Source organism: Coregonus clupeaformis, chromosome 16, assembly GCF_020615455.1.
Source record: "Coregonus clupeaformis isolate EN_2021a chromosome 16, ASM2061545v1, whole genome shotgun sequence".
Classification (NCBI taxonomy): domain Eukaryota; kingdom Metazoa; phylum Chordata; class Actinopteri; order Salmoniformes; family Salmonidae; genus Coregonus; species Coregonus clupeaformis.
The window spans coordinates 47,238,490-47,351,416 of record NC_059207.1 but is presented as its reverse complement, the minus strand read 5'-3'; the positions used below and the strand labels follow the sequence as shown (position 1 = coordinate 47,351,416).

At 44.1% G+C, this 112,927-nt stretch overlaps 2 protein-coding genes across 5 annotated transcripts; both read right to left on the bottom strand.

Annotated features, from left to right (window-relative positions):
- Positions 1 to 25,527: 25,527 nt before the first annotated feature.
- LOC121585018 (cell division cycle-associated protein 2) lies at positions 25,528 to 51,321 on the bottom strand. 4 transcript variants are annotated; one of them, XM_041901334.2, is made up of 14 exons: positions 51,156 to 51,321; positions 50,420 to 50,610; positions 50,058 to 50,188; positions 49,632 to 49,791; positions 49,172 to 49,371; positions 48,713 to 48,937; positions 48,378 to 48,495; positions 34,891 to 35,210; positions 34,566 to 34,620; positions 34,393 to 34,464; positions 34,146 to 34,234; positions 33,805 to 33,882; positions 27,913 to 28,075; positions 25,528 to 27,076 (listed from the first exon to the last, which is right to left on the bottom strand). In XM_041901334.2, the coding sequence occupies exons 2-14, from the start codon at positions 50,592 to 50,594 to the stop codon at positions 25,947 to 25,949; spliced, it is 2,916 nt and encodes a 971-aa protein (XP_041757268.1). In that variant the 5' UTR covers positions 50,595 to 50,610; positions 51,156 to 51,321; the 3' UTR covers positions 25,528 to 25,946. The 4 variants fall into 4 exon arrangements, with proteins under 4 accessions (XP_041757268.1, XP_041757267.1, XP_041757265.1 ...); XM_041901333.2 differs by having other exon boundaries at positions 25,529 to 27,076; positions 50,420 to 50,654; positions 51,156 to 51,320; XM_041901331.2 differs by lacking the exon at positions 51,156 to 51,321 and adding an exon at positions 50,982 to 51,149 and having other exon boundaries at positions 25,529 to 27,076; positions 50,420 to 50,654.
- A 2,096-nt stretch (positions 51,322 to 53,417) lies between these two features.
- On the bottom strand, positions 53,418 to 100,746 carry LOC121585017 (semaphorin-4C-like). Its single transcript, XM_041901330.1, has 16 exons — positions 100,171 to 100,746; positions 72,419 to 72,621; positions 66,644 to 66,798; positions 65,828 to 65,890; positions 65,570 to 65,668; positions 65,033 to 65,129; positions 64,814 to 64,933; positions 64,092 to 64,243; positions 61,805 to 61,980; positions 61,289 to 61,433; positions 60,800 to 61,013; positions 59,312 to 59,427; positions 58,583 to 58,740; positions 58,253 to 58,344; positions 55,125 to 57,755; positions 53,418 to 54,806 (listed from the first exon to the last, which is right to left on the bottom strand). The coding sequence occupies exons 2-15, from the start codon at positions 72,519 to 72,521 to the stop codon at positions 56,845 to 56,847; spliced, it is 2,601 nt and encodes an 866-aa protein (XP_041757264.1). The 5' UTR covers positions 72,522 to 72,621; positions 100,171 to 100,746; the 3' UTR covers positions 53,418 to 54,806; positions 55,125 to 56,844.
- Between the last annotated feature and the right edge of the window lie 12,181 nt (positions 100,747 to 112,927).

Sequence of the window (112,927 nt, the reverse complement as noted above, 5' to 3'; positions counted from 1 at the left end):
CTTCAACAGGAAACGCACCCTGCAGAAACAAAGGACACACACACATATGGCAGAGTCAGAGAAACGGTGTGAAAGAGGGACAGCTGTAAGACTGGGTCACAATCGGAAGACAAACATTTTAATAAAAAAACTTCTTCAAATGAGTTTTGTATTGGGGTTGAGGTTTCAAAACATTTGCTTCCTTTAGAGGTTACTGAATGCCACCCCTCAGAAGACATGTACAAACACACTCCTCAAATAGCAGCAGCATGTAAACAAAGTCATGCTTGGCCACTAAACACAACAGACACACAGTTAACCCACATGCATTGTATGTGATGGATACATGCTGCCTGAAGTCTGGATCAACATTACGGACATGTGCAAAGTTAAAAGATTAAGGTTAAAGATTTGAGATACAAAATACATTTAGGTGGGGAAGAGAAAACCCTGAGCAAAGAGGGCATAAACCCATATCTAAACATTGTCTTCCTTCACCTTTAGCTCAGGACAGTCCCAGACTAGTGTCTGTGAGCAGGTAAACATCAGCCACTGTGATAATGGAGGTAACTTTACACAGTCTGGTTTACTATGTTTTTGTCTAAATGAAACTTCTTTAACCCCAAAACCACAGCAACTTTCATAACGGGGATGACAGTAACATAAACACTAGTGGATAAGGCCACTCCTCATGTACATGCTATATAACCAGTATAGTATCTTCATATACGACTTTTCACAACATGGGCTCATGAATTGGGTCAGAAAACAGACATTAATCACAGGTAATAACACCACAACAGCCCATATTATGTAAAACTAGCCACATGAGGAACACTTGTTATTATGATTTTGCCAAGCAACATGGTTGTCACTTTGAATAGCAGAACAAATCAACTGAAATAGAAAAATAAACAGAACACCAGCGAGCCACTTCTCATAGCTAAGTTAGCTAGCTAACGTTAGTTGTTTTCAGTGCCTTGATATCAGCAATCATGCGAACGTTAGCTAGCTAGCTTTCTATTCCATGCACAACATAAACATGATCATTGATTATATATGTAGTCAGTAACTGATTAAGATAAACCGTTTAAAAACTATTTTGTGACCTAGTAGCTGTGTATGTTAACGTTACCTGGCTAACGTTAAGCATGTGTCTAGTTAGTTAGCTAACGTTAGCCATTTCAGTCAAAATAGATTGGTGGCTAACGTTACGATTAGCATAGCTAGTTACAGTAACGTTAGCTATCCAAGAAACAGCCCCAAGTGCCTCGTTTTCCCAACATTTACTGCTCTGACTCTTTACTTCACTCTCACTGATATGAATTGTTAGGCAATTATGTTGTTACAAACCTTCCCGCGAACTGAAGTTATTTGCTTGGTAGTAGTAACGAAATAGCTCAAAACAGTAACAACGTGTAATGTAGTGTCTGTTGGTGAAGGAAAACAGTGTTTTGACACAATCAACAATGACAGATTCCTACAACGCCCGAGGTTTCAAACAATAACACGCAGCCATCACAAGGAATAATCCCATTTATAATGTCATGGATGATATTCACGGTGAGATCGCGGCCTACAAAGGCACAATGTACATTACAAACGGCCATAAAGGCTATCCGGCAAGTGCAAAAATGAAGATCTCATAGTGCTGGAGAATTTCCCATTAACATTACATGTTCTATGGCCGCTCGGCCTCCTTCTCCGTCTCGGCTCTGGATGAAAATATTTCCACGCAAGACGCGTCCCTACACACCGCTAGATAACCCTCAACTCTCCCTACTTCCTCCATCACCCACCCTCCCACTTAGTGCCTGCGGTGCGGTGAAGACAAGGCCGTTGGAGCGAAGTAGGCCTCGGCTCACCTCACCCCCTCCCTCCATCCATCCAACCAACCCAACCAACCCAACCAACCAACCATGCCCCCCCTCGCGATCTTCATCTCCCGTACCCCTTTCCCTCTAGCTCTCGCGGTTCTAAGAAAGCTAGGACAGGTCCAGTTCGGGATTTAATAGGAAGCCCGGAGACCTTGTAATATCCTCTCCCCACTAGCCGCTACTCACCGTAATTTCGTGTCGAGTTGCCTAGTAGAATGTGCCAAAAATCCTTCGAATCAGACACAACAACAAGCCCAAAAATGCACCCAGAGACCAGAGCCTCCAAAGCTGACGCCATCTTTGAGTGGAACAGGAGCTCAGCTAGTGGGGGAGGGGGGAACATTCGGGGCAAGGGACCGTCTGCATCGTTCAAACGCAAACCCGAGTGGACCGGACAGGAAAATACACTGTAAGAGGAGATGGGGGAAACGGAGTTGTAGCTGTGAGGGGTGGATATTGGTTGAACACATAAAAGGGACAGATGGTGAAGGGATAGGTGTTCTTGCTTTCTCAAATGGGGCGCGCGCACACGGACATTGGCGTTTAGGGGAACGTCTGAATGTATGCTTTACAGCTAGGCTCGTAAGAGGAAAATCAAAGCAACTGAGTGTGGTTTTAATTTTAGAGGGTATTTAAAGATCAAAGCGAGAGCCCTCCACACAGCCAGGTAGGTTCTGCAATCAATTGTAGCAGCTCTGTTATTTATTAGAGCAGGAGAATGAACCAGCAACTATACAGTGCTCAAAATAGGCCTACATGTTGAGGGCTTGTTACTATGTATCCGACTATGCTAGTAGGTTAACACTCGACAAAGCCTATCTGTTTATGTTGAGCATTTATTCCCCGCCAGTCAGATTATGATACGTGGGCAGCTATTATCCTCCTACAAAAAACGATTATGTAAATTGCCCGCAATGCCAAGCAACAGTAAACCACACCATAATAATACGATTTTGGATTTCAACCTTCAATAGCTCTTACACAAAGCGTGCCATGACTATGATACTGATATATTCTGCATCAGGGGAGGATGGTCAAAAATCCACGGCATTATTTGGGGGAAATTTAGATGTTTTTACCCCTTCAGGCTTTCAATCTTCAATAGGAAATTTAGATTTTTTTTTTCTTCCAGCATTCAATCTTCAAAAGCTCTTACACAAAGCTTGCCATGACTATGACAATTATCTATTCTGGATCAGGGTAGGATGGACAAAAATCCACCGTTTTTTTTTTATTAGTGGGTTTTTGTCCATCCTCCCCTCACTCAGAATATATAATTTCATAGTCATGGCACGCTTTGTGTAAGAGCTATTGAATATTGAAAGTAAAATAAAAAATCTAAATTTCAACAACAACAAAAAAGCTGTGGATTTTTGTCCATCCTCCCCTGATTCAGAATATATCATTATCATATTCATGGCAAGCTTTGTGTAGCAGTTATTAAAGATTGAAATCCGAAATCTATTATTTTATTTTTAGGTGTGGATTGTTCTCCATCCACCCGATTCAGAATATACCTTCTTCATAGTCATGGCATGCTTGGTTCAATAGCTATTGACGAGAGAGAACCGAGTATCCAATATAAAATTAATTTTATCTCGGTACAATACCAACATCACCTACCTGAAGGAGGCACAACCACGAGGGGGAATGACAGGTGACCCTTTTAACACCTTATCCCGCTCATGAATGTTCTGCATTTCAGAAGGGAGGCTGCTTTCAACCCTGTTTGAAACAATATAATATTTTGAATTTGCATATTATTCTGAAAGGTAGGTCATTTAGGCAACATTTCTTGATATCTCACTGCATGGTCTCTGAATCTACAAGTGCCATATCAATTATACTGAACAAAAATATAAACGCAACATGTAAAGTTTGGTCCCATGTTTCATGAGCTGAAATAAAAGATCTCAGACATTTTCCATACACACAAAAAGCTTATTTCTCTCTAATTTTGTGCACAAATGTGTTTACATCCCTCTTAGTGAATATTTATATTTTGACAAGATAATCCATCCACCTGACAGGTGTGGCATATCAAGAAGCTGATTAAACAGCATGATCATTACACAGGTGCACCTTGTGCTGGGGACTCTTGGCATTCTCTCAACCAGCTTCACCTGGAATGCTTTTCCAACAGTCTTGAAGGAGTTCCCACATATGTTGAGCACTTGTTGGCTGCTTTTCTTTCACTCTGCGGTCCAACTCATCCCAAACCATTTCAATTGGGTTGTGGTCGGGTGATTGTGGAGGCCAGGTCATCTGATGCAGCACTCCATCACTCTTGAATTCTAAATAAATCACTGACAGTGTCACCAGCTAAGCACCCCCACACCATCACACCTCCTCCTCCATTTTTCGTGGTGAGAACCACACATGCGGAGATCATCCGATCACCTACTCTGCGTCTCACAAAGACACAGCGGTTGGAACCAAAAATCTCAAATTTGGACTCATCAGACCAAAGGACAGATTTCCACAGGTCTAATGTCCATTGATTTTGTTTCTTGGCCCAGGCAAGTCTCTTCTTCTTATTGGTGTCCTTTAGTAGTGGTTTCTTTGCAGCAATTCAACCATGAAGGCCTGATTACACGTGGTCTCCTCTGAACAGTTGATGTTGAGATGTGTCTGTTACTTGAACTCTCTGAAAAATGTATTGTTGGTTAAGGACTTGTAAGTAAGCATTTCACTGTAATGTCTACACCTGTTGTATTCGGCACATGTGGCAAATACAATTTGATTTGATTTGATCATAGCGCTTGATGGTTTTTGTGACTGCACTTGAAGAAACTTTCAAAGTTGGTAGTAAAGCGGACGTATGGTTTTCTATCCAGACTGATCAACAGTGGGAGCAGATTACTTTTTTTGTTTTGGTCCATGCTGCTGTTTACACACTGGCCCATTGAGGGGTCCTGAGAGGAAATGTTACAACCAGGCAGGGTGTAGACAGGAGGAGAGGCACTGACTGTTGACTGTTTAGAAGGAATGGAAGAAAAGCCATGTCAGCTATAAAGAGGGTCATTCTTAAAGGCTCGTTTTTATCTCAATATCATATTTCTCAAGCAAGAATTTTCCGTGGGGAGGGGAAAACTGAATACTAGCTGTTAATGGCAGAGAGGTTTGGAACTCTCTTTCTTATTGTTCTATTAACTAATTTACCACCTGGTGATGTCACCAGGCAGGCCAAAACTCCATCCCACCAAAACAGGCTGACATTTCAGGCGGTCTTTTCAAACAGCTCTTACACTAAAAGGACATTATCATAATTTTCACAATTTCACACTATTATTCCAATTTCATAGTGTGGAAATATAAAACACAGGAAAATCACGTTTTTGACTGCACTGGGCCTTTAAAATACAGACAACTGGATTTTGAGCAGTAGAGAAAGATAACAAATGAAAACATAAATGGAACTTGAAATGAACATATTTCCATGCCTGTTGCATACAGTCAAAAAGTATACTTAATTTTGTAAACACAATGAAGACAAACACTGCTGATATTACATATACTAGAGCAGGGTTCTTCAATCCTGGTCCTGGAGGGCCGAAACACTTCTGTTTTTTATTTCTACCTGGTAGTTAATTGCACTCACCTGGTTTTCCCAGGTCTGAATTAGCCCCTGATTAGAAGGAGAGGATGAAAAACAGAGGTGTTTCGGCCCTCCAGGACCAGGATTGAAGAACCCTGTACTAGAGTGTTGAACAGTCAGTGTAGCTGTGAGTGAGTGACTGCAGTCAATCTGTTCAGTGGTGCAGCCAGACCCATATAACTGTGCAGAGTTCCTGTTTTGTGAGGGCTGTTGAGTCCTGCACAGATAGCTAGGCAGCGGCCAGGACTGCTTTTGTCTGTGTGAACTAGAAAGCTTCCTGCTGTGGCTGGCTCCTAGCCAAGTCCCAAAACCCCAACCCCACAGCTCACACCCCTCCCATCCTGGAATGGGCTGCTGAAATATACAACGGAAATTTCCAGGACTGTCCACCCAAGAACATGCCCCCACCGCATCCCCACCCCCATGGCCCCTATTCCCTCCCTCAATCCAAAGGGGACAGAGAGCAGCTGGAAGGTGAAGTGCATCGTGTTGGAAACCCAGAGCAAGGCCCCGCCTGACTGGACACACACTCCAGGGATTGAGGATGGAACTTCAAGTCAAGCCAGACACCTCTCACACACTCACAAAGTGGCGGAGAACTCTTTCCACGCTTTCCTTTTTCTGAAATCCCCCTGAAAACACAAACTCCTCCACTAGTACTTTAAAGTACTTTTAAAGTGCCTTGAAGTACACTTCTCTGTCAAAGACAGTGCCCAATTGAAAGACAAAGGAGGAGGTTGTGTGGAAAACGGAGGTTTGACAAATCAATTGTCTTGCTGACTGTACCTTGCAATCCTTTCAGCGTGAGTACATTTACAGCTGTGTTGCTGACAAGGTAATTAACATGAACAACTAATTCTGACTCTAATATAATTAATCCTAAGTGGAGGAGTTCTGTATTCAGTAACAATGACAGAAATGTACCTCCTCTGCAATGAAGCTACTGACATACTGTAACAAGTCTGCAGGTCCATGAAGGAACCTGTTGGTTCAAAACATGAATATTACTCTGTCATAATACGAGGCATTACTGTGAGATACCATTTGCTATTGCTATACGAGCAAATTGGGGTCCTTCTGGTACCATAGGCAAACCCTGTTGGAGACAATCCATTTGCCAAGGCACCATTCCAAACCACTGCCAGTTTGCCATAACCCAAAACCACAGAATTCTCAGACAAATCTAGACCTTACCACTGGGATGAATGTCATAATGTAGCGCTTCCTATTTTATGTGTTAAGAGAGGAACATTATTGGTGGTAAAACACATTTGATGGTTGAACTCTGGCTTAGATCCATTTCGGCCATGGGCATCTTCCTAGGTGGATAAACAGCCCCCAGTCTATTCAGTGTGTTGTTGGACCCCCTTTGTCTATCCCAGACACAAGCTTGGTTAGGGCTAGGACCCTCCCCAGGGGCTATAGTCACTGATACACAGTGGTATCACAAGCCCCTCTGCCTGAGAGGGCTCAGTCAAGGGATATCAATGCCCCAAGTTGTCTTTATCCGGAAGGTTCTGCATACAGAGAAGAATGCCGCAATATCCTGGATGATCAGTGTTTCTGCGCTCATTTACATATCCATATAGATTATTTCAGAAGAAAAACCAAACATTACACACATAGAAGAAGTTGCAATATTGTGAAGATACCATGTGATTTATGTCTTCTACAGTAGTCTATGTCTTGTTCCTAGAAAACGAAGCGTGAGTATTTCCATAGACTAGTCAGTCCATAGACCTTGAGTTGTAATGTGTAGTCTCATATTTACAGAGCAGGATGCACCTCAGACAACAATGCCCCCTCCAAGACCCTTTCACATTCCTGTGGGACCTATTGGCGGGCTGGGGACTTAACCTCTGGAGCTCACCACTCATTGTCTGCTCTGCTCCTCCCCCCCACTGTCTCTGCAGACCCCCATAGTATACCCCCATTTTCTCATTCCCGCAACATTTACTTTCTCAATAATCTCCTTCTCAAGAACTAGTATTACCACTTTTTCTGCTTTATTAGCTTCATTATGAATCGGGATTAATGACTGCTGGGGCATGTGGGTTTGTCAATTAATTAACCTATAGGTAGTGGAGAGTTCTTTGATATCTTAAGTGTTCTGTGGTTATGCCTCTCTCGTTGAATATTCCCTGTTAATATCATTGTTACATATTCAAGATAATGACTCGTACGAAACTTAGACAAGTCAGTCTACTGGGTTCCTTTGAAGTTTTGAGCCCTTCCTTATGTCATAAATTGCATTAAACACATAATGTAAGTCGTTGGTAAGTATTCTATGATCCTCATTATTCATTCATCCATTCAAGATGGCACATCATTAAGATTGGGTTTGTGTACAGATCTGTATGTTTGTCTCCCACCTGTGCCCACCAGGGGAAACTAGAAAGATGGGAGAGAAATACAGTATGTTTGCAGTGGAGGCTGCTGAGGGGAGGACAGCTCATAATAATGGCTGGAACAGAGCAATTGGAATGGCATCAAACACATGAAAACCATGTTTGATGTATTTGATACCATTCCATTAAATCCGCTCCAGACATTACCACCAGCCCGTTCTCCCCAATTAAGGTGCCACCAACCTCCTGTGAAGTTTATAGCTACCTTTCCCATAAAATGCATTAACGTCTTCCATAATGCTACTACAATCATGTCATAGATAGTATAATTGTACAAATAAACATGAAATTGGCATGTCACAGCTAATCTACAGGCCCTCTGTCCACCGCAACACGGCCATAGAAGACAAGTGGGGAGAGGCCATAGAAGGCAAGTGGGGAGAGGCCATAGAAGGCAAGTGGGGAGAGGCTATAAGGGAGACCCGGCGCCTGAAGTAATCAGTTGGAGGGTATTTGATTTCAATAGGCGAGACCATTTTTTAAATGGGTGTAATAATAAAGACCACAGGCAGCTCATGAGTTTCAAGTTTGGGGGAAGATGACTATTTATCCTACCATTTCTACCGATCTGCATGCCATTTATGAATATTTATATATGCACATTTTCATGAAACAGTTTCATTTCAATAATAACGTTTTGTTAATCATAAAAATCTGAAGTAAAATGATAATCTAAAAGTTACAACTCAACTATGGCAAGAGCACTAGCATTGATACACTGTGATCCCGTTGGTGGCTAAAGTAATGAGAGCATAGAACTCAGAGATAGCCTATAGGCCAATGCAGCAGTAGGCTTATAACTTCCACCATCAACTAAGTAAAATACATAGGCCTAAAGCCGACAAATAAAAACATCCTGATGAAAATTCTGGTACTTTCAATCACATGAATCTCTCTTCTCCACCTGTCTGCCTCCCTTTCTTCTATATGTTCTATGAGCTATTGCTAGTGAAGTTCAACATCTGATCAAATCATCACATGGTCCCGCCCGAAGCTGTCGCTAACGAACTTGCAACATTGTACCAACTAGCCTATTCCGGGCCCTCAAAGTTTCCTGCGCCAGTGAGCTTGGGACAGAAAGCTGTTTATTATGATGTTTCCACTGGATATATGGGATCATCAGATCATGATATTTTGCTCTTTCACTCCGAGGCCTGAAGATTATCGAGGCCGGGAGTGTTGGAAAGATGTTTTAAATACTGAGGAACTATCATTTGCAATGGATGTTTAACAAAAAAACAGATGTTGTTGACTTGTGTGAGGCGAAGAAAAAATTAGTGGTGTATGTGCTGAGACAATAATAAATAATACATTGCCAAATAGACACTTTCCTACATATGCATGCATTCTGGAGAAGCACCAAATCTTCGCCACACCACCTCCCCTTCTTCTTGATGCAATATTTTAAATTATACTCAAGACACATTATATTCACAAATATTTGAGACGCTTTTCACTGACAGCCGCAACTCAATCAGTTAGACCTATTGCCACGCGCACTACCCAAATTGCGGCCTTCCCAAACACACTTGTAAAAATTTTTTTTCAAAAGCTAATGATTCAATGTGGCTAAGTCATGCTCCCTGGTGAATTATTTTTAATGATTTGATTTAGACAGGAATAATTATAATTTTGGCGAAACATCAATCCAGCATCCTATTGCAAAAATCTCTGAAGCTGGAGACTCTTATCTCCCTCACTAACTTTAAGCATCAGTTGTCAGAGCACCTTACCGATCACTGCACATGTACACAGCCCATCTGAAATTAGCCCACCCAACTACCTTATCCCTATATTGTTATTTATTTTGCTCTTTTGCACCCCAGTATCTCTATTTGCACATAATCTCTTGCACATCTAGCATTCCAGTGTTAATACTAATTGTAATTATTTTGCACTATAGCCTATTTATTGCCTTACCTCCATAACTTGCTACATTTGCACACACTGTATATATATTTTCTGTTGTATTTTTTGACTTTATGTTTTTTTACCCCATATGTAACTCTGTGTTGTTGTTTTTATCGCACTGCTAAGCTTTATCTTGGCCAGGTCGCAGTTGTAAATGAGAACTTGTTCTCAACTGGCTTACCTGGTTAAATAAAGGTGAAAAATAAAAAAAATAAAAAACGTGCAACCGCAAACTTTCCTTTCCAATTCGCAAGAGGCTGAAACCAGAGATCTGAATATAATGACGAGATGCTCATGTCTCTGCCCTAACAATGGGAGTCTTTGTCCCAAAGGCGGGAAGGCAGGCGACAAGCTTAGGTCTGCATATTATTCCCATAGAAACGCATTGGGTTTATACTGGACAGATTTTGGCGAGTGAGTCTTCTTGCTTCACGTCGTCCTTTCTGCTGAAACTATAAAACCGGAGAACGCATCCGTGCGAGCGAAACAGCGCCCATCTATATGTAGCCCATGTATCTGATGATGTCTGGACAGAAATAGTATGACACACCACACTCATTTGGTCCAGACAGCATCAGGTACTTGGTCTACAGTTACTAAGACAGAGGGGCGCTGTTTCGCTCGATCAGATGCTGCGTCTTTCTGTCGGCACGCGTCTCGGTCAAATAAATCAGTGGTTCCCAACCATTCTTTCCGCTCTTTTACGCTGCTGCTACTCTGTTTATTATCTATGCATAGCCACTTTAACTCTACCCACATGTACATATTACCTCAATTACCTCGACTAACCGGTACCCCCTGTATATATCCTCCCTACTGTTATTTTATTTTACTGCTGCTCTTTAATTATTTGCTATTTTTATTTTTTACTTACAGGACCAGTCAAAAGTTTGGACACACCTACTCATTCCAGGGTTTTTCTTTATGTTTTACTATTTTCTACATTGTAGAGTAATAGTGAAGACATCAAAACTATGAAATAACACATATGGAATCATGTAGTAACCAAAAAAGTGTTAAACAAATCAAAATATATGTTATATTTGAGATTCTTCAAATAGCCACCCTTTGCCTTGATGACAGCTTTGTACACTCTTGGCATTCTCTCAACCAGCTTCATGAGGTAGTCACCTGGAATGAATTTCAATTAACAGGTGTGTGTGTGTGTGTGTGTGTGTGTGTGGGGGGGGTGTATACAGAAGATAGCCCTATTTGGTAAAAGACCAAGTCCATATTATGGCAAGAACAGCTCAAATAAGTAAAGAGAAACGACAGTCCATCATTACTTTAAGACATGAAGGTCAGTCAATACAGAACATTTCAAGAACTTTGAACATTTCTTCAAGTGCAGTCGCAAAAACCATCAAGCGCTATGATGAAACTGCCTCTCATGAGGACCGCCACAGGACTGGAAGACCCAGAGTTAACTCTGCTGCAGAGGATAAGTTCATTAGAGTTACCAGCCTCAGAAATTGCAGCCCAAATAATGCTTCACAGAGTTCAAGTAACAGACACATCTGTGATGGAGTGCTGCATCAGATGACCTGGCCTCCACAATCCCCCGACCTCAACCCAATTGAGATGGTTTGGGATGAGTCGGACCGCAGAGTGAAGGAAAAGCAGCCAACAAGTGCTCAGCATATGTGGGAACTCCTTCAAGACTGTTGGAAAAGCATTCCAGGTAAAGCTGGTTGAGAGAATGCCAAGAGTGTGCAAAGCTGTCGTCAAGGCAAAGTGTGGCTATTTGAATATTCTCAAATATAAAATATACTTTGATTTGTTTAACACTTTTTTGTTTACTACATGATTCCATATGTGTTATTTCATAGTTTTGATGTCTTCACTATTATTCTACAATGTAAAAAATAGTAAAAATAAAGAAAAACCCTTGAATGAGTAGGTGTGTCCAAACTTTTGACTGGTAGTGTATCTATTTTTGACTTAACACTTTTTTTCTTTTCTTAAAAACTGCATTGTTGGTTAAGGGCATGTACGTAAGCATTTCACTGTAAGGTCCACACACCTGTTGTGTTCGGCGCATGTGGCAAATAACATTTGATTTGATTTAATTTGATTTGTTCGGTTAGTGTGCCACCAATGTTGCTTTGCCCAGAGTACCACTGAAGTACCACCTCGTGTGCATTTTACCAGTAAGTCTATGGTCTCATGAGTCTTCTCAAGTACCCCGTGTGGATAGGCCAAGTACCCCCAAGGGTCCTAGTACCCCTGGTTGGAAACCATTGAAATAAATGATCAATATTTAAATATTTTATTTGGAAGGGCAAGGAGGTACTGTAGGGCTGGCCAGGCCCCCTAAGGCTCGCCCATAACGCCGGCCCTGCTATAAGGACACTCCTGACCTATAAAACCAACATCTAAAACTGACTCTTACCTTAACCAAACCCTTATCCCTAACCTTAACCTAATACGCCTACTTCTACTATTATCTCTTCAAGGTCACACAGCCCCTAGTTAGTATCATCCCTGTGGTGGGCTAGTCATCTCTGATATGGAGCCTTGTCCAGAGTCATATGGTTCTGAACCATGATTATGTTCACTTCTAGTTTCTCCACATCTAAAACTACATCCTTTAATGCAGGGGTCCGCAACAGGCGGCACATGCCTGTCATGCCAAATAGTGTCCCCCGGCCAAATAGTGTCCCCCTCTGCGTCACAATGGGATTCGATGAGTTGTAGCTTCTGTTGCTAGAATTTGCAAAAATCTGTCCGGATTACGTAATGAACCAATGCGTCCGTTGCTATGCTGGTTGCTTGGCTCTATTTTACCTCGTAGTGGTCGCGAAGGAAGGAGGACGCCGGCAGTTCTATTTCACCTCAGAAGCGCTCGCTTAGTCCGCGCAAAATTATTACCTCAGAATTGCTCTCGAAGGACGGTGTCTTTGACGGTGACAACCTGCTGACTACCTGCTGCGTCAGAGGACTGGAAAGAGAACACTCTTTCTTTACCATATATTTGTCTTTAAGAAAATATTGCTAAATAGGAAGAAATAATATATGGTGTTTTTAGATTGATTTTATATTGACATTACTAGCTACTTATTTACCTCAGCCTACCTAGTCAGCAGTTTTATTTAGCTAACGTTATCTAGCTAGCTAACTGTTATTGTAGCTGCTTTCTGTTTGTATGTAGCTTGCACTTTAATGGCATCCCTCGAGGAGATTTTATTGTATCTTTCCAACCAGGCGAAGTACTATGAAGGCACCACTGATCTCGACAAGAGGCGCAACATTCGTAGGGGGGCAGAGAAATTCACAATTCAGGGTAACGTTAAGAAGTTCATTTCTATTACTGTTACTGTTAGATAACTGGAACGATGTATGTACAACCATTTAACAACCATTTTCCATCTAGCTAACGTTAGTTGGTCATCTACATGTCGCTAGCTATACAGTTGAACTCAGAAGTTTACATACACTTAGGTTGGATTTATTAAAACACTTTTTTCAACCACTCCACACATTTCTTGTTAACAAACTATAGTTTTGGCAAGTCGGTTAGGACATCTACTTTGTGCATGACACAAGTAATTTTTCCAACAATTGTTTACAGACAGATTATTTTACTTATAATTCACTGTATCACGATTCCAGTGGGTCAGAAGTTTACATACACTAAGTTGACTGTGCCTTTAAACAGCTTGGAAAAGTCCAGAAAATGATGTCATGGCTTTAGAAGCTTCTGATAGGCTAATTGACATCATTTGAGTCATTTAGAGGTGTACCTGTGGATGTATTTCAAGGCCTACCTTCAAACTCAGTGCCTCTTTGCTTGACATCATGGGAAAATCAAAAGAAATCAGCCAAGACCTCAGAAAAAACATTGTAGACCTCCACAAGTCTGGTTCATCCTTGGGAGCAATTTCCAAACGCCTGAAGGTACCACGTTCATCTGTACAAACAATAGTACGCAAGTATAAACACCATGGGACCACGCAGCCGTCATACCGCTCAGGAAGGAGACGCGTTCTGTCTCCTAGAGATGAACCTACTTTGGTGCGAAAAGTGCAAATCAATCCCAGAACAACAGCAAAGGACCTTGTGAAGATGCTGGAGGAAACATGTACAAAAGTATCTATTTCCACATTAAAACGAGTCCTATATCGACATAACCTGAAAGGCCGCTCAGCAAGGAAGAAGCCACTGCTCCAAAACTGCCATAAAAAAAGCCAGACTATGGTTTGCAACTGCACATGGGGACAAAGATTGTACTTTTTGGAGAAATGTCCTCTGGTCTGATGAAACAAAAATAGAACTGTTTGGCCATAACCATTGTTATGTTTGGAGGAAAAAGGGGCATGCTTGCAAGCCGAAGAACACCATCCCAACCGTGAAGCATGGGGGTGGCAGCATCATGCTGTGGGGGTGCTTTGCTGAAGGAGGGACTGGTGCAATTCACAAAATAGATGGCATCATGAGGAAGGAAAATTATGTGGATATATTGAAGCAACATCTCAAGACATCAGTCAGGAAGTTAGCGCTTGGTCACAAATGGGTCTTCCAAATGGACAATGACCCGAAGCATACTTCCAAAGTTGTGGCAAAATGGCTTAAGGACAACAAAGTCAAGGTATTGGAGTGGCCATCACAAAGCCCTGACCAATCCTATAGAACATTTGTGGGCAGAACTGAAAAAGCGTGTGTGAGCAAGGAGGCCTACATACCTGACTCAGTTACACCAGCTCTGTCAGGAGGAATGGGCCAAAATTCACCCAACTTATTGTGGAAAGCTTGTGGAAGGCTACCCGAAACGTTTGACCCAAGTTAAACAATTTAGTAGGCAATGCTACCAAATACTAATTGAGTGTATGTAAACTTCTGACCCACTGGGAATGTGATGAAAGAAATAAAAGCTGAAATAAATAATTCTCTCTACTATTATTCTGACATTTCACATTCTTAAAATAAAGTGGTGATCCTAACTGACCTAAGACAGGGAATTTTTACTAGGATTAAATGTTAGGAATTGTGAAAAACAGAGTTTAAATGTATTTGGCTAAGGTGTATGTAAACTTCCGACTTCAACTATACATTTGGTTATATGTCTGTCACATTGAGGTATCTAGCTATAAATTAACCCTGATCAATCAAATGGATAGGTGTAAGCAATTATGGTAACTCCAACTGCCCTTAACTAGGTGTCTTCGCTAGACAGAGAGAGACCCATACAGAGAGAGAAAGGAAGAAAGTGACAGAGGGAGAGAGACAGGTGGGAAGAGAGTGAAAGATGGAGAGAGAGAGAAACAGAAAGAGAAAGACAGCAGTGCAAATTTACTTCGACTTTAGTATTTCAACAACTCTTGTCTTCCAACTTGTTAGGCAATCACATGTACCGATGGGGGAAGGATGGCCAGCCACACAGGAGGGTGATTTTCACTAAGGAGGAGTCGGAGGCCTTGCTGACAGAGATGCATGCTGGACATTTCGGAGTGAAGCGCATGATTGCCAAAATCAAACTACGCTTCTTCTGGCGTGGGATTGTCAAGGAGGTGGACAGCTGGGCAAGTGAAATAACCTTTTGTTTATCAATCACATGCTATTATATCTGAAATTATTATGATTTCGATGAATGTCATATCAGAGCGCACACAGTGTTTCAATTTGTCACTGTGCTTATAGGTCAGAACCTGTCTAGCCTGCCAGAAGTTTGAGAGGTGTGAAGACTGTGGCACTGGAGTTGAAGCCCATCAAAGTTGTTTCACCATGGCACATGATCGGTAAGTGTGTCACAATTCAAATATTGCATTGATAAGTTGTTTTTTAATGGTTGCTTTATTTGACCACAGCAGAGTTCAATATTATCAAATGTTTGTGTCAGTATCCTTACCAATATGAAAACGGCATGCTGTATGACACAGATACCGGTAAGAATAAAGTAATCTAATCTCTAACACTTTAAATGTTAGGGGTGGACCTCATCGGACCCTTCACGAAATCCAAGAATGGCAACCGCTGGTGTCTGACGGCGACCGATTACTTCACCAAGGGGGTGGAGACAATACCCATTAAGGTCAGTAAAGGAAGAGAATGTGCTTAACTCTAAATTCCCTTCTGTAACCCATTAAAAAGAGTGCTTGAAACCAAAAAAGCGATTTTCATGTTGTATGATACCCATCAAGGACAAGACTGGCGAGACCACCTCCAAGACGATGATGGACATCTTCAACACCCACGGTGCTCCTGAGGTCATCTTGAGTGACCAAGGTCATGAACTCTGGAACAAGGTAATAATATTATAGGCTATATTCTGTCACCAACTATATAAATAGCCAAGTTTATTTACTGATGTGCGATTTTCTTTAGACCAACAGAGCCTTGTTCGAGGACTGGGGGGTGAAGCACCGGGTCTCTGCTGCATATCCACAGACCAACGTTTTTTTTTTTTTTTTTTACAATTATTTTGTATTGTTTTTCCATGGTACATAATCAGACAGATTTCAATATCTTACATTGTCAATAGATATCCCTTTCCTACCCCCTCCTCCAGGTTTGGATGAACGGACAAACCAGACCCTCAAGACTGCCATGGGCAAGTCCCAAGACGGGTACCAGGAACGGTGGGAGGACAACCTGAAGGTAAATATCTTTGCACACAACAGCAGTATCCAGGCCTCCACCAAGTACTCGCCCTATCGCCTGCTGTACGGACGGGAGCCGCAGCTGTTGACTGAGGTAAACAATGCAATTGTATATACAATTATATCAAATGATTGCATATACTGCAGTCATTCAAATTTGTGATTGACTTAATGTGTTAGTGCAGGGGTGTCAAACTCATTTTAGCTCAGGGGCCACATGGAGGAAAATCTATTCCCAAGTGGGCCGGACCGGAAAAATCATGGTATATATATAACTTAAAAACAACAACTTCAGATTGTTTTCTTTGTTTTAATACGATCAACATACAACATAAAGCTGGAGCCTGAGGACAGTGTGTCCAAAATAGTACAAGCACAACATCACTATTAATCATAAAACACGTCAAGTTTATTTGAAAATTCTAAAGAAAAAGAACACACAAACACACAATGCCTCAGTGATTAACAGAACTGTTTCACAGATCACATAACTATATCAGGGTGTCATTTCTCAGGTAGAAATGTAGAAAAAAATAATGAAATCCTGTTCCCCAAACAAGTGCAAGAACCACAGAGTCAAGAATAGGTTAAATATACAAATAAAATAAAATCAATTAAAAACAATAGCACATCAACATAAAAACATATAAACATAAAGCTGGAGCCTGAGGACAGTGTCCAAAAGCACAACATCACTATTAATCATAAAACACCTCAAGTTATTTGAAAGTTCTGAGGACAAAGAACACACAAACACACAATGCCTCAGTGATTAACAGAACTGTTTCACAGATCACAGAACTATATCAGGGTGTCATTTCTCAGGCAGAAATGTAGATAAAAATAATGAAATCCTGTTCCCCAAACAAGTGCAAGAACCACAGAGTCAAGAATAGGTTAAATATACAAATAAAATAAAAACAATTAAAAACAATAGCACATCAACATAAAAACATATAAACATAAAGCTGGAGCCTGAGGACAGTGTCCAAAAGCACAACATCACTATTAATCATAAAACACCTCAGGTTATTTGAAAGTTCTGAGGACAAAGAACACACAAACACACAATGCCTCAGTGATTCACAGAAGTATATCACAGATCACAGAACTATATCAGGGTGTCATTTCTCAGGCAGAAATGTAGATAAAAATAATGAAATCCTGTTCCTCAAACAAGTGCAAGAACCACAGAGTCAAGAATAGGTTAAATATACAAATACAATAAAATCAATTAAAAACAATAGCACATCAACATAAAAACATATAAACATAAATCTGAAAGCGTTGCTCAAACTCCCGTAACAGTCCCGTTATTTTATCTTTGAACCGCTTCATGTCTGCCATATGTTGGGTCGCGCACACATTTTTCAGACAGGGGAAGTGAGCTGCATCACCACCGGCAAGTTGCGTCTCCCACAATGACAGCTTCAACTTGAAAGAACGTATGCTGTCATAATACTGCGTGACAACTTTGTTGCGCCCTTGCAGCTGTTTGTTCAAGTTATTCAGGTGCTCTGTAACATCCACCATAAATGCAAGGTCCGGCATCCATTCTGCGGAATGAAATTCTAACACTGGTTTGCCCTTTTCTTCCATGAACTGTTCAATTTCTTCTTGTAAATCAAAGAAACGCCTCAGCACAGCACCTCGGCTTAACCATCTTACCTCAGTGTGGTATGGCAGGCCATAGATGTGGTCTTTCTCTCTGAGAAGGCTGTCAAACTGACGGTGATTCAGGCTTCTGGATCGGATGAAAATAACAGTTTGGATGACCACCTTCATGACGTTATCCATCTTTAATGACTTGCAACACAAAGCCTCCTGGTGCAAAATACAGTGAAAAGTCAAAAAATCACGTCCTCCATTTGCAGATTGCACTTTCTCTCTGAACTTTGTCACAACGCCTGCTTTTTTTCCCGATCATTGAGGGCGCACCATCTGTAGCCAGGCTGACAGCGCGGGACCAGTCCACTCCGACCCTGTCCAGCGCGCCGACGAGTGCGGTAAAAATATCAGCTGCTGTCGTTGTATCTGTCATCGGCACCAACTCCACAAACTCCTCGGTGACGGTCAATGTGTCATCAACTCCGCGGATGAAAAAATGGCCAGTTGTGCAACATCTGTAATGTCCGTGCTTTCATCAATTGCAACCGAAAACGCAATAAATGACTTTACTTTTTACTTCAACTGGCTGTCCAAATCCACTGAAAGATCGGAAATCCTGTCTGCAACTGTGTTTCTTGTCAGGCTGATATTTGCAAAAGCCTGCCGCTTTTCAGGGCACACAATCTCCGCTGCCTTCATCATGCATGTTTTTACAAATTCACCCTCACTAAATGGTTTTGAAGCCACTGCGATTTCATTAGCAATGAGGTAGCTAGCTTTCACTGCAGCGTCACTGTCTTCGGCTGTGAGTAAACACAGACTGCTGTTTCTTCAGACCCGCCAACAGTTCATTCACCTTCGCTCATCTCCGCTGTCCTTGAAAGTTGTCATATTTGTCTGCATGAAGACTCACACAAAGTAGCTCATTGGCTGCATGTGCTTTACCTACTTGCTCTGCCCCGGTATAAACCGTTTGCTTGCTTAACACAATTGCTATTGCGCCATCCAGTGGACGCAATTGGAACAGCAGTTTATTTTATAGAAAAATTGCAGCGCATTTGTATACTTTACAAAACATTTTTTTTTTTTTTTTTTTTAAATCATCTCGCGGGCCGGATTAAACCCGTTTGCGGGCCTGATCCGGTCCGCGGGCCGTACGTTTGACACCCCTGTGTTAGTGTGTCTATTGCTATTTTTGAACAACATACTTTCAGATCACTGAAACGCCACCTGATGTGGTGGAAGTTGTCGAACCATCAGAATGCCTTGGAGGACCACGTTCAGGCACGGGCTGAGAAGGACGTGGAGGTTTTGACCAGGTAAAAAGTATTGATCAGTCTGATTCTCTGTGCTCTGAGTCGGAAGGGGACCAGCTTGAGGTAGGCTATACTTTCAAAAACTGTTGAAAAGTACATATCTCCCCTTCATAACACTGCACCAATCCATCAAATGTTCTCACAGGTGGCTTGCGTCGGACTGGAGGAACAGGGGCAGGTAAGTCCAGTCACTGGACTAGAAGACACTAGTGAGGTTCTCATCACTAGTGTCCAACAGGTGCATTCTTCCATCACACTCCTGGTTAGACAATTTTACAATTGATCATGCTCAAGCTCTTTTGCAGGTGCAGCATCCAGAAGTAGGAGGCCTCCTCGTGGTGGGCGGCATCGCCATGCTTTCAGTAGTACCAACACTGGCCCAGGGGTTTGTCCAGAGCATCGCCATGCTGTCAGCAGTACCAACACTGGCCCATGGGTTTGTCCAGATAGTCAATCTCAAGGATAACCACTGGGTCACAGTAAGTAACCTTCACTGCCAGGTAGGTACTGTTAAGCAGTATGACTCCAGTGGTCATGACACCACCCCAGAGTTTCTCTTACATCTCATCTCTCTCTTATCTTTTCCAGGGACCTCTGTGAGTGCGGAGTGGCCGGCAGTCCAGCAGCAGAAAGGGGGCACAGATTGTGGGATGTCTGCTATTTCAAACTGTCTTACTCTCTGCAGAGATGAGGAACCCTCCATGGCACGATACCATCAGAAATCCATGACAAAACATATTTTCTCTTGTTTTCAGGCTGGGCACCTGGCACCATTTCCCAGTCCCGATTCCAGTCCCCGGCCTGGGTCCAGGCCTCCCAAGGTGTCCACACCCTACACAACAGAGGTCAGCGTCCACTGCTTCTGTTGGAAATACGTGAGAGAAGGCAAGGAGGTGGCCCGGTGCAGGAGATGCAGCAAGCATTTTCATGTGTCTTGTTTGTCTCATGTCGTCAAGCCAGGTTGCCAGGTTGGTTTTCACAGCTGTTTCACAAGGTGTTCATTATTGTAAGTTGTAAAGTATCCTTTGATGGTATTTATTTGTTCCACATTATTCATTGTTGTATCCTAGGACCTACATTAGATACAGTTGAAGTCGGAAGTTTACATACACCTTAGCCAAATACATTTAAACTCAGTTTTTCACAATTCATGACATTTAATCCTAGTAAAAATTCCCTGTCTTAGGTCAGTTAGGATCACCACTTTATTTTAAGAATGTGAAATGTCAGAATAATAGTAGAGAGAATGATTTATTTAAGCTTTTATTTATTTCATCACATTCCCAGTGGGTCAGAAGTTTACATACACTCAATTAGTATTTGGTAGCATTACCTTTAAATTGTTTAACTTGGGTCAAACGTTTCGGGTAGCCTTCCACAAGCTTCCCACAATAAGTTGGGTGAATTTTGGCCCATTCCTCCTGACAGAGCTGGTGTATCTGAGTCAGGTTTGTAGGGCTCCTTGCTCGCACACGCTTTTTCAGTTCTGCCTACAAATGTTCTATAGGATTGAGATCAGGGCTTTGTGATGGCCACTCCAATACCTTGACTTTGTTGTCCTTAAGCCATTTTGCCACAACTTTGGAAGTATGCTTGGGGTCATTGACCATTTGGAAGACCCATTTGCGACCAAGCTTTAACTTCCTGACTGATGTCTTGAGATGTTGCTTCAATATATCCACATCATTTTCCTTCCTCATGATGCCATCTATTTTGTGAAGTGCACCAGTCCCTCCTGCAGCAAAGAACCCCCACAGCATGATGCTGCCACCCACGTGCTTCACGGTTGGGATGGTGTCCTCGGCTTGCAAGCACCCCCTTTTTCCTCCAAACATAACGATGGTCATTATGGCCAAACAGCTCTATTTTTGTTTAATCAGACCAGAGGACATTTCTCCAAAAAGTACGATCTTTGTCCCCATGTGCAGTTGCAAACCATAGTCTGGCTTTCTTATGGTGGTTTTGCAGCAGTGGCTTCTTCCTTGCTGAGCGGCCTTTCAGGTTATGTCGATATAGGACTCGTTTTAATGTGGATAGATAGTTTTGTACCCGTTTCCTCCAGCATCTTCACAAGGTCCTTTGCTGTTGTTCTGGGATTGATTTGCACTTTTTGCACCAAAGTACATTAATCTCTAGGAGACAGAACGCGTCTCCTTCCTGAGCGGTATGACGGCTGCGTGGTCCCATGGTGTTTATACTTGCGTACTATTGTTTGTACAGATGAACGTGGTACCTTCAGGCGTTTGGAAATTGCTCCCAAGGATAAACCAGACTTGTGGAGGTCTACAATGTTTTTTTTCTGAAGTCGTGGCTGATTTCTTTTGATTTTCCCATGATGTCAAGCAAAGAGGCACTGAGTTTGAAGGTAGGCCTTGAAATACATCCACAGGTACACCTCCAAATGACTCAAATGATGTCAATTAGCCTATCAGAAGCTTCTAAAGCCATGACATCATTTTCTGGACTTTTCCAAGCTGTTTAAAGGCACAGTCAACTTAGTGTATGTAAACTTCTGACCCACTGGAATTGTGATACAGTGAATTATAAGTGAAATAATCTGTCTGTAAACAATTGTTGGAAAAATTACTTGTGTCATGCACAAAGTAGATGTCCTAACCGACTTGCCAAAACTTTAGTTTGTTACAAAGATATTTGTGGAGTGGTTGAAAAACTAGTTTTAATGACTCCAACCTAAGTGTATGTAAACTTCTGACTTCAACTGTATATTAAACCACAAGGGTGTACTAATGAGCTATGCAAGATAGAAGAAAATGAATCATAATAGGACTACTGAAATTTATATTATTTCAGTGTAGATAAGGGAAGGGCATGTTAAAATAAAAACATGACAGCCAGACAAGCCAGTGTATGAATCAAATGGATTTGCATATGAATGGAGTGGAAATTAGCTGACTTCGTGATCTAAGGTAAGTAACTTTTTAATGTGTCAAGCAGATTCCACGTTTTCTTTGCCATTTCCGAAACGTAGCAACGTTTAATACATGGATTTCATGTTGTAATGTTAACAAGGTACCCAAAAGTAGTTAGAATTAATGTTTTTATTTTATTAGCTGAACAAAACTTGTTTAAACAGTGAAATTGTCACGGAAGTCAGCCTTGTTTGCATAGCGATGATGAAAAGAAAGTAATTTAGGCTGTAATGATCTCCAAAATTCTAATCATAGGTCATCACACCGTTGATATAGCAACGGACGCTAAGTTTATCGAATCCCATTGTGACGCAGAGGGGGACATTATTTGGCATGACAGGCCCCCAAAGTTTTTAGTAAGATAAAGAAATCACTTATTTTGTATTTATTTGGGGGGGGATTACATTTTTTTGTAAAGAAAAATAGTCAAATCACCAGGAATTCAGCAAAAAATTAATTGGAAATCTGTTCCCAAGTATTCCAACGAAAAAAGAAAAAAAAAAGAGACATGATCATATTAAATTGTTATTTTCAGATACTATCTCTTTTTGGGCTTAGTTGTGGTCAATTTGCATTTGACAAATTATTATAATTATGTTCCAGTCCCCCGACCATCCACTCGAACAGAAATCGGCCCGCAGCTGAATCTAGATGCCTACCCCTGCATTAATGGCTCCACTGGGCAGATCGTCTCTCTTAGGGTGACTGGAATGAGCTTCCCTCAAACACACAGACACACACAGGGGAACTATGTTCCTCAGCTCATCCCAAAGACACACCTTGTCAGATTGTGTCTCATCTAGTCCAGACATGCCCAGGCAGAAACTATCTTTCCTTATAGGTGTGTTACTACTACTGGCAGTACTGTTCTTCAGTTCAATGGTTGTCCCTCACTCTGAACATGTTGCATGTTGGTTGGCTTGTTATCATTCCTCAAGTCACTTGTCAATCAAGTGACCAGAACAGCTCTAGCCCACTTAACCTTCTATTCAAATTAGACTTGGGACAAGTCACCTGTCAAAAGAAAAGGGGTAGCAGCCAGCTAACACTGCTACAGGCATAGCAGCTGGACAGATCAGGAGAAAAACGCTAATAGATTGGAGGCTGGGGCCTTAGGAGCCCTTGGTGCTGCAGTAGTCCCCTCCACTCTTTGTTGCCCTCATCCTCCTGCTGTCCTTAGCTCTATAGGAAACCCATGCAGCGCTGAGGGAGAGTGACGCCACAGAGCATGAATAATAGAGAGATCCTCATCCTACTACAACACTGTCTTGAGGAGCATATAGGAACAAAGCTGTTATCCCCATTCACCTTCGAAGAGAAGGGATGTGTATAATGTATGTAACGTTATATAAATCAAGTGTGACTTTGTTATTAAGGAACATTTTATTTTGTTGGAGTAGCTTTTGCACAACGTGTAAAAACAGATTTACTGTAAGATCTTGTAAATCACTCATAAGTATCAATGACCCCATCGGTAAATAAATGTCATATTCCATTAACAGGAAATAACATTTGCGTGATTTATCACTTGGTGTCACACTCACTTTATTTATAGGTAGGGCAGCCAGGCCTACACAGTATATCAAAACCTGAGATAGGTCACAAAGTGGAGCCACATGCATTTTCATTAAAACAGCTGGAAAGTGCAGTGTAACATATAGGCCTACTACAAACACAGAGAGTGATGATTGAGAGAGGAAATGGAGGAAAGAAATGGACTACATTTTCGTAACTCTCCCTCTCCAGCTGTCAGCCCGTTCGCTATCCCATGGGGGGTTGCCACAGTGACAGGAGGCCACATGTCTTGGGGGCGTCGGTTTGGTCAAAGGACTCCATTGTTCTTGTGTTAAGCCGTCTTCTCTATGCCTGTCTGCCAGGGACAGGGTCTTCACACCCCGACACACACACACACACAGACCCAATGAACCCATAAAGTAGTAGGAGGCAACACAATCAGACACACTGCAATTACAACACAAATCACCTTTATAGACAGACAGGAGGAATTAAGGCATTTATATTAGTCCAACTACAAGGATGGAACAAAGACAACTTGGTAAATGAATCAGATTCTATTAATAATGATTTCATGTAAGAAAGACAAACTTACAAAAAAACTGAACAGAATGTATGTTGTAGTATTTCTTAGTATCTTTAAAAAGAAAGACAATTCCACATAGTAGTACAAGGGCACAATATCCAATGATGGATTGAATATCAAGTGGTTGAGAAGGCCTGATCAATTGTTTATGTGTATTGTCCTATTGCCTTCACCAGATGGTGACATGTCCCCACCTGGCCAATACAGTGCTTATCAGCTCAACCATCTATCTTCTACAGAGAAAAACAAACGGGATCTTGAAATGAAATTAGACAAATCACTGCTTTACCCTTAGTTTACACACTTAATATAGCCATAAACTATATTTGTCCTGTATTGGATGGGTTAGGTATAGTCAGTTCTATCACACTACATGTTATTCTTTGAGTTCTTACCTATTATGAAAATATGGATTTCACCAAAGGTTTGATAATGAACATATTAGTCCTATGATTGGTCTAAGTCTTGGTTGGGTCTTTTTGTGCTGCTGTACGGTCTTTGGGCCTTAGTTCAGAGGGGAGAGTGACCTCTACTGGTCAAGTACCAACATCCAGAATTAAATTGCCTATTAAAGTATATGATCCTTGCAGACTGTTTTTATTACATACATTATGCCTCTGCTATTTTATTTATTTCTGCATTTACCAGAGCGTATATCCATATGTAGAGCACATTATTTTCCTTTCCATTAGCTAAAACATCCACTACATGTCTATAAAATAGGGAGGAAGCATGGTTCAGCTCAGGCTGTAATGGTCAAAAGAGCCAAGGAGAAACGTAGAACAGTATGACTTACTACAATTGTGTTCAATGGTGACATAATATGTAGTCTGATTACCACTGGAGTGCCTTAGTATTGATTGGTAGATAATTGTGCTCCTCTGTGTATATATTGATAAGCTTGGTTTGTGAAACCAGCAACAGATAACTACAGTCTGATTGATCTATTGTACGAAATAAACAATTGTTTTTACTAGAACATATACAGTAAATCACAGGAGGCTGCTGAGGGGAGGACAGATAATACATGTCTGGAACAGAGCAAATGGAATGGCATCAAACACATGGTTTCCATTCCACCAATTCCGCTCCAGCCATTACCATGAGCCCGTCCTCTCCAATTAAGTTGCCACCAACCTCCTATGATATACTGTATATTTTATCATTTAAACTTTATTTAGACATGTTTTTATAAATATGTATTTCAAGAGAGGCCTGTATAATATTCAGACAATGAATGGTTTGGAAGATCCCCATTTTATTTAATGGATACAGGAGGTACACATAAAAAAAAAAAATATGCCAGGCAGTTCAATCACATTAAAGGAAGATCTTATTCTATTTACACAACTAGTTAATTACTAAAAACGAGAAGGTTTATAAAACTCCCAACGACCAATTAACTCAGAACCACATCCCATTTAGCTTCTCTAACAGTATCAAAAGGCAGGCTTGCATCTGAAATGCTACCCTATTCACTATAAAATGCACTACTTTTCACCAACACTGGTCAAAAGTAGTGCACTACATAGTGAATAGGGCGCTAGTTCAGGACCCAGCCAGTGTCCAGTAGCCGACAGGCTAGGAGCAGTGTGAGCGGCTCATAGGTCCATGTGGTCCATTTACTCCAGGGGAGGGGGCAGTAGAGCCTGGATTGAGCTGCGTCGGCCCCTGGTCTTCCTGCGGATAGCCCTGATGGAGTCTGGGGAGGTGTGGGGCAGCCAGGCTAGGCCGGAGCCTCTGGCCTCCAGGGTGCTGCTCTGGCTCTGGTTCCTCAGGCTGCGGCGGACAGACCGATGCCCCCTGCTGGGAAGAGGCCGCAGCACGTCATCGATGCTGAACTCTTCTTGTGCCCAGGGGGGAAGGAGGGAATCTCGGAAGGAGGAGGCCTGTTCTGTAATGTTACCCAGCTCCATCTCTGACCTGTGGTTGTTATTCTCCACCTCCTGCCCGCTCTCCTCCACTGCCTCTGGACCGTTTGACTGGGGTGCCTGCGCCTCCTCTATGACTGATCTGGCGTATATAGAACTCCTTCTACCCCTGGAGCGGCCCGGGGCCCGAGCTTCTCCTCTATGCTTGCCTTTGTTTGGTCTCTGTTCTACACGGCTCACTGCCTCCTGCTCTGATATAGCCACTGTGGTGCTAACCTCATCTGTAGGAGGGCAGGGTGTAGTGTCTGCCCTAACTGGACTTTCCCCACTCCTACCTGCATCTGGTAGTGTGCCAGTGCATTGATCTGTATCTGTATCTACAGGGTATGAGGTACACTGTGCATTAGGTTCACCCTCTCTGTCACCAGGTACTGTGTGCTTGGCTGGGCTGGACTCTGAAACCTCTGGCTGGCTTGTTTCTGTTGAGTCTTGTTCTGCATCAGTGTTCTCTACCTGCTCTTCTGGGTCTTCACTGAGACAGTAATCAACAGGAACACTCACTTTCCTGCCCTTCCCTCTATCTCCTCTAATAAAACTCTGTTCTTTCTGCTCTTTGGTTCTGGAGGTATTTGTTGGACCCGACCGTCTCCTCCCAGCTCGTGCTGCTCTCCCAGTCCCAGAGCGGCCTGTGGTGGAACATACAAGGGCCTGGCGGTCTTCTGAAGGCCCATCAGAGGGCTCTGCAGCTGGGGTGGTGTCTTCTGGTGAGTCCCCGCTGTCCACGGGGCACAAGCGGCTTTGCCACAGCGCTGCAGCCATGACCACTCCAGTGATTGGGTCGCTGTTAATGACATCTTCCAATAGGCTGGAGTCTCCTTTGGCTGTGGAGGGAGGACACACAGCATGGGTTCCTTAAGCAATAAGGCCCGAGGGTGTGGTATATTGACCATATACAACAAACCCCAGAGGTGCCTTATTGCTATTATAAACAGGTTACCAACGTAATTAGTGCAGTAAAAATACATGTTTTGTCATACCCGTGGTATACGGTATGATATACCACTGCTATCAGCATTCAGTTTATAATACTGTCTAGACTACAGACTGTTGAATGTCTGTACTTGGACATGCTCCGAGTCAGATTGAATGGCCTATGTGCTTTGTGAGAATGCTTACACAGTAGCAGCGTTCTAATTTATTATTGACTGTACTTACTACTGTATTTCAAGTGTCTGAATCAGTGAGAGTGGAGAGTGCCTTTACTTTAGTGGTGTATCTTAAAATCAAATCAAATGTATTGGTCACATACACATGGTTAGAAGATGTTATTGCGAGTGTAGCGAAATGCTTGTGCTTCTAGTTCCTACAGTGCAGCAATATCTAGCAAGTAATATCTAACAGTTCCACAACGAAAACCTAATACACACAAATCTAAGTAAAGGAATGGAATAAGAATATATAAATATATGGATGAGTAATGTCATTATCAGAGTGGCATAGGCTAAGATGCAATAGATAGTATAGAATACAGTATATACATATGAGATGGGTAATGCAAGATATGTGTCTTCATAAGTGAGTGGGGGTGTAGGTATACGTGAAATCAGCAGTGGAAGCCTTGCTCTCACCAATCCAATCATATTTGATCAATGATTAGTTCAAGGAAGGAATGTTTCTTCCTGGGTATTCAAACAGAGCCTAACAGCAAAGTGCTTACCCGTGTGTCTGCAGGTGTGGGGGTGTTGAGGGTTGGGGGAGCAGCTGAGGGAGGACAGGTTCTCTGTGATGGGGCTGAGGTTGGGGTTCTTGGATGCGTAGTCTCTCTTCCCGTACAGAGAGCGGTTTACCGCCTTCTTCCCAAAGCCACGCTTTGCTGAGTTCTGGAGAAACACAAACACCCAAGCTGGTTTGCCTCATCCTTACACAGGCATGCAAACTAGTCACCTTTTGGCGAAATTCGCCGTTTTGAATCCAAAATAGGCAACCTACGTTATTTGTATAGATCCAATGAGAAACTACTGGCTGTAAGCGAACGAGTGATGCACGTTTGGGGCAATATTGGCTGTATCCAACGATAACGAAGAGGGAGAGAAGCCTGACCACGGAGACTGGGGTGAGAAGGTGATGAAGCGTACTTCATGAGCTGTAACCGAAAAACAACTGGCATTTCACCCTAGCAATCTTATTAGGATAAAGACCTCCTCCATTCCTGCCATTATTGAAAGAGATCGTGATACCTCACATCTCAAAATAGGGTTACTTAATGTTAGATCCCTCACTTCAAAGGCAGTCATAGTCAATGAACTAATCACTGATCATAATCTTGATGTGATTGGCCTGACTGAAACATGGCTTAAGCCTGATGAATTTGCTGTGTTAAATGAGGCCTCACCTCCTGGTTACACTAGTGACCATATTCCCCGTGCATCCCGCAAAGGCGGAGGTGTTGCTAACATTTACGATAGCAAATTTCAATTTACAAAAAAAAAATGACGTTTTCATCTTTCGAGCTTCTAGTCATGAAATCTATGCAGCCTACTCAATCACTTTTTATAGCTACTGTTTACAGGCCTCCTGGGCCATATACAGCGTTCCTCTCTGAGTTTCCTGAATTCCTATCAGACCTTGTAGTCATAGCAGATCATATTCTAATTTTTGGTGATTTTAATATTCACATGGAGAAGTCCACAGACCCACTCCAAAAGTCTTTCGGAGCCATTATCGACTCAGTGGGTTTTGTCCAACATGTCTCTGGACCTACTCACTGCCACAGTCATACTCTGGACCTAGTTTTGTCCCATGGAATAAATGTTGTAGATCTTAATGTTTTTCCACAAAATCCTGGACTATCGGACCACCATTTTATTACGTTTGCAATCGCAACAAATAATCTGCTCAGACCCCAACCAAGGAGCATCAAAAGTCGTGCTATAAATTCTCAGACAACACAAAAATTCATTGATGCCCTTCCAGACTCCTTCTGCCTACCCAAGGACGTCAGAGGACAAAAATCAGTTAACCACTTAACTGAGGAACTCAATTTAACCTTGCGCAATACCCTAGATGCAGTTGCACCCCTAAAAACGAAAAACATTTGTCATAAGAAACTAGCTCCCTGGTATACAGAAAATACCCGAGCTTTGAAGCAAGCTTCCAGGAAATTGGAACGGAAATGGCGCCACACCAAACTGGAAGTCTTCCGACTAGCTTGGAAAGACAGTACCGTGCAGTACCGAAGAGCCCTCACTGCTGCTCGATCATCCTACTTTTCCAAATTAATCGAGGAAAATAAGAACAATCCAAAATTTCTTTTTGATACTGTTGCAAAGCTAACTAAAAAGCAGCATTCCCCAAGAGAGGATGGTTTTCACTTCAGCAGTGATAAATTCATGAACTTCTTTGAGGAAAAGATCATGACCATTAGAAAGCAAATTACGGACTCCTCTTTGAATCTGCGTATTCCTCCAGGGCTTAGCTGTCCTGGATCTGCACAGACTCTGCGAGGGCCTGGGATCGGGAGAGACACTTAAGTGTTTTAGTACTATATCTCTTGACACAATGATGAAAATAATCATGGCCTCTAAACCTTCAAGCTGCATACTGGATCCTATTCCTACTAAACTGCTGAAGGAGCTGCTTCCTGTGCTTGGCCCTCCTATGTTGAACATAATAAACAGCTCTCTATCCACCGGATGTGTACCAAACTCACTAAAAGTGGCAGTGATAAAGCCTCTCTTGAAAAAGCCAAACCTTGACCCGGAAAATATAAAAAACTATCGGCCTATATCGAATCTTCCATTCCTCTCAAAAATTTTAGAAAAAGCTGTTGCGCAGCAACTCACTGCCTTTCTGAAGACAAACAATGTATACGAAATGCTTCAGTCTGGTTTTAGACCCCATCATAGCACTGAGACTGCACTTGTGAAGGTGGTAAATGACCTTTTAATGGCGTCAGACCGAGGCTCTGCATCTGTCCTCGTGCTACTAGACCTTAGTGCTGCCTTTGACACCATCGATCACCACATTCTTTTGGAGAGACTGGAAACCCAAATTGGTCTACACGGACAAGTTCTGGCCTGGTTTAGATCCTACCTGTCGGAAAGATATCAGTTTGTCTCTGTGAATGGTCTGTCCTCCGACAAATCAACTGTACATTTCGGTGTTCCTCAAGGTTCCGTTTTAGGACCACTATTGTTTTCACTATATATTTTACCTCTTGGGGATGTTATTCGAAAACATAATGTTAACTTTCACTGCTATGCGGATGACACACAGCTGTACATTTCAATGAAGCATGGTGAAGCCCCAAAATTGCCCTCGCTAGAAGCCTGTGTTTCAGACATAAGGAAGTGGATGGCTGAAAACTTTTTACTTTTAAACTCGGACAAAACAGAGATGCTTGTTCTAGGTCCCAAGAAACAAAGAGATCTTCTGTTAAATCTGACAATTAATCTTGATGGTTGTAAAGTCGTCTCAAATAAAACTGTGAAGGACCTAGGCGTTACTCTTGACCCTGATCTCTCTTTTGACGAACATATCAAGACTGTTTCAAGGACAGCTTTTTTCCATCTACGTAACATTGCAAAAATCAGAAATTTTCTGTCCAAAAATGATGCAGAAAAATTGATCCATGCATTTGTTACTTCTAGATTGGACTACTGCAATGCTCTATTTTCCGGCTACCGGATAAAGCACTAAATAAACTTCAGTTAGTGCTAAATACGGCTGCTAGAATCCTGACTAGAACCAAGAAATTTGATCATATTACTCCAGTGCTAGCTTCCCTACACTGGCTTCCTGTTAAGGCAAGGGCTGATTTCAAGGTTTTACTGTTAACCTATAAAGCGTTACATGGGCTTGCTCCTACCTATCTTTCCGAGTTGGTCCTGCCGTACATACCAATACGTACGCTACGGTCACAAGACGCAGGCCTCCTAATTGTCCCTAGAATTTCTAAGCAAACAGCGGGAGGCAGGGCTTTCTCCTATAGATCTCCATTTTTATGGAACAGTCTGCCTACCCATGTGAGAGACGCAGACTCGGTCTCAACCTTTAAGTCTTTACTGAAGACTTATCTCTTCAGTAGGTCATATGATTGAGTGTAGTCTGGCCCAGGAGTGTGAAGGTGAACGGAAAGGCTGGAGCAACGAACAGCCCTTGCTGTCTCTGCCAGGCCGGTTCCCCTCTCCACTGGGGTTCTCTGCCTCTAACCCTGTTGCAGGGGCTGAGTCACTGGCTTGCTGGTGCTCTTTCATGCCGTCCCTGGGAGGGGTGCGTCACTTGAGTGGGTTGAGTTACTGACGTGATCTTCCTGTCTGGGTTGGCGCCCCCCCTTGGTTTGTGCTGTGGTGGAGACCTCTGTGGGCTATACTCGGCCTTGTCTCAGGATTGTAAGTTGGTGGTTGGGGATATCCCTCTAGTGGTGCGGGGGCTGTGCTTTGGCGGAGTGGGTGGGGTTATATCCTTCCTGTTTGGCCCTGTCCGGGGTTTCTTCGGATGGGGCCACAGTGTCTCCGGACCGCTCCTGTCTCAGCCTCCAGTATTTATGCTGCAGTAGTTTATGTGTCGGGGGCTGGGGTTAGTTGGTTATACCTGGAGTACTTCTCCTGTCTTATCCAGTGTCCTGTGTGAATTTAAGTATGCTCTCTCTAATTCTCTCGTTCTCTCTTTCTCTCTGAGAACCTGAGCCCTAGGACCATACGTCAGGACTACCGGGCATGATGACACCTTGCTGTCCCCAGTCCGCCTGGCCTTGCTGCTATTCCAGTTTCAACTGTTCTGCCTGCGGCTACGAAACCCCTACCTGTCCCAGACCTGCTGTTTTCAACTCTAAATGATCGGCTATGAAAAGCCAACTGAGAGACCTGAGCCCTAGGACCATACGTCGGGACTACCGGCCGTGGTGACTCCTTGCTGTCCCCAGTCCGCCTGGCCTTGCTGCTATTCCAGTTTAAACTGTTCTGCCTGCGGTTATGGAACCCCTACCTGTCCCAGACCTGCTGTTTTAAACTCTAATGATCGGCTATGAAAAGCCAACTGAGATTTATTCCTGATTATTATTTGACCATGCTTGTCACTTATGAACATTTTTGAACATCTTGGCATGGTTCTGTTATAATCTCCACCCGGCACAGCCAGAAGAGGACTGGCCACCCCTCATAGCCTGGTTCCTCTCTAGGTTTCTTCCTAGGTTTTGCCTTTCTAGGGAGTTTTTCCTAGCCACCGTGCTTCTACACCTGCATTACTAGCTGTTTGGGGTTTTTAGGCTGGGTTTCTGTACAGCACTTCGAGATATTAGCTGATGTAAGAAGGGCTATATAAAATAAAATTGATTGATTGATTGATTGATTTGGAAAGTTTGAGGTGAGGGAGCAAGTGTGGTGGAACAAGAATTGTTAGCATTGTTAAGCATCTTGCTAGCTGGATCGAATTATCATTTAGCTAGTTAACTAGCTAACGAACTAACTACCACGTATTAACTAATGTTTTCCCTCTACAGTATGTGGTTAATTTTCAGAATGAGAGAATCAGGTGAAAATGAGGCGTTGCTTGTTAAACAAGTGGATTCAGGGATCAGGTGTAGCTGGACCTGGCTTAAGCTCGATGCCAGAGGTGAAAGGAAGACCACACAATTTCCCTCTTTCTCAATACAGTGGATAAAAAGGGGTATGCCAGGTCTACTCTGCCTGAAAGAGATTAATTATGCCAACAAAGGGTCTCATGCTCTGCTGCTGGCACATTGTAGAACAGATGTCCACAGGCAGAAAGTGTACAAGGTAAAAACATGCAGTGTAGCCCAAAGCTATTAATTTTGTTGTGTTGAACTTTACATGCAGTTGTGTGTGAGTGGGGATTATTTTAGTTTTTACTCAGTGAACGTTATTTTTGCACACATTTGGCCTTGTGCACTTGATCAATGTCTTCTATAGTGGCCACTATAGTTGTAGCCACTATAATAGAGAAAAAAGTAGAATGCCTGTGTTTCATTCTATTTCTACTTGATGTTTTTTTCCCAAGTGCAATATATAGATGTGGGTGGTCACAAGCGTTCTATTATAAAGGCTGTCGTGGCTAACTGCAATATTAATGTACTGTTTTTTCTGAGAGAGACTGATCATGTAGATCATATTCTTTGTTGTTTAATTAGTTAAAACCTGCATTTGTGTCACCATTTTGGGCCCTCACCAGAGTTTGCATCCCTGCTTACAACCTTGTACCTCTTCTCATTTAGGTTTTGATATTGTTTTACTGTCACCTCTGAAGGATACAGTTATTACAACAATCACAGTAGACTTGCTTCTTTGGGCCCTTGAAACGCTAATTCCTTTCGTGTTCAGAACTAAAGTAAATCCTACAAGTACTCAAAACACCACCTTCTAAATATAGTTTGGTTCTTGCTCAAAATTGGAATAAAAAAAGCATCACCTAAATCGCTTGAGCGTGAGGAAAGCAGATTGACTGTGGCTTAATAAAAGTTAGAACGAGGCAAGTAGCTTGGTGAATGTAATACCTCCCTGAGGCTTAGCTCACTGTACTATCCACCGCCACAGCGTGTAATATTATAAGTCTCTGTCGAGAAAGTAAAGTGATGAGCAGAGCCCAGACTGACCTTCATCCTCCCACAGGCAGACTTGGCAGCCGTACGCGAAGACCTCTTCTTCACAGGCTTACTTTCCTCCTCTGGTTGCTGAAAGAACAGAGATAGATAAAAGTGAGGTATATGGAGAGAGAAATAGAGGGAGAAATAGGTAGTGAGAGAGAGAGGTGGCATTAGGACAGGATCTATTTAATTACACTCACAAGATCTTCCATTGAGATTAATCCTAGATCAACAGATAAAGATAGTTTTAATATTATGATAATATTAGTCCAGAGATAATCTTCTCATTGGTGTGTAAGTGGAGGGAATGAGGTTATCCTGTTCAGTGAATGAGTGGTGTGTTAACAGACCTTTCTCTTTCTGCTGCGAGAGCGGGCTGTGGCAGGAGCGGCTGGTTCTGGTTCACAGTCCAGGGCAGGGTCAGGCACTGGGGCAGCATCTACAGCAAACACACCTCAGCTTTAGAATCTCATTTGACACTCACTGGCACCACTGTAAATCAATGACTTGAGGCTGAGGAGGAGAGGTGCTGTTACGTAAGGAGAGAGAGGGTGTGGGCGGATGAAGTGGGAGTCAACTGAAGTGACTATATCTCACCTGGCAGTGCCTCACAAACAGAGTCCTCTTCTTGGAAAGCTGAGTTCAAATCGAGAGGTTGAGTCTCCAGCTCTGTAAATACATACAGCAAGTGACAACAATGTCATGTTTTACACAGAGCTTGACTAGAAATATAGCTTCCTCTCAGCAATGATCACTGTTCCACAACCAACCTGCATTGTCCATCAATGAACTGTCAACATCTTCTTCCATTGACGGGAAGGTGATCTGAGGGCATAGAGAATTACTGCATTATTTACATGGTGAAACACAACAACCCACATGCTGGATTACCAAGAATAACAATTAAATGATTGTCTGTTCTCATTAGGGAACACTTTAGCAAAACGTTTTGGCAACGGAAAACAAGAGTTCCTTATTGGACGTTCAGGTAGTCCCTGTTTCAGTACATTTTCTTCCGTTTGGTGCCTAATGAATACAACCCTTGCTTCATCATTTTGGGACAGGTCAATCACTGTGTTAGTGAGTGACTTGTACCTTTCCCTGAGTGTCAGTGCTCTCCTGTTCCCCACAGCAGGGCCCCATAGTGAGGGATGGGGAGGCTCCAGTCAGAGAGGGGCTGCTGAAGTCCGGCTGGGCCAGGGTTAGGGGGGTCCTCTGGGGGGTCTTCAGCAGTGACCTCAGCTGGGACCCCCCGGCAGACGTTGGGATGCGGCCTGGGGTGCCCCCCTTCCGTAAAGGGGTGCTGGGGGGAAGATTCTTGTCAAAGAGCTCGGGGGGCAGCAGGATCCCGAAACGCACCTGCTTCTTCCTCTTCACAGTTGAGTTAACGTTACCCCCAAAGGAATCAGCTTCGTCTAAAGGAAAAATAAATATTTACTCATCAATTGACCCTCCTCAAAACAGCTCCATTGAACCAACTGCTTCTCGTACAGAAAAATGTGGTTCCCTTTCAGTCGGTCGCTCGGTATGACATGCAATCACATTCACCTGAACTAAAAACACGCCCAACCAGCCAATTAATGCAGAGCCCACCCTCGGAAGCGCCGCATTCCTGACTATAACACCTGGGCTCTGATTAATTTCCTAAATTCGTCGCTCTTCAGCTTGACTGAAGGAGAACTTGTCACAATTTACAAGCACACAAAGACTACCGGATTCGGCTCCAACTTAGGGGTCTGTTAGTGGGGAGAGAGTACTTGTCCCCCTAGATGTTGCCAGTTTTGGGTCTTGGTATCGGTTTTTGTGTTTGCTAAAAGCCAACTACTTTCTGCTCTGCTTGTGTAGCTAATGCTTATAATATAATAATATGCCATTTAGCAGACGCTTTTATCCAAAGCGACTTACAGTCATGCGTGCATACATTTTACGTATGGGTGGTCCTGGGAATCAAACCCACTAACCTGGCGTTAAAAGCTCCATGTTCTACCAACTGAGACAAATAGGACCATGCTTCCAATTTGGGTAGAAATTTGGAATGCTTCCTATTTGTGTTTGCTAAAAGCCTACCACTTTGGATGTGAACCTCCGACCATGACCTAGGGCATGTGAATTCACAATGAAAATTAAAAGATAGTCCTGTTTTCCTGCGGTGGAAACCCGCTCAAGCAGGTCCAGCTCCAGGCATAAACGACATAAGCGATCGCTTAGGGGCCCCAGACCCCAAAATATAGACAGTGCATTCAGAAATATTCATACCCCTTGACTTTTTCCACATTGTTGTTACATCCTGAATAAATAAATCTCACCCATCTACACACAAATACCCCATAATAACAAAAAGTAATTTATTTATTGAAAATAAAACAGAAATTTCTAATTTACATACAGTTCATTCAGAAAGTATTCAGACCCCTTGCCTTTTTCCACATTATTACGTTACAGCCTTATTCTAAAATGGATTAAATTGTTTTTTTCCTCATCAATCTAAACACAATACCCCATTATGACAAAGCAAAAAACAGGTTTTAGAAATGTTTGCAAATGTATTAAGAATAAAAACCTGATATCACATTTCCATAAGTATTCAGACCCTTTACTCAGTACATTGTTGAAGCACCTTTGGCAGCGATTACAGCCTTGAGTCTTCTTGGGTATGACGCTACAAGCTTGGCACTCCTGTATTTGGGGAGTTTCTCCCATTCTTCTCTGCAGATCCTCTCAAGCTCTGTCAGGTTGGATGGGGAGTGTCGCTGCACAGCTATTTTCAGGTCTCTCCAGAGATGTTCGATCGGGTTCAAGTCGGGGCTCTGGCTGGGCCACTCAAGGACATTGAGATTTGTCCTGAAACCACTCCTGTGTTGTCTTGGCTGTGTGCTTAGGGTCGTTGTCCTTTTGGAAGGTGAACCTTCACCCTAGTCTGAGGTCCTGAGCGCTCTGGAGCAGGTTTTCATCAAGGATATCTCTGTACATTGCTCTGTTCATCTTTGCCTCGATCCTGACTAGTCTCCCAGTCCCTGCCGCTGAAAAACATCCCCACAGCATGATGCTGCACCAACCATGCTTTACCATAGGGATGGTGCCAGGTTTCCTCCAGACGTGACGCTTGGCATTCAGGCCAAAGAGTTCAATCTTGTTTCATCAGACCAGAGAATCTTGTTTCTCATGGTCTGAGATTCTTTAGGTGCCTTTTGGCAAACTCCAAGCCGGCTGTCATGTGCCTTTTACTGAGGAGTGGCTTCCATCTAGCCACTCTACCATAAAGGCCTGATTGATGGAGTGCTGCAGAGATAGTTGTCCTTCTGGAAGGTTCTCCCATCTCCACAGAGGAACTCTGGATCCCTGTCAGAGTGACCATTGGGTTCTTGGTCACCTCCCTGACCAAGGACCTTCTCCCCCGATTGCTCAGTTGGGCCGGGGGGCCAGCTCTAGGAAGAGTCTTGGTGGTTCCAAACTGCTTCCATTTAAGAATGATGGAGGCCACTGTGTTCTTGGGGACCGTCAATGCTGCAGAAATTTTTTGGTACCCTGCCCCAGATCTGTGCCTCAACACAATCCTGTCTCGGAGCTCTACGGACAATTCCTTCGACCTCAAGGCTTGTTTTTTTGCTCTGATATGCACTGTCCAGGTGTGTGCCGGTCCAAATCATGTCCAATCAATTAAATGTACCACAGGTGGACTCCAATCAAGTTGTAGAAACATCTCAAGGATGATCAATGGAAACAGGATGCACTGGAGCTCAATTTCGAGTCATCTAGCAAACGGTCTGAATACTTATGTAAATAAGATATTTCAGTTGTTTATTTTTAATAAATGTACACACATTTCTAAACTTGTTTTCGCTTTGTCATTATGGGGTATTGTGTGTAAATTGAGGAAAAAATAATAATTTAATCCATTTTAGAATAAGGCTGTAACGTAACAAAATGTGGAAAAAGTCAAGGGGTCTGAATACTTTCCAAATGCACTGTATACACACCCCTTAGTCAATACATGTTAGAATCACATTTCGAAGCGATTACAGCTTTCTGGGTACGTTTCTAAGAGCTTTGCACACCTGGATTGTACAATATTTGCCCATTCTCTTAAAAGATTCTTCAAGCTCTGTCAAATTGGTTGTTGATCATTTCTTGACAACCATTTTCAAGTCTTGCCATCAATTTTCAAGCAGATTTAAGTCAAAACTGTTACTCCGCCACTCAGGAACATTCACTGTCTTCTTGGTAAGCAACTGCAGTGTACTCAGTGGTACTCAGTAATCTGTTGTATTGGATTTTCCCCAAACGTAACACTTTGCATTCAGGACATAAAGTTAATTGCTTAGCTAAATTTTTTTGCAGTATTACTTTAGTGCAAACAGGATGTATGTTTTGGAATATTTTTATTCTGTACAGGCTTCCTTCTTTTCACTGTCAATTAGGTTAGTATTGTGGAGTAACTACAATGTTGTTGATCCATACTTAGTTTTCTCCTGTCACAGCCATTAAACTCTAACTGCTTCTACATCTACATTGCTTGCTGTTTGGGGTTTTAGGCTGGGTTTCTGTATAGCACTTTGTGATATCTGCTGATGTAAAAAGGGCTTTATAAATACATTTGATTGATTGATTTTAAAGTCACCATTGGCCTCATGGTGAAATCCCTGAGCGGTTTCCTTACTCTCCGGCAACTGAGTTAGGAAGGACGCCTGTATCTTTGTAGTGACTGGGAGTATTGATACACCATCCAAAGTGTAATAACTTCACCATGCCCAAAGGGACATTCAATATCTACTTTCTAATTTATTTTTACCCATCTACCAATAGGTGCCCTTCTTGGCAAGGCATTGGAAAACCTCCCTGATCTGTGTGGTTGAATCTGTGTTTGAAATTCACTGCTCAACTGAGAGACCTTACAGATAATTGTATGTTTGGGGTAGATAGATGAGGTAGTCATTCAAAACACTATTATTGCAGACAGTGCTACTTTTTATGTGACTTGTTCAGCTATTTTTTACTCCTGAACTAATTTAGGCTTGCCATAATAAAGGGGTTGAGTACTTATTGACTCAAGAGATTTCACCTTCTCATTTTTAATTAATTTGTACAAATGTAGGAAAACAATTCCACTTCGACATTATGGGGTACTGTGTGTAGGCCAGTGACAAATCTCAGGCTGCAACACAAAATGTGGAAAAAGTCAAGGTGTATGAATACTTTGTGGAGGCAGGGTCTATACACTGAACAAAAATATAAACAACAATTTCAAATATTTTACTGAGTTACAATTCATATAAGGAAATCAGTCAATTGAAATACATTTATCAGGCCCTAATCTATGGATTTCACATGACTGGGAATACAGATATGCATCTACTGGTCACAGATACCATTAAAAAAAAAAGGTAGGGGTGTGGATCAGAACACCAGTCAGTATCTGGTGTGATCACCATTTGTCTCATGCAGCACGATGTCTCCTTTGCATAGATTTGATCAGGCTGTTGATTGTGGCCTGTGGAATGTTGTCCCACTCTTTAATGGCTGTGTGAAGTTGCTGGATATTGGCGGGAACTGGAACACGCCGTCGTACACGTCGATCCAGAGCATCCCAAAGATACTCAACGGGTGACATGCAGTGGAGGCTGCTGAGGGGAGGACGGCTCATAATAATGGCTGGAACGGAGAAACCATGTATTTGATACCATCCCACTCTTACCGCTCCAGACATTACCACGAGCCCGTCCTCCCCAATTAAGGTGCCACCAACCTCCTGTGGTGACATGTCTGGTGAGTATGCAGGCCATCGAAGAACTGGGACATTTTCAGCTTCCAGGAATTGTGTACATATCCTTGCGACACGGGCAGTGCATTATCATGATGAAACATGGCGGCGGATGAATGGCACGACAATGGGCCTCAGGATCTCGTCACAGTATCTCTGTGCATTCAAATTGCCATAGATAAAATGCAATTGTGTTTGTTGTCCGTAGTTTATGTATGTCCATACCATAACCCCACCGTGGGGCACTCTGTTCAAACGTTGACATAAGCAAACCGCTCGCCCACACGACATCTGATATTTGAAGCAGTTTATGGTGGAGAATTTAACATTCAATTCTCTGGCAACAGCTCTGATGGACATTCCTGCAGTCAGCATGCCAATTGCACGCTCCCTCAAAACTTGAGAAATCTGTGGCATTGTGTTGTGTCACAAAACTGCACATTTTAGAGTGGCCTTTCATTGTCCCCAGCACAAGGTGCACCTATGTAATGATCATGCTGTTTAATCAGCTTCTTGATATGCCACACCTGTCAGGCGGATGGATTATCTTGGCAAAAGAAATGCTCATTAACAGGAATGTAAACTTGAGATAAATAAGCCTTTTGTGCTTAAGGAAAATTTCTAGAATATTTTATTTCAGCTCATGAACATGGGACCAACGCTTTACATTATATATATATATATATATATATATATATCACACACACAGTGGGGAGAACAAATATTTGATACACTGCCGATTTTGCAGGTTTTCTTACTTACAAAGCATGTAGTGGTCTGTAATTTTTATCATAGGTACACTTCAACTGTGAGAGATGGAATCTAAAACAAAAATCCAGAAAATCACATTGTATGATTTTTAAGTAATTAATTTGCATTTTATTGCATGACATAAGTATTTGATCACCTACCAACCAGTAAGAATTCCGGCTCTCACAGACCTGTTCGTTTTTCTTTAAGAAGCCCTCCTGTTCTCCACTCATTACCTGTGTTAACTGCACCTGTTTGAACTCGTTACCTGTATAAAAAGACACCTGTCCACACACTCAATCAAACAGACTCCAACCTCTCCACAATGGCCAAGACCAGAGAGCTGTGTAAGGACATCAGGGATAAAATTGTAGACCTGCACAAGGCTGGGATGGGCTAAAGGACAATAGGCAAGCAGCTTGGTGAGAAGGCAACAACTGTTGGCACAATTATTAGAACATGGAAGAAGTTCAAGATGACGGTCAATCACCATCGGTCTGGAACTCCATGCAAGATCTCACCTCGTGGGGCATCAATGATCATGAGGAAGGTGAGGGATCAGCCCAGAACTACACGGCAGGACCTGGTCAATGACCTGAAGAGAGCTGGGATCACAGTCTCAAAGAAAATCATTAGTAACACACTACGCCGTCATGGATTAAAATCCTGCAGCGCACTTAAGGTCCCCCTGCTCAAGCCAGCGCATGTCCAGGCCCGTCTGAAGTTTGCCAATGACCATCTGGATGATCCAGAGGAGGAATGAGAGAAGGTCATGTGGTCTGATGAGACAAAAATATAGCTTTTTGGTCTAAACTCCACTCGCCGTGTTTGGAGGAGGAAGAAGGATGAGTACAACCCCAAGAACACCATCCCAACCGTGAAGCATAGAGGTGGAAACATCATTCTTTGGGGATGCTTTTCTGCAAAGGGGACAGGACGACTGCACCGTATTGAGGGGAGGATGGATGGGGCCATGTATCGCGAGATCTTGGCCAACAACCTCCTTCCCTCAGTAAGAGCATTGAAGATGGGTCGTGGCTGGGTCTTCCAGCATGACAACGACCCGAAACACACAGCCAGGGCAACTAAGGAGTGGCTCCGTAAGAAGCATCTCAAGGTCCTGGAGTGGCCTAGCCAGTCTCCAGACCTGAACACAATAGAAAATCTTTGGAGGGAGCTGAAAGTCCGTATTGCCCAGCGACAGCCCCGAAACCTGAAGGATCTGGAGAAGGTCTGTATGGAGGAGTGGGCCAAAATTCCTGCTGCAGTGTGTGCAAACCTGGTCAAGAACTACAGGAAACGTATGATCTCTGTAATTGCAAACAAAGGTTTCTGTACCAAATATTAAGTTCTGCTTTTCTGATGTATCAAATACTTATGTTATGCAATAAAATGCAAATTAATTACTTAAAAATCATACAATGTGATTTTCTGGATTTTTGTTTTAGATTCCATCTCTCACAGTTGAAGTGTACCTATGATAAAAATTACAGACCTCTACATGCTTTGTAAGTAGGAAAACCTGCAAAATCGGCAGTGTATCAAATACTTGTTCTACCCACTGTGTGTGTGTATATATATATATATATATATATATATGGGAAAAAATTAAGAGACCACTGCACATTTTTCTTAAATCAGCATCTCTACATGTATGACTGCCATTCCATTCCAGTGTCTGTTGAATTCCAACACAGGCACACCTCATTATACTGAATTAGGTACTGATTAGGTGATCACATGAACCAATATTAATCAAAAAATAACTATTGACCATGCCAAAAGAGTTGAAAAGGAAAGTTTTGAGTGAGGAAAAGAAGGGTTCAATTCTGGCTTTACTGGCAGAGTAACAGTGAGTGTCAGGTTGCTTCCATCCTTAAAATGTAAAAGACGGCGGTTCATAAGAACAAGGTCAAGCAGCAGACATTGGGGACAACAAAGCTACAGACCGGCAGAGGACGAAAACAACTCTCTACTGACCGGGATGACCGCCAACTCATTCAAATGTCACTCAACAACCGTAGGATGACATCAAGTGACCTACAAAAATAATGGCAAACGGCAGCTGGGGTCAAGTGCATGGCGAGGACGGTTCGAAACAGGATCCTAGGGGCAGGGCTGAAGTCGTGCAAAGCTAGAAAAAAGCCCTTCATCAATGAGAAGCAAATAAGAGCCAGGCTGAAGTTTGCAAAAGACCATAAGGATTGGACCGTACAGGACTGGAGTAAGGTCATCTTCTCTGATGAGTCCAATTTTCAGCTTTTCCCAACACCTGGTCGTCTAATGGTTAGACGGAGACCAGGAGAGGCCTACAAGCCACAGTGTCTCGCACCCACTGTGAAATTTGGTGGAGGATCAGTGATGATCTGGGGGTGCTTCAGCAAGGCTGGAATCGGGCAGATTTGTCTTTGTGAAGGACGCATGAATCAAGCCACGTACAAGGTTGTCCTGGAAGAAAACTTGCTTCCTTTTGCTCTGACATTGTTCCCCAACTCTGAGGATTGGTTTTTCCAGCAGGACAATGCGCCATGCCACACAGCCAGGTCAATCAAGGTGTGGATGGAGGACCACCAGATCAAGACCCTGTCATGGCCAGCCCAATCTCCAGACCTGAACCCCATTTGAAAACTTCTGGAATGTGATCAAGAGGAAGATGGATGGTCACAAGCCATCAAACAAAGCCGAGCTGCTTGAATTTTTGCGCCAGGAGTGTCATAAAGTCACCCAACATCAATGTGAAAGACTGGTGGAGAGCATGCCAAGACGCATGAAAGCTGTGATTGAAAATCAGGGTTATTCCACCAAATATTGATTTCTGAACTCTTCCTAAGTTAAAACATTACTATTGTGGTTTAAAAATGAACATGAACTTATTTTATTTGCATTATTTGAGGTCTGACAACACTCTTTTTTGTTATTTTGACCAGTTGTCATTTTCTGCAAATAAATGCTCTAAATGACAATATTTTTATTTGGAATTTGGGAGAAATGTCAGTAGTTTATAGAATAAAACAAAAATATTATTTTTACCCAAACACATACCTATCAATAGTAAAACCAGAGAAACTGATAATTTTGCAGTGGTCTCTTAATTTTTTCCGCAGCTGTATGTATGTATGTATGTATGTATGTATCTCACAAAAGTGAGTACACCCCTCACATTTTTGTAAATATTTGAGTATATCTTTTCATGTGACAACACTGAAATGACACTTTGCTACAATGTAAAGTAGTGAGTGTACAGCTTGTATAACAGTGTACATTTGCTTTCCCATCAAAATAACACAACACACAGCCATTAATGTCTAAACCGCTGGCAACAAAAGTGAGTACACCCCTAAGTGAAAATGTCCAAATTGGGCCCAAATTGTCAATATTTTGTGTGGCCACCATCATTTTCCAGCACTGGATGGTGTTCTTGGGGTCATAGGCAGCATTCCTCCTCCTCCAAACACGGCGAGTTGAGTTGATGCCAAAGAGCATCTGACCACAACACTTTCACCCAGTTCTCCTCGGAATCATTCAGATGTTCATTGGCAAACTTCAGACGGGCCTGTATATGTGCTTTCTTGAGCAGGGGGACCTTGCGGGCACTGCAGGATTTCAGTCCTTCACGGCGTAGTGTGTTACCAATTGTTTTCTTGGTGACTATGGTCCCAGCTGCCTTGAGATCATTGACAAGATCCTTCCGCGTAGTTCTGGGCTGATTCCTCACCGTTCTCATGATCATTCCACGAGGTGAGATCTTGCATGGAGCCCCAGGCCGAGGGAGATTGACAGTTCTTTTGTGTTTCTTCCATTTGCGAACAATCGCACCAACTGTTGTCACCTTCTCACCAAGCTGCTTGGCGATGGTCTTGTAGCCCATTCCAGCCTTGTGTAGGTCTACAATCTTGTCCCTGACATCCTTGGAGAGCTCTTTGGTCTTGGCCATGGTGGAGAGTTTGGAATCTGATTGATTGATTGCTTCTGTGGACAGGTCTTTTATACAGGTAACAAGCTGAGATTAGGAGCACTCCCTTTAAGAGTGTGCTCCTAATCTCAGCTCGTTACCTGTATAAAAGACACCTGGGAGCCAGAAATCTTTCTGATTAAGAGGGGGTCAAATACTTATTTCCCTCATTAAAATGCAAATCAATTTATTACGTGTTTTTCTGGATTTTTTTGTTGTTATTCTGTCTCTCACTGTTCAAATAAACCTACCATTAACATTATAGACTGATAATTTCTTTGTCAGTGGGCAAACGTACAAAATCAGCAGGGGATCAAATACTTTTTTCCCCTCACTGTATGTATGTATTATATATATGGCCGTGATTGTATGTCCCCATAGTATGCTATACCGAGTAACTGACATAAAGGGAATGTACAGTTTTGAATATAACTACTGTTCCCTGAAGTAGGGAATGAGGTATAACATATTTTGGAACCACGGCATCAGAGGGTTTGGGCTGGCTGAAGAGCGGTACCGAACTGAGATTATGAATGCGAGCCCCAGTGTTATAGCCAGCAAGGCGGGGCTTCCGAGGGCGGTCTCTGCATTCATTGGCCCGTTGGGCGTTTTTAGTTTTCTTCAGGTGATTGGAGCGGTCGTTGACTCCCCATAGTATGTTGTATCTCATTTCCCTCTTTCAGGGAACAGTAGTTATATTCATAACTGTACGTTAGCTTCTGATTAATCAAACAACAAGAGCTTTTGCTGCTCTCAAAAACAAGTATTTTCTTGCCTCCCTATCGTGCGCTGTCAATATCTGTAGTAAAGCTGGTGATGGTCAGGGATTTTTTTTGGTGTGGGGGGGGGGGGGTCATTGCCTAGGCAACCGAAAACTGGTTTGCTACAACATCTTGCTGAAACAAGGAGAAACAAAGTTGCATCACATTGTAAAGAGTCCCATGGAATGTTACCACAGAAATGGGCTCAACTACACTCTGCTGCAGCCATCTTCAGTCAGCGGTTTGTTCCACAACACAAAATTATAGTTTTGCCTCCTCTCATCTCTCCTTATATCGTTGAATGTAAATCAGATTACGTTTCTGCTTTTAGGTAAAGTTAGTCGACTTCAATATGAAGTAGGTTTTTAACAATTTATGACGGTTGTTTTATTTTCATGACGGTATTCATCCATAAATCATCAGTCACACTAGGGCTGGGAATTGCCAGGGACCTCACGATATTATCATGATACGTAGGTGCCGATATGATATGTATTGCGATTCTCACGATTCTACAGTATTGTGATTTGATACTGTGATTTTATTGCAATTCTATATTACAAACATATTGCTTACCATATGTCTGCTGCAGAGGGACAATAGAGCCTAATAAAACTAGTTTTGATTAGTCATGGAAATAAAAGTGCTGAAAAATGAATTGGCTCTCTATTTAAAAAAAGATTGAGCACAAGCTATGAAGGAAAAATACTAGAGTTTTGGTGCAGGTACAACCAACTAGCGCCAAAAATAAAGAATACTGCGATATTGTCAAAATAATTGATCGTCAAAAATAATATCCCGATATGCAACCGTATCGATTCTTCCATTTGTTTGGGGAGTCTCCCACATGCCTTTTGGCGAACACCAAAAGTGTTTGCTTATTGTTTTCTTTAAGTAATGGCTTTTTCTGGCCACTCTTCCGTAAAGCCCAGCTCTGTGGAGTGTACGGCTAAAAGAGGTCCTATGGACAAATACTCTAATCTCCACTGTGGAGCTTTGCAGCTCCTTCAGGGTTATCTTTGGTCTCTTTGTTGCCTCTCTGATTAATGCCCTCCTTGCCTGGTCTGTGAGTTTTGGTGGGTGGCCCTCTCTTGGCAGTTTGTTTTATTTTATTTATTTATTTCACCTTTATTTAACCAGGTAAGCCAGTTGAGAACAAGTTCTCATTTACAACTGCGACCTGGTTGTGGTGCCATATTCTTTAAATTTTTTAATAATGGATTTAAAATGGTGCTCCGTGGGATGTTCAAAGTTTCAGATATTTTTTTATAACCCAACCCTGATCTGTACTTCTCCACAACTTTGTCCCTGACCTGTTTGGAGAGCTCCTTGGTCTTCATGATGCCGCTTGCTTGGTGGTGCCCCTTGCTTAGTGGTGTTGCAGACTCTGGGGGCTTTCAGAACAGGTGTATACAGTGGGGCAAAAAAGTATTTAGTCAGCCACCAATTGTGCAAGTTCTCCCACTTAAAAAGATGAGAGAGGCCTGTAATTTTCATCATAGGTACACGTCAACTATGACAGACAAATTGAGAAAAAAAATCCAGAAAATCACATTGTAGGATTTCTAATGAATTTATTTGCAAATTATGGTGGAAAATAAGTATTTGGTCACCTACAAACAAGCAAGATTTCTGGCTCTCACAGACCTGTAACTTCTTCTTTAAGAGGCTCCTCTGTCCTCCACTCATTACCTGTATTAATGGCACCTGTTTGAGCTTGTTATCAGTATAAAAGACACCTGTCCACAACCTCAAACAGTCACACTCCAAACTCCACTATGGCCAAGACCAAAGAGCTGTCAAAGGACACCAGAAACAAAATTGTAGACCTGCACCAGGCTGGGAAGACTGAATCTGCAATAGGTAAGCAGCTTGGTTTGAAGAAATCAACTGTGGGAGCAATTATTATGAAATGGAAGACATACAAGACCACTGATAATCTCCCTCGGTCTGGGGCTCCACGCAAGATCTCACCCCGTGGGGTCAAAATGATCACAAGAACGGTGAGCAAAAATCAAAGAACCACACGGGGGGACCTAGTGAATGACCTGAAGAGAGCTGGGACCAAAGTAACAAAGCCTACCATCAGTAACACACTACGCCGCCAGGGACTCAAATCCTGCAGTGTCAGACGTGTCCCCCTGCTTAAGCCAGTACATGTCCAGGCCCGTCTGAAGTTTGCTAGAGTGCATTTGGATGATCCAGAAGAGGATTGGGAGAATGTCATATGGTCAGATGAAACCAAAATATAACTTTTTTGGTAAAAACTCAACTCGTCGTGTTTGGAGGACAAAGAATGCTGAGTTGCATCCAAAGAACACCATACCTACTGTGAAGCATGGGGGTGGAAACATCATGCTTTGGGGCTGTTTTTCTGCAAAGGGACCAGGATGACTGATCCATGTAAAGGAAAGAATGAATGGGGCCATGTATCGTGAGATTTTGAGTGAAAACCTCCTTCCATCAGCAAGGGCATTGAAGATGAAACGTGGCTGGGTCTTTCAGCATGACAATGATCCCAAACACACCGCCCGGGCAATGAAGGAGTGGCTTCGTAAGAAGCATTTCAAGGTCCTGGAGTGGCCTAGCCAGTCTCCAGATCTCAACCCCATAGAAAATCTTTGGAGGAAGTTGAAAGTCTGTGTTGCCCAGCGACAGCCCCAAAACATCACTGCTCTAGAGGAGATCTGCATGGAGGAATGGGCCAAAATACCAGCAACAGTGTGTGAAAACCTTGTGAAGACTTACAGAAAACGTTTGACCTGTGTCATTGCCAACAAGGGGTATATAACAAAGTATTGAGAAACTTTTGTTATTGACCAAATACTTATTTTCCACCACAATTTGCAAATAAATTCATTAAAAATCCTACAATGTGATTTTCTGGATTTTTTTTTCTAATTTTGTCTGTCATAGTTGACGTGTACCTATGATGAAAATTACAGGCCTCTCTCATCTTTTTAAGTGGGAGAACTTGCACAATTGGTGGCTGACTAAATACTTTTTTCCCCCACTGTATATACACTGAGATCATGTGACACTTAGATTGCACACAGGTGGTCTTTATTTAACTAATTATGTGACTTTGAAGGTAATTGGTTGCACCAGATCTTATTTAGGGGCTTCATAGCAAAGGGGGTGAATACATATGCACGCACCACTTTTCCGTTATTTATTTTTTAGAATTATTTGAAACAAGTTATTTTTTTCATTTCACTTCACCAATTTGGACTATTTTGTGTATGTCCATTACATGAAATCCAAATAAAAATCCATTTAAATTACAGGTTGTAATGCAACTAAATAGGAAAAACGCCAAAGGGGATGAATACTTTTGCAAGGCACTGTATACTGTATTTACCTGTGGGATTCATCTCCAGAAGAGATGGCATGGTGAACTGCGGGGGCCGAGTTGTCCTGTCTGGTCCTGAATGCACAACCAGAAGTTGGCTGGGGCTGTGGAGTTCAAAGGAGCACTCCTATGGAGTGAGACGGAACCAAACATAATGTTTGAGAGCCAGGCAGGAACATGGGGTGAGAATAGAAGTTGTGTGCTCTGCAGAGCTGTGAAGACTTCACAGACAGAGGAGAGGAGGCTGGGGTGTTGGGTTGTGTCCCAAATGGCACTATATAGGGAATAAGGTGCCATTTGGGACACAGCTTGGTGTGTGTAGATGAAGCCTGGTTATATCTTACCTGGTCCTGCTCCTCCTTGGTGGGAGTAGAAATCTGCTTTAGAGGAGAGGACTGGGGCTCATCCTGTGTGATCTGGGACACAGCATTAGTATGCAGGGTTGGTGGCAGGGACACACTAGCGTGTTCTACCTCACCACAGAACTCAGTGTCATTCTGGGACTGTGTCTGTGCTCCGGGTGTTAGAGTGAGAGCTGGATGATGGTCCTTGTTCTGGACAACTGCAACCTGGGGTAGGGGGTCATGGTGGTTTAGTGGATGTCAGAACATTGTGGTCACAGTATAAATGGTTAATAATAATACATTTAGTTTAATAAGCACTTTTCAATATTTCTTACCAGTTGATCAACATGTACAAGCCAAAATCACAAAACACACACCAACAGATTCTGAATGGTTGGCCAAGTTATATTTACCATTAAATGGACAGAGAAATGTTTGGTGAGTGTGTGATGAGGTTACCTCCTTGTTTTGTTGCTGCTTCAGTATGGTGCTGGTGCATTTGAGGACAGGAGTGTTGGCCTCGCCAATCTCCTCCACACAGTACCCCTGGGGGCCTGCTGTGTAGCGCCTCTTACTGGGTGGTGGAGTCAGAGAGGGAGGCTGGCTCACTGGGGTCTTGTTCTCCTTCCCACCACTGCCATCATCACAGCTCCACCCATCTGAGAGTTACGACAACACCCATCAACAACTACAGCCCAGAATAGAAAACCCTTATAGAAGATAAGGGGCAATATGTAGTATCTGGATGTTTCTCCATGCCCTCAAAGAAGTATAACAAATATATTAAAACTTCAACATTTCCCTCAAATTCTAACTAGTTGAAAACTTTGAAATAGTATACTCCGACAAAGCACCAATTTCAGTTCACGTAATAAGTGATTAATAAATGATTTATCCTTTGTCACTGAAGCAGACTCACCACTAGACAGAAAATCTCTTGTCTTGATGCATCCCCCATTGTTCTGTTTTGGCACTGTTTCATTCTCATTCTCCTCCACAGCCATAATGCTCTGGAAAATAGCCATCTTCTGCTTTAGAGTAGAGGGGACTCTTGGAAAGAAGGAGCTGGTTTGGGTAGGCTATGAAGAGATAAAGAGAAAGTCATGGTAAACACATTGTTTCTAATTCATTGTTTCAAACCAAGCTGTTTGACAAATGACAGATACATTGTAGCAAGAGAGACAGTTTATAGGCCTGAATTGGCTCTGGCTAGGCTAGGAGCATTGCTAGCTCCAACTCAGATTAACACAAGCAGTCCTAGAGCAACTTTTATCTGCAGTGCACTACCTACAGTATTTTTTATGCACAATCTTTGAGTATGATCATGCATGAGCAAACATCTCACCTGTGTGGTTGTGGGGGGAGTTTTCATCCTCTGTTGGGCTATGTAGCAGATAAGGGAGTTGGTCTCTGGTGAACCCCGTACACCAACATTCGACCTCCGCTTTGCCTTCAGCTGAGCCAGGCGAGATTTTTCTGGGGAAAGACAATAGAAGCACCATTTATTGGTTCAGAAAACTAACATTTTATTGCATATCTTGACAAAACACTGTGTAGACCTATAACATATAACGTTACATTGCCTAGGAAAATGTGTGTTTCGGGTTATAATAATGAGTTGATTAGCTACAGGGTAACGTCAGAGAGAGCAGTGGACCCAGTGGAATGATAAACAGAATTGGCTAACTTCTTCAATGTCTGAATTACCTTTGACGTTAGAAGATGGAGTGAAGCTCTGGAGGGAGATATCCGGTTGGGAGGGTGTGAGCTGGGAGAAATCCAAGGGTGTTGTGATGCTCAGCGGAGAAGGACAAGAGGCCTCCAGTTGATTCAAGTTTTCAGTTCCCTCAACGCTGTCCATTTTCAGCTCTGAACTGGCCATGATATAACTTAGCTAGCTACAACAGAAAGGATTCCAAGCGACTTCAGTGGGGTCTGTCACCTAAATTAGAGATCACCCAAATGCTCTTAACAGTCGATCAAATTGGATCGATAACGCATTCAAGGAAGGCAAGGCTGACAAAACAAGCAACGACTGATGATCACACACTGAAACAAGTGGTTTATTATGCGACAGGCATTTGTGGCTTGCAAGTTATTGATAAACAAATTAAAACAAAGTTTACAAAGCCACTTAAAACCTTTATAAACCAACTCTGAAGTTAACTACACGTTCACATTTAACTGTTACCTACGTTACAAACTGGCTAACGTTAGCTTGTTGGCCAGTTAACGTAAGCTAACATTCACTTAATCGACAACATCTTACCTTAATACGAATGTTTTTATTAACGCTACAATATCCACCCTTATGAATTCAACTAGACCTTGCTAAACATACCAGCTAAATGACTACGAGAAAAAACGTTTTCCAGCTAGCTGACAGCTAACATGCTTGCTAGCTAGTCCCACTAGTGTAATTTTCAAATTTCGCACCACTCACAGTAGCTGTGGCACGAAGATCATTCCGCGACCTAAACAAATGTTGGTTAACGTTAAAATGTCCAACAAAATCATTACATGTACGTTGAACAAACTCAAAACCAAATTCAAAAACATTTTCATTAAAACATATCAAAATACTGAGATAAATCGATAGTTATGGACATTTGGGGACTATTTCGTATGTCTACAAAATCATCTAATTTCATACGAACTGGCCAATGAATGTGAAAGCAAATGTCACGTGTCTCTAGAATATCCAATGAATCACATCTGTTTTAGTGCTCCAAAATGTGTTCCTATACTAGCAAAGAGGAAGAGGCGAATATAACGTAGTTTTCTATCTAAATTGTCTTTGTCGATAATATTTATCCTTACGGACTGATGTAGGAAGTAGGAACAGCTCATCCATTCCCAAGTTTCCCAACTTCTTCCCAAAAACAAATCAAAGCTCTTCTTTGTATTAAAACTTAGTCTCACATAGCCTTAAAATAACTTTAAAAAATAACTTTAACATTTAAAGAAATTGTGATAAAAACAGCTGGATTGGTTAGATTAATTGAACCCTCTGGTAGTAGCCCAAAGTCCGTCAGACGGCCTTTGGGCTACTCTGGTTGGTAGGCCCCTACTCGGACTCGTCTGCTGCTGCTACTCATACAAACACAGTTTTTCCCCCTCGTTGACAATTGACCTGATAATTGCCTCCAACATCCAATCTGTCAGCCAGACAGGTTGCAGTCTCCTCACAAGCATCTTTATTTACCGCCAAACAGGGAGGGGAGAGTTTGTGTGCCTAAACTCTTAGAAAAAAAGGTGCAATCTAGAACTTAAAATTGTTCTTCGGCTATCCCCATAGGAGAACCCTTTGAAGAAACATTTTTGGTTCCAGGTAGAACCCTTTTTTAGGTTCCATTTAGGATCCTTTCCACAGAGAGTTCTACATGGAACCCAAGAGGGTTCTACGTGGAACCAAAAAGGATTCTCCATGGAACCAAAAAGGGTTCTTCCTATGGGGACAGCCGAATAACCCTTTTGGAGAACCTTTTTTCTAAGAGTGTAGCTCTGTAGTATTTGTCTGAATCCAAGACCAAGGACGTTGATCCAGGGTTGAAGAAAATCTCTTCAGAAAAAACGATGCAGGCCTACTATGTCCTTCCTCTCTACTATCCTGCTGTAGCTCAGTTGGTAGAGCATGGCGCTTGCAACACCAGGGTTGTGGGTTCGATTCCCACAGGGGACCAGTATGTATGCACTCACTAACTGTAAGTCGCTCTGGATAAGAGCATCTGCTAAATGACTAAAATGTAAATGTCCCTCTGACGCTCCATATACAGTACACCCACGGTCTACCTCCTTCCTGTTCCTCCTTCTCTCTCTCTCTGTTGCCTGTGAGTGTGATGAGATGACATAGCCATGGTTGGTGACCTATAAAGAGGAGATTAAAGCAGTTCTCTGTGGCCCAGCTGTGTACACCGTGACATCACACTCCCACCCCTCCCCACAGCTGGGTCTATCTGTCTGGCACACTGAGAGCATGTGGCCTTGCTAGCACCAGGTGTACAGGCAAGCAGCAGGCACAACGTGAACAGGGAAGAGGAGACCGGATTAACGCTAGACATGGTAATGCAGGCCTTGAAACTGGAGAAAGAATAGGCCTAATACAATAGATGAATAGGCCTTATATTAGGCCTAATAAAATAGAATCAGGCCTAATATAATATTGCCTTTGCTCAAGGTGAGGTTCAAGTCTGTGACAGAGGCTAAATACAATATTATAATAATAGGCTTGGGTCTAATATCAGGCCTAATAGAATAAAATGTTCAAAAAGGACTCCAAAAGGACAGGGCCAGTCGGCCTCCTTTGAGATGTTACAAATAGTCTCTGCTTCTTTATGAAGCCCTTATATCATCATTATAATTCCCCTGTGCGATAAAGACGAATCTTTAATGAGGTATCGTACTTGAGTTCTTACATAATATGTGTGTGATGTTTGTTTCCTGTTAATTATATTTTACCGCTGGTAAAGCACTTCCCATAGCTACTTGTTTCAATTAGTGAGAGTATACGACTACATCCTTTGCAGATTCTGCCTCTAATGCACTGAATGCTCAGGCTGATATCTCACTAATGAGTTGAAGCACACTCAGATTTTAATTTGTATAATGTTGTACCCTTGAATGTTGTATAACAGAGATGTTTATGCTTATACCCATACTCTTGGTTTGATGATATTCATTTGCATGAACCACCAGCACACACATACACAATTTGAGTAGATCTCTACTTTTATTCATGTATATATATACACATATAAAAAATAAGGACATATGTACAATGATAATAAATATCGACATGTTTGTACAACCGAAATAAGTTACTTAACATCCTTTAAAAAACAAACAAAAGATTGTGAACAAACATGCAGAGGAACCGTTGCAACTTAAAGCCAAAAAGGAAGAAATGAATAATAATGGTAATATAATAATAATAATAATATTGAATAACAGAAGAATCAAAATCCTTGAGAAGACTGTGGAAGGCATTGTTTTTGACAGGCATAGTGTAATAACTAGCCTATGTAGATCCAGAATTGTTACACACAGGTCACACATGCAAACATTTATTTTCGTAGCTTTAGCCTAACATCCCTTTTGTGAGTTTGATGGATAACCTTATTCTAAGACAGTTTTATGATTTATCAGACATAATGTCCAAGGAAGAAATGAAATAAATTATTGTAAGACAAATCAGATAAATATCTATACCAATCTTAACAGCTCCTGTAGCTGTTAATCCGTAATAGATGGTTAAGTGTCTGAACCAGTGCTTGGTAACATTTTAAATCTTACATATCTTCAAATTAAAGGCATGTATAAATATTTAAGATTTAGTATCAAACCTTAGATCATGAAATCATGAGTTATCATTTGGTTTTAAGGAGGTTGCTGTGCTTGGTTGGTTCTATGACGTTCAAAGTTTTGGTGATTTGTTTACCTTTTCATGTGCTAGGGAATCAGGGATAAGCTTCAGTAGATTACTACTGACATGTAAACAGGATGTTGACCAGCCACAAACATTTTGCCTTCTGAAAAAAATTAAGCTCTAAATTAAATATGCAGGAAAGTTCCAGACATGAGAGTTATTTGAAGTAAGTTGGACGGACTGTTGAAACTTAAATATCAAAGTGGAATAATAAAATAATATTAAATAATAATGTTTTTAAAAAAGCAACTGCAGTCTACTTTGGCTTATCCGAAGGTGAAAAGGCATGGCTAAATAAAACATGTTAAGAAGATGTATTCATGAAGAAGTCCTTAACAACTCTAACCATATATTTTTTTTCTTCTAGAGAACATTAGGGTCGGCAAAAGTTTGAAACATGATACACTTCTTTTACAATTATGATCATGTTATCGGAGATGTGTACAGTACATTTGCAGAGAAGGTCATGCAACACTAGGATGAACTAACCACTGATGGCCAAGTAAGTAAGTACCTCTTCAACCCAGGGATCATTGCAATATTCTACATCCCCTTCAGCTGTCTCTAGTCTACATTGTGGAGAGAAAGAAAGAAACGTTGTCATCCTCTTGTTCCTTTCTTTGTATTGTGTTGTTCTCTGGTCCCTGCAGATGTGTCACAAAGCCACCCCTGGAAGACAAAGCACAGGAAGGGAAAAACGAACATGTTAGAGTGGGCACACGAAGTTGTATATGCAAGGCCACTTCCATGAGAGTCAGGATGATGCAGCATAATACAATTACTATGTTTAATCTCAAAAGCTGTAAAACTCTTGATTGTGACTGTTATTTTTCTGGCTAGGTCTTTGGGTGTCTCTTAGGCCAGTTCCAGATTTGTTCACGCCAAGCCATAACAATTACCTAGGAGTTGGCATGACAGCACAAACAGATCTTGGGCCTGGCTAGAATCTTTGTGTGTCTGTAGGCTTTTAGAGAGAGAGAGCCATACCTCTGATTGATGTGCCTCTGATTGCTCTCTGGAGCCATTGGTTTATCACAGGCCATTAATCTATCTTCCATCTGTTGTCTGCTTGTCCCTCCAACAGCACAGGCAGTGTGTGTTTACAGTTGAGTGTCCATCCTTCTCTCTGTGTTCAGGCTTTCCACAGTGGTAACAGATCATTCTCTGGACGTCAGTAGGTAGGTGGGTGGGGTTTAGGGAAATAAGTGGTTAAAGGGTGTGTCCAGGTACAGTGCTGTGGCTCCGTCCCCTCCAGGACACACTACGACATCCACCAGGTTTGGCATTCAGGGCGGTGCAGGGGAGGGAGGTCCTTTTGGCAGTTCAACTCGCCACCACCCCCGCTCATACACAAAAATATGATATAAAGCACTTGTTGAGACATCCACTGCAGTCGCAACAGTTTAGTGAGAGTTTACCTACATTCCCCCATGCCATCCCTACTACATGGCTGAAAACAATGCCTTTGTCTCATTTGAAATACTGAATAATAAGTGAGTGTGCTGTTGTAGGTTCTGTTGTGGGATTATGTCAAACAGAAATTTCCATAACCACATCACAAGGAAGTGTATAAGTATCAGAATGGGTTTAAATTCCCATCAACCACTTGTATAAATGTGTAGTGTAGTTATTGTAAAACTAGTGCTAAAATGTATTTACTAGTGTGGAGGTTATTTGGGAAGATATCTACTTTGTGCAGGGATAGGAGAAGTTTGTACATGCTTCCATCACATTCTCATTCACAGAGGGCCGCTTTAAAGCCATTGGTCTCCATTTGTCGCTTCCGTAGTCCATAAGACATAGAAAAAGAACACACAGAAATGTCTTAATTTAAATTGTCACAATATATCAATGTGGCAGGGGTTGAAGACTTTCTCAGAGGAAAGACTGACAACGTGAAAAAAGTACAAATTGAGCCGAGAAAGTCTAATTAAGAGTTTGTCCTTCATGTAAACCCCCCCATGTCTTTCAAACAAAACTCACTTCATTAACTCTCTCTTTATCCCACTTTTCCTTCCCAGGTTTTACCCCCTGAGAGAGGAACGTGATTGTCGTCATGCTTTTGGGATTAATTTGTCTTTTATGTGACTCTCTCACTCTCTTTGCTCACAAATACAAAATCGACTTTCTTACTCCCATGTTAAGTGCAGCAAGCGAAAAAGTCCTCAACAGAACAGAAAAAAGGCAAGCCAGCTCCTCCATCTTTCAGTCAGTCAACTCGTGCTGCTTGCTTTATTGGTTTAGCCCTGAAGCTATAACCTTGTCATGAGTTCTTGGACGTCTCTTATCATGAAGGAGTGCTCTCAGGAAACCTCTCAGTTTGTTTGACTGCTATGCTTGAGGTGTAGGCCCTCTGCGTTCAATTGTCTTTAAATACCGAATTTACACAGCTTGAGATTTGCACAGTTTAAGCAAGTTAAACTGGTTAAGAAGGTAAAGAGTGACAGTCAGTGTGGCAATAACAGGAGCGGATGCTGAGGAACGGTCAGTGTGTGTCACATTACATGCTGTGTGCAAAAAAACATCTGCCACCAGTCACAGAGTCAGCCAAACGAGCATTGGCAGAAAAATAGAGAGAGAGCATGGAGTGAGAGTGGAGTCGAGAGAGAAAGGCGTCCTCTAAAGAGGGAGGTAGGTTAGTTGCCGTTCGTTGTCAATTATTATAATTTTTTTTCATTACAACGGGCGCGGAGAAAGACAACTGCTGCTACACAGACGACTCTTCAGGGTTGGCATCAGGCAGCACGCTCCTCTGCTGCAGGGTCCGACGCAGCTCCTCCTTGAAAGGGCTGGAATAGTCGTTCCCGCCCCCGCTCAGCCCCAGCCCCAGCCCTCCTCCACCAGAACCACCCCCGCTAACCCTATCCTCCCCGGCCGAGCTCAGGTTGAGGCGGATGTAGCCGTTGCTGCCAGAGCCCCTGATGTTGGTGAGGCTGAGCCGGCTGGGGGAGTGGATGGGCTGGCCGGGGATGGCGCTGGGAGACGCCGTGGGGGCGTGGTGGTGAGACTGGCTGCTGGGGCACAGGGCGTGGCCGGGAACGATTTTCAGCGAGCCGTCTGAGTAGTAGTAGTTGGCGCCCGTCTCCCAGAAGCGGTCCTCGTCGCTGGGCATCTTGCTGGGCACGAAGGTGGGTGGCTCCTTGGGCAGGGTGATGGGGTAGACCAGGGTGCTTTCCAGGGGCTTCATGTCCGCTCCTTTACCTAGGGCCAGCTTCAGACGCCTCCTCAGATACAAAGCTACCACCAGTAGTAGTAGACAGGCGGCCCCCAGGGTGATAACCATCACCCAGAACAGACCCATGCTGCCGTCAGGGGCCCGGGCCGCCATGACCACAGGAGAACTGGCCACCACCGACACCTGGTAGCGCTCTGTCTGAAACTTGACCCCCTGCTCCTCCGAGTAGCACACGTAGCGTCCTGCGTGCACCGGCATCACGTTGGGGACCACCAGAGCCTTCAGGGCCCGGTCGAAGCGTGGCCCCCCGGCCTCCTCGTCTCCTAGCTGCAGCTCCCGGTCGTTGAGGAGCCAGGAGGGCTGGGCCAGGTTGGACACCAGCTGGCAGGGCAGCACCATGTCTGATTCCACCACTACTGTCACATTCCTCAGTCGAGAGTTGTCTGGGAGAGAGAGAGGGTATGTGTTAGCCAATAAGTTTAATTCCTGAACTCTAAATTCAACTCATCTCAATTCAGTTCAATTCACTTAGTTCAACTGAACTCAATTAAACTTGATTCAATTACTAAATTCTAAGCTCGCGGCAGGTAGCCTGGCGGGTAGGAGCGTTGGTCCAGTAACCGAAAGGTTGCTGGATTGAATCCCCGAGCTGACAAGGTAAACATCTGTCGTCCCTGAGCAAGGCAGTTAACCCACTGTTCCCCGGGCGCCGATGTCGTGGATGTCAATTAAGGCAGCCCCCCGCACCTCTCTGATTCAGAGGGGTTGGGTTAAATGAGGAAGACACATTTCAGTTGAATGCAATCAGTTGTACAACTGACTAGGTATCCCCCTTTCCCCTTCCCTTTCAAATCCATTCAATACCTATCAAAAATAACTACAACTGTAGTGATCAGCTATTGCCACAAGGGGCCACCAGTCCAGTTTCTCTCCCACTTACCAGGGCTGGGGATGGCCACTGGCTTGTCAAACTTGGCTTTGCCCCTGCTGAATCTCTCCAGCATCAGATCCTGGGATAGGGAGGAGGTAGACCTGTGGAACAGAGAGCACAGAGAACAGGCATTAATAACTGCTACTGGCCTCCACCTTCTGCTACTGGCCTCCACTAAGCTGCTGCTAGCACAGGTAGACCCAGCCCACTGAGCAAGCACAGGTAGACCCAGCCCACTGAGCAGGGACAGAGGAGAGAAGGGGGCAGGTAGAAGAGGGGAAGGCAGAACCACTAAAAAGGGGCAGAGGGGGAGTGGAGGGGAGAGGCAGACATGCTCACCCGCGGTGGAGGTCGATGCGGACACAGGCGCGACCCTCACTGTCCCAGGCACAGTAGGGGTCCCGGGACAGAAGGCAGTCTGGCTGCGACTGATAGCGGCTGCAGTTAGCCAAGGGAAGCTGGAGCACTTCTGAACGTGAGCCAATGTACAAGTACTTCTGCAGACATAGGCAGACAGAGAGGGAGAGAGAGAGGGGGGTTGAGAGAGAGAGAGAGAGAGAGAGAGAGAGAAAGAGGGGAAAAAGAGAAAGGGAGGAGATAGAGATAGGAGGGGAGGATGGGAGAAACAGAAAAAGAACAAGTCAGACAGAGGGCAGCGGAGATAAAGATAATGGGATAATCACTCTCAATTACAATAACATTTTGTTTTCCCTACCCTCTTCTTTCTATGTTTGGCTAGAGAGCAAAGCTTGTTATGAAATAGCTGGCCAGGAAAAGCCTGGTTTAATTAGATAAGGATCAGTATGTGAGTGTAATGTCAGTGAAACAGAGTGGTGACATTCAGACAATGGTGATGAGTAGGGCCCGGAGTCTTTCCTAGTTGGGTCACATGATCAGGGCATACTCTTGGTCCAGTGATGGTCTATGTGTAAGTAAACTCAGAACGGCCCCATAGGGCAGGAGCCAACCTCCTGTTTCTGTAGTGTGAGGCAGCTTGATGAACAAGTACACCTTGTTGGTCTATGTGTAGAGCTGGGGAAAACTCCTGGACTTAGTGTTGATTGTTACCTTGGTGTGAGAGATGGTCAGGCTGTCCACTGGCTGGGGAGAATCAAACAGCTGTATCTCTTCAATCACATGGGCCTCAGAGCCGAGGATCACTACCCTCTGTAACCAGCCATCCGCTAGAGGAGAAGAGGAGAGGGGGAGCAAAAGAGGAGAGGAAAGAGGGGAGGAGAGGATGAGGAGGCATTGGTAGAGGAGAGAGAAAAGAGAGTAGGACGAGAGGAGAGGAAGAAAGATAGAGGAAGGAAAAGAGAAGAGGGAATAAAGAGGAAAGCAGTATGTAGGATGAGAAGAGAGAGATGAATATCATTTCAGAATATTGTACTGTAGTTTACTCTTTGGGTAATATTGTGATCAAGATTACATCCCCTGCTTTGAATGGCGATTGAGCTGCTGCTGCCGGCGGTGTGACATTGTATGTTTGTCTGTGTTTATGGTGCTTTTATGAGCAGAGATCTGCTGTGTGTGCTGAGCCTGCCCTGCCTCCTGCCCTCACCACAGTGGAACTGTCACAGATAATGTGAGGGACTGACCCTGGACCAGACGGGAGCCTGGCACAAAGCAGAGCAGCAACACACACATACACACACAAGTACAAACAAACACTCACACACACAAACACGTAAATGCTGTATCATGCATGACGTATCATGCTCCTCTCTCGCTGTGTCGAGAGCATTTCGGCTAATCCCCCAATCCCATCCTCCATTTCTAACCGCCCTCGCCAGACCCGTTCTCTCCGCATCAGCTGTCATCCTCCTGCAGTTAATAGCTAATCAAGCCTGCAGCCCAATTGGCAGTGTGTACGTGTGCCAAGGGCCCCGTTGAGTTTGTGCTGTGAAGCAAGGCAGCAGGGGGCCTGCCAAACTACTGAGCCCATCGTCTCTCTGACAGTCATGGGCCTCCAACACACCGCAGGCACAGTCAGGGATTCACTCTACACTGCACTGCAGTGAGTGGAATTATAAGTAGTAGGCTACTTAATGGGAAGCAGCTACTGTAGTTGGATGTACTGTATGTTATTTATGAAAGTCATTGTCTCCAGACAGGCATTGTCCTTCCTATGCCACATGCAGTCTTCAACTGGCCATGTAGCTGGAGTCGTCGTGCTATCTGACGTAAGACAATCTTATGGGAGTAGGATGAAGTTCTGAAACCACCTGAACACTGATCTCAGGCAAACTGTGGGTCTTCTTGAGCGTTTTCTTGGGATTGGGCTTAAAGTAAACTGATCCTACATCTGTGGTTCAGGGCATGTTTAGTGGGCATATGGGTTAATCTGGGACCTGTCTTGGTCCTATACTTTTATGTTGCGTATGGGAAGTTCTTAAACAGTACACTGATTTCAGTCAGTTTTGTGTTTCCCCCATTGTGGTTAAGCTTAGGAATGGGGGTAAGGTAAGAAATATTCTGAATCTGCGGCAACTTCTAACTCGACCATCTTCAGTGGGTAGATTCTTAGCCCATATTGTATGTCCTGTCAATAGTTACCTGTGCCTAAGAAGAGCATGTTGTATGCCCGTGTGTCCAGGGCGCTGACCCGGTCCACTGCCAGGCGGGTGAAGTTGATACCCTTGGTGAGCAGTAGGGGGCGAGCCTGTGCCTTCTCCTCCATCAGAGGGTGCTTCTTGGCAAAGTTGAGGGTGGCGTCTGGCAGCTGAAGAGAGCTGTTGTAGCCATTCTCCCTGTGCCAGCTTGTAATGCACTGCACCGTGAAGAAGAAAGGAGAGGCAAGACAGAGAGGAGAGAACAGAGGGATGAGAGCGAGAGAGAGAGAGAGAGAGAGAGAGAGAGAGGGGGGGGAAGAAACAAGGAACATTGTTAGTTGCGGGACAGACTGGCATTGCTTGTTGGCTCTGATCACTCTCCAGACTCTCCCTGTCCAAGTCACTCTATTCCTCCGCATCCCTCCCTCTCTCTCCCCGCTCACTCTCTTTTTCTCTACCCCCCCGCCTCACCCTCCCTCCCTCCATCACTCACCGCTCCGGGCCGTGGGCTGGGGACAGTGCCAGTGTATCGACCCCATCTCTGGGACGCGTCTCTGTACTCCTTATAAGGGCCGTCAAACACCTTCTTCACCTCCCCTATCTGGTACTGACACACCGCTGACACATCCACATCACCCCTGGGACGGGAGAGAACAGCAAAACGATGGGCTTAAGATTATTAGCAAAAGTGTTATTTCTGTAGTCATTTTACATTGTCTGTTTGTATGAAATAGGATATGAAGATATATAATGATGGTTGTGCTTTACTAGGAGATAATAACATAATTCAAAAGGTCTATACACAGAGAAGACACGTTAGCTGACTCAAGGCTAGTAAAACTGTAATTCTGGGCATAATATAATATTTTCAAAAGCATTGGAAAAGTTTAGATACTGTAGAATAAGAATTCACACCAACCCAGTGTTAGTAAAAGTGCTAAGTTGGAGAGAGAGAGCCTATTCTCTTTGGCACATCGAACCCCCTGGCGGTAGTGTTATTGTGACTCACCACTGGGCGTGGAAGATGCCATAGAAGGTGGTGGTGCGCCAATCAGGGCCGGGCAGGGTGAAGACTGCCCGCAAGTTGTTGAAAGTGACGTGTCGCTCGGGGAGAGAACACACCAGCCTGGCCTTCTGGAAGGTGGTCCACTTCTTCTGCAGGGTCCTGGTGCCCCCCAGATCACCCTGAAGGGAGAGACACACAAGAGTCAGTCAGGTGACAGGAATCAGGAGAGGTGGCATATTGCCAGTGTGGATGGGAAAATCCAGAATATTTGCTGATGGTTTTCGATACCATTGTAGGATGGAATTGGGTGAGAAGAGTGATTGTAAAGGAGAGAAAGTGATCACACTGATGAACAGGGTCAGATAGACTTGTGAAGAGACAGAGGAAGAGTTAGGAGAGGTAGTCTACGGGCAAGGGTTTATCCAGACTCCTTTGACCTCACCAGGAAAAACAACGGGTTGTATGATGTAATCATAGTGGATGGCAAACTCTGACCTCATAACTCGTAACTTCTCCTGATAACTATTGATACCTAATAAGGATAGAACTGGGTGAGGGTAGTGACTGTAAAGAAAGAGTGAAACGAGAGTTGGAAGTGTTTGTGTCTCAGTGTAAAAAGTAAGTGAGCAGTTACCTACCACTACCCAGAGTAGGATTGAGTGGTGTGCTTGTGTGTGTGTTCCGGTGGCAGTGTGTGTATGTGTGTGTGTATGTGAGAGTGTGTGTGTGTAGCCATGTACAGTACCAGTCAAAAGTTTGGACACACCTACTCATTCAAGGGTTTTTCTTTATTTTTACTATTTTCTACATTGTAGAATAATAGTGAAGACATCACAACTATGAAATAACACATATGGAATCATGTAGTAACCAAAAAAGTGTTAAACAAATCAAAATATATTTTACATTTTATATTCTTTAAAGTAGCCACCCATTGCCTTGATGACAGCATTGCACACTCTTGGCATTCTCTCAACCAGCTTCATGAGGAATGCTTTTCCAACCGTCTTGAAGGAGTTCCCACATATGCTGAGCACTTGTTGGCTGCTTTTCCTTCACTCTGCGGTCCAACTCATCCCAAACCATCTCAATTGGGTTGAGGTCGGGTGATTGTGGAGGCCAGGTCATCTGATGCAGCACTCCATCACTCTCCTTCTTGGTCAAATAGCCCTTACAGAGCCTGGAGGTGTGTTTTGGGTCATTGTCCTGTTGAAAACAAATGATAGTCCCACTAAGCGCAAACCAGAATGCTGTGGTAGCCATTCTGGTTAAGTGTGCCTTGAATTCTAAATAAATCACTGACAGTGTCACCAGCAAAGCACCCCCACACCATCACACCTCCTCCTCCATGCTTCACGGTGGGAACCACACATGCAGAGATCATCCGTTCACCTACTCTGCGTCTCACAAAGACACAGCGGTTGGAACCAGAAATCTCAAATTTGGACTCATCAGACCAAAGGACAGATTTCCACCGGTCTAATGTCCATTGCTTGTGTTTCTTGGCCCAAGCAAGTCTCTTCTTCTTATTGATGTCCTTTAGTAGTGGTTTCTTTGCAGCAATTCGACCATGAAGGCCTGATTCATGCAGTCTCCTCTGAACAGTTGATGTTGAGATGTGTCTGTTACTTGAACTCTGTGAAGCATTTATTTGGGCTGCAATCTGAGGTGCAGTTAACTCTAATTAACTTATCCTCTGTAGCAGAGGTAACTCTGGGTCTTCCAGTCCTGTGGCGGTCCTCATGAGAGCCAGTTTCATCATAGCGCTTGATGGTTTTTGCGACTGCACTTTAAACTTTTAAAGTTCTTAAAGTAATGATGGACTGTCGTTTCTCTTTGCTTATTTGAGCTGTTCTTGCCATAATATGGACTTGGTCTTTTACCAAATAGGGCTATCTTCTGTATACCATCCCTACCTTGTCACAACACAACTGATTGGCTCAAACACATTAAGAAGGGAGGGAATTCCACAAATTAACTTTTAACAAGGCACACCTGTTATTTGAAATGCATTCCAGGGGACTACCTCATGAAGCTGGTTGAGAGAATGCCAAGAGGGTACAAAGCTGTCATCAAGGCAAAGGGTGGCTATTTGAAGAATCTCAAATATTAAATATATTTTGATTTGTTTAACAATTTTTTGGTTACTACATGATTCCATATGTGTTATTTCATAGTTTTGATGTCTTCACTATTATTCTACAATGTAGAAAATAGTAAAAAATTAAGAAAAACCCTGGAATGAGTAGGTGTGTCCAAACTTGACTGGTACTGTATGCGTGTAGCCTACCTTGCAGACGCGGGCCACCCTGGCCACAGTGAGCTCTGTGTCACAGTCCAGCTCTACAGCTCTCTCACTGAAGAAGAAGTAGATCTTGTCATCGTCCCCCTCCTTACTGCCACTGCTCTCCCTCACCAGGGCCGAGCCCACAAAGTCAGGCTCTGTGGGGACAACACACACACACGAGACATGAACACGCATGTATGACTGCACAGTCACACACATGTGCACACACACTGCCACTTCCACTCCCCCTAATCGCCCATCCTCTCAAATACGCTACTATTTAACCTTCTAACCTCATCTCATCTTATACCCTCTCACCTTCCCTTATCTATCTCTAACCCCTCTTCTCTCATGTATCCCTCCTGTCCACTCCTCTAACCTCATCTTTCCACCTCTCACCTGCTTTTTCCATCTCACTGCTTTTCTGCTCATTTTAGCCTCTAACCCTCTCCTCTCCTTTTCTTATCTAATTTCTCATCTCCAACTCTTTCCCATAGACTCTGACTCTCTCTCTCTCTCTCTCTCTCTCTCTCTCTCTCTCTCTCTCTCTCTCTCTCTCTCTCTCTCTCTCTCTCTCTCTCTCTCTCTCTCTCTCTCTCTCTCTCTCTCTCTCTCTCTCTCTCTCTCTCTCTCTCTCTCTCTCTCTCTCTCTCTCTCTCTCTCTCTCTCTCTCTCTCTCTCTCTCTCTCTCTCTCTCTCTCTCTCTCTCTCTCTCTCTCTCTCACCGTTGAGCCAGGCCGGCAGGTATTCACTCTTCATGCTGTAGTGTTGCTGTCCCAGGTTCCTCAGGATCACAGGCTCAGTGCCCAGGAAGTTATTCAGTGTGGCTGAATACAGCTCCTTGTCTGGGAGACACAGAGACAGGCAGGATAGGCACAATTAGAGAACACTTACACATAGAATAGAATCAAACAGAATAGAATAAAACAGAATAGATGACCTACCCACTATGAGGCCTGTGTGGCCCTTGGCTGGGTCGTAGGGACACTTGCCCTTCCCATCCTCAAGGGAGCCAGGGTTGAGACTAAAGTGGTCTGCATTCTGTGGACACATGCATAGACACAAGTGGTCAGTGGTCAGTCTAACACAGCTCCGGGCTCTGTCTGTCCGTGACAACATTTGTAACAGGAACCACAGTTCTCGCTCCCTGCATCCACCACACTGTCTTATCATATCACCGTTACAAACACATTTAGAGCCAGATACCACGGCTTCGTTGGCATTGGATATTCTTTCCTTTGACACAGAGGATTCAGCCTTAGGGAGGATGTGGTGTGGAAGCGTCAGATAGAAGATACGAGACATGACACCTTGTCAGTGGTGCTGATAGCTGTGAAGCCACCACAAGGACAGCTCAAATCTAATTAAACCTCCTGACAGAGGGAGTGGGATGAAGTTGGCCTTGTTTGTCCCAAATGGCAGCATTTCCCCTCTATAGTAAACTACTTTTGACCAGGGCCCGGCCATTGAAAGCCACTCACGATGTAGGTGCATTTGGGCTGGAAGGCATAGGTTCCACAGGTGTAGAGGTGGGTGTGGTTGTAGCTCTGCAGGAAGCGGATGTAGTTGAAGCACTCCGTCTGTGGGTGGGGGAAAGATGGGACTGAGACTGAAGCATACTATTCAGCCATTTATAGCAATAACCATCGACTCACACAGTCTAAGGGGGTAATCAGTCTAAGGGGGTACTCAGTCTAAGGTGGTACTCAAATGTAAACAGAAACTTTTAGGATATGTACCTGGTTGTTCTTGCCCTTGGTGGCACACTCTCTCTTCTTCTCCTGTGGTGCTGGCCACTCAATCTGAGGGAGAGAGAGAAATAGAGGGAGAGAGAGAGGGAGGGGAGAGAAATAGAGAGAGGGATGTGTGAGTGAGAGAGAGAGAGATGAGTGGAAGAGAGCGACGGCGACAGTAACAGATAGAAATAGAGTTGGGTGAGAGAGAAAGAGAGAGACAGATAGAGAGAGATGGATATAGAGACAGTGGGAGGAGAAGGCAGATGTTGAGATAGGTGCAGAGTGAAGACATAGTGGGGCAGGTGGCATCCAGTGGCTCTATCATCCCTCTACACCCAGTAGACAGAGCAGCAGCGAACAGGTGGGCTGCAAATTACTGGGATGATCACAACACAGAACTGTTGCATGTTCATCATCAGTCACACAACAATCCAATTCATTCTCATTATAATGTTGAATCAGATAACAATCCCCATAGTGCTGGTATATGTCTGAGTGGGATATGAGATGAGAGGGACAGAGGCATGTTAAGACGTTTTACCAAGCCTTTATTGTACGAGGCTAATTACACTGATTAACATTCCTATAATCATGTAATCACCTTCTTCCCCCTTCACTACTGAACAGACGGCATCGGAATCAGAAAACTGTATTGCCATACAACAAAGTGAAGGAATGTTGCACAAGAAATTGACTGCACTCGTGTAGCATGTCTATGGGGTTAAGGTTGTAGCTGTCATTGGTGTCTGCTGTGCTGAGGTGTGTGTGTGTGTGTGTGTGTGTGTGTGTGTGTGCATGTGTCTGTCTGTGTGTAGTTACCTGAGGTCGTAGCTGTCTGCTGATGTCATTAGGGTCCAGGGCGAACAGGGCCTCTCTAGCTCCTACATATAGAACCCTCTCGTGTTCAGCTAGGGTCACCATGGTGTAGTTCCACACACCTAGAGCCTGGAACCTGGCCATGCTGTCCAGCACCTCTGTAGAGGAACACACATACATAGTCAATACTGTTAGAAACACACACGTCTTGACCTGATGGCATTGCAGATCGAAGTATTGTGCACAAATCAAGCACCTTTGGAACCATATTGGGAGTTCAGCACCAGTGTGATGTTGATGACTTTCTCTTTCATCAAAGTGGTACACACACAGAGACACAGGTAAAGGCCCAAGCACACATACACCCCTCCCAACACACACACAGACCCAGCCACACACACCCAGCCACACACATACACACACAGCCACACACACAATGCAGTAAAAGACAAACACACAGGGAGAAACTGACAGAGCACAAATGCAGTTTGGTTTCCATTATCCACACCTCTGTTCCCTGTCGTGTCTCTACGTCTCGCTCTTAGCAAAGGGAAGTCATGTGCGAAAAATGAGGCAAGCCTCAGTAAAGTGATATCATGAATTGAATAATAATATTCCTATTCCTCTAAAAATAAAACCTGAGATCCTACAGGAGGGGGAAGAGACTTCACTTCTGATTTATGGTGGGCACGTCATGTGACTTCCTTCCTGGCCTAGTTTGATGGTATAGCAACACACCAGAACTATAGGAGGTGGTGGGGTGGAGGACAGCAAGTCAGAGAGAGAGGAAGGGGTGGGGGTGTGAGAGAGAGAGAGAGAGAGAAACAGAGCAAGGAGGTATAGAAAGACAGGATAAGGAGGAAAGTAGAGGAAACTTGAGGGGACAGGCGGTGGGAGAAGGGAATACAGGTGGAACTAGAGTTATTATCTAGAGAGCAGCAGCGTATAAACGTTGGAGGGTATGGGCGCGTGTGCTGGATGAGGAGAGACGAGAAGAGAAGAGAGGAGACGAGACATCCTCAAGGGAGCCCAGAGCACATCTGCTAGGTTCTACACAGCCAGAAAATGTCTGCCGTTGACACGCACACACACACACACTATAACACACATACTCACACACACTTGCACCCATGTAAACACACACGCGTGCTTACACATAAACGGTTGTGCACTCAAACACACTCACTCATATACACACACACACAAACCTTCCCCCCGCCACACACACTGCCAAACAACCCTCCTGGGTACCTGCTTAGTGACAATAATGTTTCTCCACATTCACAGAAAGTTTTGCAGAGCTTGAAGGGGGTTGTTTACAATTATTAGTGGCAGCGTCATTGCATGCTGTTATGGGAGGCTGCACTTCCCGTCTGTCACCACACAGGGGCAACCCTGAGGCCTGTATGCGTGGTAGGGGGCCTTAAAGGAAAAATCCACTCAAAAATCTTTTGGTATTTTTAATACAGTGGAATGAGGGGTCTTTGTCTGATTAGCAGTTATTATGAACAGATACCAGACATTAAAGTAACAACATAAGAGGAGAGACTGTACTAGTAAGGGAAAATATAATGAAAGGGGAAGGAGGAACATGCCACAGAAATGAGAGCAAAGAGAAGATCTAATGACTCCAACAGATGAGACACACACACACACACACACACAAACACACACACACAGTCTTGCGCAGCTAACCTTGTGGGGACATACAATTCAGTCCCATTCAAAATCCTATTTTCCCTAACCCCTAACCCCAAACCTAACCCGTAGCCGTACCCATACCGTACTGTACCCTAACCCTAACCCTAACCTTAACCCTAACCCAAAAACCTAACCTAACCTTAACCCTAAACCTAGCTCCTAACCCTAACCCTAATTCTAACACTAATTCTAACCTTAACCCTAAACCCCCTAGAAAGCTCAGCTGGTAGAGCACGGCGCTTGTAACAACAAGGTAGTGGGTTCGATCCCCGGGACCACCCATACACAAAATATGTATGCACGCATGACTGTAAGTCGCTTTGGATAAAAGTGTCTGCTAAATGGCATATTATTTTATTGTATTATTTAAATAGTATTTGACCTTGTGGGGACTAACAAAATGTCCCCAGTTGGTCAGATTTTTGTTCGTTTACTATTCTTGTCGGGACTTCTGGTCCCCACAAGTATAGTTAAACACGTCCACACACACACACACACACACACACACACACACACAGACACACACACACACACACACAAAAGGGAAAACTGCAAACACATAAAATGTTGGTTGTGGGTGAAGCAGCAGAGGTCTGTGTCTCTCTACAGCTGAACTCTTGAGATGTGCCGAGGTCAGTTTTATGGCTTCTATGGTAACAAGAGCACCAGCGCTCTGTCTCCCTGTGATGTTAGCTAGCCACTACACTTAAGGAGTTCTATACTCCCATCTCTGTGATGCCCCGCTCTAGTTATGTGGGTGTGTGTGTGTGTGTGTGTTTCTGTGTATCTGTGTGTGTGTTTCTGTGTGTATCTGTGTGTGTGTGTTTCTGTGTGTGCCGTTGTGGGCGAGCTCAGGGTCAGTCTGTTGGAAGGAGGGAGGGAGGCCAGAGCAGCAGAGAAGCAGGCCAGGCCAGGCGGTCCAGGGAGCAGAGAGCAGGGCTCAGTTAAGACTGATCCAGGACTAGTTTAGATCTCCTCTGATGTGCCTCCATGTATGCTGCTGCTCCAGCCTCTCCTCTCTTCTCCAGCAAGCTAATGCTCCTTCTTTTCTTTGAGTGCTTTACTATAAATACTGCCAGGGTCTGCTTATAGTTGCTAACCATGGAGGAGCTCACACACTGCACTATAATTAAAGGGCTATTTTAGGATCTTTGAAGCAGCAACACAGACCAAGAAATAAGGAGACATACACACTGTACAGCACACCACCCACTACAAAAGACACACACACACACACACACACACAATCCCTCATTCCTGGTACAATCCCTCAAGTCAGGTACCCACATGGGGATAAACGTACACACAAACATTAGTATCACGGACAGACACACGCAAACCCAGTTGTTGCATCAGGAGACTAGGGAAACTTCAGAGTGTTGTATTGAATGTCAAGGCATGAGACAGAATGAGAGCAGAGAGAGGGAGATGGGAAGCACTGTGTAATTGCTGTAGATTAGGAAAGGGAGTGGTGAGAGAGATGAAGGGGATTGGGAGAGATGGGGGAGGAGTGGGAGGGCAAACATGGAGAGGAAATGTTAAAAGTGGATTAACACAACAACAGGACAAGTGGAGGAGTTGTTGATTTATTCCACAAATGACCTTTCTGAAGAAGAGTGCCGTGGTTAAGAGTGCCTACTTCAACCTGCCTAGAGAGAGAGAACGGCACGTGGATGGATTTATGAAAATCATAGCCGTTTTGTGACAGACCCCCAGCTGTTTACAGAACAATACGATTTAAAGCCCCTCTACTCCACTCTAGGTCACATCTGCTCCATACTATTAATCCCATTCAATCAGGACATAGTGGAAGATGGAGGATGGAGGGATGGAGAGATGGAAGGTGGGGGGTGAGTGACACTCATGTCAGATAGTGTGTGGATGGATGGATGGATGATGTATCTCTCTCTCTGTCTGTCCTCCCCCAATCACGCACATACCCACCCCAACTTTATCCATCTATTATCTGTATTTATTTTAGTAATTTAGCAGACGCTCTTATCCAGAGCGACTTACAGTTAGTGAGTGCATCCCTCCCAACCACTCATTACTGTAATTGGTGGGCAGAGAGAGAGAGAGAGAGAGAGAGAGAGAGAGAGAGAGAGAGAGAGAAAATGAAAAAGTCCATCCCCCATCCCTCTTCTGGATGGTCTCACTTCACATCCTCATTCTATCTCTCTCGTTCAATCAGCACCACTCATTTGCTTTGGTTTTTCCTTTTAAGTTTTAGTCTCATTCTCTGCATCAAAGCATCCTGCTGGCTTTTCAAACAAACTAGTAGAAAGTAGAAATAGAGAGAGAGAGAAGAAGCAGTTCAAAGTGTTTGTGTTTTTCCCCCTTCGCAACCTAAATGACTTTAAGCCACACATAATTATAGATGCGTGGCCTGGGCTTGGGTGGGGGGAGAGAGGGAGTAAACATTATCTCTGCTCCGATCTCCCCCCCTTCCCCCATCATCACCACCCACCCCAAACTGCCTGGGAGTACTAAATCCCTCACACAGCCAGGCTAAGCATTATTCATACACACACTCTGGGTCTCTCTCTCTCTCTCTCTCTCTCTCTCTCTCTCTTTATTGTCCCACGTTTGCTCACACCAAACTGCATACAAACACACACACACATTTGTTTTACTATCCTTGTGGGGACCAAAGACTTGATTCCCATTCAAAATCCTATTTTCCATAACCCCTAACCCTAAACTTAACCTTAACCCTTTAACTAACCCTAACCTTAACCCTAAACCTAAAATAACCCTTTTCCTTGTGGGGACCGGCGAAATGTCACTTGTCCGAATTATCCTTGTTTTACTATCCTGGTGAGGACTTCTGGTCCAACACACACACACACACGCACCACACACAGAGTTCATGTTTATGTGATCTGCGTGTGCAGAGAGACAGCTCCACGTGACATAAAACACTTTGTAAACGTTCTGCGCTTTGTGTGTCCTTGTCTTTTCTGTCTCTTTCTCACTCCGTTGCTCCTCTCGCTCATGTGAAGCTATTTCCTGTCCTTTTAAGGCAGTCTGCTCCCTGCTCCTCTCTTTCTCTCTGCTCTCTCTTTCTCTCTGCTCTCTCTCTCTGCACTGTCTCTCTTTCTTCAACTCTATTTGTCTCAGACTCTCTTCTATTTAACTTTCTGCTCTCTCTCTCTCTCTCTCTCTCTCTCTCTCTCTCTCTCTCTCTCTCTCTCTCTCTCTCTCTCTCTCTCTCTCTCTCTCTCTCTCTCTCTCTCTCTCTCTCTCTCTCTCTCTCTCTCTCTCTCTCTCTCTCTCTCTCTCTCTCTCTCTCTCTCTCTCTCTCTCTCTCTCTCTCTCTCTCTCTCTCTCTCTCTCTCTCTCTCTCTCTCTCTCTCTCTCTCTCATGCAGCGTGCTGCATGGCTGTTTGCATTGCCTGTTGAATGTTTACCAAGTCTGTTTATTGGTCTGGGTTGAGCCTGTGGATTGACTAGAGTTGAGTGAGCAGGAGTTGTGAGTTACCGCTAGCAGTGTCTCTCAAGCTGGTATTGACTGCTTGTCGATAGTTTTTTCCATTGTATTCCCATCCACACCCCTCACCGCTCACCACCAACAATGACGGTTGAGTGTGAGTCAGGGACAGGAAAAGGAGTGTGGGGAAGATGGGAATAAGAAAAGACGACAGAAAAGGGGGCTGCTTTTATATAACAGCAGTCTTGCTAAGTGGAGCTGAAGTGTGATGTCTTTGTGAAAACAGTACAGGCTGTTTGGTTCTTAGCCGGGCTGAAAGCAAAGAAAGGAGGGAGGAGTGAGATAAAAAGGAGAAGAAAGAGAAGGAAGTGGAGGAAAAGAAAGGACAGAATAAAGGTGTGAGGTGGTTATGTGGAATATGAGTGACAATGAGGCAGAAGTAAGTTACTTCCTCTTTTGAAATTATATATCGTTTTTTCATTGACCGCTGGACTTAAAACAGACAGTCGACAACAGGAGAACAGGAAACTGAGTGACTGTGAACAGTTAATATAGGCTGCATCTGAAATAGTACCCTATTCCCTATGGGCTCTGGTCAATAGGGTTCCATTTCAGGCGCAGACATGGTATGGCCTGTATCTACTCACCATGGTATCTGACCGTCTTGCGTGGGACTGGGTTCCAGTTGAGACATAACGACTTCTCCCAACCAATCAGAAGAACCAACAGCAGGACCTTAGCCTCACCCATGGCTCCGATAGGACCTACCCAGTCTCAGCAAGGCCGTTGATTCGCTGGTTGATGAGGAGGGACAGGGGAGATAGACAGTGTGGGCACAGCCTCTGGCAGTCTGCCAAAGAAAGATATAACAAAATCAGTTAAAGCATCATAACCAACTACCACGATAACAGCCGCACAACAAACAACTTATCAGAGCTCTGTCAAGCCAATTCAATGACAGTTATTACATTGAAATGCAGAGCTATCAAAGTTAATGTGTGTTGGCAGCACATCAACCAGACTCAGAAAAGTAATGTCAAAGCAAGGACAATTCAACACACAATCTAGTTTATAATAATTATCCAGTATGAATATGTCAAACATCAGACTTGTTTTGTCTTTGACAGGCGAAGCTACCGGCAGCCTGTTCAAATAATGGAGGTAAATGATACAAACATCACCACAGACACGGCTTAAAAACACACAAGAAATGCTACAGGAATACACTATCAAACATATTCTGCTTTCCCTCCTTCTGTGGAATCACCATTCCACACCTGCTGGTGTCTATCAGAAAGCCAAATCAACACTTTGATGCTGTTTACCTATTTGAGAAGAAAGCCGTTGACTTCTAAACGTGCATTAAATGTCAAATTGTATTTACTCATAGAGATTAAATGAAGAATATCCGTCTGTGCCGTTGCATTTTATTGCTCAATTGACCAATTGTGCAAGTTCTCCCACTTAAAAAGATGAGAGAGGCCTGTAATTGTCATTATAGGTACACGTCAACTATGACAGACAAATTGAGATTTTTTTTTCCTGAAAATCACATTGTAGGATTTTTAATGAATTTATTTGCAAATTATGGTGGAAAATAAGTATTTGGTCACCTACAAACAAGCAAGATTTCTGGCTCTCACAGACCTGTAACTTCTTCTTTAAGAGGCTCCTCTGTTCTCCACTCGTTACCTGTATTAATGTCACCTGTTTGAACTTGTTATCAGTATAAAAGACACCTGTCCACAACCTCAAACAGTCACACTCCAAACTCCACTATGGCCAAGACCAAAGAGCTGTCAAAGGACACCAGAAACAAAATTGTAGACCTGCACCAGGCTGGGAAGACTGAATCTGCAATAGGTAAGCAGCTTGGTTTGAAGAAATCAACTGTGGGAGCAATTATTAGGAAATGGAAGACATACAAGACCACTGATAATCTCCCTCGATCTGGGGCTCCACGCAAGATCTCACCCCGTGGGGTCAAAATGATCACAAGAACGGTAAGCATCCCAGAACCACACGGGGGGACCTAGTGAATGACCTGCAGAGAGCTGGGACCAAAGTAACAAAGCCTACCATCAGTAACACACTACGCCGCCAGGGACTCAAATCCTGCAGTGCCAGACGTGTCCCCCTGCTTAAGCCAGTACATGTCCAGGCCCATCTGAAGTTTGCTAGAGTGCATTTGGATGATCCAGAAGAGGATTGGGAGAATGTCATATGGTCAGATGAAACCAAAATAGAACTTTTTGGTAAAAACTCAACTCGTCGTGTTTGGAGGACAAAGAATGCTGAGTTGCATCCAAAGAACACCATACCTACTGTGAAGCATGGGGGTGGAAACATCATGCTTTGGGGCTGTTTTTCTGCAAAGGGACCAGGACGACTGATCCGTGTAAAGGAAAGAATGAATGGGGCCATGTATCGTGAAATTTTGAGTGAAAACCTCCTTCCATCAGCAAGGGCATTGAAGATGAAACGTGGCTGGGCCGTTCAGCATGACAATGATCCCAAACACACCGCCCGGGCAACGAAGGAGTGGCTTCGTAAGAAGCATTTCAAGGTCCTGGAGTGGCCTAGCCAGTCTCCAGATCTCAACCCCATATAAAATCTTTGGAGGGAGTTGAAAGTCCGTGTTGCCCAGCGACAGCCCCAAAACATCACTGCTCTAGAGGAGATCTGCATGGAGGAATGGGCCAAAATACCAGCAACAGTGTGTGAAAACCTTGTGAAGACTTACAGAAAACGTTTGACCTGTGTCATTGCCAACAAAGGGTATATAACAAAGTATTGAGAAACTTTTGTTATTGACCAAATACTTATTTTCCACCATAATTTGCAAATAAATTCATAAAAAATCCTACAATGTGATTTTCTGGATTTTTTTTCCTCATTTTGTCTGTCATAGTTGACGTGTACCTATGATGAAAATTACAGGCCTCTCTCATCTTTTTAAGTGGGAGAACTTGCACAATTGGTGGCTGACTAAATACTTTTTTTCCCCACTGTAACTTGGCCCTAAATGTTATGTGAATTTTAAATGTCTGTTTCAACACGCAGACTTTGTCTTGTTTGGCATTTAGGAGACGGGGGTGTGAATTGAGATGCGGAGCCTGTACTGCACGTTCTGAACCCAATCTGACTCCTATTGATTTTTGTTTTTGGAAGGTAAGAGCAGCCGCACTAACAGAAAAAGTCTAAGATCATCGAAATGTGCTCTAAATGAGTAGGCTTATATGGAGGGCCGGGATAAGAATATTTGATGACTCACAGCTCACAGCTCTGACTCTAGGTTTTATTGGATCGATGAAGAGGCCTTTGGCTATCGTCTTGAGTGGAGAGAGAGGGGGGAGAGAGAGAGAATGAGGTGAGAGAGAGAGAGAGTGAAGGAGAGATAGAGAGAGAGGAGGGACATGGACAGAAACATGTGTGTTTAGAGACATGGAGGGCATCTGAAAACAGCAGCGAACAGGCTTCATGTTATCTTCCAAGCTGCTGAGAGTCCTCCAATCCTCAATAACGGCATTCTATCTTATTTTTCTCTTTCTGCTTAGAGTTAAGAAATGGAGTGAGTAATCATCCTGGAGGTTGGATTAAGAGGACTAGCCCTGTGTAAACATACTGTAGCGGGGGAAGGTGAGGTGAAGAGAGGAGGAGGAGGCGGGGGTCTTGGATTCAGCGGGTCTAACAGGCGGTCAGGCAGACAGCCAATCACGTATCCCTCTTGACTATATTGAATCACCTTATAATGATTGGTGGTGGGGACTTGTTTTCACTGAGCTGGCTAATGACGTTCAACAAATTAGAAACGACATGGCAGACTAATAATAACAGTCAGTGTTCCGACAAACGCTAGCTAATTAGCCTGACGTTGAGAGAGAAATAAGGCACATGTTCCGATTATGCTGCTTGGTTTGTGTGTTTGGATTCAGCTAAGTCCCCCAGGGGAGAAAACACACTGATGTTTCTTCCGATGGGGATGGATGTCGGGAAAGGAGGTTAGGATTAGGAAAGAGGGGGGCCTAGGATAGGAAGTGAGTTGAGCGGAATATCCGTTCTCAAGTGTTGTCCATCTCTCTGTTCAACCTCTGTCCTCCTCATGCCCTCCTGTTTCCTTCCCTCGCTTCCTGTCCATCGCTTCCTCTTTCTTCCCTTCTCATCAACTGATAATGAGGCCTTGTGACCTTTGAATCCGTGACCTTTCCAGAGGTCACAGGTGTCCAGGCAGAGAGAGTTGACTGACAGTGTCGTACCACTACACTAGAGTAGAGGAGGTCATTAAACCAAGCTGGTCATACTGTATGTACAGAGAACCACACCACAGCTTCCTCTCCTCCCTCCTCCCTCCTCCCTCCTCCCCCAAAACAAATACATCTATACAAAGCTTCCTTCCTCTCTATCTCTCTCTCTCTCCCCCTCCCTCCCTCCCTGCCCTTCTCACATCCCCCCTTTACTGCAGCGTCTGTATTTGAACATAGCCCATTTCACCTCAGCGCTGAGAGGGCAGGATCAAACACCCTCACACCCTCTATGCTATGGGCAAAACAGCTGGAGGAAACTTTTATGGAACATTTCCACTCACTTTAAAAGTAAGTTAAAAGACTGTCTAGGGGTAGCAGTGTTGTATTTAACTGAGCACAACTACAAACTACTAACAAAGACGCATACACACACACATGCACACACACACTCTCCAGAGGGCTACGCTCTTAACCCTAATTTGCTCCAGGGGCTCCGTGGTACTATGGCTGACCCTGTAAAACAAGACATTTCACTGCACCTATCCGGTGTATGTGACAATACAACTGCTCCATTCGGACCTGCTAGGCTGCCATATGGACAGGCCTCCTTGACCCAGTTCTGCCATATGGACAGAACTCCTTGACCCAGTTCTGACACTGTTTGTCCTGTTTTCCTGCACAAAGCAGCAGCTGACGGCTGAGTGTTAAATACATAGTGAGCGTGGGTGTTCTAGAGCTGCATCTACCAGACTGGGTCCCTGTATGTGTATGTGTATGTGTATGTGTATGTGTATGTGTATGTGTATGTGTATGTGTATGTGTATGTGTATGTGTGTGTGTATGTGTATGTGTATGTATCTAAGAGATAGCATTAAAAAGTGTGACCGTGTGTGTGTGTGTGTGTGTGTGTGTGTATGTGTGTGTGTGTGTGTTTGTGTGACATACTGGCAGATTGTGTAGTGTTTGTGTAAGAGCAGGCCTAGATGAAAGAGTGATAATCAAAGGGGGTTTGATCAGCTGCAGGCTGTGTGTGTGTGTGTGTGTGTGTTTCTCATGGGAGGCAGTGAGGGAGCTCTACAGCATCCATCCCTACCAGCGATAGATACGCATACACTTCCTGCCAATCCACTGGCCTGCCAACAGTTCAGGGGTTGAATTAAAATTCAATCCATGACCTGAACATTGCCCATGATGTTTCCCTATTATTTTTAATTCACTTTTAGAATTGACTGACTTGAAAGGAACCCAACCCTACTGACCAGTCAACAATCTGAGAAAACCATCTATGAAACCACAGCCCTGTCTCCAACCAGACATAAAGTACCTTACTACAGATAGAAAGCCTAGCTACTGTATTTCAGATCAGTGTCCCCAGGCCCTCATCCTTTGAATCCTCTTCCCCCATCATCTCCCTCCCCTGGGGAGGGTCCTTTACTGCAGCAGACAGTCCCCTGAGAGAACCACCACTACCAAGCCCTCCAGGCCCCTCCATGCCTCAGTGCTCAGCCATAATAATAATACCTTGATCAAGGCCTTATCAGTTCCATCAGGCCAGCGGCTGGCTGTAGTTAGAGCTGAAATTGATCAAACTGCCCTGTGACCACACCACAGCACAGCAGAGCTCAACTCATTTCAATCACACAGGAGTTAACCAGACTACTGGAAATCCATCTGGCTCGGAGTCACTAGTCTTTGTCTGTCTCGCTCACACACCATTTCTCTGGCTGTCTGTGTCATTATCTCAAACACTATTTCTCTGGCTGTCTCTGCCTGTCTTTCACACACATTATCCCTATGTCTCTGCCTGTCTTTCACACACATTATCCCTATGTCTCTGCCTGTCTTTCACACACATTATCCCTATGTCTCTGCCTGTCTTTCACACACATTATCCCTATGTCTCTGCCTGTCTTTCACACACATTATCCCTATGTCTCTGCCTGTCTTTCACACACATTATCCCTATGTCTCTGCCTGTCTTTCACACACATTATCCCTATGTCTTTGCCTGTCGTTCACACACATTATCCCTATTTCTCTCTCCATTGCACTATACTGTCTCTTTCAGTCTCTCACAGAGAGCAAAATAAGACTCTGGTAAATGCTCTAAACGTTTTGACCCTATCTGAGTCTTTGCCAGGACATCTTTCTATCCCCTGTATTTGGCTTCTCCGACGCACACACACTGTTTCTCTGTAGGACTCCGTCTGTCTCTGTTTCTCTCCACCTACAGATGTAGGATCTTAATTTGAGCCAGGTTGCTACATCACAAAAATAATCCTGCAGCAACAGCAAATGTGAATTATTATGTGGATTATAATAAATTGACATATAATACATTTTGTAGGGGTTGATACATTTTTCGATAGGGCAAATCAAGTCTGAAAGTGGAAATTACAAACTTTAGAAGACTTTTTAAAATTCAAATAGACTACAAGTTTGCATTTCCTGCTGTGCAGGAACATTTTCAGCAACAAAAGAGTGAGTATGCTTGCTACCTCTGGGGCATATGCACAGTACTCGTTGAACTCTCTCTCTCCTCACCTCTCTCTCTCTTCTACTCACCTCTCTCTCTCTCTGACCTTGTGCTCTCAGCCCTTTACTAACACATGTTGTTGGTGATGAGCGTGCATGAGCGTGGAGAGACCTGCGGAGGCTCATGTGCACTCTGCACCCTGCCCTGCCCCGTGCCTTGGCCCAGGGGCTGCTGGGATAGCTCCCTGACCTGTCATTGATGCGCTCTGTGTGTGTGTGTATGTGCAAGTGTTATTTTGCCGCTCGATCGTCTTTGCTGCAGGCATCACACTCGCTCATTAACACCAGCCAGCACAGCCACGTGTGAGACTAAGCTACATACGCACACAATACTGTCTGCATTTCTCACGTGTTAGCAACCCTCACAATCACTAACCCCTCGTTATGAGACAAACCGATACAGTATATGTACACACACAGGTCTCTCTTAGGACTCGTACACAGCAGTAACGTTTGCCTACTGAGAGTACTTGTGAACCGAGTGCAAGCTGATTTTACATGTAGAACCTCGTGAAAATGTCTGCAGTGAGATGTCAACAGCGCACTCAACGATCGGTAGACGAACGGGAGATCCACATTCGGTGCGATGTGTGCGACCCTTTACTCTTCATCACAGAACAGAACCACATAAACACAATATGCTCATCACATACCAACACATTGGCTACCCCTTATCAAACAACAACCAGAAGCACAAACTAGTACTTTTTTTCAGAGACATAAAAACAGATTTCAACCAAATTACACTCAAAGCTACACAATTCTTTCCACCGAGTCTTTTCAGTTCATTTAAAGTTGTTTTCCCATTTTGCATCTCAGGGCCGTACCAAAACAGAATACACATGTCCTACCTAATATATATTACTGTATCCACGCCTGCAGGCATTTGAACATTGCGTCATTTAATGGAGAGAGTGGAGGGAGTGGAGACTAGATAAAACTGTTGCTGTGCTCTGCTCTGCTCTGTTCTTTGGCTCCATAGGAGAGAGACTGCCTACCTAGCTCCTATGGGGGCTAATTATCCTTTAGTCCCCTACTCATCCTCCCTCCTTCCCTCCCTTCATATCCTTCCCTCTCACTCTCCTTCCCTCCTCCTGACCGCTAGGCCCAACCCAGCTCATACTGAGCCCTGAGCAGAGCCCTCTCTTCCACAGCCAGGGCCCTGGGGACTCAGGGAGAAAGGTTAAGCCTAGCTGGACTAAAGCTCTTTCTTTCTTTCTTTCTTTCTTTCTTTCTTTCTTTCTTTCTTTCTTTCTTTCTTTCTTTCTTTCTTTCTTTCTTTCTTTCTTTCTTTCTTTCTTTCTTTCTTTCTTTCTTTCGTTCTTTCTTTCTTTCGTTCTTTCTTTCTTTCTTTCTTTTTTACACTGAGAGATATATATAGAGAGAAAGAAGAGGAGGGGAAGGAGGTAAGGGTAAGAGGAGGAGGAGAGAGAGTGTGAGAGAAGAGATCATTATAAAAGAGAGAGGGAGTGATAATGGAAAAGGAGAGAGATAAAAATGAAATAAAGAGAACAGAGAAGGTATAGAGTGATGCTCTCCTACTATTGTAGCTCCTTATTGGATCTATTAGGGGAAATGGTGCTGTGGGCCATGAGGTTGCATCAGTGCTCTGTTTCACTCTTCCATTACTTTGCTTTACATTAAGTGAGCCTGGCCTGCTCTGTCTAACACATTCCCCCGACCAATGAGCTGAGAGGGGGAGGGGGGTTATGAGGAGACATTTACGTTTTACATTTTAGTCATTTAGCAGATGCTCTTATCCTGAGCGACTTACCGTTTTAGTGAGTGCATACATTTTCATACTGGCCCCCCGTGGGAATCGAACCCTGGCGTTGCAAACACCATGCTCTACCAACTGAGCTACACGGGACAGGGGGAGTTGAGGCGAGGCAGCCTTACGGGAAGATAAGAGTGATCGATAAGGGTATCTGCTGCTGGCTCAGACCCACCAGGGAGTAGGAGGAATACAGTTCCGGGTTACTCTTATTACCAGGATGATAGGCTGTGTGTGTGTGTGTGTGTTCCTATCTGTCAGTCATCAAAGGCTGCTGGCTCTTTCCCTAGTGTATTCCTCTCTCTCCTGTTATCTTTCCCTCTTCCTTCCCTCCCCCTCCTCTCAGCATGCAAAAGGCATCCTATCAGCGAATAGCTATTTATGATCAGCAACCAATATCCCCCAACTGAGAGAGAGAGAAAGAGAATAAAAGAGAGGGAGAGAGACGTTGCCCAAGGCTATTTTTCCCCAGCTTATGTTGTGTATGAGTGTGAGCGCTGCCACTTCTTCTTTGGTGTCTCTGTATTCTGTAGGTGGTGCTGGATCCTAATGACTTGGCTTGTTTGCCTGACACTCTTATGCCCAGCAATTTGCAAAAGCCTGGGCTGTAGAATTTATCTGAGCACTTGTGTGTTCTTTCAAAGCAACAATGAGATGCTGCACAAGGAAGTAATTGAGTGGGCTTCCATCCACACTGTCTCACTCTCAGACCCCCCGAACTCCAAACACATAGCTCCACACAGTGGTCTCTCATAATCAAACACACAAATGTTCTCCCCAGGCTCTCCCTCACGCTCTCAATTTCTTTATTTCTTTCTCCCCCTCTTTCTTTCTTTCTTTCTTTCTTTCTTTCTTTCTTTCTTTCTTTCTTTCTTTCTTTCTTTCTTTCTTTCTTTCTTTCTTTCTTTCTTTCTTTCTTTCTTTCTTTCTTTCTTTCTTTCTTTCTTTCTTTCTTTCTTTCTTTCTTTCTTTCTTTCTCTCTATTTCTGCCTTTCTACTCCTCTCTCTCTCTCTCTACCCCTCCTCATAGTCTGGCTACTGAAGGCTGAAAGATAATTTCTTTCCGGCAGTCCCTAAAATGTAATTTCCATGTCCAATTTTGACAACCCCCCTCCCACACTCTATTTTATTTCCCTTCTCCTCTCCCCATCTTCCCTTTCTTTCTTTTAATTCTCTTATTTTCCACGCCCGCTCCCTGCTTCTGTTCTTCTTTTCTTTCTTCCCCCGCCTCTCTGATTCTCTCTGCTCACATTTCTCCTCTCTCTCTGTCTGCTCACATTTCTCTCTCTCTCTCTCTCTCTCTCTCTCTCTCTCTCTCTCTCTCTCGCTCTCTCTGCTCACATTTCTCTCTCTCTCTGCTCACATTTCTCTCTCTCTCTCTCTCTGTCTGCTCACATTTCTCTCTCTGTCTCTCTCTGTCTGCTCACATTTCTCTCTCTCTCTCTCTCTCTCTCTCTCTCTCTGTCTGCTCACATTTCTCTCTCTGTCTCTCTCTGTCTGCTCACATTTCTCTCTCTCTCTGCTCTCACATCTCTCTCTCTCTCTCTCTCTCTCTCTCTCTCTCTCTCTCTCCCTCACATCTCTCTCTCTCTCTGTCTTCTCTCTCTCTCTCTCTCTCTCTGCTCACATCTCTCTCTCTGTCTGCTCACATCTCTCTCTCTCTCTCTCTCTCTGCTCACATCTCTCTCTCTGTCTGCTCACATCTCTCTCTCTCTCTCTCTCTCTCTCTCTCTCTCTCTCTCTCTCTCTCTCTCTCTCCCCCTCACATCTCTCTCTCTCTGTCTGCTCAAATCTCTCTCTCTCTCTCTCTCTCTCTCTCTCTCTCTCTCTCTGCTCACATCTCTCTCTCTGTCTGCTCACATCTCTCTCTCTCTCTCTCTCCCTCTCTCTGCTCACATCTCTCTCTGTCTGCTCACATCTCTCTCTCTCTCTCTCTCTCTCCTCACATCTCTCTCCTCACATCTCTCTCTCTCTGTCTGCTCACATCTCTCTCTCTCTCTCTCTCTCTCTCTCTCTCTCTCTCTCTCTCTCTCTCTCTCTCTCTCTCTCTCTCTGTCTGCTCACATCTCTCTCTCTCTCTCTCTCTCTCTCTCTCTCTCTCTCTCTCTCCCTCTCTCTCTCTCTCTCTCTCTGCTCACATTCTCTCTCTGTCTGCTCACATCTCTCTCTCTCTCTCGCTCTCTCTCTCTCTCTCTCTCTCTCTCTCTCTCTCTCTCTCTCTCTCTCTCTCTCTCTCTCTCTCTCTCTCTCTCTCTGCTCACATTTCTCTCTGTCTGCTCACATTTCTCTCTCTCTCTGTCTGCTCACCTCTCTCTCTCTCTGTCTGCTCACATCTCTCTCTCTCTCTCTCTCTCTCTCTCTGTCTGCTCACATCTCTCTCTCACTCTCTCTCTCTCTCTGTCTGCTCACATCTCTCTCTCTCGTCTGCTCTCTCTCTCTCTCTCTCTCTCTCTCTCTCTCTCTCTCTCTCTCTCTCTCTCTCTCTGCTCACATCTCTCTCTCTCTCTGTCTGCTCACACTCTCTCTCTCTCTCTCTCTGCTCACATCTCTCTCTCTGTCTGCTCACATTCTCTCTCTCTGTCTGCTCACATCTCTCTCTCTCTCCTCACATCTCTCTCTCTCTCTCTCTCTCTCTCTCTCTCTCTCTCTCTCTCTCTGCTCACACTCTCTCTCTGTCTGCTCACATTCTCTCTCTCTCTCTCTTCTCTCTCTGCTCACATCTCTCTCTCTGTCTGCTCACATCTCTCTCTCTCTCTCTCTCTCTCTCTCTCTCTCTCTCTCACATCTCTCTCTCTCTGTCTGCTCACATCTCTCTCTCCCTCTCTCTCTCTGCTCACATCTCTCTCTGTCTGCTCACATCTCTCTCTCTCTCTCTGCTCACATCTCTCTCTGTCTGCTCACATCTCTCTCTCTCTCTCTCTCTCTCTCTCTCTCTCTCTCTCTCTCTCTCTCTCTCTCTCTCTCTCTCTCTCTCTGCTCACATCTCTCTCTGTCTGCTCACATCTCTCTCTCTCTCTCTCTCTCTCTCTCCCTCTCTGCTCACATCTCTCTCTCTGTCTGCTCACATCTCTCTCTCTGTCTGCTCACATCTCTCTCTCTCTCTCTCTCTCTCTCTCTCTCTCTCTCTCTCTCTCTCTCTCTCTCACATCTCTCTCTCTGTCTGCTCACATCTCTCTCTCCCTCTCTCTCTCTCTCTCTCTCTGCTCACATCTCTCTCTCTGTCTGCTCACATCTCTCTCTCTGTCTGCTCACATCTCTCTCTCTCTCTCTCTGTCTGCTCACATCTCTCTCTCTCAACTCTCTGTCTGCTCACATCTCTCTCTCTCTCTCTCTCTCTGTCTGCTCACATCTCTCTCTCTCTGTCTCCTCACATCTCTCTCTCTCTGTCTGCTCACATCTCTCTCTCTCTGTCTGCTCACATCTCTCTCTCTCTCTCTCTCTCTCTCTCTCCCCTCTCTGCTCACATCTCTCTCTCTGTCTGCTCACATCTCTCTCTCTGTCTGCTCACATCTCTCTCTCTCTCTCTCTCTCTCTCTCTCTCTCTCTCTCTCTCTCTCTCTCTCTCTCTCTCTCTCTCACATCTCTCTCTCTCTGTCTGCTCACATCTCTCTCCCTCTCTCTCTCTCTCTCTGCTCACATCTCTCTCTCTGTCTGCTCACATCTCTCTCTCTCTCTCTCTCTCTGTCTGCTCACATCTCTCTCTCTCTCTCTCTCTGTCTGCTCACATCTCTCTCTCTCTCTCTCCTCACATCTCTCTCTCTCTCTGTCTGCTCACATCTCTCTCTCCCTCTCTCCTCACATCTCTCTCGCTCTGTCTGCTCACATCTCTCTCTCTCTCTCTCTCTCTCTCTCTCTCTCTCTCTCTCTCTCTCTCCCTCTCCCTCTCCCTCTCTCTCTCTCCAGACCAGCAGTGGCCATGGCTGTAAAAGACGCAGGCTCAGTGTTTTTCTTCTTCTCTGTGCTTTAAGACTTCCTGTGGGAGTGTCAGTTAGAGCCAGCCCTGCTCACTGAAGGTCACTTTGGGCTGGCAGAGGGGTGGGGTGGGGGTCTGCTTTCAATCAGGTTAATGTCCCTCTCAGAGGAGCCAGAGCAGAGAGCAGCAGACGCATACACACACACACATGCGTGCACACACACACACACACGCTCACCCACCTTTTTACCCCCCGTAGACACCACACAAAGGGAATACAGATAAAAGCAGAGCGCTGCTGGTTCCAAATTCATTTGAGATGCTCTCTCATGGCTCCGGCTTCAAGAGCATAGCTCAGACTCACACTGCATATCATATAACTGCCAACCGCCACTGAGCCTAGTGCTATAGGCAGGATTCATGTCAACATCAATGGCTTCATAATCATATTGAGAACGCTATACGGCTGGGTGACGATTCAATATTGCACAGTCCGTCTACAATTACAGTGAAGTATGCTACAAAAGAGTCCTAAACCTTTGACACCACAATCTTCAATAACTGCAGAACAATGGCTAATGAAAATAGAAAATGGGAGCCTAGGGAGCCACTGAAAAAATATCAATCTAGATTCTACATCACAAAAACAGAAAAACACATGAAAAATACACCCATAAACAGACATTATGAAAAAGTAGACCGTTGCTGTTCGAGTTACTTTAATCAAATGACCTGTAAACTCAATTCAATGACTGAATCTGTGGTGTTCTCCTTCTGGGAACCCACGCAGGGTGTTTCTGCTAAAGCATTTAACCCTTCGAACCCGCGGCGCTGCTGCTAACTAAAACCAGCGCAATGGCTTTACGATCTGTTTGGAAAATCTCTGCTGCACACGTGAACAAATAGACGTTTTCTCAGGGTGGAAAGGTATAACACTACTGACTGTTCTACCTACTGGAGCATTTATGAAAACACAGATAGAGAGAGGCACAAAACGTGCACACACATGTATTGTATACACACACAGACACAGACACACACACACACACACACAGACACACACACACACACACACACAGCTATGTTTTACTATACTTATGAGGACTTTTTGGGGACCAACATTTGATTCTCATTCAAAATCCTATTTTCCCTAACCCCTAAATCTAACCCTTACCCTAACGTTAACCCTACCCCTAATTCTAACCCTAACCCCTAAGCCTAAAATAGCCTTGTTACAAGTGAGGACCGGCAAACTGTCCTCACTTCTCTGAATTTTAGTTGGTTGACTATTCTTGTGAGGACTTTTGGTACTGCAAGTATAGTAAAACCTGTCTCCACACACACAACTGAGATCATACTATCCCTTTCGCTGTCTCGCTGTCACGCACATACACACACACACACAGGTGGGGAAAGGTTTAAGTAGGAGAGAGGGAGGGAGGGGGTTAGTTTAAGAGGAGAATTGATAAAAACACCTGCACAGAAAACCCTACTCTCTCTGCCTCCAGCTGTTGCTCTGCTTATTCTGACAGGCTGACTGAGCAGCAACATGAAACTGAGCCAGGCTCGCATGAATTAGCTATGTGTAACACACACACCCACGCACGCATGCACGCACACACACACACACACACACACAGTGCTGTTTAAGCCTTTAGTTTAATAGGAAATTGCCCGTGGAACTGTGATAAAGGACTTTTTCTATCAAGCCCAATGTGAGGGACCAGGCTGCGAATCAATTTGCAGCAATTTGACACCCTCCCTCACCTGCCGTGGCCATACAGACATGCTGAGTGAATAGTGAAATAACGACATCCGTCACATCCTCAAATGAACATAGACAACCGTTTAATGCAGAACGACTGTGTTTCTTTTATCACTGGAGAAAGTCCAGAGTATGAAGAAATCAGATGCAAATCAAATGCAAGCACTATGGACGTGTATGCGTTTGTATGCGTGTGTGTATGTTTGTGTGTATGTGTTTGTGTCTCAATATGTGTGTGTAATGTAACAGTAACAAGAGCTGTAATCAGTGCTGTGGTTGTGAGTGTGAGGGCCTGTATTGAAAGAGACATCTGGCAATAAACCATCCAAGATGTCTTCCAGCCAGTCGTTCAGCGTTCTCCTCAACTCCTCCTAAAAGGGTCAGTGACGACCGAAGGGGGTCGAATTGGGCCCATCTGGACAAGGTCAAAACCCCTAGACTATATATGGGCCCAAAAAAGGAGGGATGGAGCTGTTAAACGAGCCCGGAAGACAACAATGTGTACCTCCTTTGTACTAAAGTGTCCTTCAGCTCTGACCTCTCACCTCTCTGAGTGCCTCAATTATTCACAGGGTCGTGATTTATGTGCTAAGATTAGCACTCTGTGATTGCGTCCCAAATGGCCCCCTATTCCCTATATAGTGCACTACTTTTGAACAGGACCCACAGGGTATAGGGTGCCATTTGGGACACACCCTCTGTCTCTCTGCCCCAGAAATGACCATCGCTGACCCTCTGGTTGCTCTGGCTTAGATAAAATATCAAGGGAAAAGAACCTTAGTGATTATATGGCTTCTTCTATGAATGTGCAATTTCCATACAAGTGGCTCCTTTCATTGCAACTAGCATCCATTCATTTAGGAAGTCGCCTGCACTGGCGGCCTAGTTAGCTACAGCGTTTCATGAATTGATATCAGCTTGGCTGGTGAAGCGAGATGCACGGGGTGACTCGGCTCGCTAGCGGCGCAGCTTATTATTCGTCTAACTATGCCAACGTGCTCAGAAGACATAGGCATGAAATAACCAGCACCTGGTGTCACGGTTGGCACGGGCTCAGCAAGTAGCAAATGGTCCAGGACAGACACACACACATATATAAACGCATGCACACATGCACACACACACTGAGCAGGTCTGAGAGAGTGTGTGTGTGTGATGGATTTGAGAACGAGAAAGAGAGAATAAATGTATATGTAAGTAAACCATATCTCATGTACATGTAGGGCAGTGCCTATGTGTGAATGGGTTAATCTGTGTATATGCAATATCTATGTTTATAAGTATGTGTGTGTGTATCAGAGAGATTGTTTACATAAGTGGGAGGATCTCATGCTAATGCCTTGGCTTGGGCGTTAGTCTATTCACAACAAGCCCAAGGCTGTAGGAGATTTATTGGAATATTTCCCTCATAAAAAAGTAAAGCTAAACAAATCCCCAGTGGAGAGACGCCCACTGATAAGCAGCTCCTTTCTCATGGCTTTAGTAACATAACGCTAGACTGGACCCACTCTCTCCATCCCTCTGCCTCTCTTTCTCTCTCTCAATCTCACCATTGCATCTCTTTAAGCCTCACTCTCTCTCCATCTTTCTGCCTCACTCTATCTCGAAGCCCTCCTTGCCCTCTCCATTTCTGTGTCCCTGGCTTTCTATTGCTCTCTCTTTCTCTCCATCTCGCTCCGCAGCCCCTCTCCTCACCCTTTTATATTTAGAGGAACGACCTGCTGAGATAAAAAGGATAGGACTAAATATTACAGGAGAGAACAGTGAAATCCAGATGATAGAGGTTTAGGATGGTATATGCTACAAGGCTATGAACAATGAATGAGAAACACAACACAACACGTCTCCCTACAGGCTCTATCCACAGTAAACAGGTGTCCGAGTAGAGGTTTTGTATTGAAGAGTATCTGTGGTCCAAATGGCACCCTGTTCCCTAATAGTGCACTACTTTTGACCAGGGACACATCCATGGTGCTGCTAGTGTCTAGTGCGCAGTAATCAGGGCTCCTCTAAGGTCAGAGATAGGTCTTGTTCCTTCCTGCCTCACACAGAGAGACAGAGACACAGGGAGATCCTGTTTCATTTGAGTCCCTCTCTCCTCTCTCCTGCATTTGAGTCCAAAATGACCAAATATAGAGGAGACAAAGAATACAGTCAGCTCTAGCGTACACTGCACATAGACTTGAATTGTTTTGTGAGACATTGGATCTAACAAACAGGCATATTTTGTGTGTGTGTGGGCCTGTGTGTGTGTGAGTGTGTATGTACACCTCAGCAGGGGGGACTCCAGGGCAGGGCAGGGTGTTGTGTTGATGTCATGTGTTTGCTGCCTCCCAGTGTGTCCCCCCGGACAGCTGGTAAAGTGACAGAGAGTACTATAGAGAGTACAGGATAACAGGCTGCAGCAGCACAGCAGGCTAATGACTGAATACTGTTCACATGGCTACAGGCCTCCAGTCTTACAGCTACCTATGTCTCGGTCTCGGCTCGCCTCAGCAGTAATATCACTTTATCGCATTGATGTGTTGGGTAGTGAAGGGGAGACAACACACACAGAGCCATCATCTAGCCACTGCTGCACACGCATGTATGCACGCACGCGCACACACTATCTCACACCTCCTCGAGTACACATACATGACTAAAACAGGGATAAAATATGACAGAAGCTGAGTGTTAGCCAGGCAGGGAGAGGCTGAGAGGAGGGCACACTCGAGAAGAAAAGTAAGAGGCCGAAAGAGGGAACAAGGCAGAAAGAGGGAGAGGGAACAAAGGAGAAAGGCACACAGGGAAATGAAAGGAGTGAGAGAACGGAGGAGAGGAGAATGGATGGGAGATGGAGAGGCAGGGCTGCACACACTCAAAGGGCCCTGGATGAGGTCATCTTTATCAATATCCCCAATAACAACAAACAGCCCAACTCTCCATCCATCCCTCTCTCTCTCTTACTCTCTTCCTCCCTCCTCCTCCCCTCTCCGGCTGCTCCTTGAGCTCCTTGAGAGATGGCGAGGCCTTCTCTGACGCAATGGGAGGCCTGTGTGAGTACAGGGCTGCGGGCAAACACACACACACACACACACACACACACACACACACACACACACAGACAGACACAGACAGACACACAGGCAGAGCGTGCTGCAGAGCGAGCAGACAGCCCAGCCGGGAGCTGTGTGGAGGTGATCTGTCAGAGGGTAACGGTGCGGAGTGGTGGGGGGTATGGTGGTAGAGCAGGAGGACAGACAAGGCGGGGCTGCAGACACACGGACAGATTTGTTCCTTCTGACAGGAGAGGAGAAGGATGGTTCCCTTCTAGCCTCGCTGCAGGGAGGAGGCGAACAGGTAGTAGTGTGTGTGTGTGTGTATTGTGTGTGTATGAGACTGGTAAAGAGCACACGGGATGTTGTTCTCCTCCATGCATGTCTAGGTCACATCTCCTGCCTGATGATGAACAGTTAAGAGTCTGACAAACAGCCTAGAACACAGCATGATAAAGCCTAACAACCAGGCCTCTGGCTCTCTCCGTCTCACTCTCTCTCTTATGGGCCCCCAGTCAATAGAAACAGGCAGCCACCATCTAACATCTAACACCATGTATGATGTCCATACGGCACCCCATTCCCTTAATAGGGTGCCATTTGGGACACAGTCCATCTAAACAGGGGCCTCAAAACTGTCTGGTGCAATATACAACAAGGGCCTAGAGGTCAGCAGCAATGCTGTTTTTCATCCTTCCCCCTCTAATCAGGGATTGATTCAGACCTGGGGCAACAACAGAGTGGTCTCTCTGGCCAATCAATGATATTAATCAATCAATTAAATTAGATTAATTAAATGACTGGATTAACAAGGGAGAAGAGAAAATCAGTAACACTGTGCACCTTGAGGCCTTGATTTATATCACTGATCTAACCTCTTAGTCCATGGTTGTGTCCCAAACAGCACCCTGTTGCCTTGTATGTCTCCGGATGGCTTTATTCTACTTTTCTCCCCTCGACGGAGTGCTACTACATCTGCTTCCTGCAGGGCTACAACCACACCCACCTCTACACCTGTGGAACCTTTGCCTTCCAGCCCAAGTGCACCTACATCGTGAGTGGCTCTCGCAATCTCTCTCAATGGCTGCATCCCAAATGGCAGCCTATTCTCTGTTTGAAGAGTTTATTTCCAAAATGCAATAAATGCCAATTTTTCACATTTGCATTTTTTCGTCTGAAATGAATGCTCATGGGTCCCTTTCTATGTGTATGAAGTATGACTGTTATTCACTTTTGAAACATTTACTTTAGGAGTGCTTAAATGTTCTTTTTAAACAAGATATCCAACACACTTGTTGTTTCCCAAGATGCGCTATATGCATTGTCCAGGTGGATGGAACGTTCCATATGGTTTTTGCAGCTGGCGCAAAAGTGAGTCAATTAGCTAATCATTTCCATTTATTTGTCTGTTCAGTCGTAAGTTAGATTTCTCTAAATATGTTTTCCACACTTAAGAACGTAATCAGAACCTTATTTTATTAATTTAGGCTAACCCCTGGCTTAGTCAGCTAGATGCAGTGATTGACAGCTGTCACTCTCAGCTGTTCACGCGCTGGCTAACTAGCGTTACGATTTGAGCTTTTGAGTGTCATTGAGCTTTTGGTTATGGATCCCTTTGACAGTTTGGAGTCTGTGTTATCTGTTCCTGTTGGCCAAAAGAGGAAACTTTCTAAACAAGCTCAGGAAAAGTGGAGAGCCAAGATCCAGCAACGGGAAACAATAATAGACTACTGGCTGCAAAAAGAATGAGGCTGCAAACAGCGGGCTGTGTCACTTCCACAATAAGAATCAATCCTTCCTTGACCGGCAAATTAATTGCGACAGACTTTCAATGTCCTTATTATTCCTTAAATGCTTTCCTAAAGTTGATATAATCAAACTATTGATTTATCCTAACAAAAAAAGTAATAATAATACAATTGTTCCAAAAGTTGCTTAAATGTCCAAAAAGAAAATACATTGTATGCACTTTCACCCTTTGAATACAAGGTGTTTTTAATTAATGTAAATTCATCAACATTTCTGAAAACGGATATATCGCGTTCTGGAATCAAACCCTTCATATAGTACACTACTTCTGACCGTAGGGAATAGGGTGCCATTGGGATGCACTCCTTAGCAACGGCCAATCTGGTTATATCTCAGGTTCTCTCTCGCTCTCTCTCTCTCTCTCTCTCTCTCTCTCTCTCTCTCTCTTTCCATATCTCTCTCCCTCACCCCTCTCTCACACACTCTCTCTCCCTCTCCCTCTCTCTCTCTCTTTCTCTCTCTCTCTTTCTCTCTCTCTTTCTCTCCCTCTCTCTCTTTCTTTCTTTCCATCTTTCTCTCTCCCTCCCTCACCCCTCTCTCTCTCACACATTCTCTCTCACACATTCTCTCTCTCTCTCTCTCTCTCTCTCTCTCTCTCTCTCTCTCTCTCTCTCTCTCTCTCTCTCTCTCTCTCTCTCTCTCTCTCTCTCTCTCTCTCTCTCTCTCTCTCTCTCTCTCTCTCTCTCTCTCTCTCTCTCTCTCTCCTCTCTCTCCCTCTCTCTCTTTCTCTCTCTCTCTCTCTCTCTCTCCGTGTGAAATTATGTTAAAGTGTAACGCCAGCTATTACATGGTGTTTAAGTTGCGAAGAGATCGAAAGATGCCATGAAAGGAGGAGGACTTTGTGGTATGGAACAAACTAGAAGAAAAAAAACATTGGCTGGCCCTTTAAGTGAAAAAAAAACAAGAGGACATTTTGTTATTGCCTCAACGGAAAAACAAAAACTGTAGGGTGGCTTACTAGAGGCAAACAGGGGGGAAATGAAACAGACAACGATATAAAGAAATCGAATAAACAGACAGACAATGAATAAAGTGCTAAGACGGCCTGCAGTCAGTTATAGGCAGCGCCAGGAGTACAGACACAAAGACCCAAAGGTACTAGTAATATACCTGTAGTGGCCATGGTGGGGAGAAGGAGATAACGACAGAGATTAAGAGGTAGATGGAGAGAAAGCGAGAGAGAGCGAGAGAGAGAGGGAGATTGAGAGAGAGAGTTCAGAGCTAGCGTCTTGTGGTAGGATAAGTGCTGTCCACCTGTGCAGTCCATTGATTGAATGAGCGATGAGAGAGAGCCCTAACGCCACATTCTCCTGCTTGCCAATAAATCAATAGACCACTTACAATTACTGCATCTGCTACTGCTGCTGTTACTGCTGCTACTATATACAGCTGCTGGCTGGGCTGGGCTGGGCCAATACACTGAATCTCACCATCACCACGACCACTCTCCTCTGATCATGGTCTCACTGTGCATGGGCCAGGTGGGCTAGAGGACAGCATGCCAATGTGTGTATGTATGTGTGTGTATGCAACTCACAGAGAGCGAGAAAGGGGAGAGAAAGAGCGAGAATTAGAGAGAAAGAATTAGCGAAGGCGACAATATAAAGAGAGTTAGATAAATAGGGGTCTGTGAGTGTGTACGGTCGGTCAGCACTCTCCCGCCCTGCTGCTGTCGCCATGACTCAGTCAATCAGTGACTCTGCATCTTAATTTGCCTCCTGAAAAAAAGCACACAGACATGGACTCCCCGCTGCAGTCACGATACGCACACACACACACGTGCGCACGCACACATATAGCGATCATGGTCACGTGGTGAGACAGCGAACTTCAAAAGCAGTGTCTGCCCACAGTCCAAAAGGAAATGTCCTCTTGGACAAAAGGTCTAAGACCCGTGTTCATATCTTGCGTGTGACACACACACACAAAGAAATCTCAATGTAGATTAACCAAAGAAAGAGACACACGCTCAGTATACCATAGGAGACTGCGGGGGAAACACTAGCGGACTGGTTCCTGACAATATGCAGCAATTCCCCATCAGCTGATGGCGTGCCAAGCAAGAGAGTGATGAGCAACAGACACTATCAGCAGCATGGATGAACGCAGCTCTGTCTCTCTGCCTGGTGGCTTGCTACATTGTGTGTCAGACAATAGAAGTGTTAAACCCGGGAGGAGCAGCAGACAACCAGCCGCACCCATGGTGCCCCACTGTGTGGCCGACTGCCACACACACACAAATTAATGTGAGCGCCACACACAGCAACATTTATTTAAAAAGGGGGCCCTCTCCCACTGGGAGCGAAATACAAATTTAAGGAATTTAATCCTGGCACACAATTCACGGTACATCAGTCGATAGGCCTCAGCACAGGGGAGGCCGGAACACTGTGAATTTTAAGAGGGGACAAACTGAATTCATTTACTTTACAGGTCGGCTCCCTTAACTGTTTCCCAGCCAGAGAGAGACAGAGAAGGAGGAAAGGAAGATGAGGAGGGAGTGGTAACGGAGGAAATAGAAAATAGACAGTGAGGGAGAGGTAGAGGAGGGAGGAGGGAGAGGTAGAGGAGGGAGGAGGGAGAGGTAGAGGGAGGAGGGAGAGGTAGAGGAGGAAGGAGGGAGAGGTAGAGGTAGAGGAGGAAGGAGGGAGAGGTAGAGGAGGAAGGAGGGAGAGGTAGAGGAGGAAGGAGGGAGAGGTAGAGGAGGAAGGAGAGCGAAAGATAAAAAGCGGTAGTAAAACAGAGGTGGAAAGGTAACCGATTGGAGGTATCCATCTGCATCTCTGCCTCTCTCTAGTGCGTCTCATTCCATTATTTCTCAGGCCACTTTTAAAGAGACGCTTTATAGATTTTTCGATGCATAGAAGCAGCAGGTTTAAGAGCTTAGCAGGAGAGGGCGCGCACAAAATAACTCAGTCACTCCTCCCAGCTACCATTGGGCTAGGTCTCCTGCCACTATGGGGCTCAACGCTGGTTAAATATCAGAATAACAACACAGTCTGCCTTTCACTCCCCTTTTTCTGGAAAAATAAACGTTGTTAATAGGCGCAAAAAATAAGCTCCTAGATAAACTGTTCCATATGCCACGAGTCAGTGTGTGTGTGCTGTTAGAGAGAGGTGAGGGAGAGAGGGGAGAGAAAAAGAAGGAGGCACGTGGAGAGGGTCTATTACAAATACACAGGGCACACAGCTAAGGGATTGTGGGAGAGAGAGAAAGAAAAGAGAGGAAAGCAGAGGGAGAGAGCTAGGTCGGAGATTTATGGTATAATTGTTGACTGCTGGTCCAGCCTTATCTCACTCTCTCAGAACCTACGACTAGGTATGCAGGGATTTTCTCCGCCCTCCCTCACTCCATTTCTTTCGGTCTGACCTCCTCTCTGAGTCCATCTTCCCCCTCCCTACCTCTCTTCCTCTCTTTATCTCTCTTGCTTTCCCTCCTTCTCACCATATCTCCCCATCTCTCCATTTCTCTCACTCCCTCAATCCCCTCGCTCTCTTTCCTTTTTCTATATTTCACCACCTCCCTCCCTCCCTCCATCTCAGTGAGCCAGAGAGGGTGCAGCGGGCTGGAAGAGATCAGCAGGGGGTCTGCAAAGTGCAGCCAGCTCAGGGCCAGAGGTCTGACTGCTGCAGGCTGGGTGGACAAGGGGGGAAACACAGACACCCCTCACACACACACACATACACACCACACCCCTGTGGGGCCCCCTCGACACAGCCACAAGCTGCCCCAACACCCCTAACAACAGCCCCATTATTGGACCTAGCTCTGGCTCTGTGTGCAGTTTACGCAGCTGGGAAAGGAGGCATTGACATTGGACTAGACTGGCATTGAGCTGCCAACAGGAGGCGCTAGGCTAAACCCACTCGCCAACTCACCACACCCTGGGAGAAAAGCTGTCTCAGTCCAACCATGGTGGCTGAAGCTCAGCTGGGGTTTGGCGGGAGCTTGGCTGGGTCTCTAAAGGGCGAGGCCCAGTGATAAGCCGTGGCCCTGTGCCTCTGCCCAGCCTCCTCCTCCTCCTCTGCTCCTGCCCTCCCTAGGAGAAAAGGCCATCAACTCAGCTCAGCCTCACTCCTTCTTGGCTAAGCTCCTGCTCCATACCAGCTTCAGGGCTACTTTTTATTGTTATTTTTGTCCAGCAACAGTTGATGTGTTTGTGTGTGTGTGTTTTAGTGTTTGTGCGTGTGTGTAACAGGCCTGCGCTCCAGGCACTTCCTGCCGCTAACGGCTCGGTGGCGCAGTCACACGGGAAGGCAAGACGAGCTGTATCGGAACAGAACAATGCCAAAAAAGGCTCTAATAAAAACAAACTGCAATGCTCAACTGGGAAAATAGGCTCGTCTCCTGCTGTTCATCTGCATGGATGGACAATGCAGTGCCCACAGGCCCACATTCAGGGAAGGCTAGGCAACACTGGGAAAGCTTTATTCTCATTCTGTTACTACACACAATACACACACCCACACACACTCCTACCACAGGACCACCATGTTTATTATACACAAGCAAGCAACCAAGCACGCATGGACACACACCAACACTACATAATACACACCAAAAACTACTGACACAATGGACCCAAACAGCCCTGTTTCATAAACTAGAGCACAAAGGAAGACAATGACATTGATGCTAAGTAAACAGAACAGACAGTAGAAAGAGAAAGGCTGCTGAAAACATATGTTCAAGAAGAACGAAAACAACACGAGTTCCAACTTCCAACAAACTTACACACATCAATCTCCTCTCTGAACAACATTTCTGTAAATAACATACTGTCCGCTCTGTCCCAAATGGCGCCCTATTCTATTAATCAAAGTGCACTACTTTTGACCATGGCCCATAGGTCCCTGGTTAAAAGTAGCACACTATATAGGGAGTTGGGTGCCATTTGGGACGGACTCAAACAGTACATAGGCCTTTTACAGCCTGAGCTTGTTGGCAAGCCTTTGGCACAAAGGAAATCACTGCCCAACTGTATCTAATACCATCCAGCTTCCACCTGCTTCAGGGGAGCCCACAACCAAATGCTGAGATAAGACAAATGGAAGAAAAAAAGATGAACCCATTTCAGGCTGTTCTAAGAAGCTGTTATGAGAAGGAATAACAGAATCTATGCTGAACAAATATCATTATGTCAGGCAACACACACATAAAATAGCAGAAACATATGCATGCATATGCCGCTGCCCCCCACCTACAGAGCGAGTTAGGAAAATCAGTTTGGGAGTCTTGAGGGAGGACAGTGAAACAGCAGATCAATGGTCAATACTGGTCAGCTGGTAAAAAACAAGCAGGTCATTGCTCTCTCCACCTCCGCTCTCTCTCATACATAATGCAATGTTTCAGTCGGAACACTGGACTTGTTATGAACCGTGTAGAGAGAGAGGGAGAGGTTTCTCGAAAGCTCAATAACTCAAACTACAGTGTACGTCCTCAGGGGATTTTGACCCAGAAGACAGGCCGAAGCGTGTCATCTTTTGTAGAGCTAGAATGTTACTGTAGAACCAGAACTGGTGCCAGAAATCACCAGTGTGATCTATTCACAGGACCGCTCCTATGTGTGTGTGTGTGTGTGTGTGTGTGTGTGTGTGTGTGTGTGTGTGTGTGTGTGTGTGTGTTTGAGTGTGTGCTGCACAGAGAACCCAGGCAGCTACACTTCACAGTCCTGCGTCGATGAGTGTTTCTCTCTCTGGCCCACAGCTGCACACACATCAGCCTCTCTCCAGCACATAGAGGGCTATGGGAGCACCATCAAAACACAGGCCTATATCAACCCCAACTACCCCCCACCCCTATCCCTGACCCCATCACCCTCCCCATGATGCTCTTAAAACACTATGCCCCCCTGCACCCCGCTTCTCTAAACATCATGCTGTGTCCAGCCCCAGCCCAACCCCCCACCGTTTCCCCCCAGGCCTAACACACACACATACACACGCGCACGCACAAACACACACACACAGCCAGATGACCCATCTGCTCCTGTTCCGAAGCCCTCTCAGCTGGCCTGCCTGCATCACATCATCACAGCCCCAGCCACTGGCACGGACTCTGCACTCCTACCGACCGACAGGCCTGCTATATTGCTGATACAAGACTATCACACTCATTACACACCAGGATAGAGAGAGGATGGAAGGATAGAGAGAAATGGAAGGATAGAGAGAGGATGGAAGGATAGAGAGAAATGGAAGGATAGAGAGAGGATGGAAGGATAGAGAGAGGATGGAAGGATAGAGAGGGATGGAAGGATAGAGAGAGGATGGAATGATAGAGAGAGGATGGAAGGATAGAGAGGATGGAAGGATAGAGAGAGGATGGAAGGATAGAGAGAGGATGGAAGGATAGAGAGAGGATGGAAGGACAGAGAGAGGATGGAAGGATAGAGAGAGGATGGAAGGACAGAGAGAGCATGGAAGGATAGAGAGGGATGGAAGGATAGAGAGAGGATGGAATGATAGAGAGAGGATGGAAGGATAGAGAGGATGGAAGGATAGAGAGAGGATGGAAGGATAGAGAGAGGATGGAAGGATAGAGAGAGGATGGAAGGATAGAGAGGATGGAAGGATAGAGAGAGGATGGAAGGATAGAGAGAGGATGGAAGGATAGAGAGAGGATGGAAGGACAGAGAGAGGATGGAAGGATAGAGAGATGATGGAAGGACAGAGAGAGCATGGAAGGATAGAGAGGGATAGAAGGATAGAGAGAGGATGGAAGGAAGGATAGAGAGAGGATGGAAGGACAGAGAGAGGATGGAAGGATAGAGAGGATGGGAGGATAGAGAGAGGATGGAAGGATAGCGAGAGGATGGAAGGATAGCGAGAGGATGGAAAGACAGAGAGAGGATGGAAGGATAGAGAGAGGATTGGAAGGACAGAGAGAGGATGGAAGGATAGAGAGGATGGAAGGATAGAGAGATGATGGAAGGATAGAGAGAGGATGGAAGGATAGAGAGAGGATGGAAGGACAGAGAGAGGATGGAAGGATAGAGAGAGGATGGAAGGATAGAGAGAGGATGGAAGGATAGAGAGGATGGAAGGATAGAGAGAGGGTGAAAGTATAGAGAGAGGATGGAAGGATAGAGAGGGATGGAAGGATAGAGAGGATGGAAGGACAGAAAGAGGGTGGAAAAATAGAGAGAGGATGGGAGGACAGAGAGAGGATGGAAGGATAGAGAGAGGATGGAAGGATAGAGAGAGGATGGAAGGATAGAGAGAGGATGGAAGGATAGAGAGAGGATGGGAGGAGGGTGGAGGAGAGAGACAGGGCCAAATTGAGGGGAAAAGGAGTCCTCAAGCTGAGAGAGAGGGGGATAGGAGAGGAATTCAAATTTGAAGATGGAGAAGGATCCAATCATTCCAAAGAAGAGCAATGAATCGTGAAAAGAGGGGCTCTTTTTTAATCTCGTCCCCAGATTGCTGCAGCAACACAAGGGTAAAATCAAACTGTTGCTCACTGAGCTGTGCAGTGAACCCCATTCAAACAGATTAATGCTTGCAAACAAAACAGGTTGAAATCAGTTGTGCATATATATGGAGGTGTTATGTCATCATCAGTAGAGCGAAAAGAGATTGATTTAACCATGTAACTCACACGCATTCACATGTTTGGATAGCTGTTTGCCACGCGTGGTCACTCACTCCAGTATCTGCTGCGTTTACATGTCACAAGTGGCACAGGGATGACTGAATGCACTGTAGCAGCCAGACACAGGACATGTGTTGGTGCTCCATGTCCCAGGCATGATGCAACCACCCCAGTGCCCCAGGACAGCTAGCTTCAGCTTCACACAAACACATGCTAGCAGAGGATAATGGCGAAAAAGAGGCCAAGCCATTACAAATCCATCTTTCGCCACTTAACCTAAAGAATGACAGTATCACAGTATTAAAAGCTCTTTATAGGCCAACCATGAGGCTGCCTCAGGGGCTGAGAGTGGACTGAGGAGGAGTAGGGGTTCTGGGGACTAGAAGGAGGGGCAGGCAGAAGGATACGAGGCCCATTGTGTGGCAACAATGAAGAGATCAACCCGGCAGGAGCCAAATCGGACTCTCAATAGAGCTTTAACATCTGGGGGGAGGGAGGGCACTGAGTGGGAATGCTTCCACCACCATTTCCCCTGCCTGCCAAATGGACGCACACAGGCCCTGGAGAAGTGTGGTAAATATTCCTACACACACATGGGCACACACACACCCTGGAAATGTCAACACACCACTGACAACATTGGCATTGTCATTTTACTGTGGCATTATTATTCGTTGTGGGGGTGGCACGCGCGCACACACACGCACACACACGCACACAGAGAGAGAGAGTGGCATAATTACATGATCATATCCTTACCATTCCCTATGCCTCACTAGGTTTTGCCATTTAACTCTGGGTGTCTTCATTTTCAGGATCATCAACTTTCCCTTCCCCAGTCCTATTCTTAAAATGTAATGACTTTAAAAACTGATTGTGGACCAGTCATTAGGAATAAAAAGCAGTTTAACGTTCTGCTCACACGCTGTAGCCAATTACTGTAATCAGACAGCTGAAGCTAACATTTACTTCATTACTGTTAAAAATAAAGCAAAAAAAAATAAAAATAAACAGGCCGAATTTATGTGTTAAGTCACTCTGAACTGGATAATTGTAATAATGGTTAACAACGGTAAAATAGCCATCTCCAAAAGAGCCATTATGTGACAACGTAGACATATCAGACACGTGATTTTATTTTTAATCTAATCTAATTGCACTGGCTCTTTCGCAATCCAATGTATCCAAATGGCTAGAACAGTTCAGCTACTCAATGCCCGATTTTTTTAGAGCATACAGACTCTATTTCACTCACTACAAACGTGGCACACATACATAGAAAATGTAAGTCGAGAAAATAAGGAAACAGATGATTTCGAACTGCATCGAATAAACATGGTCTGAATCAGGATTTAAATGTGGTTTTGTAGGCTAACAAAAAAAAACATTCGATTCGCTTCCAACTGCTTCCCAACCGCAGTGCGCTATGTTTACAGTGGACTAATAGAGATTAAGTTGCAGCAAGAATACAATTACATTTGGTTAAAATATCGTCCAGTGTACGTAAAACCCGGTAAAAACAGTGTAGCCCACTTTTAAAGCTTGTGGCAACAGTTGGAGCACTGCGGGGTAAAAGCCAACGACAAGATCAAATATTTTTCTCATTTTCTTCCTCCTATATTTGGCAACTTTAAATATTCAATATTGGGCAGTCTCACGATGTATCCAACCTACAGGATAACGCTCAAATGATTTTAATAATGTTGCAATGATTGCAACAAACTTACGGTAGTATTCGTTCTCTTCTGTAAGCTTCTCTGTTCAGCAGTTGTGATGATAATAATGCAATAGGCCTACTCTCTCTGTCAGTTCTCTCCGCAGTCACGTAGACAGACGAAAGATACCGTATCCTTTTCCTTTCCGATATCTCAGCTTTGTTTTTGGACAATTCAGTTAGTTACAAATTATTCCACATCCCAACAAATGTCACTTGTAATTGTTTGCGTTTTTCCTTTAGATTTCTTGCGAAGCATCGGGAAATCAAGACATATGATGCTGTCAGTTTACATATAGCGGAACTCGGTCTCTGCTCCGCTCACTCCCTCAATCGCCAGGCTCTGTAATAGGAAACCAAGGAAGAAAGAATACGCAAATAAGATCCACTTCCAAAGCATATAAAACCTCTCCTCGGCGCTCTCTGACGGAGAACTGCACAACTCTCGATATGAAGAAGTTTCTGCAGAAATGAGAAACAAGTCAGTAGAAAAAGAGGGACATCGGTTGGTCGCGTTTACGAGCAGATATTCCAGTGGAATACCGGTGTAGTGTGCCTATACCCGTTACGCTGCAGCGTGTGCCATACTTCTGCAGTACGTATCACTGTGGGGACCAGGGATGACACAAAGGCACACATAGGTCCCCGCCCATTCCCCCTGTGCAATTCCCAGACTGGGCTACCTGATAGTCCCAAAAGTCAGGTTACAGAGGAATAGCCCTTTTGATGAGCAATAGTAATTTAGGCCTATATAACACACTAAATAGATACGAATATGAGTTTGATTATGAACATGAATAGTAGATCTCCAGACCATTTTTGTGTTTTGTTGTAGGAAGTGAACTTTGGTGAGGAATACAATATAGATCTGTCTGTCTAGTGATGACGAGAAAATGTATTGTAAGATGATATTGTACAGGTGTTGGATCTTAATTTGACCAGTTTCTCAAAGCAGGACAATAATCCTGCAGCAACAGGAAATGTGAATTATTGTGTGGATTATAATTAATGGACATTTTTGTAGCAGTTAATACATTTTTAGGTAGGGACAATCAAGTATGACCTTTTTTAAATTACAAACTTTAGAATTATTTTTAAACCTTGAATACACTACACGTTTGCATTTCCTGCTGTGCAAGGAATTTCCTGCAACAGGGTGATTAAATTAAGATCCTACACTTGTATGATGGAGGGGAAGAAATCAACAGATCTGAAAGAGTAAACATACAAGACATGGGATTATGATTGGCAGATTAGGTGGGGGGAACAGGAGGTACAGTAAAGAAGCTCCATCTAATAATCCCAAATACCCAAGAGATTTCATACTAATAGATTCATACAAAAGTTTGATCTTTGTCTCTACGTATGGGAATGTATGATTAATAGGCCTGTGTGAATGCATGTGGCATTATATGTACAGTAAACTATGATGCCACAGTGATCTATAGGCATTATAATATGTCAAGATTATGGGTTGTTGTTCTAATAGACTCAGAATAAATAGTTTGTATTAAGACTGTATGTCCAGTAGCCTATGCTATCACAGTGGGTTAGATATTGTAATACTGTGTTGCTTTTCTGACAGACTCAGAGGAAATAGTTGGCTCGTGTTTGAAAATTGGCCCATAGTAGTTACAGAAATATCAAAGTGAATTAACTAACTCTCAGACATAAATCTCCAGACAGTATAAAGGTTAAATAATGTAGAGGCCCATTCAACTGTAATCCCTAAGTCAATTTTGTTACTTCTGTTACTTTAGTTCTGTAATGTTGATATACAATGCCTACCAATAGGAACGCTAAACAGGTGGGTATAAGCACTCCAATCCATGGAGTGTTTCTGCTTAAATCAAACATCTGTGAGCTAGAGGGGGAGCTATATTTGTTTTAGTTCAAGTGGCATCATTAATTCCTGTTAGATTTAGTGCAGAGGCCTTTGCAGTTTGTACATAAAGCCTTGAAACAACCCTAAAAGCATAAATTAGAGCTGCTAACAAAGACGGCAAGACACAGTGCATTCGGAAAGTATTCAGACCCCTTCCCCTTTTCCACATTTTGTTACGTTACAGCCTTATTTTAAAATGGATTAAATACATTTTTTCCCTCATCAATCTACACACAATACTTCATAATGACAAAGTGAAAACAAGTTTTTAGAAATAGTTGCAAATGTATAAAAAAAATCAACAGAAATACCTTATTTACTTATTTGCTATGAGACTCGAAATTGAGCTCAGGTGCATCCTTGAGATGTTTCTACAACTTGATTGGAGTCCACCTGTGGTAAATTATTTGGAAAGGCACACACCTGTCTATATACGGTCCCACAGTTGATAGTGCACGTCAGAGCAAAAACCAAGCCATGAGGTGGAAGGAATTGTCCGTAGAGCTCCGAGACAGAATTGTGTCGAGGCACAGATCTGGGGAAGGGTACCAAAACATTTCTACATTATTGAAGGTCCCCAAGAACACAGTGGCCTCCATCATTCTTAAATGGAAGAAGTTTGGAACCACCAAGACTCTTCGTAGAGCTGGCCGCCCGGCCAAACTGGGCAATCGGGGGAGAAGGGCCTTGTTCAAGGAGGTGACCAAGAACCCGATGGTCACTCTGACAAAGCTCCAGAGTTCCTTTGTGGAGATGGGAGAACCTTCCAGAAGGACAACCATCTCTGCAGCCCTCCACCAATCAGGCCTTCATGTTAGCGTGGCCAGACGGAAGCCACTCCTCAGTAAAAGGCACATGACAAAGGCCTCCCGAGTGGGCAGTGGTCTAAGGCACTGCATCGCAGTGCTTGAGGAATCACTACAGACCCGGGTTCGATCCAAGGCTGTGTCACAGCCGGCCGTGACTGGGAAACCCATGAGGCGTTGCACAATTGGCCCAGCGTCGTCCGGGTTAGGGGAGGGTTTGGCCGGCATTTCCTTGTCCCATCGTGCTCTAGGGACTCCTTGTGGCGGGCCGGGCACCTGCAAGCTGACTTTGGTCGCCAGCTGGACGGTGTTGTAGGGTTGGGACAAGACTGTAACTACCAATTGGGGAGAAAAAAAAAGTACATGACATCCCGCTTGGCACCTAAAGGACTATCAGACCATGAGAAACCAGATTCTCTGTTTATTATTTTTAAAATATTTTTTATTTAACTAGGGAAGTCAGTTAAGAACAAATTCTTATTTACAATGACGGCCCACCAAAAGGCAAAAGGCCTCCTGTGGGGACAGGGATAAAAAATAAATAAATAACAAATAAACATTGTCTGGTCTGATTAAAACAAGATTGAACTCTTTGGCCTGAATGCCAAGCATCACGTCTGGAGGAAACTAGAGATCTTGGTTCGAATACAGGCTCTGTCGTAGCCGGCTGCAACCAGGAGACCCCCAGGGGAGGGAATGGCCGGCAGGGATGTAGCTCAGTTGGTAGAGCATGGCGTTTGCAACGCCAGAGTTGTGGGTTCGGTTCCCATGGGGGGTATAAAAAAATTATAATAAATAAAAATACAATAATATATATATATATATAATAAAAAAAGGATACAACAAAAAATTTAATGTAAGAAAAATAATTAAATGTATGCACTCACTAACTGTAAGTCGCTCTGGATAAGAGCGTCTGCTAAATTACAACCCAAAAAAAACCTGGCACCAACCCTACGGTGATGCATGGTGGTGGCAGCATCATGCTGTGGGGATGTTCTTCAGCAGTAGGGACTGAGAGACTAGTCAGGATTGAGGAAAAAGATAAACGGAGCAAAGAAAATGAAAACCTGCTCCAGAGCGCTCAGGACCTCAGACTGGGGCGAAGGTTCACCTTCCAACAGGACAATGACCCTAAGCACACAGCCAAGACAATGCAGGAGTGGCTTCGGGACAAGTCTCTGAATGTCCTTGAGTGGCCCAGCCAGAGCCCGGACTTGAACCCGATCGAACATCTCTGTTGAGACCTGTGCAGCGACGCTCCCCATCCAACCTGACAGAGCTTGAGAGGATCTGCAGAGAAGAATGGGAGGAACTACCCAAATACAGGTGTGCCAAGCTTGTAGCGTCATACCCAAGAAGACCCGAGGCTGTAATCACTGCCAAAGGTGCTTCAACAAAGTACTGAGTAAAGGGTCTGAATACTTATGTAAATGTCATATTTCATAATTTTTTAAAAATAAACTTGCAAACATTTCTTTGTCATTATGGGGTATTGTGTGTAGATTGATGAGGAAAAATCCATTTTAGAATAAGGCTGTAACGTAACAAAATGTGGAAAAAGTCAAGGGGTCTGAACACTTTCTGAATGCACTGTAGATAGCCCAAATACACCACTCAGCAGTTTGTGGAACACTTACCCAATATGTTGTTAGAGCGATGGAACAGTCAGGAAAAACAATAACAAGTGAAGTTAAATAATTACAGAAATTAGGCTACAGACAGTTTTGTTTTTTCCAAAAGTTAATTTAAAGGGATAAAATATGCAGATTTGCTTGGATAGATCCTCTGGATTACAAGGTATATTTCTGTTGTTGTAATCACTGGTTTGATAAGCCATCATAGACCTTAATGCCTTGGCATGTTCATGCTGTATATTAAATGTAATGAATGTGAATCTATAAGCTAGCAGGGTTATGTTGTCTGCTGGAAAGAGATTCAAGGCCTGAGATATCACAGATAAGCCATCATAGACCTTTCAACAGTCATGTGGTGGTGAATTGGTCTCAAAGGGAAACACATATGATGCAAGCTGATCTGATCTGAATCCGTAATGTGCCAGTGTGTAAACAATGTGCCAGGCAGGTCAATCAAATCATAAACAGACACATCAAACCTCTAACTGTGGCTAAATAAATCCAATGTGAAAAGATTGAATGATGATCCGCGCGAGGCCTGCTCTGTGAAGGTAACAGAGATTACCAAAGGGGTGATTCACAAATCAGGTCAATCCTCCCGGCAATAAGAGAGAGATTTGGGCTGTTATATTGATGGGAGTTAAACCCTGTGGAGCTCCAGCTTCAAGGGGAGAAAATATCCCCAGGCGTATTATAAGCGAGATAGCAGCACACTTGAAATGCTAAATCATTGTTTTGTTCAATTCTGCTTATTTCGGTCCCAGAGTAGAGCAAGCTTGTCTTACCCAAGTTGAATGTTGCAACAAGCTCTCACAGTCGCACGTCAGAATTAGCCGTTCATCCATGTTCCTCAAACGTCAAATTTCGAAGTTGTTCCAAAAGTCACATTTCAAAGTGTTTAAGGTTACATTTAGGCATTAACTCAGAATTTTTAAGGTTAGGGTTAAATTTAGACATCAACTCTGAAATCTTAAGGTTAGGCATTAACTCGGAGTGGTTAAGGTAAGGGTTAAGTTTTGGGATAGGCTTAAAACAAAAATCTCCAAAACAACTATCACTGGATTCAAACATGCAACCTTTGGCACTATAGGCAGATGCTTATGACTTCCCACCTTCCACATCCACACCCCAGCAAAACCCAAACCTACTTGAAGGTAACAGCGCCCACTGTTGCCCCTAGTTGCTGGTTTCAACGTCATCTCCCGACGTCCTCAGACATGGATGGACGTGGAATACTGACTTGTATCACGGGTGACCTGGCTATGAATACAACCCAGTTTTAATGAGTCATGAGCTGCAGTAGAAACAGTATTAGAACAGTATTGAGCACATGGAGAGACAGAAAGCTGTAGAAAACAGGCCAGAACGGAGTGAGAAGTGGGGTACAGGTTCATTATGACAAAGGTCAGGGGTCAACTCCCATGAGCCTTTGCTGTAGTGGCTGCAATCACTCAGGCTTTGTCTCAAATGGCACCCTATTACCTATGTAATGTACAAAATTTGGCCAGGGCCCATAGGGCTCTGGTCAAAAGTAGTGCACTAAATAGGGGAAAGGGTGCCATTTGAGACGCACACTCACTCTACCTGGCTTTTGCTCCACTTGAAATGTCCATTACGACAAGCTAGGCTCTGGTTTATAGAGGCTACGGTTTATGAGGTAAGGTTTATGGTGTTTAAAAACATAAGGTACCTATTCTGCTGGATTTAACATAATACCCTATTTCTTAGCATGTTAGGCCTTTTAGCTACTGTACCGGTTCATTGCAATTATTGAAATGCACACCAGAGGCCACAGCTAAAACCGGACAAAGCTTACATAATACATATTTGCAGTATTATGTATTTGTTGAATTCTACCAGGTAATTGTGGCCTAAAACCAACCTGTAGAACACAAGCTACTGTAGCTGAATGCATTATTATTTGTGCTTACTACATCATGATTATTAATAAATAGCTAATAAGGCTGATTATTTAATCAAGACAAATTAGAATTACTGAGATAAGACATTAGAAAGTAACATACAATATTGACGTTTTGATTCTGAACACCGAATTAGGGATCTGTCATAAATCGCTTCATAGGCCTTTTTGCAACATTAGCTTTTTGACAGCTACCATTCTCCTCAAATGCTGACCTGTCACATTTCATTACATTGCAATTTCATGAGTAAATATTTGAAGAGAGAAACAGAGAAATCGCAACATTTCATTCAGATTTTTTACTCCAATATTTCACTGCTGTGGAATCTACTGCAGAAAATAATTTACATTGAGATGAGAGTTAAAACATGTCCGATATGATAAGTTGCACCGCTCCATTCTGGCTGAGCCAGGAAATTACAGCACATCACTACATGATTTTATGTGAGTAGCATATTCATTAAAGGAAGATAGGATTTGACACAAACGTTTTTTAATCCTAGCACTTCCTAGACTGAAAATGTACATTTTACAAATGCCCTTCATTACTGTAACTCACAAGAGTCATAGATCTTTTTCATCTAACCTACAAAGAGAAATACGCTTTTTAGAATCAACTTGAAACACAATGAGTTATTAGAAGTCCCAAATTGAGTAATTTCTTCATCAATAGATAGATATCACTATTTCTAAAACAAGCCATAGAAAGTTGGTTGCAATTTCAATTTAATCCTCCAGAAACGACAGAACAAATAATGCAACAAATATTGTGGTTAAACTCAAATATACTAATTGACAAAAAAACTATTTTTTTTGACAAAATGTTTCAAAAAGGTATAATCTTGGTAAATGATATCATCGGTAGGACTGGTGGAGTTATGTCGCACATGCAGCTAACAAAAACATATGGAAATGTCTGCTCTACCCAAAATTACAACCAAATAATTGCAGCCTTACCGCAAAAATGGAAGAGGAAAGTGGAAGGAGGAGAAAGTAAGGAACTTGTCTGTCGGCCCTGCATTAAAGAACATAATTGGTTAAGGAAAACTGTGATAAATAAAAAGGTATATCAGTTTCATTTAAGGACCAAAGGATTGACAGCCGTCCCATATAGATTGCAAAATATTTGGGAAGAGATTTTTGACGTACCGATCCCATGGCATAGTGTTTATGAACTGATACGCAAAACGACACCGAATTCAAAACTTAGAATCTTTCAATTTAAATTATTATATAAAATTATTGCTACCAATAGAATGTTATTTATATGGGGGATACAATCTTCCCAGCTCTGCAGATTTTGCTGCGAAGAGACGGAATCATTAGATCATTTGTTTTGGTACTGTCCATTTGTAGCTTGTTTTTGGACACAGGTCCAGGAATGGCTAAAGGATTGCAATATTTACCTGGAGCTAACCCTGCAGATAGCACTACTGGGTGAACTGAAAAGTCATAGTCAATCGATCAATAACATAATAATACTATTAGCAAAAATTTGTATTTTCAATTCACAATCTGTAAAAACAATGAGAATAGAATAATAATATGCCATTTAGCAGACGCTTTTATCCAAAGCGACTTACAGTCATACGTGCATACATTTTTTCGTGTATGGGTGGTCCCGAGGATCGAATCCACTACCTTGGCGTTACAAGCGCCGTGCTCTACCAGCTGAGCTACAGAGGACTACTAGAAAAGGTTAAGAACTTTTGTAAGACATCACAGTACAGTTGAAATATATATGGCAAATAGAAATCCTATATGGATGGTGTTAAAAGATAGATGGGAGGTGTTGAATGGAATTGAAGGATGGGACTAATAACAACTAACAACAAACAATAACAAGATAACTAATAATGTAGGCATGCTGTGTCCATAATAAGTGTATGGGTTGTAGGTTGGGAGCTTTTGTGAAGGAGCACAGTTAGAAAGATATGGCATATAGAAGCAAACCGGATGGACATCATGAAAATGATCGGAGAGGTTGAGAGTAGAAGAAGTTCAGGAGAAAGAACAAACAAAATGTAATTACTGTAAAATTGACTGTGTCCATAAAATGTAGATAGTGGGTATGGGCTGGAAGTAGAGGCCTAGGCATTGTTGTTCACTAGTTTACTCCAAGTGGGGTTGGAAAGTAATAAAGGGGAATATATATCTTTTTTAAAAGGATATGTACAGTGGGGAAAAAAAGTATTTAGTCAGCCACCAATTGTGCATGTTCTCCCACTTAAAAAGATGAGAGAGGCCTGTAATTTTCATCATAGGTACACGTCAACTATGACAGACAAATTGAGAGAAAAAAATCCAGAAAATCACATTGTAGGAATTTTTATGAATTTATTTGCAAATTATGGTGGAAAATAAGTATTTGGTCACCTACAAACAAGCAAGATTTCTGGCTCTCACAGACCTGTAACTTCTTCTTTAAGAGGCTCATCTGTCCTCCACTCGTTACCTGTATTAATGGCACCTGTTTGAACTTGTTATCAGTATAAAAGACACCTGTCCACAACCTCAAACAGTCACACTCCAAACTCCACTATGGCCAAGACCAAAGAGCTGTCAAAGGACACCAGAAACAAAATTGTAGACCTGCACCAGGCTGGGAAGACTGAATCTGCAATAGATAAGCAGCTTGGTTTGAAGAAATCAACTGTGGGAGCAATTATTAGGAAATGGAAGACATACAAGACCACTGATAATCTCCCTCGATCTGCAAGATCTCACCCCGTGGGGTCAAAATGATCACAAGAACGGTGAGCAAAAATCCCAGAACCACACGGGGGGACCTAGTGAATGACCTGCAGAGAGCTGGGACCAAAGTAACAAAGCCTACCATCAGTAACACACTACGCCGCCAGGGACTCAAATCCTGCAGTCTCAGACGTGTCCCCCTGCTTAAGCCAGTACATGTCCAGGCCCGTCTGAAGTTTGCTAGAGTGCATTTGGATGATCCAGAAGAGGATTGGGAGAATGTCATATGGTCAGATGAAACCAAAATATAACTTTTTGGTAAAAACTAAACTCGTCGTGTTTGGAGGACAAAGAATGCTGAGTTGCATCCAAAGAACACCATACCTACTGTGAAGCATGGGGGTGGAAACATCATGCTTTGGGGCTGTTTTTCTGCAAAGGGACCAGGACGACTGATCCGTGTAAAGGAAAGAATGAATGGGGCCATGTATCGTGAGATTTTGAGTGAAAACCTCCTTCCATCAGCAAGGGTATTGAAGATGAAACGTGGCTGGATCTTTCAGCATGACAATGATCCCAAACACACCGCCCGGGCAACGAAGGAGTGGCTTCGTAAGAAGCATTTCAAGGTCCTGGAGTGGCCTAGCCAGTCTCCAGATCTCAACCCCATAGAAAATCTTTGGAGGGAGTTGAAAGTCCGTGTTGCCCAGCGACAGCCCCAAAACATCACCGCTCTAGAGGAGATCTGCATGGAGGAATGGGCCAAAATACCAGCAACAGTGTGTGAAAACCTTGTGAAGACTTACAGAAAACGTTTGACCTGTGTCATTGCCAACAAAGGGTATATAACAAAGTATTGAGAAACTTTTGTTATTGACCAAATACTTATTTTCCACCATAATTTGCAAATAAATTCATAAAAAATCCTACAATGTGATTTTCTGGATTTATTTTCTTCTCAATTTGTCTGTCATAGTTGACGTGTACCTATGATGAAAATTACAGGCCTCTCTCATCTTTTTAAGTGGGAGAACTTGCACAATTGGTGGCTGACTAAATACTTTTTTCCCCACTGTATGTGTATGTATGTATGTATGTATGTATGTATGTATGTGTGTGTGTATATGTGTATGTATGTGTGTATGTGTACATTTACATTTTACATTTACGTCATTTAGCAGAGCGACTTACAAATAGGTGCAGTCACCTTATAGCCAGTGGGATAACCACTTTACAATGTTTTCTTTTCTTTTCTTTTTTTTTGGTGGGGGGGTTGAAGGATTACTTTATCCTATCCCAGGTATTCCTTAAAGAGGTGGGGTTTCAAATGTCTCCGGAAGGTGGTGAGTGACTCCGCTGTCCTGGCGTCGTGAGGGAGCTTGTTCCACCATTGGGGTGCCAGAGCAGCGAACAGTTTTGACTGGGTTGAGCGGGAACTATGCTTCCGCAGAGGTAGGGAGCCAGCAGGCCAGAGGTGGATGAACGCAGTGCCCTCGTTTGGGTGTAGGGACTGATCAGAGCCTGAAGGTACGGAGGTGCCGTTCCCCTCACAGCTCCGTAGGCAAGCACCATGGTCTTGTAGCAGATGCGAGCTTCAACTGGAAGCCAGTGGAGTGTGCGGAGGAGCGGGGTGACGTGAGAGAACTTGGGAAGGTTGAACACCAGACGGGCTGCGGCATTCTGGATGAGTTGTAGGGGTTTAATGGCACAGGCAGGGAGCCCAGCCAACAGCGAGTTGCAGTAATCCAGACGGGAGATGACAAGTGCCTGGATTAGGACCTGTGCCGCTTCCTGTGTAAGGCAGGGTCGTACTCTACGAATGTTGTAAAGCATGAACCTACAGGATCGGGTCACCGCCTTGATGTTAGCGGAGAACGACAGGGTGTTGTCCAGGGTCACTCCAAGGCTCTTCGCACTCTGGGAGGAGGACACAATGGAGTTGTCAACCGTGATGGCGAGATCATGGAACGGGCAGTCCTTCCCCGGGAGGAAGAGCAGCTCCGTCTTGCCGAGGTTCAGCTTGAGGTGGTGATCCGTCATCCATACTGATATGTCTGCCAGACATGCAGAGATGCGATTCGCCACCTGGTTATCAGAAGGGGGAAAGGAGAAGATTAGTTGTGTGTCGTCAGCGTAGCAATGATAGGAGAGGCCATGTGAGGATATGACAGAGCCAAGTGACTTGGTGTATAGCGAGAATAGGAGAGGGCCTAGAACTGAGCCCTGGGGGACACCAGTGGTGAGAGCACGTGGTGCGGAGACAGCTTCTCGCCACGCCACTTGGTAGGAGCGACCGGTCAGGTAGGACGCAATCCAAGAGTGAGCCGCGCCGGAGACTCCCAGCTCGGAGAGGGTGGAGAGGAGGATCTGATGGTTCACAGTATCAAAGGCAGCAGACAGGTCTAGAAGGACAAGACCAGAGGAGAGAGAGTTAGCTTTAGCAGTGCGGAGAGCCTCTGTGACACAGAGAAGAGCAGTCTCAGTTGAATGACCAGTCTTGAAACCTGACTGGTTTGGATCAAGAAGGTCATTCTGAGAGAGATAGCAAGAGAGTTGGCTAAAGACGGCACGCTCAATAGTTTTGGAGAGAAAAGAAAGAAGGGATACTGGTCTGTAGTTGTTGACATCAGAGGGATCGAGGGTTGGTTTTTTGAGAAGGGGTGCAACTCTCGCTCTCTTGAAGACGGAAGGGACATAGCCAGCGGTCAAGGATGAGTTGATCAGCGAGGTGAGGTAAGGGAGAAGGTCACCGGAGATAGCCGGAGAAGAGAGGAGGGGATAGGGTCAAGCGGGAAGTTTGTTGGGCGGCCTGCCGTCACAAGTCGCAAGATTTTATCTGGAGAGAGAGGGGAGAAAGAAGTCAAAGCATAGGGTAGGGCAGTGTGAGCAGGACCAGCAGTGTCGTTTGACTTAACAAATGAGGATCGGATGTCGTCAACCTTCTTTTCAAAATGGTTGACGAAGTCATCCACAGAGAGGGGGGGGGGGGATTCAGTATGTATATATATATATATATATATATATATATGTATGTATGTGTGTATGTATATATGTATATATGTATGTATGTATATATGTATATATGGTATATATGTATATATGTATATATATATATATATGTGTATATATATATATAAAATAAACATGGGGGATTGGAAGTGATGCAGACAATTACATTGATGGAAGTTACAATCTATCTGCAATATTAAGCTGATCTACCCCCCCCCCAAAAAAAAAGCAGGACAGATCAAACTGAAACGAACATCCCCGCTGTCTCACTCTTTAAATACTCCCTTAGCTAATTCCCTTGAAAGTAAAAAACCTATCAGAGATTGAGAAATAAACATTCTCTAAGCATAAACTCTCCTCCACTTAATTTCAGTAAGTTCCTACTTCTATAAATCAGCTTAAGTGCTGTTTAAAGTCTGGCACACAATACCCCTCTTCGCTGTGCTTTGTCTCTTATGGCATAACAATATGCTAATTGTATTGTCTTATGTAAAGAGAAAAGTTTGGGGTCTGTTTAATTCTGTTGGAAATTGTTAAAAGTGAAGTGGGCTCCGCGGCTGTGGCGGCTGGGTCCCCAGGCGGCTGGCTGTGTTGTTCCTGTGTGTGTTCAGTCAGTCTGTGAGCTGTGGTAAAGTTGCTGAGGGAGGCAGAGCTGGGACTCAGGGGACCCCACACCTCTCAGTCACTCTGTCCCCCCTTGGCCATTGAGTCACCATAATGAGCAGCACCACCAGCCTCCCAACCCACAGCTCCCTCTCCTCCCTCTACCCACTTCTCCCTATGGTACCCATGCTACAATGCCTGCCTCACTGCCTGCC

Excerpts from the sequence above, each read along its gene's own strand:
- LOC121585018 (XM_041901334.2), bottom strand. The coding sequence starts at position 50,594 with ATGGCCAGTTCAGAGCTGAAAATGGACAGCGTTGAGGGAACTGAAAAC. Across the intron at positions 34,465-34,565 it reads TTCATTGATGGACAATGCAG|AGCTGGAGACTCAACCTCTC; the intron begins GTTGGTTGTGGA and ends ATGTATTTACAG. Across the intron at positions 33,883-34,145 it reads CTCGCAGCAGAAAGAGAAAG|CAACCAGAGGAGGAAAGTAA; the intron begins GTCTGTTAACAC and ends CTGTTCTTTCAG.
- LOC121585017 (XM_041901330.1), bottom strand. The coding sequence starts at position 72,521 with ATGGGTGAGGCTAAGGTCCTGCTGTTGGTTCTTCTGATTGGTTGGGAG. Across the intron at positions 64,934-65,032 it reads CCACACAGGCCTCATAGTGG|ACAAGGAGCTGTATTCAGCC; the intron begins GTAGGTCATCTA and ends TGTGTCTCCCAG. Across the intron at positions 61,434-61,804 it reads GGCATCTTCCACGCCCAGTG|GGGTGATGTGGATGTGTCAG; the intron begins GTGAGTCACAAT and ends CTCCCGTCCCAG.